Below are 144,179 nucleotides of genomic sequence, written 5' to 3'. Positions count from 1 at the left end.
TGACATGGCTGACCAGAAAGAGAGAAGGAAAGTGCTGGGCGTGGAGGAGTTGTGAAAAGGCAGCATGGCTTCTGTAACCATGGTTCTCCAGATTTTCCAGCACAGTGCTGATTTAGGATTCTCCCCCATTACCTTCTGTAAGTACATTCATATGGACACACATACTTACCAGACCTTATTTGAGATTCCAAAAAAATAACTCTACCAACAAAGCGTGAATGAAAGTTATGATGAGCAGCCTAAAACAAACCTGAGATTAGACTGAGTGAATGTGCACTGGATTCTACCAGTCAACCTTGGGACTCTCTCCAGCTCCATAGAACAGTCCAGAGAACCAGAAGCAGGGAAGATCTCGCAAGGGGGCCCTGGTGGAAAACCAAAACTAGTAGCATTCTATGGCAATGATGAGAAGGCAGGCATTGGGATGAGAGCATCTCCCTTCTTGTCCTGGCCCAAAGCAAAGAAACCTTAACTTATACCCACGGTTTTTCAAAATGTATTCCTTGCAATTAAACAAACTTAAGAAGCACTGTGTATTATCTTCCCCACAGAAGATTTATATTACAAGTCATAGTATTCAAACCTCTGAGAAGTCCTGCAGGAAAGAAACTTTGTATCAAATAATGAAAAAAATGCATTTTAATGTAACTGCTCTCTGGGAAAATATGACAAGCAATTGAAGGAGTACTTTAATAATCTACTAAGGGCTGGGGTGACACTGAGTCAATAAGGGGCCTGCTTAAGAAAAAACAGATGATTCCTAAATGTCTTCTATGGAGAGTGGGGCCAGTGACCTAAGAGGGTTTTGCTTTATCAAATGCAATATGCGAGGTTTGAGACCAAGGAAAAATTTTTCTGGATGATGAAGAAGCTGAATTTGATGAGAAAAGGACAGGAAAAGGGGATCTTAAAAAAGAGGTGCATCTTGTGAGGATATTTAAGATAGCTTACTATGAGTATGGGAAACAAACCCTCTTTTTCATTTTTCCCTAGGAAATTTCAGCAAAGGCTTAAAAGTGAAATAAAATCATAAAATGGTGGCATGTAATTGAAATTCTTTTTGGAAAATGGTAAGGGCACTGAATGCCACAAGGCATGAAGCTGAGATGGCAACATGTGAAGATGGGATGGAAGCTATGTCTGTCCAGCTGGATTCTGTCTGTTCAACCCAGTACTTTCCAAACTTATTTGCCCAAGAACCTGTTTTCTTTTCTTATAAAACCTATTAACATCTCAGAACTGGCATTCCTCTAGATCTAAATTGGAACACCCTGGCCTTACTCATTCCCCTTTCACATAATCCGACTCAAGTAGGGAGCTAGAGAAATTTCTAAATTTGACTTCTGGCAGAAATAAGCAAGGATAATATTCAAAGTACCCAACAAGTCCAGCATGAGTTCCAGTAAATGAGTGGATAACTGTCAACCCAGGGTGTTCAAGCTGAATACCAGCCCTATAAAATCCTACTCTTTTCTCAGGCTATGTTTAATTCTGGCGCTGGAATTTAGACTCATCTCTTAATAGAACTGTAAAGGGCTTTGGACACCTTATTCTTCAACTATCTCCTTGGATGGAAGAGAAAATAAATGGATGGTTGGTGGCATAGCTGGGGCCGAAACACCAACCCACTAATTATGGAGCACACCAGCAGTTACTCCATAAAATGCAGTGAATAAATCACTGCTAGAAATCCAAGGCCAAAGTCATCAAATGCTACCCTTTTCCTCCTCACCCTGCTTCTCATCTACCGTCTGTCTGAGGGCTACAGTTATGTGGAAAGCATGTGTCAGGAGCAAGACCACAGCAGTTGGGCTCTGCTTGGATGTGGAAGAAGGAGCTCTTCAGACCTGTGTTAGTTAGGATGAGATAGGCTGTAGTCATAAATAGTCCCATACAGGCTATGACTCAGCACAGCAAAAGCTTATTTCCTGACCACATGGTAGTGAGAATGATTCCAGTCCTGGGGAGCTGGCGGCTGGGGGTGGGAACTCTTCAGTTATTCAAGAACCTAGGGCGATGGCAGTTCTGTCACCTTTAGTGTGTAGTTTCTGAGGCAGCTCAAGGGGTCTCCATCTCAGTCAGCAGGATGGAAGAGGACACACGGAAGTCTGTGAACTAGACCAGAAACGGCACACATCACTTCTGCTCCACTCCATTGGCTGGAACTCAGTTATGTGACCACAAGTGAGGACAGGAAATGAACTCAAGAAAGCAAAGAAACACATTTTGGTGATAAGATTCTTTGACTTCATTTCCCCATTAATTTATGAAGCATTAGGATTTAAGACATCAGTTTCTCCATCTGTAATAACTGAATAAAATAGAAAGAAAACATAATTTGGTTCATTGTGTCTTTTTCACTTGTGTTTAGGGTCAAAATTGACAAATGCTAGCAATAAATGTAGAGTTCCCCAAACCCTTATAGATTCTGACCTCCCTCTCCTTCACTGCCATTCTGTGAATGAAAGAGAAGTGCTGGATACTATCAACAGAAAACCCACTGACCTAAGAGATACAAAACTTAGGTTCAGACTCTTCCACTTCCTAGCCATATGACCTAAGGCAAGTCAACTAACTTGTTGCTGCCCCAGTGTCCTTTAAGCATAAGCTTAAAATGACAAAATCAGAAAGAGAAAAATGTTGTACATTAATGCATATATGTGGAATCTAGAAAAATGATGTAAATGATCTTCTTTGCAAAGCACAAATAGAGACACAGATGTAGAGAACAAACGTACGGATGTTGTTCAGTCACTAAGTCATGTCTGACTATTTTGTGACCCCATAGACTGTAGCTCTCCAGCTTTCTCTGTCCATGGGATTTTCCAGGCAAGAATACTGGAGTTGCCTTCTCCCGGGGATCTCCCTGACCCAGGGGTCAAACCCAAGTCTCCTGCCTGGCAGGCAGATTCTTTACCACTGAACCACCAGGGAAGCCCAAATGTATGGACATGGAAGGGAAAAGGGGGTTGTAGGATGAATTAGGAGATTCGGATTGAACATATATAAACTATTGATACTATTTATAAAATAGATAATGAAAACCTCCTGTGTAGCACAGGGAACTCTACTCAATGCTCTGTGGTAAGCTGAATGGAAAGGAAATTCAGAAAAGAAGAGCTATATATAAACATATAGCTGATTCACTTTGTTGTACAGCAGAAACTGACACAATATTGTAAAGCAACTGTACTCCAATAAAAATTAATAAAAGAAAAGTAGAAAATGCACATAGCAGCTCCACCAAGATATCTGGTCCTAAAAAGTATAAGAGTCTCCTCCATCATTTCCCATACATATCCATACCAGGATCCTTCTTGGAGGATTCATTTCAGGGATGGATTGGTATTGTTCACTGAGGTTGACAAGTGCTCTATTTTGGGTCTGGCAGAGAAGGAAGGCTAACCAAAGATGCCATCAAAGTGTCACACTTGAATGGGACCATTTTAGTGAGCCATCTATCTCTCCTTGAAAGCAAAGAGAGAGACTAATTTTCCCTTAAACTTGGGTTTGGTTTTTGTTTTGTTTTTTTGGCCATTTCCAAGTCACTCATAGTCTGTCTAAATTTACAGTCATTTTATGTTTGAGTCAGACCTTAAGGTACAATGCAGAGCACAGACTTGGAAAACTGGATTATGCACAGAAAAGTCAGTGAAAATTTGTAGCATATCATGAACTTGGGGCTTATTTTGTTTTCTAAGATACATCAAGGTTCAGGATAAGTTGTTTGCACTTGTAGTATCAATGATGATGATGATGATGATGACAATGGTGATGTGGTGGTGATAATTCATGATGAAGATGACTTTGCCTTAAGGATATAGCACTGATTTCACAGGAATACAAATAAAGGGTGGTGGTTGGGTAGGGATGGTTGTGGTTAAAATTATGAACAGATACATACTCTCCAATGCTCATAGAAGCACTATTTGTAGTAGCCAAGATGTGGGAACTACCTAAGTGTCCATTGACGGAGGAACGGATAAAGAAAATGATATTTAAATATCATACAGTATTTATCTTTCTCTGTCTGACTTATTTCGCTTAGCATAATGCCCCCTGAGACCATTCATATTGCTGCAAATGGCAAAATTTCTTTTTTTTTGTGACTGAGTAGTAGTCCCTTGTGTGTGTGTGTGTATATATATATATATATATATATATATATATATACACACACCACATTTTCTTTATCCATTCCTCTGTCAATGGACACTTAGGTAGTTCCCACATCTTGGCTACTGCAAATAGTGCTTCCATGAGCATTGGAGTGTATGTATCTGTTCATAATTTTAACCACAACCATCCCTACCCAACCACCACCTACTAGCTTACTAGTTTACAACAAACTAGTGAATATAATAGAAAAGAAGCAGACTCACAGATATAGAGAACAAACAAGTGGTTACGGGTGGAGGGGCAATATGGGGGATGGGAGTCACAAACTATTGAGTATAAGATAGGATGCATTGTAAAACACAGGGAATTATAGCCAATGTTTTGCAGTAACTGTAAATGGAAAGTATTTGTATAAAAATAAAAATATCTTTTTAAAAGAGGACAATTATGAGAAAAATAGTAGAAAGACAGAAATGAACATGGTTTACTAAAAGACAGTGGGAACTGGTTTGGCTAATGAACACTTCTTTTGTAGAAGGAGCAGACAAGAGGAAGGAGAGAAGTCAAAAAGGAAAAGAAGGAAAGCTAGAAGTGGAGAGGAGACAAGGGCCGGCCAGCATTTAGAATCCATTTCTCTTGCTTCCTAGATGTGCAAAGCAAAAGCCAGAAAGCAAAACACAGTATTCCTCAGATGTTATCCTTTCTCCGAAAGTGGGCTTGTGGCTGTTAATTGGTTTCCACCAGCGAGGGCCAGCCTGCTCTGGGCCTACAACCAGCATCGCCCTACAGGGCCCCTTGCTCAGCTGGGCTCTAGGTTTGGTTTAATGCTCTGCTTTCAAGGTCTTGAAACTAAATAATTTTGGTTTTGAATTTGTGTTTTATAAGTGAAGCCCAATGGGACAACAGAGCACAGGTGTAAGCAAAGGAGATACACAGTGATGTGGGTGTCTGTCACTGTTCCTTGCTGCCCATTCCCATGTAGATTGAAAGGGACCCCATAAACAAAGACCCACTCCAGTATTCTTGCCTGGAGAATGGTCAGAGGAGCCTGGCGGGCTACAGTCCGTAGGAGCCTGGTAGGCTACAGTCCGTAGGAGCCTGGTAGGCTACATTCCATGGGGTCTCAAATAGTTGGTCACAACTGAGTGAATTAGCACATAAACCAAGAATCTATGTGGGAGGACATCTCCCCTCCTCTGAGCCCCTGGCAGCCACTAATCTATTCTCTATCCCTATGGGTTTACCTATTCTGGATAGTTCATATATAAAACTTAAAATCAGTACCCAGTAAGTGCATTCCCCATACAACTGAATAAGCAGGGCTTTCCACCCAGGCAGAACTTCCTTGAATACAGAAAGAAGGTAAAGACAATTACAGAAACAAAGCAACCAAGGTACCCTTATCGTATTGTTTCTTACTTTCCTATAATTGTCACTTCAGTTGTGTCCAACTCTTTTCAACCCCACGGACTGTAGCCCACCAGGCTCCTCTGTCCATGGGATTCTCCAGGCAAGAATACTGGAGTGGGACGCCATGCCCTCCTCCAGGGGATCTTCCCGACCCAGAGATCTAACCCCTCATTTCTTATGTCTTCTGCATTGGCAGGTGGGTTCTTTACCACTAGGGCCACCTACTAGTGAACCATTTATGCTGAAAATGAGGGAAAGGGAAATTTAGAGTAACCAATAGCTCCTTTTCTCTTCTGTTTGTCCTTGTTCACCAGTAAGCTGAAGGCATAGACTATTGGTGGAATGTGTACATGTCAAAAAGTAAAGCAAAAATAGTTGAGCTAGGGAATTCCTTGGCAGTCCTGTGGTTAGGGCTCTATGCTTCCACTGCAGAGGGCATGGGTTCAATCTCTGTTTGGGGAACTAAGATCTCGTATGCTCTGCTGTGTGGCCCGCCCCTCCCCCCCCCCAAAAAAAGAAAGCCCACAGTGGAGTTATGGGTGTGCACTGTTTCCATTGCTCTGATAAGAAAAAAATGCAGAAGCTATAAAACACAAATTCTGTGATTTTGGTGATTCTGCATACAAATTAAATGTTTTTAAATTTGTATTTAAAACTAGCATTGCACAAGGTAAAGATGAATGGTAAAACTAATGCTAGTAAATTTTTAATTTTTTCTGTTTGAGAAGGACATTAAATAGTAAATTAAAAACACCCTAAGTCAAGAGAGAGACCACAGAAGAAAGGGGAAAGCTTTTTCATTTTGGTACCTTTAACAGTACTTTTCCCCCCTTCTTTTTGAACAAAGGGCCCTGTGTTTTCACTTGCACTGGGCCTCCTATATTACAGAGAAGGCCCTAACCATCAGTTTGCTTCCTTCATGTGAGATCTGGGAGGCAAAATAGCGTGGATGCCATCTTCCTTCATCCCCACCACTTTCATCCACGTAATTGCCACTGCCTGAGGCCAGCCATGGCTCATGGCTTATGTTACTTTCATCCCAAGATGAAAGCAATAGGACTCCTAGAGTAAGGTTTAAATTAGGTATGGTTCCTTACCTATTTCAAAGGTAATTCGGGGTTTTGAGTCTAATACTACTTTTGAATTAATTTTAATTTTTATCCACATACTACTTTTGTATACTTGAACATTTCAAATAGCAAATGATTTTTAAAATTGAGATATAATTTGCATGCCATGAAATTCACCTTTTCAAAGAGTACCATTTCAGAGTTTTAAGTGTAGTCACAAGGTTATACAACCACCATCACTGTCTAATTGCAGGATATTTTCTTCACCACAAAAAGAACCCTGAATGTCTTGACAGTCATTCTACATTACTCCCTCCCTTAAGCCCTTGGCAGCCTCTCATCTCCTCTATGGATTTGCCTATTCTGGATATTTCATGTGAATAGAATCATACAACATAAGCTTTTGGGTCTGCTTCTTTCAAGTAGCATAATGTATTCAAAACTCATCTCAGTGTCAGCAGGTATCAATGCTTCATTCCTTTTTGTGGCTGAATAATACTCTGTTACATAGATATGCCATATTTTGATTATTCATACACTGAAATAAAAATTTTAATGGAAAGAATAACCTCTTGCTTCATTCTTTCCTTTTCCACACTCTTATTCCCCAAAAGAAGTCACTTTCTACTCTTTATTTCCCCTGGTATATACCTCCTTGTTTCTATATGTCATATAAACTTTATACTGCTAGCTTTGTTTAATTTTTAGATATTCACTGTATCCCTACTTTGGAAGACAATAGTATGTTTCTTTGACACCACTACACAGACGTGTTTTTTCTTCTTCCTTTCCCTTAATACTGTTACATGGACAATTTTTGGTTAAATCAATATTTAGTAGTTAGGTTATAGTGACCATGTAAAATAGTGTTCACTGGTGAGTCAATAAATATATCATTATTACTTCTACTTTTTGAACCAGGACAGTCAACTGTCTTCCTGACATCCACATGCTGGAATACCTAGGACTACTTCTTTTCTCTATTTACACTCATTCTAGACATCCCCAAGGCTTTCAATATTATCCAAATATTTATGACTCTCAAATTTATATTGTCAGGCTCATCTTCATTTGCATTCCAGACTCACGTCATCTACTGCTGACTTGACATTTCCACTTGGCTGTCCCACAGGCACCATATACTTAATTTGCCCATAATAGAATCTCGCCCAAAATAGAATCTCTACCTCCCTTCTTCTGCAGCCACAACCTTCCCCTTCTCAGGAAATGGCCCTGCCATTCTTCCAGTTGGTTAGACACCAAACCTTGGAATTATCCCTGTCTCTTTTTTCCCTTTCATACTCTATATCCAATCCACAGAAAATTCGGTCAACTCTACATCAAAATACATCCAAAATCCAACCACTTCTCACCATACCCTACTCCTTCCATTTTAAGTCCAAGACACCATCATCCCTCACCTACACTGTAACAAAAACCTCCTGACTGGTCTCCCTACTGCATCCTTGCTCCCTGACAGTTACTGTCCACACAGAGCTGGAATCATCTTTTTAAAACATGAGTCACACTGCTCAAATCAGTCCAATGGTTTTCTGTCTCACTCAGATGTGTCTGACTCTTTGCGATCCCAAGGCCTATAGCCCACCAGGCTCCTCTGTCCATGGGGTTTTCCAGGCAAGAATACTAGAGTAGGTTGCCATTTCCTTCTCCAGGGGGTCTTCCTCACCCAGAGATGGAACCTGGGTCTCCTGCATTGCAGGCAGATTCTTTACCACCTGAGCCACCAGGGAAGCCTCCTCACTCAGATAAAAGATGCTTTAAGATCTGGTTCTGGAGTGTCTTTGACCTCATCATCTTCCACTCTCTTGCAGCTTTCTCTGTTCCATCAGCACTGGCTTCCTTGCCACACATGGAGTCCTTTAAGTGCATTCCTACCTCAGGGCCTTTGAATTTGCAGTTCCCTCACCCAGAATGCTCTTCTCCCATATAGCAACATGGTTTCTCTAATGTGTTTCTTGCTCAAAGATTGCCTGGAAGGCAGGTGTTGTATCTCCAGTGCCTAGAATGTGCCTGAAATACAGTAAGGTCTCAAAAAATGTGTGATGATTGAATGTATTGATTTAAAAGTATCAATAAATATATGCATTCAATCTACAGGTTGAATTCAGAAGCAGAATTCCTATTCTGCCATTTAAAATTCTATGTAACTTCCCCTCATAAATGCTTCCCTAGTTGGTAGGATTCTGTGTTTAAGTCACATTCTCTTCTACTAGCCTGAAGTTCAGGAGCAAGGTCAGCAGCAATGGCAGTGAGGAGATACCCCACGTCCAAAGGCAAAGGAGAAGCCACAGCAAGATGGTAGGAGGGGTGAATTTGTGTTTAAATCAAATCCCATTCCTTCCAGAGACACTCAGAGGGCTCAAACAAACCTTGTGCACACCAGGACCAAGGGACCCCACAGAGACAGAGACAGAACTGTGTTTGAGCATCCACAGTGGAGGTACAGGTTGGCAGCGGTCTACCACGGGGACAGGGGCTCTGGGTGTGGATATGGCATAAGTCCTCTTGGAGGAGGTCGCCATTAACCCCACCATAGAGCTACCAGAACTTACATAGGACTGGGAAGTAGACTTTTGGTGGGCACAACAGAACCTTGTGCACTAGGACCCAGGGGAAAGGAACAGTGACGCCCCACCCCCCCCCCCCAGGAGACTCGCCTGAGGGTGTCTGGGAATCTCCAGCAAAGGTATGGGTTGGCGGTGGCCTGTTGCAGCGTTGGGGGCACGGACTGTAGCAGTACATGCATGGGATCGAAGGAGGTCACCATTATCTTCATTACCTCCACCATAGTTTGGCCCCAGGTAAATAGCAGGACTGGAAAAGGTCAGTTTTCATTCCAATCCCAATGAAAGGCAATGCCAAAGAATGTTCAAACTACCACACAATTGCACTCATCTCAGTTCAATTCAGTTTAGTCGCTCAGTCATGTCTGACTCTTTGAGACCCCATGAATCGCAGCATGCCAGGCCTCCCTGTCCATCATCAACTCCCAGAGTTCACCCAGACTCACGTCCATCGAGTCAGTGATGCCATCCAGCCATCTTGCTAGTAAAAGTAATGCTCAAAATTCTCCAAGCCAGGCTTCAGCAATACGTGAACCGTGAACTTCCAGATGTTCAAGCTGGTTTTAGAAAAGGCAGAGGAACCAGAAATCAAATCGCCAACATCCATCGGATCATGGAAAGAGCAAGAGAGTTCCAGAAACACATCTATTTCTGCTTTGTTGACTATACCAAAGCCTTTGACTGTGTGGATCACAATGAACTGTGGAAAATTCTGAAAGAGATGGGAATACCAGACCACCTGACCTGCCTCTTGAGAAACCTATATGTAGGTCAGGAAGCAATAGTTAGAACTGGACATGGAACAACAGACTGGTTCTAAATAGGAAAAGGAGTATGTCAGGGCTGTATATTGTCACCTTGCTTATTTAACTTATATGCAGAATACATCATGAGAAACGCTGGGCTGGCAGAAGCACAAGCTGGAATCAAGATTGCCAAGAGAAATATCAATAACCTCAGATATGCAGATGACACTACCCTTATGGCAGAAAGTGAAGAGGAACTCAAAAGCCTCTTGATGAAAGTGAAAGTGGAGAGTGAAAAGTTGGCTTAAAACTCAACATTCAGAAAACTAAGATCGTGGCATTTGGTCCCATCACTTCATGGGAAATAGATGGGGAAACAGTGGGAACAGTGTCAGACTTTATTTTTGTGGGCTCCAAAATCACTGCAGATGGTGATTGCAGCCATGAAATTAAAAGACGCTTACTCCTTGGAGGGAAAGTTATGACCAACCTAGATAGTATATTCAAAAGCAGAGATATTACTTTGCCAACAAAGGTCCGTCTAGTCAAGGCTATGGTTTTTCCTGTGGTCATGTATGGATGTGAAAGTTGGACTGTGAAGAAAGCTGAGCACCGAAGAATTGATGCTTTTGAACTGTGGTGTTGGAAAAGACTCTTGCGAGTCCCTTGGACTGCAAGGAGATTCAATCAGTCCATTCTGAAGGAGATCAGCCCTGGGATTTGTTTGGAAGGAATGATGCTAAAGCTGAAACTCCAGTACTTTGGCCACCTCATGCGAAGAGTTGACTCATTGGAAAAGACTCTGATGCTGGGAGGGATTGGGGGCAAGAGGAGAAGGGGACGACAGAGGATGAGATGGCTGGATGGCATCACCGACTCTATGAACATGAGTTTGAGTGAACTCTGGGAGTTGGTGATGGACAGGGAGGCCTGGCGTGCTGCAATTCAAGGGGTCGCAAAGAGTCGGACACAACTGAGTGACTGAACTGAACTGAAATAGCAGGGAGGGAACACAGCTCCACCCATAAACAGAAAATAGGATTAAAGATTTACTGAGCATGGCCCAGCCCACCAGAACAAGACCCAGTATCCCCCTCAGTCAGTCTATCCCATCAGGAAGCTTTCAGAAGCCTCTTATCCTTTTCCAGCAGAGGGCAGATAGACTGAAAATCACAATCACAGAAATCTAGCCAATCTAAACATGTGGATCACAGACTCGTCTAACTCAATGAAACTATGAGCCATGCCATGTAGGGCCACTCAAGACGGATGGGTTACGGTGGAGAGTTCTGACAAAATGTGGTTCACTGGAGAAGGGAATGGCAAACCACTTCATTATTCCTGCCTTGAGAACCCCATGAATAGTATGAAAAGGCAAAAAGATAGGACACTGAAAGATGAACTCCTTGCGTCAGTAGGTGCCCAATATGCTACTGGAGATCAGTGGAGAAATAACTCCAGAAAGAATGAAGAGACGGAGCTAGAGTAAAAATAATACCCAGTTGTGGATGTGACTGGTGATGGAAGCAAGGTCTGATGCTGTAAAGAGCAATATTTCATAGGAACCTGGAATGTTAGGTCCATGAATCAAGGCAAATTGGAAGTGGTCATACAGGAGATGGCGAGAGTGAACATCAACATTCTAGGAATCAGCGAACTAAAATGGACTGGAATGGGTGAATTTAACTCAGATGACCATTATATCTACTACTGTGGGCAGGAATCCCATAGAAGAAGCAGAGTAGGCATCACAGTCAACAAAAGAGTCTGAAATGCAGTACTTGGATGCAGTCTCAAAAACGACAGAATGATCTCTGTTCATTTCCAAGGCAAACCATTCAATATAACGGTAATCCAAGTCTATGCCCCAGCCAGTAACGCTGAAGAAGCTGAAGTTAAACGGTTCTGCTGCAGGAAAGGGGACCCCTTCCAGGGCCCAAAACTGGGCTCTTGTCTAAAACTCGGAAATGAATTGTCCGAGGAGACACACGTGCTGACAAAGCAAGAGATTTTATTGGGAAAGGGCACCCGGGTGGAGAGCAGCAGGGTAAGGGAACCCAGGAGAACTGCTCTGCCACGTGGCTCACATTTTCAGGTTTTATGGTGATGGGATTAGTTTCCAGGTGGTCTTTGGCCAATCATTCTAATTCAGAGTCTTTCCTGGTGGTGCATGAATAGCTTAGCCAAGATGGATGCTAGTGAGAGGGATTCTGGGAAGTGAACAGACATGCTGTGTCTCCTTTCGACCTTTCCTGAACTCTTCTGGTTGGTGGATCTCCTGTCATAAAACAACTCATGCAAATGGTTACTACGGTGCCTGGCCAGGGTGGGCAGTTTCAGTCAGTGTGCTTCCCCTAACAGTTCTGTGAAGACCTACAAGACCTTCTAGAATTAACACCCCCAAAAGATGTCCTTTTCATTATAGGGAACTGAAATGCAAAAATAGGAAGTCAAGAAACACCTGGAGTAACAGGCAAATTGGGCCATGGAGTACAGAATGAAGCAGGGCAAAGGCTAATAGAGTTCTGCAAAGAGAATGCACTGGTCATAGAGAAAACCCTCTTCCAACAACACAAGAGAAGACTCTACACATGGACATCACCAGATGGTCAAAACCAAAGTCAGATTGATTATATTTTTTGTGGCCAAAGATGGAAAAGCTCTATACAGTCAGCAAAACAAGACGGGGAGCTGACTGTGGCTCAGATCATGAACTCTTTAGTGCCAAATTCAGACTTAAATTGAAGAAAGTAGGGAAAACCATTCAGGTATGACCTAAATCAAATCCCTTACAATTATACAGTGGAAGTGAGAAATAGATTTAAGGGACTAGATCTGATAGAGTGCCTGATGAACTAGGGATGGAGGTTCTTGACACTGTACAGGAGACAGGGAGCAAGACCATCGCCAAGAAAAAGAAATGGAAAAAAGCAAAATGGCTGTCTGGGGAGGCCTTACAAATAGCTGTGAAAAGAAGAGAAGCAAAAAGCAAAGGAGAAAGGAAAGATAGACCCATCTGAATGCAGAGTTCCAAAGATTAGCAAGGAGAGATAAGAGAGCCTTCCTCAGTGATCAGTGCAAAGAATTAGAGGAAAACAATAGAATGGGAAAGGCTAGAGATCTCTTCAAGAAAATTAGAGATGCCAAGGGAACATTTCATGCAAAGATGGGCACAATAAAGGACAGAAATGGTATGGACCTAACAGAAGCAGAAGATATTAAGAAGAGGTGGGAAGAATACATAGATGAACTATACAAAAAAGATCTTCATGACCCAGATAATCACAATGGTGTGATCGTTCACCTAGAGCCAGACATCCTGGAAGGTGAAGTTAAGTGAGCCTTAGGAAGCATCACTCCGAACAAAGCTAGTGGAGATGATGGAATTCCAGTTGAGCTCTTTCAAATCCTGAAAGATGATGCTGTGAAAGTGCTGCACTCAATATGTCAGCAAATTTGGAAAACTCAGCAGTGGCCACAGGACTGGAAAAGGTCAGTTTTCATTCCAATTCCAAAGAAAGGCAATGCCAAAGAATGCTCAAACTACCACACAATTGTACTCATCTCACACACTAGCAAAGTCATGCTCAAAATTCTCCAAGTTGACTAGAGGCTTCAACAATACGTGAACCATGACCTTCCAGATGTTCAAGCTGGTTTTAGAAAAGGCAGAGGAACCAGAGATCAAATTGCCAACATCCACTGAATCATTGAAAAAGCAAGAGAGTTTCAGAAAAGCATCTATTTATGCTTTATTGACTATGCCAACACCTTTGACTGTGTGGATCACAATAAACTGGAAAATTCTGAAAGAGATGGGAATACCAGACCACCTAACCTGCCTCTTGTGAAATCTGTATGCAGGTCAGGAAGCAACAGTTAGAACTGGACATGGAACAACAGACTGGTTCCAAATCGGGAAAGGAATACATCAAGGCTGTATATTGTCACCCTGCTTATTTAATTTATATGCAGAGCACATCATGCTAAATACTAGGCTGGATGAAACACAAGCTGGAATCAAGATTGCTGGGAGAAATATCAATCTCAGATATGCAGATGATACCACCCTTATGGCAGAAAGCAAAGAAGAACTAAAGAGTCTCTTGATGAAAGTGAAAGAGGAGAGTGAAAAAGTTGGCTTAAAACAACATTCAGAAAACAAAAATCATGGCATCTGGTCCCATCACTTCATGGCAAATAGATGGTGAAACAGTGGAAACAGTATCAGACTTTATTTTCGGGGGCTCCAAAATCACTGCAGATTATGACTGCAGACATGAAATTAAAAGACATTTACTCCTTGGAAGGAAACTTATGACCAAACTAGACAGCATATTGAAAAGCAGAGACTACTTTGCCAACAAAGGTCCATATAGTCAAGGCTATGGTGTTCCCAGTAGTCATGTATGAATGTGAGTTGGACTATAAAGAAAGCTGAGCACTGAAGAATTGATGGTTTTGAACTGTGGTGTTGGAGAAGACTCTTCAGAGTTTCTTAGACTGCCAGAGATCCAACCAGTCCATCCTAAAGGAAATCAGTCCTGAATGTTCATTGGAAAGACTGATGTTGAAGCTGAAACTCCAATACTTTGGCCACCTGATGTGAAGAACTGACTCATTAGAAAAGACCCTGATGCTGGGAAAGATTGAAGGCAAGAGGAGAAGGGGACGACAGAGGATGAGATGGTTGGATGGTATCACTGACTCAATGGACATGAGTTTGAGTAAACTCTGGGAGTTGGTGATGGACAGGGAGGCCTGGCATGCTGCAGTCCATGGAGTTGTAAGTTGGACACGACTGAGCGACTGAACTCAACTGAACTGACCCTGAAGTTCCTCAGGCAAATTCTCAGTGCCCAGCACAAAGGAGCCCCTCAAGTGTTCGTGGGACTGTAACATCTCAGGGATTTAAAGAACTAATGGGGAGCTTCCCTGGTGGCTCAGTGGTAAAGAATCTGCCTGCCAATGCAGGAGACATTGATCAGGAAGATTCCACATGCTGTAGAGCAACTAAGCCCATGCACCACAACTATTGAGCCTGTGCTCTGGAGCCCAGAAGCTGCAGCTAGTGAAGCCTGAGTGCCTAGAGCCTGTCTTCCACAACAACAGAAGCCATCGCAATGAGAAGCCTGTGCACTGCAACTAGAGAGTAGCCCCCACTTGCTGCAACTAAAGAAAAGTCCATTGAGCAACGAAGACCCAGCATAGCCAAAAACAAGCAACGTTTTTTTTTTTTCTTTAAAAAAAAGAACTAATGGTATGACTGCTTATCAAGGTACCATGTAGATCATCCCTCAGATACATTTAAGGAGTGAACCCAGTATATTTAAGATGGAGAACTCTCCCACCTCCATCATCCATTCATCTATGTATTCTTTCAAGGATTCGATCTGATATGTATTGAGCACCTTCTATGTGAAGGTCTCTAGGTCCCTTGTGGTTCAGCTGGTAAAAAATCCACCTGCAATGCGGGACACCTGGGTTCAATCCCTGGGTTGGAAAGATCCCCTGGAGAAGGGAAAGGCTACCCTACCCACTCCAGTATTCTGGCCTGGAGAATTCCATGTGCTGTGTAGTCCATGGGGTTGTAAAGAGTCAGACACAACTGAGCAACTTTCACTAGTGCCTAAATACTTCCTATTATATCTAAATGCCATGCCCTCCTCCTTACTGGTCTAAAATGTTATTTCTTGTTCTGACCTCAGTGAAGCTGGGGAACAGCTGGGTACCAGCATGTGTCTAATCCCCCTTCATCCCTTGGCAACTATTAAGACATGCCAGGATGTTCTTTGCTGAGGTCTCTCAAATTTAAGATGGGGACACTGGATATTCAAGATAGAGGGCCTTGACATTTGAATACCTGCCTCTCCTTTTTCCTGCCTGAGAGAAATGCCTGGTTGTTGACTTTCAGAGTCAGGCATGGACAGCCCATCCTTCCGTAGGGCTGGTGTTTGGTTTGGTGGATTGATTTCACAGACAATGGGCACATTTTCATAAGTCATCAGAACAGGAGGAACCCCCCTTCTTGGAAGCAGCGATAGGAGTGGAGGTGTCAAACTTCATGTTTGGAACTTGAATTCTGACTTGGAGCAATTTTTAAAATGTGGGGGAAGAGATGAGGTCAAGTTGAAAACTACACCCCCAAGTCTAGTTGGGAGGGCTACTTTGTAGTCAGGTCTTTAGAATTTCTCTACAAAGTCACTGGAATGTGGTATATCTTTCCAAACTCTTGCTTTATTTGGAATGAAAAGGTGTCCTTGGAGTGAGTTTCCTGAAACTCTGCTGTGTTATGTAAATACTTCTGTTTTATAATCAAGTCTCCGGGGGGTCTTTTACTGTAGGGCTTTATTTTTAGGTCAGAGGTCAAGAAAGCAAAGCAAGGACCAATCAATATCATGGTTTTACAACAATTATTAACTGTTTTTGTTATCTTCTAAAGAGAGACCATTTGCAGGGAAAAGGTATGTTTTACTTCAGGAAACTAGAGGCAAAAATTCAGTCTTAAAACAACTCAAAAACTGAACCTAATTCTGTTATATCAAGAAGGGATTCTTTGAAGCTCTTCTATTGTATGTTAAAGGACTCAGTTTGCACAGAGAGCTATGCACATACATACAATTTGATTCACCACCAGCGCTGGGTCTTTGTGTTTGTTTTTTTTTTTTTTTTGCTGCCTGGTTCAGAGCTATTGTGTAAAAGACTATCCATTTGCACAGGGGACTTTAGTAGGGGAAATGGACTCATCTGCCTGGAAAGGCGAGCAGGGGCTTCAGGATAGAAAACTGACTCCTGATTCCTATCGGGTGCATTTGCCTGTGAAAGGCCCTATTCAGCAGTCTGGAGGTGGAGTTATGGCCCCAGGCCACACCGTTCGGAGGTGTCCCCAGACCCACAGGTTGGGTGGGGGTGGGGCTGGTTCCTCCTGGCTTAGACTAGAGCTCCTTTTTTTCCTCTGGGAGGTTGGCTCAGGCCTCCAGAAATCTGCCTGTGGCTGTTTCTCCTGCCAGGTGCTTCCGTCCTTAGAAAGGCACAGGCCATCAATACCAGGACAGCTTAGTTAGGACACACTGTAATTTAACTGTTATCACATTTCTCCAGATATGCACAGCCTTTCTTCAAAAATATTCTTTGCCCTTGACCTTATCCCTAGAAAGTTACCTTCTTTTGCTATCTTTAAGACATTTGCAGAATCCTGTGTTTATTAACTTAACTTCCCAGCTCCTACTCTGTTCCCCTGTCTTCCCAGAAAATCCCAGATCAGAGCTTTCCACACATCTGGTGCCCTCAGTCTCCACTGGAGCTACATGCTCTTTGCAAGGATACAAACAGGTTTGGGGGCTTCCCAGGTGGCTCAGCGGTAAAGAATCCCCCTGCCAATGCAGGAGATGGAAACATGTGTTCGAACCCTGGGTCAGGAAGATTCCCTGGAGGAGGAAATGGCAATCCACTCCAGTATTCTTGCCTGGAGAATCCCATGGACAGAGGAGCCTGATGGGCTACGGTCCATGGGGTCCCAAAGAGTCAGACACAACAGAGCATCTGAGCACACACACACAAGCAGGTTTGAGAGGCTTCTGTACTGAGTCCCTCAAAGTCCCTGTGCAGTCATCATTCAGTGATACCAAGCTAAATAAGCACAGTTTTTTGATGGGATATAGAAAAGATGTTTCAGGGAGTTAACTAACAGGCAGAGACTGCAAATTTCTTTCTTAATTCTACCATCAACTCCTTGTGTGACCTTGAGTTTCTAAGACTTATCATAAATACCGAGATTGTCAGATAACTTCCCAGGGCTATTTTGAGCAATACACATTAATTGGTTAAGGAATGTAGTGATTACAAATTATTTTGTAAATGCAAAGCTTTATACATATTAAGTACTTCTTCTGCATGACTTACTAATAACTAGACTAAAAGTTATAGAGAGAAGTCTACATTATCTCTATAATAATATATTTGCTACGTGTGCTCAGTCACTCAGTCTTGTCCAACTCCTTGTGACCCCATGGACTGTAGCCTGCTAGGCTCCACTGTCCATGGAATTTTCCAGGCAAGAATACTGGAGTGGGTTGCCATTTCCTATTCCAGGGGATCTTCTGGACCCAAGGATAGAACCTGCGTCTCTTGTGTCTCCTGCATTGGCAGGCGAATTCTTTACCACTGTACCAATGGGGAGCCCCATTTAGCCCCAATTAACAATTTCATTTTAATAAATACTCTTCCCCACTCTGCTGTAATACCCACCTAGATCTGCAAGTCTCTTAAACCACTGCAGAAAAATTTCGTAATTCTGTTTCATTAAAATCTTCAGTCCATCAGATGAAATAATGAATACTTGTTGACTGATTACTTCAGGCGATTACACATATTAAACCATTTAGTTGTTGTTGTTCAGTCACTAAGTCGTGTCTGACTATTTAAGACCCCATGGACTGTGGCATGCCAGTCTCCTCTGTCCTCCACTATCTCTCGGAGTTTGTTCAAATTCATGTCCATTGAGTTGGTGAAGCTATCTAACCCTCTCATTCTCCGCCACCCCCTTCTCCTACCCTCAATCTTTCCCAGCATCAGGGTCTTCACTGATAAGTTGGCTCTTCGTATCAGGTGGCCAAAGTATTGGAGCTTCAGCTACAGCATCAGTCCTTCCAATGCATATTCAGGGTTGATTTCCTTTAGGATTGACTGTTTTGATCTCCATGCAGTCCAAGGTACTCTTAAGAGTCTTCAACACCACAGTTTGAAAGCATCAGTTCTTTGGTGCTCAGCCTTTATGGTTCAACTCTCACATCTGTGCACTTACCTCAATCCTAAGAAGTTTGTACTTATTCCTGATTTATTAATTAATCACAAAGATGTTAAGAAACTTGTCCATGGTCACAGTTAGCAAGTGGCAGAAGCTGGCTTGGAAACAGGAAGCCTAGATTCAAAGTTTGTGTTCTTAATCAATAAGAAACCCAACTGATGACTGAGAGCAGAGCAACATGTAAAATCCTGTCCCTGACTCAAGGAATAGCCTTGACCACTTTAAGCTAACTGTGTGATTTGGGGTTGCAGTTTCTTCAGCTGTAAAATGGATGTTCTCCAAGGACCCTGCCAGCTCTGTTAATTCTGTACTTTAACAAGTCAGCATCTCTTAATAGGAGTCTGGAGGGCAATCACTGCAGCTTCTGGAACAAGTGGGTAGCAAATATTGCAATTTTAGGAATACAAGAAGAGGAAGTCTACACAAGTTTGGTACTTCATGCAGGAGCCCTGGGATGCCTGAAATCAGAGATTCCAGTGAGACTGCCAGTAGATAAAACTTCTTGGCAAGATATCAGTGTTGCGTTTCCAGGGAAAGTGAGAGCTGGCGAACACTGTGGAGGTGTGGTACAGAGGGGTCATGGACTCACCTAGAGTAGAAGGTAGGAAAATTGTTAAAAGAACAAACATAAAAAACAAGTAAAAGTGGCACTGTTTTTCATGAACTTGGATGTGATGCTGGAAAGAAAGAGAACTTGCAATGTTATCATTCATAAAATATAAGTCTTGTAGTAAGGGGAGCACAGAAAGAGCATATGGACTTTGGAAACGGACTGATGCGGGTTTGATCCCACACCAGTATTCTTGCCTGGGAAATCTAGTGGACAGAGGATCCTGGTAGGCTATAGTCCATGGGGTCACAAAACAGTTGGACATAACTGAGAATTGAGCACAGCACAGCTGCCACATCTTAGCTTGTGATCTGAGTAAGGGCCTTCATTTTCTCCTCGGTAAAATAGGGATGACACTAACACTGAGCCTAGACTCCATAAATGCTACTTTCCATTCCAACCAGCCAGGGTTGTGTTTCTACCCAAGCCTCCACACCCCAGACCTGAGAAAGTCAAAACCCAGTGAACTCTTAGCAGTGATGAAAACCTTTGATCTTAAAAGAGGAATGAAGACATTGTATCTACCCTTGTTTTTCCTTTCAAATTGTACTAGACTTCTCAACAGCTTCACCCTGGGCTCTGAGACTGAGGGATAGGAAGATAGGAATGAAGAGCAAGAAAAGCAACCCAAAGTTAGCGGTGACCAGCTTGTGCCCAGAAGGTAAGTACAGGGGTTCCACTAAAAAAAGCTCTAATAGGAATTTCTCCACCTGCACCCAGAGCAGGGCCTGGTATACGGATGCTGGCCCACAGCTGACTGGCTCTACCAGAGAGAAGGCTGTCAGAGGGAGAGCCTCCATCATCCTTCTTCTCAGAGTACCCACAACGAAGGAAAGGGTAACCTTGACGTTACTGAAAGGGAAGAGTGGGACGAGGTGACACAAGAGAGTCACATAAACAGATGCTAACGGGCGAGCTGGGGAGAGCAGATACAGCCTAGCGGTGTTAGCTTCCTATTACTGCTGCTGTAACAAGTCCCCACAAGTGGTGGTCTAAAACAACAACAGATGTGGTGCTGGGGGTCAGAAATCTAGAGTGGCTGGAGAAGGCCAACCTTCCTTCAGAAGGCTCTAGAAGAAAACTGCTTTCTTTGCCTTTTGTAGCTTCCAGAAGCTCTCCAAGTCTCTTGACTCCTGGTTTGAGATTACTCCTATCTCTGCTTCTCTCTTCATATCTCCTTCATGGACTCTGACCCTCCTGCTGACCTCTCTTAAGGACCCTTGTGATGATATTGGGTCCACCTGAATAACCCAGGCTATCCTCCCATCTCCAGAGCCTTAATGTAATCACATCTGCAAAGGCCCTTTTGCCTTGGAAGGTAACATTCATAGGATCCAGGGATCAGACATCTTTGGGGAAAGCCATTATTCAGCCCACCACACTATCTAAACTTTGATAACCAGAAATCTGATTTATCTTATCAACTTCGTAATCTGGAAACAACTCCCTCAAGCCTAAACCTTGCTGTCTCCATTGGGTAAAGGGGAAGTGACAACATTTTACTTGATTCCTTTTGGGCTCATAGGGGCCATCTTCGTAAGCTGTCCACTACTGTGCCTCATGTGGATTAAAGGTATAGTAATGTTGCAATGGTACCCCACTCCAGTACTCTTGCCTGGAAAATCCCATGGATGGAGGAGCCTGGTGGGCTGCAGTCCATGGGATCTCTGAGGGTCGGACACGACTGAGCGGCTTCACTTTCACTTTTCACTTTCATGCATTGGAGAAGGAAATGACAACCCACTCCAGCATTTTTTCCTGGAAAATCTGAGGGATGGGGGAGCCTGGTGGGCTGCCGTCTATGGGGTCGCACAGAGTTGGACACGACTGAAGCGATGCAGCAGCAGCAACAGCAATATTGGTTTAGATCTGATAGAGTTCCTCAAAAACTAGAGACAGGGGTTCATGACATTGTATAGGAGGCAGCGATCAAGACCATCCTCAAGAAAAAGAAATGCAAAAAGGCAAAACGCTTGTCTGAGGAGGCCTTACAAATAGCTGAGAAAAGAAGAGAAGCAAAAGGCAAAGAAGAAGAGGAAAGATATACCCATTTGAATGCAGAGTTCCAAAGAATAGCAAGGAGAGATAAAGCCTTCCTTGGGGATCAATGCAAAGAATTAGAGAAAACAATACGATGGGAAAGACTAGAGATCTCTTCAAGAAAATTAGAGATGCCAAGGGAACATTTCATGCAAAGATGGGCTCAATAAAGGACAGAAATGGTATGGACCTAACAGAAGCAGAAGATATTAAGAAGAGGTGGCAAGAATACACAGAAGAACTGTACAAAAAAGATCTTCACGACTCAGATAATCACGATGATGTGATCACTCACCTAGAGCCAGACATCCTAGAATGTGAAGTCAAGTGGGCCTTAGGAAGCATCACTCTGAACAAAGCTAGTGGAGGTGATGGAATTCCAGTTGAGCTCTTTCAAATCCTGAAAGATGATGCTGTGAAAGTGCTGCACTCAATATGTCAGCAAATTTGGAAAACTCAGCAGTGGCCACAGGACTGGAAAAGGTCAGTTTTCACTCCAATCCCTCAGAAAGGTGATGCCAAAGAATGCTCAAACTACCACACAGTTGCAGTCATCTCACACACTAGTAGTCATGCTCAAAATTCTCCGAGCCAGGCTTCAACAGTATGTGAACCATGAACTTCCAGATGTGCAAGTTGGATTTAGAAAAGGCAGAGGAACCAGAAATCAAATTGCCAACATCCACTGAATCATTAAAAAAGCAAGAGAGTTCCAGAAAAACATCTATTTCTGCTTTATTGACTACACCAAAGCCTCTGTGTGGATCATAACAGTGGATCATAACAAACTATGGAAAATTCTTCAAGAGATGGGAATACCAGACCACCTGACCTGCCTCTTGAGAGATCTGTACGCAAGTCAAGAAGCAACAGTTAGAACCGGACATGGAACAACAGACTGGTTCGGAATTGGGAAAGGAGTACGTCAAGGCTATATATTGTCATTCTGCTTATTTCACTTATACGCAGAGTACATCATGCGAAATGCTGGGCTGGATAAAGCACAAGCTGGAATCAAGATTGCCAAGAGAAATATCAATAACCTCAGATATGCAGATGACACCACCCTTATGGCAGAAAGTGAAGAGGAACTAAAAAGCCTCTTGATGAAGGTGAAAGAGGAGAGTGAAAAGTTGGCTTAAAACTCAACATTCAGAAAACGAAGATCATGGCATCTGGTCCCATCACTTCATGGGAAATAGATGGGGAGACAGTGGAAACAGTGTCAGACTTTATTTTTTTAGGCTCCAAAGTCACTGCAGATGGTGACTGCAGCCGTGAAATTAAAAGATGCTTACTCCTTGGAAGAACAGTTATGACCAACCTAGATAGCATATTCAAAAGCAGAGATACTACTTTGCCAACAAAAGTCCGTCTAGTCAAGGCTATGGTTTTTCCAGTAGTCATGTATGGATGTGAGAGTTGGACTGTGAAGAAAGCTGACTGCCGAAGAATTGATGCCTTTGAACTGTGGTGTTGGAGGAGACTCTTGAGAGTGCCTTGGACTGCAAGGAGATCCAACCAGTCCATTCTGAAGGAGATCAGCCCTGGGATTTCTGTGGAAGGAATGATGCTAAAGCTGAAACTCCAGTACTTTGGCCACCTCATGTGAAGAGTTGACTCATTGGAAAAGACTCTGATGCTGGAAGGGATTGGGGGCAGGAGGAGAAGGGGACAACAGAGGATGACATGGCTGGATGGCATCACTGACTCGATGGACATGAGTCTGAGTGAACTCTGGGAGTTGGTGATGGACAGGGAGGCCTGGTGTGCTGCGATTCATGGGGTTGCAAAGAGTCAGATACGACTGAGCGACTGAATTGACTGACTGACTGATGCTGAAGCTGAAGCTCCAATACTTTGGCCACCTGATGCGAAGAACTGACTCATTTGAAAAGACCCGGGTGCTGGGAAAGATTGAACATGGGAGAGGGGATGACCGAGGACGAGATGGTTGGGTGGCATCGCCTACTCAATGGACATGAGTTTGAGTAAGCCCCAGGAGTTGGTGATGGACAGGGAAGTCTGGTGTGCTGTGGTCCACGGGGTTGCAAAGAGTCAGACACGACGGAGTGACTGAACTGAAGTGAAATGTTTGTTCCCCTCCCTCTTCTAGCACATAACTGAGAGGCATTACAAGGTTAGGCAGTGGAGAGGGCACTAGGACTCTTGGGAGCTGTCACAGGCCCAATTTCTGAGAAAACAGACATTGAGACTGAGATTTGTATGCAGGAAGTTTATTGGTTCGTGGTCTCAGGATCAATACCAGTGGAGTGTGTGGAAAGTTGAATTGGGTGGCAAGGGGAATGATCAACTGTGATGGAGATGCAAGCCTCAGCCTACCCAATGGATAACTCAGAGTTGACTCAGGTTAGGGTGAGGGGCTGAGCTTCTATATACCTGAAAGTAGTCATTAGCCACGAGTTGTCTGGGGAGGGGCATGATGTTGGCCAAGGTGGTTCTCTCCCACCAAGGTATCTCTGGAGAGCACACAGCAGCAGTCGATGCTTCCAGTAGCTGGATGAATGCATCCTGCAGTAGAGACCTGGGGAGCATACCCTGGTATCTGCTACAGCAGCTAACCCTTCTGTTTTATTGAGTGAAGACCAGAGAGAGAACAGACCGTAAGAGTCCTGACAGACTGTGCAGCTCACAGGTTCAGAGGCTCTGAGCTTGTGCTTTCAAGCAGGTAAGCCTGACTTCAAATCTCTTTTCTACTTCTTCCTGTTGTGTGACTTAGGGACATCACTGTACCTCTCTGTGTCTCTGTTTCCTCATTTCTAATTTAGAGGGCGATAATATTTATCTTAGAATTGTTGTGAAGATTAAACAGATAGTCAGTGTAGCATTCTCAGAACTGTGCCTAACATCTGGTGAATCCCATATGTGTTAGGTTTTGTGGTTAACAATATTCTCATACCTCCTTTCCTACTTTATTCTTTCAATCCAAAGCCAAATGTTTCACATGTGAGCTAGAAAGGAGAGGGAAGAATCCTACAAGAATACCCAACATGCTGCTGCTACTAAGTCGCCTCAGTCGTGTCTGACTCTGCGCCACCCCATAGATGGCAGCTCACCAGGCTCCCCCGTCCCTGGGATTCTCCAGGCAAGAACACTGGAGTGGGTTGCCATTTCCTTCTCCAATTCATGAAAATGAAAAGTGAAAGTGAAGTCGCTCAGTAGTGTCCGACTCTTAGCAACCCCATGGACTGCAGCCTACCAGGCTCCTCTGTTCACGGGATTTTCCAGGTAAGAGTACTGGAGTGAGGTGCCATTGCCTTCTCCAATACCCAACATGACTTAAAGACATATATCACTAGGGACTTCCCTGGTGGTCCAGTGGTTAAGACTGCGCTCCCAAATTAGGGGACTTGTGTTGGATCCCAGGTCAGGGAACTAGATACTACATGCGACAACTAAGACCTGGCACAGCCAAATAAATAAATAAATATTTTTTAAAAAGACACATTACTAAAGCTAGGGCCAGGATTGGGGCTGCTGCTGCTGCTGCTAAGTCGCTTCAGTCGTGTCTGACTCTGCGCCACCCCATAGATGGCAGCTCACCAGGCTCCCCCGTCCCTGGGATTCTACAGACAAGAACACTGGAGTGGGTTGCCATTTCCTTCTCCAATGCATGAAAGTGAAAAGTGAAAGTGAAGTTGCTCAGTCGTGTCCAACTCCTAGCTACCCCATGGACTGCAGCCTACCAGGCTCCTCCATCCATGGGATTTGCCAGGCAAGAGTACTGGAGTGGCTTGCCATTGCCATCTCTGAGGATTGGGGCTAGAGAGTGAGAAGAGGGGTATTAACAGCACACACCTGGAGCTTTCCTGGTGGCTTAGAGGTAAAGAATCCACCTGCCAATGCAGGAGACAATGTTCAGTCCCTAATCTGGGAAGATCCCTCATTATGCAGAGCAACTAAGCCCATATGTCACAACTACTGAGCCCATGTGCCCTAGAGCCTGTGTTCTGCAACAAGCGAAGCCACCACAATGAGAAGTCTGTGTATTGCAACTAGAGAGTAGCCCCTGCTTGCCACACTATAGAAAAGCCCTTGAAGCAACAAAGACCTAACAGCCAAAAACAATATATAAATAAATAAAAATTTAAAAAAAAAATCACATATTTGGAGCCAGGCTGCCTTAGTGAGACTCCATGCCACTCACAAACTAGCTGGATGACCTTGGAGGGTCACTGTGGGAATTAAATGACATCACACAAGTACAGCTCCTAGGACACCACCTGACACATATAGGAACCATGTGCATACGTGGGTGCTAAGTTGCTTCAGTCGTGTCCAACTCTTTTCAACCCTATGGACTGTAGCCTACCAGGCTCCTCTGTCCATGGAACTCTCCAGGCAAGAACACTGGAGTTGGTTGCCATGCCCTCCTCCAGGGAATCTTCCCAACCCAAGGATCAAACCCACGTCTCTTATGTCTCCTGCATTGGCAGGTGGGTTCTTTACCACTAGTGCCACCTGGAAGCCCACAGGAGCCATGTATGGTTGCCATAATCACTCTTGCTGCTGCTGCTGCTGCTAAGTCACTTCAGTTGTGTCCAACTCTTAGTGACCCCATGGACTGCAGACTCCTCCGTCCACAGGATTTTCCAGGCAAGAGTACTGGAGTGGGGTGCCATTGCCTTCTCCGATAATCACTCTTAGGCTACAACATATCCACAAAGGCAACTTTAAGGGAAGAAGCCCTTGATTTAGACCTTGCACTTTCCCCAAGAAGTTTAAAATCTTTAGATATCCTGACTGAATTCTTGGAGTTGGCTACAAACTCTCTGTTTCATGTTAGTAGATTAGCTCTCCACTAGCACTGATTCCCTGGATTAAGCATTTAATCTTTTACAACTGTAACCAGGTTGTCAAAAAGGGTGATGCTAACTTTAGTTTGAGCTGGGATTGGATGGAGAAAAAGGAGCTTAAGAAAAATGACTCCAGGGATCAGCTAAAGGGATTGGTGTTCTTTGAGGATCCTGGGCCTCCCTTCAAGGTAAAATAAGGGTTGGTAAGATAGACTAAACCTTTTACGAATTTTATGCCTTTTTCTTAGTTCCTTTTCCACTTGGAATGTTAAAACTTGAGGAACTTCAAATACTCCAACCCTAATACCTCTGCTCCAATATTTTGGCCACCTGATGCGAACAGACAACTCACTGGAAAAGACCCTGATGCTGGGAAAGATTGAGGGCAGGAGGAGAACGGTGCAATAGAGAATGAGATTGGTTGGATGGCATCACCAAATCAATGGACATTTTGATCAAGCTCCAGGAGGTGGTGAAGGACAGGGAAGCCTGGCATGCTGCAGTCCATGGGGTCACACAACCGAGAGACTGAACAACAATAATACCTCTGCTACTTTCTCTTGTATTGATATTCTCCAATTTTCCTTCTCCCCAGTCCAAATCCACACCAGAAAGGGTTACAGAAGATGTGACTGATCAGAGTAAAGCTGCTGCTTCTGCTGCTAAGTCGCTTCAGTCGTGTCCGACTCTGTGCGATCCCATAGACGGCAGCCCACCAGGCTCCCCCGTCCCTGGGATTCTCCAGGCAAGAACACTGGAGTGGGTTTCCATTTTCCTCTCCAATGCATGAAAGTGAAAAGTGAAAGTGAAGTCGCTGAGTCGTGTCCAACTCTTAGCAACCCCATGGACTGTGGCCCACCAGGCTCCTCCATCCATGGGATTTTCCAGGCAAGAGTACTGGAGTGGGGTGCCATTGCCTTCTCCAGAGTAAAGCTAGGACCATACTATTGAATTAGGAGGCAGAGAGGGGGGCTTCAAGAGACTATCTCCTTGCAGAGGTTCTGGGCTGAGAGTTCTTACTCTGTCTTCCACTTTCTCTCCTTATTCCTCTCTCTGTATCACAGATATTTATCTTGATTTTTTTTTTTTTCCAAATATGCTTGATTTTCAAGCCCAGCTTGTTGGGAACACTGCCCCATTGGGCCCAGGCTGGCTTCACTGTGTTCCTATCACACAGAGCAAAAAAATTAGCCACAGGAACCCCAAGTCACCAAGTCAGTTTGTTGGACTCATTTAATTTTTCTTCAAGACTAATTCCTCATTAGTTTTGTTTAGTTAAGAGTCACAGTGAGGCTTCCCCTGCAACTACGGTGTCAGCGTTTTTTTTAAAGTAAGTAAGCAACAAAACAAATGTGGAAAGTATTTTGATAAGAAGAACAATCATGCTATTTGTATCTCTCAGAGTCTGAAGAACTCCTAGTGACCCAAGTTTTTGGCATTAAGGGAGATACTCAACAGGCAGAACCATGCCCCTGATTTTTATCTTTGTGGACTTAACCTCAGTGAAATTCAGCTCACAGAGTTATTATTACTAGGTGGGAGTGGACTGTCCATTTCCTGTACTGACTTTTCATATCAGAAGGCAAGGTTGACTTTAAATCTTGTGATTTTTATTTCCTAGAAAAAATAAGAATAGACAAGGAGAGAGAGTCACAGGACTTGAGGGAAACCACCCGCCCCTGCTCCCCAATCAAAATGTATCTGAAATAATGCCCTTCTTTCTGTCTCTAATGCCTCTCTCTTAGGGCAGTCAACCATTACCTGCAACTGAGACTATTGCTTACAATGACCTCCTAATTTATCTCTCTGTGTCAATGCTTGCTTGACTCCTGTGTGTTTTTCCCACACACAATGGCCAAGGTGATTTTCAAAAAGTATAAATCAAATTATGTCATCCCTGGTGGCTTAGCGGTAAAGAATCTGTCTGCTACAAGGGAGATGCAGGTTCAATCCGTAAGTCGGGAAGATCCCCTGGAGAAGGAAATGACAACCCACTCCAGTATTCCTACCTGGGGAATCCCATAGACAGAGGAGTCTGGTGGGCTACAGTCCATGGCATCACAAAGTGTTGGACACAGCTGAGCAACTAAACAACAAACAACATGACTACAAGTCTTTAGTAATTTCTTTTCACTTTAGGTAAATCTGAAATCATTTCTGTGGATCTATGGCACTGACTGTTCCTGGAGGCTCAATCTACTATTTTCTAGCCCTGCTAGTCTTCAATTCCTTAAGTAAGAGCTTTCAGGCCTCAGGGCCCTTGAACATGCTATTTTGTTTATTTTAAAAAATCTTCACTCCATCCTATCCTTCTCTTACAAGTGGCTCTCCTTTTTCATTCCTTAGACTTCACCTTAAATGTCACTTCTTCAGGCAGAACTTTCCAGACTATCCTATTTAAACTAGATTTCTCATTCTGGTCATTACTCTCTATTTTAGTCTTTTCATAGTATTTATCATGCTGGCACAGTGTTAAAGAGTCTGCCTGGTTCAATCTATGGGTTGGGAAGATCCCCTGGAGTAGGAAATGTCTACTCATTCCAGTATTCTTTCCTGGAGAATCCCATGGACAGGGGAGCCTGGTGGGCTACAGTGCATGGGGTCACAAAGAGTCAGATGTGACTGAGTATGCACATTATTATTATTATTTATTTGTCTTTTTTCTGATTTATTTTCTGCCTCCTGAACTTGAGTGTAGAGGGCTAAAATCATGCTCTTATTCATCACTGTATTTTTCTTGTGTAGCAAGGTACTTGCCACAAAGTAGAAACTCAACAAATACCTATTATATCAAGAAACACTTTATTTTGATAGGTGGTTTTTTAAAAGGCTACATTTTCCATGAAGTAGTCTGCTTTTGGCCACCGGATGTGAAGAGCCAACTCACTGGAAAAGACCTGATGCTGGGAAAAATTGAAGGCAAAAGGAGAAGAGGGTGGCAGAGGATGAGATGGTTAGATAGCATCACTGACTCAATGGATATGAATTTGAGCAAGCTCCGGGAGATGGTGAACTGCAGGGAAGCTTGATGTGCTGCACTCCATGGAGTTGCAACGTGTTGGACATGACTGAGCAATTGAACAACAACAACAAAAAGTCTGCTTTAAGAAATTTTTAATTTTATTAAGCTCTATATGACATGCTGAAGTCTCTATTAAAATCATCTAGCTCTCAATTTCATTGAGGTTATTTTCGTTCCCCAGTTCCTCATGCCTTCTTGTCTCATCCTTTGTGGATTTTATGAATATGAATGTTTGCTCGAATGTCAGCACACTTTGTCTGTTTTGTTCACTGCTGCAGCTTCAACATCTAGAACAGTGATTGGCACATATATGTAGTGCTGTGACATAAAGGCTATCCCAGGGACAGTTCTAACCTGATGTACTAAAACTATAGATGCACAGAGCCATGGTTCTCACAATATAGAGTTTGCAAACTGGCATTGTCTCAGCTAGAAGTGTCCTACAGAAATGTTTTTGTTTAATCTGGGTAGTATGTTAAATTGTTCTAAATGAGTTACGTGCTTGGTAAGTCACTTTAGTTGTGTCCAACTCTTTGTGACCCCAAGAACTCTAGCCTGCCAGGCTCCTCTGTCCATGGGATTCTCCAGGTGAAGAACACTGGAGTGGGTTGCCATGCCCTCCTGCAGGGAGTCTTCCTGACCTAGGGATTGAATCCGTGTCTCTGCCTTGGCAGGTGGGTTCTTTACCACAAGCACCACCTGGGAAGGCCTTAAATGAGTGTGCTATATTTAAAAGTTGGGATATCACATAAAAATCCTGACTCCAACCTTTCTTGAAAAGCCAGAAGATCTAGCCACATGGGAACCTCTGCCACATGGCACAAGGGGCTGAGGCTGGCGAGAAGCTGCCCTTTTTGGAAGTCCGTGTCCCCTCCATTTGCTTTTACTAACAATTCGTGTTGACCCAAGGATCCTGGGGATCCTGCCCCATTGCAGTCATCCTGAAAATAAGTGGGATTTTAAAACTAGATAAATACAGAATTTCAGCAGCAAACCCTTCAGGAATGTAAAATCAACTCAGGGAATATTTGTGCAAGATTGAGATGTATTAGGCCTGATTGGTCCTTCAGAGATTCTTCCAAAGTTCTTTGCCAGTGGTGCAGTAGGTTATTTATTACTACAGTAATAAATAATAGAAATTTTGTTTGCTATTCTTGAGATTTTCTTTGTTGTTAAATTCTAGGCATGGTGTAAGAAGCTGAATGGATTTTTTCCTCTTAGGATCAAGCTAACTCAGCTAATAAAAGCTATGCAAGGATACCCTATGTTCCCAAAGAAAGGAGGAAAAAAACGGGCATTATTTAAACCTTGTCCGGGCCATATGCCTTGACAGTTAACAAACAGCTTGTACCTGGACAAGTCAAAGTGTTTATTGTATCAATTGATGATGAATTAGCAGCAGAGGATCACCATCACCATCATCATCATCATTACTGATGAAATCTGAGTTTTAATCCAGGCATTTGAAAACAAGTGAAGTGCCCATATAATGTAACCAATCGTTCGAAGTTGATATAAAGAGGTTCAAGTTACATTTGATCAGTAAGTACTTTAGCCTTGTCTGTAATCAGGGTCAATTTGACAAGGGATTTACTAGATCTAGAAATGAAGAGTTATTAGCCTAAGCAAATCTGGGCTGATTTCAAAAATGATAATTATGTTTATGATAAGCACTTGGCTTTTAGAATGGTTTTTTTTGCTTCCATCCTCTTATTGTTTTGGTCACTATGGGGAAAAAATAGGACTGATGAGGGTAAAAACATCCAAGTACTGCAGAGTTTGATTTAGCTTAGCAATTAGATACATTTTTATAAGTGCTACTAATTGTCCCCTAAAATAAACTAGAATGCTATGAAAATGGATGTCACAGTCTAAAATTACTCATCTATTTCAAAATCTAATTCATAGCTTCTACTTAAATGTTTACAGATTATAGTTAAAAAAATAAGAACTATTAAAATTATAAAATGTGTAAGTATAATTTATGAGGAATGTATCATTCATGATTTAATTAAGTAGCTCATTGCAGCTGTTCAGGTTCATTTCTGAACAAAAATATCCTGCATCCAGCAGTACTATTAAAGACCAAAAGTTTTACCATGACAGGGTTTGCTTTTCCTTCACCTTTTTTTTTTCTGAAAGTGTGAAGAAAATAAAGAACACAAGAATCTAGAAAGCTGGAAGATAACACTTTTTAAAATGTGGAAAAAATTAATAGAAGCATAGCAGTGCTCCATGTTCAAGCCCGGAGCCTTGGAATGGAATTAATGTGGAGTTCCTGGTATGGCCCACATTGGCTCCCCAGCCTAGAGCAGCCAAACTTAAGAATCATTGAGAATTGTTGATGGGGCTTACTGAAAATATACATATGTCCAGAGCCTCAGACTGCTTAGTTCTAGGTTCAAACCTGGAAATATGTAGTTGGTAAGGTCCTCAGGTATATCTGTGGCTTCCCTGGTGGCTCAGAGGTTAAAGCGTATGCCTGCAATGTAGGAGACCTGGGTTCAATCCCTGGGTCGGGAAGATCCCCTAGAGAAGGAAAAGGCAACCCACTCCAGTATTCTTGGCTGGAGAATCCCATGGACAGAGGAGCCTGGGGGGCTACAGTCCACGGGGTCACAAAGAGTCGGACACGACTGTGCAACTTCACTTTCTTTCAGGTGTATCTGATGATCCATATAAGGGAAGTGCTAGTCTAGTTCCAGGGGCTTTGAGAGATAGTAGAGGGACCTGAAATGTATCCATCATCCTGTTACCCAGTAACTTCAAGTGAGCCTGGAATCTATGTTCTGAACCAGGTAAGAGACCTCTAGGCTAATTCAGTCCTTATATTCCAGAGTCTCAGATTCCAATGCCGAATCCAAGGTGAATGATGATAAGGGGACTGGAGATCAGAGGGCTTGGAATCTAGTCTTATTTTTGCCTCCAACCAATTGTGTAAAATCAATCTCACCTGCTTTATAACCATCTATAAAATAAAGGAGGTGGACTAAGTGGTCCCTAAGACCAGGATTGCAAATTGGTAGCCTCAGGCCACATCCAGCCTGCAGATTGATTTCTCTACATGATGTTTGAAAATAAAAGTTGGTTAGTTTCCCAATAGGGAGATCCCTTGGCCCCAAATCTAGATTTTCAGCTTCTCTTAGAAAATTGGAAATTCTGAGCAAAAATGGGCCCCTGATTCCTACCCAGGAACTGTTGCCTGGTAGGGTAGGGTTTGTTCCTTTTAAAAGAGCTACAACCTCTTATATCCCAAAGGTAACCACACTTCCTACCCACCAGTCTGCTCTTACATTGTTTCTGCTGGGCGCCTGGAGGTTATGGAGCTGTTGACTCTTGCCTCTAGGTCATTCTCAAGACTAACAACCTTTGTCGGTAGATTGCATCCTAGGAGTGGGTCCTTTAACCAGGCTTAAGTCTAACTGGTACCTCAGTAGCTACTTGGTCCTCCTTAAATTTTGAGTCAGGAAAGCAATCTCTGCTGTTCCATTTTTAGGGCCTAGGGAGTTTTTAAGAGAGAAACAAGAGAGTAGGAGCCTGAAGGAATGTGGCGGCTGCTTCTTCATAAAGGATTTGAAAAGCTGAAATTTCTCTGTTTACAAATTCCTAAGTACAATACACCCAAGTGGGCCTTATTTAGGCCAAATGTTTGTATCATGGGTTATGTGCTGTTCCACCAAGAGTAAAGACATTGCTAAATTGCCAGGTTTTTGCAAATTATAATGAAAATTGTATGGCACTGAGTCCAAAATCCTTGTACCAATATAATAATTACTGTATGACTGGAGTTACTGAAAGGAAGTGGCTTTTCTGGGAAAACAAAAGTGGGAAAAGTTCTGTTTTGCTTTTTAAGCATCTTTAGCCTAAAGGTGGGATAGTTGGGGTTGAGGGACTTGGGGAAATGCTGTTGAACTGATATAAACTTGATGGTAAAGGAATCAGATCTCACAGTTATTGGCAGAATTGACCTATTTAAGACATGTGTTTTTCATACCACTTACTCCTAAACACCTTCAAAATACACAAAATGCCAAGAGTGGCCAGTGTAGACAATAATCTCAGCTTCCTCAGGCAAATTACTGCCCAAAACACACCCCCTATGATCAATTCATTCAAGTCAAACATTTCTTGGTTCCCAATTATGGGCATAAGTCTATGTTATAAAAATTGTATAAAATTTGAGCCCAGAAACTAGTATATACTACAAATATCTATGTAAGTGACCAAAAATACCTACTGGATGTTTTAAAGGATTCTATTGTTGAGAAAAGAATGGGAGAAGGCTATTATTTAGGTTGGGCCTAGAAGGATGGGTTGAATTGGACGGTAAAATAACAATGATCATTTAGGTAATGGACCTAACAATAGCACACATGTTTGAGGAGCCTTGAATGGTCTGCTATGACTGGAATGAAAGCTTCTTGGGTGATGAGGGAAATAAAAAGAAGTGAGAATTGGCAAGAAATAAGGCTAGAAAGCTAAATTACAGCCAAATCTAGAAGGGTTTGAATGCCATGGTAAGGCATTGGAGCATTATTTTTAGGGAAGAGTGATATTCATCGCAGGTTTTGAGACAGGCCTTGAAATTAACATACTTTTATTTTAGAAAGATAACTCTCCTTGCAGAGTGCAGCATGGATTAGAGAGGTAGGGGAGGGGTAGTGGCAAGAGACAAAGTTGTTTTGAGGTTGAAGGCAATGTCACCCCACTCCAGTACTCTTGCCTGGAAAATCCCATGGACAGAGGAGCCTGGTAGGCTGCAGTCCATGGGGTCGCTAAGAGTCGGACACGACTGAGCGACTTCCCTTTCACTTTTCACTTTCATGCATTGGAAAAGGAAATGGCAGCCCACTCCAGTGTTCTTGCCTGGAGAATCCCAGGGACTGGGGAGCCTGGTGGGCTGCCATCTATGGGGTCACACAGAGTCAGGCACGACTGAAGTGACTTAGCAGCAGCAACTTAAATATTTGTTATTATTTTCTTCCTGAAACTAAAAGATAAAATATGTATTAATTTAGGTTTTGTCCAATGATGTGGTTTAATGTTAACTTAATATTAGATTTGAGTAAGAGATCACCCAGGAAATTGAATTATTTTGTTAAAATAAAGGATGTGTGCATGCTAAGTCACTTCAGCCATGTGCTACTCTTTGATACCCTATGAACTGTAGCCCACTACTCTCCTCTGTCCATGGGATTCTCCAGGCAAGAATACTGGAGTGGGTTGCTATGCCCTTCTCCAAAATAAAGGATATATGTTATTTTATCCTAATACTCCTTTTTATTAAAGTATAGTTGATTTACAATATTATGTTAGTTTCAGGTATACAGCATATTCAGTATTTTCACAGATTATATCCTATTAAAGTTATTACAAGATAATGGTTATAATTCCCTGTGCTATATAATATATCCTTGTTGCTTATCTATTTTATACATAGTAATTTGTATCCCTTAATCCCACACCTCTAATTTGGCCTTAACCCCTTCTCTCTCCTCTTTGGTAACCACTAGTTTGGTCTCTATGTCTGTGAGTCTGTTTCTGTTTTTCGAATATACTCACTCGTATTATTTCTTGAATTCCACATATAAGTGACATCATACAATATTTGTTTTTCTCTAACTTGCTTCACTATACATAATATTCTCTAGGCCCATCTACATGGCTGCAAATGGCAGAATATTATTTTTTATGGCTAATTTCCATGATATATATATAGAACACATCTTTAGCCATTCATCTGTTGATGGACTTAGGTTGCTTCCATGTCTTGGCTACTATAAATAGTGCTGTTATGAACATTTCGATGCATATATCTTTTGAAATTAGTGTTCTTATTTTTTCTAGATATATACCCAGGAGTGGGATAGCTGGATAAAACAGTAGTTTTAGTTTTAGTCTTTTGAGGAATCCCCATACTGTTTTTCATAGTGGCTACATCAATTTATATATCCTAATATAAAGATCCCTTGGACTTCAAGGAGATCCAACCAGTCCATTCTAAAGGAGATCACCCCTGGGTGTTCTTTGGAAGGACTGATGCTAAAGCTGAAACTCCAATACTTTGGCCACCTCATGCGAAGAGTTGACTCATTGGAAAAGACTCTGATGCTGGGAGGGATTGGGGGCAGGAGGAGAAGGGGATGACAGAGGATGAGATGGCTGGATGGCATCACCGACTTGATGGACATGAGTTTGGGTGAACTCCGGGAGTTGGTGATGGACAGGGAGGCCTGGCATGCTGCAATTCATGGGGTCGCAAAGAGTCGGACATGACTGAGTGACTGAACTGAATATAAAGATCCAACCAGTCCATCCTAGAGGAAATCAGTCCTGAATATTCACTGGAAAGACTGATACTGAAGCTGAAACTACAATACCTTGGCCACCTGATGAGAAGAACTGACTTATTAGAAAATACCCTGATGCTGGGAAAGATTGAAGGCAGGAGGAGAAAGGGACAACAGAGGATGAGATGGTTGGATGGCATCACCAACTCAACGGACATGAGTTTGAGTAAACTCCGAGAGTTGACAATGGACAGGGAGGCCTGGCGTGCTGCAGTACATGGGATTGCAAAGAGTTGGACATGACTGAGTGACTGAACTGAACTGAATACAAAGAAAGCTGAGCACTAAAGAATTGATGCTTTTAAACTGTGGTATTGGAAAAGACTCTTGAGAGTCCCTTGGACTGCAAGGAGATCCAACCAGTCCATCCTAAAAGAAATCACTCCTGAATATTCATTGGAAGGACTGATGTTGAAAAGCTGAAACTCCAATACTTTGGCCACCTGATGTGAAGAACTGACTCATTAGAAAAGACCCTGATGCTGGGAAAGATTGAAGGCAGGAGGAGAAGGGGATGACAGAGGATGAGATGGTTGGATGGCATCACCAACTCAACGGACATGAGTTTGAGTAAACTGCAGGAGTTGGTGACGGAGTCCTGGCATGCTGTAGTCCTGGAATGCTGTAGTCCACGGGGTTGCAAAGAGACTGATGTGACTGAGCGACTGAACTGAACTGGATATACTCTCTCATTAAAAACTAGTATAATTAAAAAAACAACAATGGTTCAGTTATTTAAAAACTTCCCCCTCCTCCTTATGAATTTCCTAGGGTCTTTTCCTCTTCCTCTTTTTCACCAATTCTAACTAAGCACTATTGCAGTACATTGGAGCAGTATTACAAAGTCTGGGCATTATTATGGAGATAGTAATATTTCAGATATATTTTGGGGGCCTGGGTGATCCTAGAGATACCTGTTCTGTCCTGCTGTCAATAGCTGAGAATGTCATTAGACATATGGGATGAAAACTATCAAGTCAAATGTGGTAATAAGTCAATAAACAAAAAATCTGATCATGACAAGAGGTAGGAATGTAAAAGAAACATTACCCACTGAGAGGAAGGAAAAACATAACATACACACTAATATTTCTAGTATGTTTTACGTTGGCCCATTAAATATGGAACCTGTTTTGGCCTCATGGAAGGATGGATGATTTTCAGTAGATTCCGCCAATGATAGGCCTTTGAGGATTTTGAAGGGGAAAGGTAGCCCTTATGTATAAAATACAATTACAACCATGTGAAATATCTTCTTGCTGGGTCTGGTACTACGGCACTGCACTGAGATACTTAAAATTTCAATTCTTGTAAAATATGGAAAATGACAGCTGATAAGGACTATAAAGCTGCTTCATGAATTTCACATAACTTAGAATACAGTCTGCCCATTGAGATGCAAGGCTGAAGAAAAATTCCATAGAATGAGGAAAGGCTGCACTTACTATTTCCTTCTTTGGCCAGTACTTTTTATTATTTCTGGAGAACTATACACAAACTGCTTTATAAGTTATTTTCATTCAATATAACTACTGTTAATTACAAATCAGTATTATCTTCATAAAAATAATACAGTCTTGGACTGTTTTAATTGGAAATAGAACAAAGAGCACTAAGTACACTTACAGAGTTCACATTTTTGAGCAAGGAGATGTCACTTGCTTCCAAGTTCCTAGGGATGCCAGTGAGGGACCCTAGGGCCCTATGGCAGCAGTCCTCTGCCATGCAATCATAAAATACACAGCAAACTTAAGAGGATCTGCTCCCTTTCCACCCATACTCCATGGCCAAGTTTAGGGCCTCCAGAGCTAGACAGGCTTGGGTTGCTTAATAGCTGTGTGATCTAGAGCAAGCTACCTAACCATCCCATGCCTCAGTTACCAAATCTGTAAAATAGAGACAATAATCTCCTAGTGGGGGTTTGAGTGTTAAATGAGACAATTCATCCAAAGCAAAGTTTATGTCCCCTAGTGGGCAAAAGCATCCTTTCCCCTTGACCAGTGATTTTAATAGGGTACTCAGCACACAATGAGTGCTCAAAATCCATTAGTTATTATCATTTTGTATGGTCATTGTATTGTCATTAAGGGCTTCCTTGGTGGCTCAGATGGTAAAGAATCTGCCTACAACATGGGATACACAGGTTCGATCCCTGGGTCGGGAAGATCCCCCGGAGAAGGGAATGGCAACCTACTCCAGTATTCTTGCCTGGTGAATCCCATGGACAGAGGAGCCTGGTGGGGCTACATCCATAGGGTTTCAAAGACTCAGATGTAACCGAAGTGATTTAGCACACACATGTTGTCATTAAGGAGCAGTAACTTAAAAAACCTCTTTGTTTCTTTGCTCGGCCTTGATGAGAACATGCAGACAAAGGGTCAAATGTGTGGAGAGGGGAAGGATGAGCCACAAACTGGATCACCAGCTCCTGGAACTTTTGTTAAATGTAGTGATATTTTTTTTCTGCCACTAAGGAGAAGAAGGTGACCCACCCCTTGGCTTCTTCTTGATATTTTCAGATTTTATCAGGCTCGGCAGATGCCCAAGTAAAGAGAATGTTGTCACATTACCAAGCCTGCTGTACAGGAGAAGGGAAAACTATAACACGATTAAATCATTTGCATGTTATTCTACAAGTTGCGCTCTGGTGAACCACGTCATCCGTGAATGTAATTTTCATGTATTTCTTCACCTCTCACCTTCTACCACCGCTATTACTTAACCCACTGACCCAGATAGCTGCTTATTAACATTTAATACATGTCGAAATGTTAGTGGGCTTTGAACAAAACGTGAACAAGTTTCTGACTTGCTTTTAGCTCTTCGCCCTTGAACCATTACATGAGTAATTCTTTACAGCTCTGCTCTGCCATTGCTATAAACATGGCACAGATATTTTTTTTTAAAAGATAAAAATGAACAATTTATGAAAAGAGTTGTCACCCCCAAGACATGTAAGCTTTCATTCATTTACTGAATGTTGATGAGCCCCTATTATGGTGGATGTTCTGTGCTAAGGGCTCAATGAGTGAATGTGGTGGTGGTTTTCCAGTCGCTGTTCTGGTGGAAGCAGGGGATGGGGGAGCTTGGGAGACACAGACAGGTAAATGGGTGATTATAATACAGAGTGAGAAGTCCTAAGACCCAAAAGGTGTGTCAGCAGTCACACCAATTGAAACACATGGTGGGGCCCCTAACTTAGCCTTCAGGGGTTAGAAATGTTCATTGCCTCCATTCAAAAACAAATATAAAGAAAATTATCCCCATTATCCTCATAAATAAAGAAATCAGTAAAGTAAGTAAGTGGATAGGTCAAATGGATGATAAAAATACAAAACTCTAGGGATTTCCTTGATGGTCCAGTGGTTAGGATTTTGCGACTCCATGCTTTCACTGCCAGCCAAGGGTTCAAATCCCTAATTGGGGATTTGATTCCACAAGCCATGTGGTGCAGCCAAAAAAATAACTACAAATCTCTGTCTGACTGATTTCACTTAGTATGATAATCTCTAGGTCCATCCAGAAACTAATACAACATTGTAAATCAACTATACTTCAATTAGAAAAAAAATTCAGTCGAGGGGGAAACTGAAAGTTAGTGACATCTGAAGTGTGTATGCTGGGATATGCAAAATGCAAAAGTATTTGAGGATAGGAATGTTTAATTTGACATAAGTATTTATTAATTCCTAAGTTTCTTTCAGAAAATACTTGACACGGCTAAATTTGGCAAATAGCAACTTTAAAAAAAATTTTTAAATGATGCATGAACCGACTTGAATAAATGTTCAATGAGTACAAAAAGAAAAAGGGGAAGAAAGTGAACCTGCCTACTTCGTTCCCCCTTCCCCAAATCTACCCTCCTTGCCTGAGATGAACAGTTAACAGTTTGATGTGTATCCTTTTAGAAAAGTAGTTCTATATTAGGTGGAGCCATCTAAAACTGCTCTTTTAGTTGATCAAAATGGTCAAATGATCAATACCTTTGCAGGACGCCACCTAATATTTAGTCATCTGACACGTCCTACTCTGTGACTTGCGTTTTTCTTTAGCAGCATATCTTTAAACGCTATGTGAATAAACAGAGATCAACTGTATTTCTTTGTCATCTAACATCTCTACAAGGATCATTACAAAAATAATCTTGACATGACAGATTAAGGCCGATGATGGTGGAGCTGCTGGGAAAATTACTCATAATTTGCTACCGTTTGAAAAATAAACGGCTCGCCTGAGTTCAGCCTGACCAGAAGACCGGTTCTTTCTAAGGGGCCCAGTGTTCCTGGGTAAGAAGCTTTTCAGTTTGCAAACAAAAGAATGGCCCATCCCCTCCCCTGTGTTAGGCTGGCTCTTGTTGCTTCTTGTAATTTACCTTTCAGCCACCCAGCGTTCTCCCTCTGCACTGCCCGGGCTCCAGGCTGTCTGGGAGAGAGGCTGGCTGGCTCCAAGACCCAGAGCCCATAGTCTGCAACTCAGACTAAGTTTTTGTGTTAACAACAAATGTTAACTTGGTTTCTGATGATTGCCGGAGTCTTAGGCTAGTACCCTATCCTCCTAGATTGTCGTCTAGTATAATTTTTCATAATTGCTATCTTTCATAATAATGCCCTCAGAAGGCAATTTGAGTGGAAGTAGCCTTGGATTTATGATCAGAAAACTTGCCTTTAAGTGTCTGCTCCATTGTTTATTAAAATGGATAGACTTCGGCCAAATCGCTTCTCCTCATTGAACCACAATTCGTTTTAATAGCTATAGAATTAAGATAGTTTAAAAAAAAAAAAAAAGATCTCTCATTTATTGGGTGTTTACTGTATACCAGGTACTGCTTTCAGCACTTTGCATATATTAACTCACAGCCCTATCAGGTGGTTGGGGTGATATTTTAACCCTATTTTACAGATGAGAAAACTGAGGTGCAGAGGTTAAATATCAATAACTTGCCAAGAATCACATAGCCAGGGAGCAAAAGGAATGAAAGCCAGAAACACAGTACTTAAAGAAGTTTAAAGAGTATGGGAGGCTTTAGCATCTCTTCTTAGGGCTTTCCAGGTGGCTCAGTGCTAAAGAATTCGCCTGCCAATGCAAGAGGGTCATGTTCAATCCCTGGTTTGAGAAGATCCCCTGGAGAAGGAAATGGCAATCTACTCTAGTATTCTTGCCTGGGAAATCCCATGGACAGAGGAGCCTGGCAGGCTACAACTCTTGGGGTTACAAAGAGGTAGAAATAACTGAGGGGCTGAGCACACACACACACGCTCACACACATAGCATCTCCTCTTGGCCACAAGGGCAAAGAGTTGGTGTTTGTTTTTTTCTTTTAACTACTGTCCCCATATCAGAGTCATCAACATTTTGGAGCTGGACATATTTCTGGAGAATCTCAGAAGTATGTCAAGGGCAAACCTCTCATGTTAAGCGAGAAAGATGCTGGGCCCACAGCATTTAGGGTAGCTGAGTCAAGTTTAAGCTTGCTGATGAGCTTGTCGGGGCATAGATCTTGCTGCTCACTATTCTCAGTCATTCCCATGGTTTTTCCCACTTGCTTTAATACCACAAACAACTTAAAAAACCAAACACTGTTTATTGTGGAGAAAGTTAAACATCTACAATAGTATAATGGGCCCCAGGGGTCCCACTACCCAGTTTCAACAATCATTAGCTGCTTGGCCAATCTGGCTTCCTCCGTATTCCCACTCACTCTCCACCTACCAGCCCTCATTGGATAATTTTGAAGGGAATCTCAGGCATTATGCTAAGTCACTTCAGTTGTGTCCAACTCCCTGTGACCCCACAGACTGCAGCCTGTCAGGGTCCTCTGTCCAAGGGATTCTCCAGGCAAGAATACAGGAGTGGGTTGCTATTTCCTCCTCCATCAGGCATCACACATTTCATCATAAAAAGTTCAGTATGTATCTAAACTATAAGGACTCATTTAAAAAAATATTTATTGAAGTATAGATGATTTACAATATTGTGTTAGTTTCAGATGTGTGGCATAGTGGTTTGGGTGCGTTTTTTTCAGCAGATTATATTCCACTAGGGGTTATTATAAGTTGTTGGGTATAATTCCCTGTGCTATACAGTAAATATTTTTTGGTTATCTATTTTATGTAGTAGTTTGTATCTGTTAATCCTATATCCCTAATTTATCCCTCCTTCCACCTCCTTTTCCCCTTTGGTAACCAAGTTTGTTTTCTGTGAGTCCTCTTCCATTTTGTATATAGATTCATTTGTTTGTTTGTTTTTTAATTTCACATATAAGTGATATCATATAGGGCTTCCTTGATAGCTCAGTTGGTGAAGAATCCACCTGCAATTCAGGAGACCCCTGTTCAACTCCTGGGTTGGGCAGATCACTGGAGAAAGGATAGGCTACCCACTCCAGTATTCTTGGATTTCCCTTGTGGCTCAGCTGGTAAAGAATCCACAGTGCAGAGACCTGGGTTTGATCCCTGGGTTGAGAAGATCCCCTGGAGAACGGAACAGCTACCCACTGCATGGACTGTATGGTCCATGGGGTCACAAAGAGTCGGACAACACTGAGCGACTTTCACTTTTACTTTATAGTATTTGTCTTTCTCTGAGTTATTTCACCAAGCATAATATTCTCTAGATCCATCCATGTTGCTGCAATATTTCTTTTTTTTTTTTTAAAGGCTAAGGACTCTTTAATATTAGCACAATGCTATTATCTTAAAAATAACAATAATCTCATCAAACAGCCTATCAGGGTTCCAATTGCCCTCCCCATTTACCACTCACTTAGGCCCCTGGTGGCTCAGATGGTAAAGAATCTGCCTGCAGCGTGGGAGACCCAGCTTCGATCCCTGGGTCGGGAAGATCCCCTGGAGGAGGAAATGGCAACCCACTCCAGTGTTTTCTCCTGGGAAATTCCATGGACAGAGGAACCTGGCAGGCTACAGTCCATGGGGTCGCAAAGAGTCGGTCATGACTGAGCAGCTAACACTTTCAACTTCTTTTAAAATAGTTAATTTGCAGCAAGCAAATTTTGAACTTTCAACAAGTACAAAAGACTGTGGAGGATACAGAGATGGTAGGGAAAAAAAATCCTTACCGTTTGGTTCTGAGCAGTTGAGTATGAAGTTGAAAACCCACTATCGAAGTGAAATAAACCATATGCAGAGGGAAGCAGCACAGATAGATGTTTGCTCATTGGTTCCGTGGGTTCAAGTCCATCTCCACCACTTACTAACAAGGTGGCCATAACTAAGTCACCTGATCTATCAGTGCCTTCCTCTCCTTATCTGTAAAATGGGGCTAAAGATAGATTGACCTCTAAGGGTTGCTTGGAAAAGCAATGGGTTAATACAGGCAAACAGATCAGCACATAAGCATCATAATTACTCAACAAACATTATCTATTATTATTAAATCTGGAAGTAGTTATGACCCATTAATAAGTCTTAAAGGCATTCTATAGTAGAAAGGTGGGGAGTTCTGGTTATTATGCCAGGAATAATTATAATACACAATAATAATTACTATGGATGATGAGGATGAGGATGAGGATGAGGATTTTGGCCAGGATTTATTTTTTTTAATGTGCAAGTCAATTAAAGTTAATTGTCAACCACAATTTGCTAGTGAGTTTGCACTTGCATCCTCTCTCTCTCTCATTCTCTCTCTGGGTTCACACCCTCCTCCAAGCTGAGGACAGAAGGACTCAATCCCTGCAGACACATCTCCAAGACGTTTCTGTCTTAAAGGGCCCAAGGGATAGAAGAGATCTGATTCCGAATTGAAATGAGGTAGCCATGGCGGAGAGGTTGCTGTAATCTTTATGCTTAGAGTAACCATTCCTCCTGGATTGTTTGGTTTATGCCTGTTGTCCCTTTTCATTCTTCAAAGTGTCTCAGGCCCCTTCCTCATGCTCACCCCTACCCTTGCCTGCTCTGTATATACCCCATCTCCACAGTCACTTTAATCACTGGGGGCCAGCAGACAAGCCACAACCAGAGACACTTCTGTCACTGGGAACGGTTTCTGCTACAGCACTGGAGTAACAAGGACCATGTTAGTATTGCTATCCCTTCAATCATGGAAGTAGTTTTTATCAATCAAGAATGAAGGGAGTTTGAGAGTAACATGTACACAAGACTATATATAAAATAGGTAAACAACAGGACCTTCTGTATAGTGCAGGGAGCTATACTCAATATCTTATATAACCTACAATGGAAAAGAATCCTAAAAAGAATATATACATATATAATATATATGTGTAACTGAATCATTTTGCTGTACACTTTATAACACAACATTTTAAATTAACTATCCTTCAATTAAAGAAAAAGCAAAGAATGAGGGAAAGGTCCCTAATCTGAGACCATTTCGTTGCAAATTTCAAGACTGCTAAAAAGATTAAATAATTCTATTCTTTCCCTCCCTCATCAATCAGGATACCTGATTTATATGTATTCTTTTTTGTGTGTTTTAAATACTTTTTTCCTCCTGGTATTTACTTGATCATTTAATACTTTCTATCTTAAAGCAAGTTTTTCTTCCTCCCTTTCTCCTGCAACGTGACTTCTTTATCAGAGCCTAAGAAAAATGTCAAAGGTGAAAAGGTCATGGCATTTAGTGCGTGATTAAGACAAACTTGGATTACACAAATTTATGACAACAATAATAATTTCAGAAAAAGAAGCTAGATTTCTTGGAGCCCAAATAAAATTTGGTAAAATAAAACTTAAAGAAAAAGGCACCCTGCTAGACGCACATTTATTAGTAACTCCATCTTGATGACATTCAGTCCCTACTGTGTGTATCACAGCTGTGTCTTGTGCAAGGCCTTCACTGAGACCCACAGTTGAATTACAGCACAGTTTCCTCAAAGAATGTATTATTTAGTGGAAAGGCTATGACAAGGTTACAAATAATTCTAATAAAAGGCAAGGAAAGATATATGACTTCAGAGATGCCTGAGCCATGTGCTGAGGAGATTTATGGAACACAAATGTGACTCTTAAGTTTAGAAATACTTCTGATTCTGGGAAGTAGCAAGGATTTAGATAAGAGGCCCTATCGAGTTGATTTTAATTAATTTATTTTTTTTACAGAGACCCAGGAAGAGTACTTGCTGTTAAGTATAATAATCTTTTAGTTTCATCTTTTAAGTATAAAAAGTATATATATATATATGTGTGTGTGTGTGTGTGTGTGTGTGTGTGTGTGTTAATTTCCAAAATATATAAGTACTAAGTACTAAAATACATGAATATGTATATATTTATATATACATATAAATGACTTCAGGATTTAAAAATTGACCCCCAATCCCCTAGAGGAAGAAATGGCAGCCCACTCCAGCATTCTTGCTTGGGAAATCCCACGGACAGAGGAGACTGGCGGGCTATACTCCATGGGCCCACGAAGAGCGGGACTTGATTGAGTGACTGAACACAGAGAGGCTCTCTCTACCTACTCTGCCTGCCTGGCTTGTGGGATTTCAGTTCCAGCCCAGGGATCGAACCAACTGGCAGTGAAAGCACTGAGTCCTAATCAACTGGACCACTAGGGAATTCCCTAGATTCTATTTTCATCTCCCCTTTCCCACCAGCTGGATCTTTCAAATCTCCCTCTTCTGGTGTTCTCACCTCACCCTACAAACTGCTCAAGGCTTCCCAATCTCCCTGTGGTCCTTTGCCTCATCCCTTCCTTTTTTTATACCACTCAATTTCTTGAAAATGTATCTAGCAATAAATCCTTGGCTCCATCTCTTCACCCCTAATGTATCATTCAACCCACTGCAGCCTAAATTCTGGTGTCATAAACTCTGTGTGTGTGTGAGTGTGTGTGTCTAGGTGTGTGTCTGAGTGAGAGAGTATGGATTTAGTCACCAATAACCTTGAGGTTGAGTAGGGAGGTGACTTATCACAGGAATTATGTACCAGGGTATGGAATCAGCCTGCCAAGGGTTTGAATCCTGGTGTAAATTTAGTGTAAGTTACTTAACTTTCTTGAGCCTCAGTTTCCTCATCTATAAACTGAGGGTACCAAGAGTACCTACCTGGTAGAGTTACTGTGAGGTTGAAATGAGTTAGTTTCTATCAACATAAAGAATTTGGAACTTGCTAGGTGTTGCCTGGAATGTGAAGTCAAGTGGGCCTTAGGAAGCATCACTACGAACAAAGCTAGTGAAGGTGATGGAATTCCAGTGGAGCTCTTTCAAATCCTGAAAGATGATGCTGTGAAAGTGCTGCACTCAATATGTCAGCAAATTTGGAAAACTCAGCAGTGGCCACAGGACTGGAAAAGGTCAGTCTTCATTTCAATCCCAAAGAAAGTCAATGCCAAAGAGTGCTCAAACTACCACACAATTGCACTCATCTCACATGCTAGTAAAGTAATGCTCAAAATTCTCCAAGCCAGGCTTCAGCAATACGTGAACCGTGAACTTCCAGGTGTTCAAGCTGGTTTTAGAAAAGTCAGAGGAACCAGAGATCAAATTGCCAACATCTGCTGGATCATGGAAAAAGCAAGAGTTCCAGAAAAACATCTATTTCTGCTTTATTGACTATGCCAAAGCCTTTGACTGTGGGGATCACAATAAACTGTGGCAAATTCTTCAAGAGATGGGAATACCAGACCACCTGACCTGCCTCTTGAGAAACCTATATGCAGGTCAGGAAGCAACAGTTAGAACTGGACATGGAACAACAGACTGGTCCAAATAGGAAAAGGAGTACGTCAAGGCTGTATATTGTCACCCTGCTTATTTAACTTATATGCAGAGTACATCATGAGAAACTGGGCTGGAAGAAGCACAAGCTGGAATCAAGATTGCCGGGAGAATTATCAATAACTTCAGATATGCAGATGATACCACCCTTATGGCAGAAAGTGAAGAGGAACTAAAAAGCCTCTTGATGAAAGTGAAAGAGGAGAGTGAAAAAGTTGGCTTAAAGCTCAACATTCAGAAAACGAAGATCATGGCATCTGGTCCCATCACTTTATGGGAAATAGATGGGGAAACAGTGGAAACAGTGTCAGACTTTTTTTTGGGGGGGGGGCTCCAAAATCACTGCAGATGGTGACTGCAGCCATGAAATTGAAAGAAACTTACTCCTTGGAAGGAAAGTCATGACCAACCTAGATAGCATATTGAAAAGCAGAGACATTACTTTGCCAACAAAGGTCTGTCTAGTCAAGGCTATGGTTTTTCCAGTGGTCATGTATGGATGTGAGAATTGGACTGTGAAGAAAGCTGAGTGCCGAAGAATTGATGCTTTTGAACTGTGGTGTTGGAGAAGACTCTTGAGAGTCCCTTGGACTGCAAGGAGATCCAACCAGTCCATTCTGAAGGAGATCAGCCCTGGGTGTTCTTTGGAAGGAATGATGGTAAAGCTGAAACTCCAGTACTTTGGCCACCTCATGTGAAGAGTTGACTCATTGGAAAAGACTCTGATGCTGGGAGGGATTGGGGGCAGGAGGAGAAGGGGACGACAGAGATGAGATGGCTGGATGGCATCACTGACTCGATGGACGTGAGTCTGAGTGAACTCCGGGAGTTGGTGATGGACAGGGAGGCCTGGCGTGCTGCGATTCATGGGGTCGCAAAGAGTCAGACACGACTGAGTGACTGAACTGAACTGAATTGAGGTGTCGCGATTTCCTATTATGATTACAAGGCAACTGCTGCATTTCTATCTTATTTGACCTTCTTAAGAGATAGGCAACACCTGAACACACCCATGCCCCTGAAATCTCCTTGAGCCATAGCTCTCTCTCTTTGCCTTTCTGACCCTTGCTTATCAGGATCCTTTGTCAGAACTTTTTCTGCTTATCCCTTAAATGTGGGCGTTTCCCTAGGTATGACATCAGCCCCCTGTTTTCTTCCCGAGGGACACTGCATCGGGGTGATCTACTCCATCGGGGTGATCTTATCCAAACCCTCGGCCCCCACCACTTCGCTATGGCCAGGACCCGTGCTGAGCTCCAAGACTGCACGTCTAGCTTACACAGCACCCATGGGCACCTCACACCCACCAGGCCCGACTCCACATCCTTCACGTTCCATTATAAGCCTGCTTCTGTGTCTTGCTGAAGGGAAGCACATTGGAACTGACATCAGAAATCCGTCCCTCTTTCCACTCCCCTTTCACAGCACAGTTGGGGATCAAGGTCTAAGGTCTGCTCGGTATTTCTTTTTCACCCTTTCTCACCATTCTCACCTCCATTAACTTAATCCAGTTCACCACTCTTCTTGTGGATCACCACATTAGGCTCCTGACTATTTTCTCAAGTTTTGGCTCCTTTTCATTTACCCTTCACTGAGTCTTCCCACTATCTTTCTAAAATGTAAATCTTAATCACTTCTGGCCCCAGAGTAGTCCTGTAGTGACTCTTCATAGCTTCATTCTTCATCAGAGGATGAAGTTCATGGTTCTTGGCAGGAATGATTCTTGTTTATCTCTGTGGTCTCCCATTCCTGTAAGGCCCTGATTCCCTGGCTGTGCTGCACCATACACCCTTCCCTAGCTGTGCTGTGATGAACTACAGCGTGGTTCATCTGCCTCATGCTGGTTCCGGCCTCTAGCCCTTTGCACGCCTGCTTTCTCCCTCTCCCTCTTGGCCCTCCTCTCTTCTGCATGACTCAGAATCTGCCAACTCTTTGCGGGAGCTTCATGAGGCCACTGTACAATATGATCAAGGATCTCCTCTGCATTCAAAATCACCCTGGGCAGACTTCTTTTAGAGCACGTATAATAATTTCATCTTTGACCCCCTGATGTGTCCCTCTTCTTTCTCTGCAAATCCCATGAGGACAGCATCTGTGTCTTGTCCAACTCCACATTCCTAGCACCAAATAGAACACACTTAGGTGTTCAACAAATACTGCATGAAAGCTTGTACTAAGAGCACACATCATCTTCTTTTGTCCTCACTAACTCTGAGTATTATCATGAAAACAGAATCTACCAATAAAGATCATATACTCATTTCTCCCACTTGATCGACTTTCAAATCATTACTGGAAAAATAGGGACTATCAAGGAGCAAATTTGAAAATGATTGTCCCCTCAATGTACTAATTCCATCTTTAGGAATCTATCCTAAATAAGTGATCAGAGGCAGGGACGTTTTATTCACCAAGATCATCACCAAGTAATTTATGATAGGAAAAAAACTGGAAAAAATAAAGGAATGATGAAACATCCAGAATTATGGTACATATATAGGGTTGACTGAACATTATATTACCATTATATGGTATGTTTCCAAAGAATTGATAATGATTTGGGACAATGCTTGTGTTATGATTAGTGAAAAAGCTAGATAGAAACCTACCAAATATTGTAAAATCTTAAATCATACAATGAAAAAAAGAAGTTAGAATAAACAGAGAAGAAAGATTCAAAAGAAACATAACAAAATGAACCCTTCGGTAATTATACCTTGGGTGATTGTTGTTTTGTTTCATTCATTATCATTTTTGGTATTTTCTAAATTTTCTACAGTAAGCATCTTTACTTCTACAATCAGAAATATAAAAAATTTCAAATTACAGATTTGGGCTGTGTGAGGCTATAGTGAACCTTTCTGGTTCTCTTTGTGCGGCAACATTCCTCCTCAGTTTTCCTTTGAGAACACAGCCCTCCACATTCTGAAGCCTTGTGATGTGGATGAAGTGGGCCCCCAGCCCTGGCTCCAGGGATAGGCATGTGACCCAGGCCGGGGCATGTGACCCAGGCCTGGCTGATCCTTATGTTCCATCTGTCTGGTTTCAGTGACTGGTTCTAGATGAGCATGTGACTTAAGCCAAGTCAGCACTTTTGTAGGAGATGTTCCTGAGGGCAGAAAAACTCTGCTTGCATCTGCAATGAGCTGTAAGTCTAGAGCTGCATATGAAGTCAGGAAAGCAATACAGGGAAGCATTGCTAAAGGATGGAGATGAAAAAGAATACATGTGTGTATGCACATGCGTGTACACACAGACATACACATCTTCAAGTCCTGATGACTGAGCTCTTAGACCTAGGAAAGTCTGGAACATCATCATCCCTGGACTTTCCAGTTATCTGAGCTAATAGGTTTTATGTTTTTGTTTGCATAAGTCAGTTTGAGTTGAGTTTCTACAACTTGCAATCAAGAGCCCTCACTAATACAATCATGAAAACAATAAAAATATATAAAGTATAACTCATGAAAGGGTGCAAGGGCTATCACAAAATAGTGCAGAACTGGTCTCACACATGAGATGTAAACTATTTCCATTATTGTAAATGTTTCTACTGGACACGATCTAAAACCTAGTGCATTCCATGGCATTTCACTCATAGCACCTTCTACATGCCTCCTTTAGGACAGAGCTAGCAGAGGATATTTTGAAAAATAGCTAATAACCCTAAAGGCACTAGGACTGATGGTTCTCTGCCATGCCTGGCCTTAAACCTTTAATTGCTATATCTGAGGAGATTTGGGGTGTTCTTAAGGGGAGTTGGGATGAGAAGGTGTTTAGGGAAGTAGTGTTTGTTTTTCTCAGTACAGAAAGATTTCAATATTCTCCCAACCAATATGGCCACCCTGGGTATATACAGGCTGAACATGGACCCTGTTAACAGATATTTTAGTTTCTTATTGGGGTATCTGTTTTCCCTCCTGGAATGAGAATCCTCTAGGCAGAGACGCCATCTTATTGGTTTTGTAGCATATGCTTACCTAGATGCTCATAGGTGTTTTTGAAGAGAGAACATGAATGATAGTCCAGCATTGTATAATTCTCTATTTTTTTTTTTTTTCTGGATAGAAGTTTCCTGCCTAGAATTAAATTGCAATATGGTCTCTTTTCTCTTCAATCTTCTGAAGACTTGTTATCCTCTCCAATATCAGTTGACTGAAGAAGAAAATTGTAAATTTTCTCTCTCAGGCATAATGTTGATATTTTAACACATAGTGATTTTTCTCCCCACTATGAAATGATTTTAGAAATAAATCAAGATCCCAGAAACTTATCATTGCTCTGAGTGGTACCTTATATCTCTGTCATTTTCAGAAAAAGATGTGGTCTGATGGTCCTGAGTACAGTACCCTTTGAATTTCAGTCATCCCATAGCTGTGTGACTTGAACCTTTTGCTAGGACATTGGACTGTGGGTTCCCACACTTGACTCTAAGGATTGTGGCGGGGTGCCCACACCTGTCTAAGAACAATAGTCCTCCCAGTGCCTAGTTCCTCCTTGCTCTCCATAGACACTTAAGTGCTTACTGAATAAATAAATATATTTAAAGAGAGGTGATCATATATCATATTGATCGAGTAGTGATAATTTTTAAGTGATTAGCTAACTTTGAAAGTTACATTTCTTAAACCAGTTTAGGCCCTACCAACATGGAACAAGGGAGCTTTCAGTATGAAATAAGGGGAGGAGGAGAACTGGTTAATGATAAATTTTGGCTGCTACTTTAGAGAAGAGTCTAAATGCATCTAAATTATTCCACAGCTCTTTCTTATGGGCACTTTCCATTTATTTTCCATTCTGAAGAGAATGGAGAGGTGTCTTACTGATTTATTAGAATGCAGAGGGAAGACTCATCATACCTGGAGTCAATCTTAAAATGGCTGGGTCTCCCCTCTTTTAACTGTGTGATTTTGGGCCACTTTTAGAACTGAAATAATAAATCTACCTACCTCACAAAGCTGTTATTGTGAGCATGAAATAACATTCAGCATAAGGAGGAACTATAAAACCCTACACAGATACTGTTGTTTCCTTGGGTAAAGCACTTCCTAGGCCGTGAAAAACTTGGCTTAAGAGGATCATTTTACTATTGTTCTGCTCTTGGTACAGGCTAGGGCAGCTAAGAGGAACACAAGAATCCCCACCCTTGTAACTACCTTCTGATAGAGAGGCACAGAAAGAGTACAAGGGGGAAAAAAAATAGACGCTCAGAGGGCTTAAAAGTACAAGAACTTTGGCTCAAAAGGGTTTGAAAACTCGAGCTCGCAGAGTAAACTTCACAAGGCCCCTCCCTACCCCCAAAGCCCCAGTCTCCAGAAAGGTCTCGGCAGAGGCCAAGCCGACCAATAGAAACCAACTGTGCCCTTACAGATTGAGGAGCAGGTGCAGAAACTGAGCATTAAAAATTACCTACGCCTGGGCTCAGCCTTCTACCGCAGCTCCTGTAGCCACGTTTGGTCCTCCTCGAACAACAAGAATACAGAAGAATGTCGGGGCCCAATTCCGCTCCCCCCAAATTCCTGTTCCCCGCACCCCTCCACCACCAGCGGCGTCCAGCCTCCTCCCTCGGGAGCTTGCTTGAGGGGCGGTGGCGGACCTTTATTGTCTGGGGAGCATCTGCCAGGTGGCGGGCCGATCCCCTGATGTGCGCGTGGTGCCCAGCTTCACAAAGCGCGCGGCGGGCAACACCACTCTCGTCCGGGAACATCACCGGGGAGGAGAGGTGGAGAGATGTATGGGCTCTGGGGTCGTGAGCGCGGGGCGAGGGCCGACGTGCCCAACCACTCCCCCCGGGATCAGCACCTCGAAAGAACAGGGGTCAGACACCGCCGCCAGGGAGCTAGACCCAGACCAAGGCGAGGAGGGGCGCGCAGAAGGGGCGTGGCCGCCGCGCAGGGGGAGGGCGCTGGGAGGAGCGGCCGCGGCTTGGCGCTCGCGGCTCTGGGGGCTCGGCTTTGCCGCGCTCCCGGCACTCGGGCGAGAGCCGGAACGTGGAACAGAGCTCCGGTCCCAGCGCAGCCACCGCGATGAGAGGCGCTCGCGGCGCCTGGGATTTCCTCTTCGTTCTGCTGCTCCTGCTCCTCGTCCAGACAGGTGGGAGGACGCTGCGGGTACTCGGACCGCGCCTCCCCCCTCCCCCCCCGGCGCAGCCTGTGCCCGTTAGGGTCCGAATACGTTGGGGTGGCTGGGGAGAGCCGGCTGCCGGTGCGTTTCAGCCTCGGGAAGATTCGGGGCGGCCCCGGGACTCTACTGCGCCCTGCCCTGCTCACCTGCGCCGGGAGCCCTCCTCAGCCGGTGGTGGGGGCGCTGAGCTGCGAGTCTTTCAGGAAGGCGGGCGGCGAGGGGCTTAGGCTGAGGGCAGCGGGTTGTGTGTGAGTTTAGGGCTGCTTTTGTGAGGAGGGCGAGCTGAGCGGGGTCAGAGGCGGGCGGCGAGGGAGTTCTCACGCAGCGCGTTATCTCCGCCGGCTGAGGCGCGGCGGTTGCATCCTTTTGTTAAAAGTTGTGCGTGAGAACCGGCCCGCAGGTTCTCAGCCGCGTCGAGGGCGAAGTTGTAGGAGAGCCTTTTCTTTGCTCTGCAGCGGCTGCTTTCCAAACCGCGGCGCTCTTTGTGCCCCAGAGCTGGGGACGCACCCGCTGCCTCCTCTGCTCCAGGCGCCACTCTGGACCGGAGTCGAAGGCTGCGGCGTCCTCGGGTTCCCCAGTTATGCTTTTAGCAGGGGGGAGCGTGCGGCTCTGTGGCCGCGAACCTGGAGGTGCGGCTTCGGAGACAACTTGGGCAGGGGTGTGGAAAGCAGCCGCTAGGTTGCAGACTTTGCTTTTGTACATCCCGTGCCCGAGGCTCGCCCCTTTCTGCCGCGTGCCGTTTCTTTCCTGCAACGCGCCTCGGAGCGGCTGGTGGCTGCGTTTGCTGCCTGCTCCCGCGGGAGACAGGGATGGCGCGCATAGACATTGCGGTCCCCGACCCCAGCCGCCGCCCACGCCCGGCCAGAGTGCCCGGCCAGGTTGACTGGGCTCTTCCAGCACCTTCGGTGTGTGCGACCTCTAATCGCAGGTCCCTGTTTTCTTTGGGAATATTGAGAATCGCAACACAGCCTCTCGCGTGATTTACTTAACGGCTGCCCGAGGTGGGGGGTGGGAGATGGAGTGGAACTTTCAGCAAATCTTACTTAAATCTTAAAGCTGTTGTGAAAATCGGTTATATCTGCGCGGGAACTTGGGTCTTCAGGTGGAGTAGGAGGATTTGTAGACTCCTGGAAACCCTCAATCACATTCCTGCCCCCTCTCTCTTTTTCTGGGTGTCTCTGGTGCGCAAGCGAGTGCAAGTCGCCCAGCTAACCCCCTGAAGCTCTGCTATTTCCCACGTCGTTTTGTTTTTTTTTTTTTTTTTTCTAAACCCTTAAGGCTAACTTGATGATGTTAGGATAGAAAGTGAGTCTGAACTGGAATTCAAGGGCTCCAGAGGAAGCATCGCTATGAACTATTGTGGAACTGCCTCGTCAGTTTTCTGACTGCTGGTCAGTTTTCCCATAAAATCTTAAGGCATTGTGAGGGCTTTCCTGTGGGGGAAGAGAGGTAGGAAGGATCATGACGAGTGGCCGGGTTCCGGTGGCTGATTTGACCGCCTAAGCTTCAAATGAAATGTTTGGTCCCTTACATCTTGGTGCCTTGACATTTTAATTAATTTCATTTAAGACATGTGCACTGGACCTGATGGGGGCACGAGAACTACCACACAGACTGTTTCCCATTTTTTGGAAAATTAAATGAATAGCTTCCTTCTTCCTCAGAATTAGCCTGCTCCATCCTAGAGAATTTTTTTGGCAGAGGGGATTTTAAGGTCTGGCTCGCGGGGGGCAGTGTGGGATAGTGACAAAGGCTCGTGCTGCCTTTCTGGTTCTTTTCTCAGCTTTTATTGGCTGCGTGCCATTGTGCCAGTCCCTTAAATTCAGGGGAGCACAGCGTCCTCCACGGGGTAGTGAGGGGTCTGCACCATGAAGGATTCCTTGGGTCCCAAAGTCTCCTCTTTCAGTGTCCTGAGCATAGACTGTCTACTTCTGAACTCTTACCCTGAATCCTTCCTGCCTTCTTGAAATTCCACTGCCTCTCCTGGTCACAGAGACTCCTTGGTAGTACCCCACTCGTCTGCCTCTGGTTAAAGCAGCAAGGTGTGTGTTCTCTCACATGCTTGCCTGTAGTTTCTCTTTGAAGGAGATGCCCACTCTGCAGGATCCTCCATTTCCGCCCCCCCCCCCCCCCCCCCCCCCCCCCGCCTCCACTGCAGTGTTTACAACTCCTGTACCCAGCAGGATGAACCTGCAAGGAATAGTGAATCATACCCTGCCCTCGTTCCTGCAGGTGTGAGGCTAGAGTCATCCTCAGCAGCTGGACACAGAACATTCTGGATTATTATCCTGCTGGAAATAACATGACGCTTTTATACAGGAAACCCAGATACTTCATTTATGCCCTTTCTGGTCTCTCCCACCCATCCACACATTTTTTTTCCTCAAGACTTTATAAATCACTCATGCTTTGTTATTGCAACATGTTTTTCTAGTGTGCCTTAAATTTCGCATTAGTGCCAGATCCTGTGTTGGGTTCCATTGCCTGAAATTTCCAGTCCTCTCGATAAGTCTTGGAGGTAGTCCTGTTACCATCCCTACCAAATCTGGAGAAACTGGCTGAGAATAAGCCAGTTCCCACAATAATCAGTGGTGAAGCCTGAGATTGGCCCCATCTGCCCAGGTGTATATCCATTCACATGATTTCTCAGTCAGTTATAAAGTGAGATTTATTTGAAACTGTTATATATCATATGCTAGGCATTGTTGGAGGTTCTGGGAATATAGGCTCGTCAAGATTATTACCTTCCCAATGTTGGTGAAAAAAGACCTTGAATTGCCTGTCACAGGGTGTCTGAATTAGAGTTCTTAATTTGAGGGAAGTTTCATCAAAGAGGGAGTCACTCAGTGATAGCTCCCCAGGGCTATGTATGATACCTGTGTACGATAGCTCCCCTTTTGACGCTGGGTATGAGGGCACCCACTCCAGTATTCTTGCCTGGAGAGTCCCATGAACAGAGTAGCCTGGTGGGCTACAGTCCATGGGGTCGAGAAGAGTTGGACATGACTGAAGGGACTTAGCACAGCATGAGGGCTTTAGGTGTGAACTGTCCTGTTCCAGTTAGAATCCCTCCAAAATGAAGATGCGCTGTCTCTAAAATGATGATGCAAGTTAGTTGAAGTTTTTTTCCATCCCCACTATAAAAAAAATAAAAAGTGGTCTTTGCATTGTATACTTGTGGTGAACTTGTGAGAGAAATCCCCCAGTGATGGATAACACCATTGGCCGTTTACCCTAGATGAGCACCATGAGCTATAATGCAGTTCACCACTCAGAACCTTTCTCTCCCCCGAACAAATGGTGTGCCAAGTTATTCTGTGGGCTTCCCTTGGAGCACGTTTATGTACAGATGTTGTGGTGGTGATGGATTTTGCTGCTGTTGTTGATGGCCGCTAAAAGTTGCCCTTAGGATTTTGACTCATTTCCTCAAGTCTCCCCAGCTGATTAAAGGATACCAGGAAATGAGCCGTAGTGTCCTGAGCGGAATTCTTGAAGCTGGACTGCAGTGCGGGAACCCCTCAAGGCAGTGGTCAAGGCTGCAGCGGTGTTTTCCAGAATGAATTTAGTTTAACAGCCGATAGGCTGGGGAAGTGCTAAATGTTGCTGTGTTTGTGTTCGGTGTCTTTTTAAAAGCAGGCACTGAAAGACATTTGAAGAAACCTTAGGCATGCAAAATTTCACACGTGGTCTCTGTAACTTGAATAGATATTTTCATGGCTGCAAATCCAGAGTGAAGAGGTAAAAGTTTGAATAATAGAGGGAATTCAGTGTAAATCATTGTTGAAAGTAGAGAGGACTTGTGAATAAGCCTGGCTTAGCAACTCTGGTTTCTGACATTTTGGACCTGAGACAGCCCATCTTTTGACTTCAGACACTTAATTGTAAACTGATAGCCCTTACTTGGATGTGTTTTATTTGGCTCACATAATGCTTTTTATAGAAAACACTGGGGAAGTATTTAAAATATGGAGAATTTGTATCAAAATCTAGATTTCTCAATTCTCTTGAAGAATTGAAAATTGCTTTTTACATGGGACCTCAGCTCTTCCTGTTGCTCTAGACAATCCCTCTCTACTGCCAGTCAGGCTTTTGGGTATTTAGCCTTGGGCTCTGGTGAGCACAGGTGGGATATTGCAGGTACCTGGTGGAAGGAGCACAGGCCTAAGGAATGAAGACAGCCTTGTCTTAGTCTGCTGACTCCATGACTGACAGCTTTGTGACCTTTGAACGAATTGCTTCCTCTTGCTGAGTTTCCTTCTTTCATCCTAGTTTTAGCTGTGTGACGTTGGGAAAATTATTTAACCTCTCTGTGTCAGTACGAATGTGGCTACATATAAAGTTTTTAGCATGGTGCTGCCTGGCACACTCATGGTACAAACTCAATACATGTCAAGTTTAATACATAAGTATTATCCATAAATTAGAAATTATTGATATCCCTAAAATGGGATTAATGCCTTCTCTAATATGATTACTTTAAAGATTAGAAACAAATTCTTGTGAAAATACTTGGTGCAGGATCTGGGATTGGATAGCCACCTAACAAATGAAGAAACTTCATAAGTGTGTAGAATTTGACTATTTCTCTTTATAGTCCTTGCATGTAGATACCAACAGATTTTGACAACTTTTAAAATGAAATGAACTTTAATTTTTGTCTTGAATTTTATATAGCTTTTGACATAACAGTTGGGAATCACTAGTCTTAGAGATTGAACAGATCTTGGGCTATTTTTTCCTCAGGAGGAAAAAAAACCCAGATTTCTCCAGTGAAAATATTTATCCCTCCTAATTTTTTCCATTCATCTTATGCTTTAGCCTTAGTGCTTACCTTTTAGTTATGAAATGATTTTGCTAGGTATCTTTGGCTGCATACCTTTCTGACAGCTATGTTTTTAAGGCTTTTTTAAACTTTAAAGTTTATGTGAAACTGCTATTCAGCGTATGTGGAGTTAAGAGCTTGGGCTCTGAAATTGACAAGCTGGGTTTTTATTCAGTTCTACCTCTTGCCAGCTCTGTGGCCTGGGATGAGACCCTTCACCTCGCTCAAGCGTCATTTCCTCACCTGGAAAATGGGAATGATGGCATAGGGCTACTAAAAGGAGAAAATTAGATTATGCACAAAACACATTTGCATAGCGTCCCTTACAGGGAAAGCATGGGAACTCCACCATCAGGCTGACTTTAATGTTTCTTTTTCAGCTTTGTCTCTTAGCTTTCCTAAGAGCTAAGAAATGGTTTAAAACCAGGTTATATAGAGGGGTTTGTCTTAGTATTAATCAAGACAAGTTATTAATCAAGTCAGGTCCAACTCTTTGCGACCCCGTGGTCTGTAGCCCACCAGGCTCCTCTGTCCATGGAATTCTCCAGAAATACTGGAATGGGGCAGGAATACTGGAGTGGGTTGCCATTCCTTTCTCCAAGGAATCTTCCAGACCCAGGGATCGAACCCGAGTCTCCTGCATTGCAGGCAAATTCTTTACCATCTGAGCCACCAGGGAAGCCCAGATCAAGATGAAGTTTATCCATTTATGGTTATTTTTTTACTTTTATATATATTTTTTGACCTCATGGAGAGGTATGTGGGATCTTAGTTCCCTGACCGTAGATGGAACCTGTACCCACTGCAGTGAAAGCATGGAGTCTTCACCACCGGACCACCAGGGAAGTCCTGAAGCTTATCCATTTAATGTCTGTCTGTTTTTTTTTTTTAAAGATTCAGTTAGCGTTGTGCATAGTTCTCTCCCTGGTTCTGTTTAACCTTATTCATAGCTGCTTTCTATAAAAGGGGGTTCAGCTTTCTGGATAAAAGTTTAGGGGGGGAAAGTTCTGTAGATGGCCATTTTCTCAATGTGAATAGGTAAATGTAGCTCACAGAGGGTCCCTGAACCCTATGCCTTGCAAAGTGGCATTGAAAGCCTTGAGAGGGAGAGGCTGCTCCGTGACTGTTAAGAGGTTCTTCTCTAGCTGCTGAAGGACCAAGCTGGGCTTGTCCGTTGCCCCCACTACTGGACGCACAGCAGTGCTCAGTCAATACTAGTTTAAACTCTCGCCTGTTCTCCAGCACTTGTATAGAGCTTTGCTCAGTCAACGTTTCAGATTCAGTTTAGCAAAGGATGATCAATCCCTATGCTTTGGTCCTTGCAGGTACTGTACGTGTGGACTCCTGAGCTGTGGAGGAATAAAGTGAGAGCAGAACCATCAATTCAAAGTAGAATTCGGTGTCATAAGAGCAGAGCACCCAGGCAGTATTTCAAAGGAGAGGAGTTTACATCTTGGTGGGCATGTGATAGAGATCAGGGATCAGTAAAAGTGTCCATATGGGAGATAATATTTGACATTAAGTTCTACACTTTAAAGGAGGGCAGAGTGTCTGTAGTTGAGGCTTGTATTGGAAAAAAAACTGAAAGAGGGAGCAAGAGATTAAGATTTTATTTGAAGATTCAATTCATGTTAGGACTAGGGGGAAGGAATTGGAGGGAAGAGGCTGGAAAGGTGGACTTTGGTTAGCCTCAAGGATCATTGGTGGGGGAGGGTCGTTTTAGTTTTGGGTTTGGTCCAGATTCTGCAAAATACTTTTGTAGTCAAGGCTATGGTAGACTTGACCCAGTAGTGGCCCTCCCAGCTTTGCTCAGTAGTCCAGGGCTGTTTGCTCCACCATATTGTCCTGATGCACACTCCCCAGCCAGCTCCGAAAACTTGGGCACCCCCTTGCTGTGGGCAGCTGAAACTAAGGAGTGTGTGTGTGTGTGTAAGTTTTAGTAAAATACACGTAAAGTTTACCATCGTAAACATTTTTTGGTGTACAGCTCAGTGGTATTATCTTCACATTGTTATTTAAGATAGAACACTTCCATCTTACAAAAACCTAGCACTCTCAACCCATGAAACAGTCCGTCAACCCCTGGCAACCATCATTCTACTTTCTGTCTGTATGATTGTGATGCTCTGTGGACCTCACATAAGAGAAATCATTCAGTACTTGTCTTTGTGACTGGCTTATTTCATTTAGCATACTGTCTTCAAGGTTCAGGGCTTCCCTCATAGCTCAGTCAGTAAAGAATTTGTCTAGTTCGATTCCTGGGTTGGGAAGATCCCCTGCAGAAGGAAATGGCAACCCACTCCAGTATTCTTGCCTGGAGAATTCCATGGACAGAGGGGCCTGGTGGGCTACAGTCCATGGGGTTGCAGAGTCAGACACGACTTGGTGACTGCACCACCATGTGGTACATATGTCGGAATTTCCTTCCTTTTTAAGGAGGGCAGTGCATGTATGTGGACGTGTCTACCACAGTTTGTTTATCTGTTCATCCATCAATGAACACTTGGCTTCCCCCTTTTGGCTATTGTGAAGAATGCTGTTATGAACATGGGTGTACAAATATCTAAGGGAGAGTTTTGGAGCCTCTGTTAGAGTGGAGTTAAGCCTTTGACTGAGCAGTTATATGTTTGTGGGGAGCTGTGCAGGGGTCCATCAGTCACACTCGTTAGATGATTAGATGGTCTTTGGATGAAGAACTGAGCACTTGGGTGTTGGGGTGCATGCTCTGGAGAGAAAGAGAAACACTTTAGAAATAAGAGGAAGATAAAGGTGGCAGACTTGGTTCATTCACTTGGCCAATTTACAGGCATCTTGGATTTGCCAGTCACTGGTGAGATAGTGAGGGGGGGGAACAGGAGTTACTGTGGGTGTGGTAACAGAACTGGGGGTGCTATGGAATTAACAGAAATAAAGCTAAGAGGATGAGACCTTTTGAAAGAGGGCATGGGATGCTATGTTTGTTCTTTGGTTACTTACAGACTGCATTTTCTTGAAACCCAATTTCACAGAAACTACGATAGATATAAATGAAATTCTTCTTAGGGTCAGGTCCAAGTGAAAAACAAAACTTAAGCTCCAAAGGTCAACAGAACATGGCTCTGTAATGTTACAGTAGGATTTGGGGATTAGAAAGAATTGTGTGTTCTGTACCAGTCATGTAATGAAAAGCACATTTTCCTGAAAAATTGATGACAGGAAGATAATTCTGCATTTATTCTCTGCATTAGACCATTTAAAAAGTATGTTTATTGGTTTTCTCAGAGAATAAAATGGATGTTTTAGGTATAGAAGAGGATATAGAGTTGATTAAAGCTTTGGGAAATAGGCCCTTTGAAAGCAACTTAAAGAAATTGGATTTATTAAGCCTGAAGAAGATAAGGTGAAGGGAGGTTTAGTGAATGACAGTCTTCAAATATTTGCAGAATATGAGTGAAGAATGGGACTAAATAAGACTAGTTTAAATTGCCCCAGAAGGGAAGTCAGGTTTTTTTTGTTTTTGAGTGTGTGTGTGGAAAATCCTTTGGTTGGAAAGGTTGGAAAGACTTTATTGTGTTACCAGAACTAGTTATAGGATCTTGGCTGCAGGTATGACAAAAGCCAAGTAAGTAATTTTCGTCTTTAAATAGTTAGGTCCTGTGCCCCTCAGTTGGCATGATGACCTTTTAGGGGCCTACGTGAAATCTTTGGTAAATAAAATAACTAGCCCCTTTTCTCTCTTCACTGCCGTGGCTGTGGAGTGTTTCTCATCAATTCTGAGTAGACTAACAGGATCTTCACAATTTTGGGTTATATTCAAGGTAGCCAATAAAGAACTTGCACCTAAAATTGGGTTATTGATTGATGTATTGGAGGTAGGGATGGTGAAAATAACCACAGAATGAATTGTACAGTGCCATAGCTTAAGCTGAGGGCCAGAATAAAAACAAGGAAGTTCGAGGTCTAGAGTAATCTATAATCAGCCGTAATTAGCCCTGACCTAAGAATGGCTGTGCTCTGTGATTGCCCCACCGACTGGTGATCCTGAGACACAGTCAGCCATGCTGCACGCAGGCTGAGGTCTGTAAGGATGAAGGAGCCCTTTCCCCTTGATTACTCAGGGATGGACTGTTTGCTCTGGGGCTGGCCCAGCATTCTCACTTCCCTTCGCATCTGCCCCTTGCCTTTGGCCATTTGGTGTTCATGGTTCAGTGGCAGTTGCTAAATCAGCCGACCATCCAGCAGGGGAAGGTGGTAGAAATGGAACTGCAATTCAGCAGTCTCTGGTTGATTACATCATTACACCTGTCATGTCGTCATGCATGAAGATTTCTGAGATGTGATTTCCTGCCTTGAAGGAGCCGGGAATCTATGGAAACAGAAGTGCTAGGTAGATGCTAATGTAGTAAAATTTATAATAAGACTTAAATAACAGTTCGGGTCCAGAAGCTAAGTAAGACACATATTGTATTGTATTGGGCTGAAGGAGTAAGTTTCACTTTTCAGGTAGAATGGCTGATTGCAAGGAAGATTTGGAAGCCAAGTTAAACCTTGAAGAGTGGGATGATTGGTCAGGGTGTGAACAATAGAAGCAGAGAGTGACAGTTAGCTGAAAGACTCCAGTAGAAAACAGTCTCTGTGGAGACTAACAGAATACGAGATAGGATAAGTTTTAGGGCACCTGGATTTTTCTTCAGTAATTGCAGTATTTCCTATAATGCCATATGTGATGAGGTTTTTGAAAGTGTCATCTGGTCAAGTAGGTGCTTACTCAGAGAAGTAATTTTAGGAAGAGTGTGGATCTCACTTTTGCATGGTATTACATATATTGTGGGCTTCCTAGGCGGTGCTAGTAGTAAAGAACTTGCCTGCCAGTGCAGGAGACTGAAGAGACTTGGGTTCAATCCCTGGGTTGGGAAGATCCCCTGGAGGAGGAAATGGCAATTCACTCCAGTATTCTTGCCTGGACAATCCCCTGGACAGAGGAGCCTGGAGTCGCAAAGAGTCAGAGACGACTGAGCAACGAACACACACATATACACTATGCGCAGGGCACGCGCGTGCGCGTGTGTACGTACACACATACACACACAGTATGCATGGTGCCCATCCAGAGTAGGTCCACGGATATGTACTTGGAGTTGCTTTTAAGTCCAGGGCTGATTACCTCCCCTACCTTCCTACCTACCCACCCCCGCCCCCAGCCAAGGTCACAGATTTTGTATGCTCGACATCTGATAGTAGCAAGAGATAATCTTTGAGTCTTAGCTTATTAACAAATTTTAAATATTTATTATAATGGTAACTCAAGTGTGTAACATAAATTTATGCATAAATATGCATAAATTCATTTATTTAACAAACAAACAAAAAAACCCAGCAGCAAGTAAAACCCTCAAGCCTTGAAAAGAATTCTGATGTGCTCTGGATTCCCTAGCCCTGCATTAGAAGGTAATTAAAAGGTAATGAGAGGTGCTGGTTACTGCCCTTTCCAAAGCAGTGATCCTCGGGGAAGAGGTAGCTGTTTGTGAGAGGTGGAAATCTATTATTTGAGATAAAGATGTGAATGATGGTATTTTCCAGGGAATGCCTTGTACTTGACCTAATGGATTAAAAAATAATAGGGTAAATGAAAAGAGGAGAAGTCCTTACTTTTTCCTTTGTATCTCTTAAAAAAACATTTGGTTTTACCCCAGGTGACTCAGATAATTTCAAAGGACGTTTTAAAATTCTTGAAAACAATCAGGGCTGCCAGTAAGTTAGATATAATGGCCTATGCAGATTTAGCAGAGGAATTGCTTTGCAGGGTTTAAACAAAGGAGGCGTTACCAGGTTTGCTAATTGTTTGGTGTCTTTTATTGGAAGGGAAGTATTTATAGAAACGGATCTAATGTAGATTTGACTTTTGGGGAAAATATTAGTGGTTTTGTGTGGCCTTTGGCTGTTTTTCTACTTGGCTAGGATATGTTTTAAAGAAAACAAGACTAAATGGTTTAAAAAATTGAGAATTATTCTACTTGGAAAGACTATGGCTCCTTTTAAAGTGTGTTTTATAGTTTGTAAAATGTTAAAAATGTGTTTCCATCATGTTCTTCACAATGTAGATTTCTTTTTTAACGACTGATGGAAGATTTTCATCTCAAGAAACAGCCTGGTAAAACCGCACAGGCTTTAGGCTTTTCGTCATTAGTTAAATTAAACTAGGATCCTTTCTCTAAAAATACGTCATTAGAATCGCCACTTGAAAACAGTTAATTGGGGTGTTTAAGTGTTTTTCTTGTTACTTTAGTATAGTTAGTGTATTTACTACAGGGAAATTGTAGGCAAGTTTCTAGCTCACTTTCATGAAAAAGAACTCTTCTTTCCAGTCTTTTAAAATAAACTAGCATATGTAGAAGGGTTTATGAATTTTTTAAGGAGATATGAATGTGTAGCCTAATTTCCATTCCAGCATTTTCAAGGGATATTATTTTAAATGATCCCTTTAGTTTCAGAATGAGTGCCTTCTAAGGAGAGGCTGGCCAGGATGCTGAAAGTGCTACGGTAGTGAGCAGCCTGCCATTGGCAGGTGAGCACACTCCAGGCAGGTGAGCACACTCCAGGCAGGTGAACACAATCCAGGCAGGTGCAGGTGGCTTCTCTCTCCATGTGGGAATCTTGGAACAGCACCTCTGGGCATAAAGCTATAGTGCTTAAGGTTTACAGCTTCATTCTCTTCGTCCCTTCAGTATCTTTTCAATGGACCCTACATGTACCAGGAATTTGTAGATTTGTTTACAAATAATTATTGATGTGGTGGAAGGGCATAGCCATGAATAAGCAAAGATCCTTGTCCTTTTGGGGCTTATGTTCTAACGAATTCTTTTCCTTTCATGAGCCCAGGTTTACAAAGAGCCCAGAAGAAAGAAAAAGTCTAGGGGCTCTCCACGAGAAAGCAGCTTTATTTAGATTTATTTCAGTTTTGCATTAGGGTCAATTAAAGAAGGAAGTAAAGAAAGGCAAGATTTCTCAGAGGGTTGGTCACAGGGAAGGAGGGGCCAGAGGAGGCAAAATGGAGAGAGATGGGAGTGAGGAGGGAAACGGGTTGTGGCAACTCAGGAAGAGCTTTGTGAGATGTTTGTCTCCTGAGCCCTGTCTGCCTCTGTGGTGCCCTCAAAGGGCTGAGCACCTACGAGTCGCCCAGCTTGTCATGGCTCTAGTCTTTGTAGCTTCAGCCTCTCTAGCAGGTATGAGACTGTACTGATGAACGGGGTAGCAGAGTGGGTGACAGAAGTGTCCACAATGCCAGGGAATGTCTTCACTTCTCAGGAGTTTGCGGAGACTTGAATGTGCCAAAAGTCCGTCATCCGTCTGTAGGTTTGGAACCATTTTTTCCTCCGAATGGACCAGAATGGTTTTTCACAGCTGAGAGAGATGCTTCAGGGATGCAGGCTGAATGCTCACCAGTCTGTCTCCAAGGACGGAGGCTCTGTACCTCCTTTTCACATTCTTTCATCTTTTTCTTGTCGAAATTGACCATCTTCGGTTTTTAATGATACCTATATTTAGCGCTTCGAGTCTGACAAAGCACGCAGGTCGTGGTGAAGCTAAAACACAGTTCAGCCACTGTCTTGTCATGCTGGGCGTGCTGTTTCCACTCTGCTGTTAACTGCAGTAGCGTGGATAAGAGGACAGGATGACTTCTTTGCATTTTAGCCTTAGGATGAACTTTCAGAGGTCCATGAAGTGATAAGCCCTCCAGTTTCAAATCAAGGACTCCCCCCAGTGAGAATGGATATTCTGGGTACACAGGACAGGAAAGCTCCTCCTCTCTCCGCTCTTGGGGGCGCGGAGTAGGACTCGTGCTGCCTTTGGTGGCGGTAGTCCTCAAGACTGGGGACAGCGAGTGGTACCCTCAGGAGCTGTGTGTGGAAGAGAGGGCATCCCCACTGACTACAGCTGTGGTTACTTAATGACGGCATTCAGGTGGGTACTCAGGTACTTGGGACAGTGTCAGTTAACAATTCTGATGAAACTAACAGCCTTAGGTATACAAGTGCGGGTGCTTAAGTAATTATGAAATCAGTTGCTTTAAAGCACTTAGTCTAGACGGACGGAGAAAGCGATGGCACCCCACTCCAGTACTCTCGCCTGGAGAATCCCATGCACAGAGGAGCCTGGTGGGCTGCAGTCCATGAGGTCGCTAAGAGTCGGATACAACTGAGCGACTTCACTTTCACTTTTTGCTTTCATGCATTGGAGAAGGAAATGGCAACCCACTCCAGTGTTCTTGCCTGGAGAATCCCAGGGACGGGAGAGCCTGGTGGGCTGCCGTCTATGGGGTCGCACAGAGTTGGACACGACTGACGCGACTTAGCAGCAGCAGCAGTCTAGACGGAAGACTAGTGTTTCTAAGCTGAGAGTAGAAATAAAATAAAAATCCAGTGTCATTGTCTTTCATTAGTACCTGTTGTTTTGGGTGAGAACATCAGGGCCTAAATGTAATAGACTTATTAAGTTTGCTCTCGGTTGATTAGGGAAGGGTTGAAGAAAACAAGAGAGGGGCCTGTGACTTCTCAGCTGTTTCCTGGGTTATTTGAAAACTTATTAGCAGCCATTTTATTTCAAGATGAAGGAATTGGATCTCACAATAACTTTAAAGACTATATGAATATATACCTTTAAAATACACAGAAATGTGAGTGTGTGTGTGTGTATGTATGTGTGTGTGTGTGTGTGTGTGTATATATATATATATATATATATATATATAGTGGGGCTTCACAGGTGGTGCTAGTGGTAAAGAACCCACCTGCCAATATAGGAAATGTTAAGCGATATGGGTTCTATCCCTGGCTGGGGAAGATCCCTGGAGGGCATGGCAACCCACTGTAGAACTTTTGCCTGCGGAATTCTTTGGACAGAGGAGCCTGGTTAGCTACAGTCCGTAGGGTCACAAAGAGTCAGACATGACTGAATTGACATAGCATGTACACAGGCATATATATAATAATTATGGGGCCATCTCACACATGGAGACAAGTGTAACGAACCCTCATATACCCATCATCCAGCTTCAGCAGTTGGATCAGCACCAGTCTGTCTTCTTTACTTCGTCCTCCCATTTTGTTTTTCTTTTTTGGCTGCACTGTGTGTCTTGTGGGATCTTTAGTTCCCTGACTAGGAATCGAACCCCGGTCCATGGCACTGAAAGCCTGTGTCGTAACCACTGGACTGCCAGGGAATCCATCCCACCTTTTCCTCCCATTATTTTGAAGCATATCTCAAGCATTGTAGAAATTCATTTGTGAATGTTTCCAGTATGTAGTTCTAAAATAGAAGGATTCCCTTCTCTGAACATAACGATGCCAGTGTCCCAGCCTTCAAAAATCAGTAAAGTTCCACAATGTCATTGAGTATCCAGGATTTACATTTCCCTTATTGAAAATAAATATGAAAACATATGTGAACATAAGAATTTTTGCTAGACTCTGCACAAGAGCCACATTGTCAGTTGGTTGATACGGCCTTTAAGTCATTTCTAGTTTTGTCGGCTGTATTCCCCAGTGTGTGTTGAAGAAACTGAGGGTTTGTCCCGTGCAGTTTTCCACAGTCCAGATGCTGCTGCCTGCATTCCTGTGGTGCTGTGTGACATGTTCTGTTCCCTGAACTTCCTGTAAGACTTGTCACATAGAGGTATGATTATACTCGGGTTTGATTTCTTTTTTAACAAGATAACGTCAATAGATGGTGTGTTCCTCTATAATTTTATTTTCTTCCCTGTTTTGGATATACTGTTGAGTACTTGCAAAGTTTTTGGCTTTTGTTCTGATGGTTGCCTTTACACTGATACCTTTATATAATACTCTTGGTTCACTCTTTCTGGGCCCAATTTCCTACTGGTTGCCTTCTGTGAGCAACATTTAAATTAGTTACTAGTCTGTCCTTTCCCTCTTCTCTCCTAGCTTGGGATTTGAAGAGATACTCTTGTACTCCCAGTTACTATCTATGAGGCAGTCAGCAAGCATATTCTTGCATACTCCTCCGTCCCCTAACTTTTCTGAAACGACACCAAAATTACTTTATCACAATATATAGCAGTCACATATTCTGCTATTTCCTTTTTAAATCATCATTTAATCTTAGTTCTGCAAGTAAATGTATATTTAATGCTTGCCACCACGGCTTATGTCTTGTCTTTCCTGACATTTTGGTTTTCTGTAGCTCATTCTCTAAAGTACCTCAGAAAGCACTCATGGGAAGTAGTTCCTGAATTATGTTCACAGGAGCTTGTCTGTAGCCTTTGCTTTTTATACTTAAAAGTCAGGTTGTTTGATATAAATCCTTGGCTCATCTTTCCTTTGCTCAAGGATCTTTAATATTTTACTATATTGTCTTTTGCCATAAAGTGTTGTCAAAGTCTGCTGGCAATCTGATTTTCTTTCCTTCATATTTAGCTTGTATGTTTGTCTAGATACCCAAAGGACTGTTTTTTTACCTTTATTCTTTGAAGTCTAGTAGTTCTGTACTGTTAGATGCTCTGGGTTGATTTCTTTTTCCCCCCAAGGACAATAATGTGCTACTTCCCTGGTAGCTCAGATGGTATAGAATCCACTGACAATGCAGGGAACCTGGGCTCAACTATAAATTTAAATTTACTTACAGTGCAGCTTTTGCTCTTGGTTCTATTTTTCTTCTTGGCGTTTAGAGCTCCCATTGTGTGCATGTTAGATCTTCTTTGCCCATCTTTTATTTTGACCTTTTTCTCTCAAATCCTTTTAATATCTTCATAATTTGATAGAATTAAAACATTTTCCTCCTTTACTTCTTTTGAGGCATTATTCATTTTATTTGCTCTTGTGTTCTTTTTATTTACCCTTTATTTCTGAAATGATTTTTTTCTTTCATTTTTCTTAGTTTTTTATCTCCATTTTTCAAATCTTTTCTCCAGTCAGCTCATTTTCTTTCTTTTTTATTTAATTGAAGTATGGTTGATTTACAATGTTGTGTCAATTTCTGGTATACAACAAAGTGATTCCGTTTTATTTATATATATTTTCAATCAGCTCGTTTATGACTTTAAAATTCGGATTTAGTCTATTTAAAACTTTTTTATTTCTTTTAGCTCATTTTTGAAGTATAATAGTTTTCATATGTGTCTTTCTGGCTTGATTGTATTGTCTATACTAAAGATGTGATTCTGTTCCTTACGCTTTTTTAAAATAAAACATTTGGATTCAATTGTGATTCTTTCTGTTGTTCACTATTAGTTTTAGTTTTCTGGTACTCTTCGTAGAACTATTATAGCTCTTCTAGCTTCACAGTTGTAAAGAACCCACTTACATTGTTTTCACGAAGTGGTTTAAAAAAAATGGACTTTTTATAAACAATGCTGCAATGAACATTGGGGTACACGTGTCTCTTTCAATTCTGGTTTGATGTATGGCAAACCAATACAATATTGTAAAGTAAAAAAAAAATTAATAATAATAAAAAACTAAAAACAAATGGACTTGACTTTTCTACTTCTAAGATCTTAACTTTTTGGTCTGTGTCCCCAGCTCTTATCTGACTGAATCTTTCCTTTGCCCCAATTTACTCACCTTGGATTCATCCTTAGTTTCTCCTCAGTGTGGAGCTTTGACTTTGTTAGTTCATGAGGATTAGACCTCCCCCACCTCCAGAGCATTCCAGCATGGTAGAAGTACATGGGACACAATCCCTATACACTAGGGAAGTTGGAACCTGCAGAGTACTCTGCCAGCTTCTGTGGGTGTTCCAGAATGGGGACTTGGAGCTTTCCAGTGAGTACCTAGTGGCCGTTCTTCAAGCTCCTGGTAGTCTGTGCCCACTTCCTTCACACACAGGATTCACGGGGATACCGTATCACTTGGGTTTGTTGTAGATGCTATCCATGGGTTTTTGGTTCTGCTCTATTTGTCTGTTTTTATGGTTAGGATGAATTGGGGAGATTCGATGAATTACACTCCCACCACCGTCTTGCCAGAATATCTATGGGCTTTTTAACATAAAATTGGTAACCTTTGGGTCTGCTAGCAAAATAGCAAAGTCTTAAAACATTAAATGACTAATAATAGCTGCCTTATTTAAAAGTAATTTTCTTTCAAAATATAAGAATGTGTGATAGAAAAGTTAGTGCTTCTAACTATCTGAAAACTGGCCACTTTATGGGCTACCTAAGCCATATTCTAAACTTAGTGTTACAAATGTAATGGTTGAAATTATCTGAGGACCAGTAAGTCATCTCTGGGCTGTTGTTTCTGAGGAAAAGGTGTAAAAAGCCACCCCACTTTTGCCATTATTTGTTTGGGTTGATATTCCTTGAGTTCTAAAGGAGACAATTCTATTTTATAGTTTTAAAAGGATTAAACCACATTTGCACTTTTAATACCATCTAATAAAGATAAAATCATTACTTAATTAGTTGCATTTTTCTCTTTCAGCTTTTTTCCCCCCAGTGCAGAATTTGCATATCTCTAATTATAGTCATTTGAAAAAAATGCTGCCAGGATTTGACATAATATTAATTTAGATTTCCAAAAATACGAAATTTCCTTCCTCCAACTTGAGTTTCCTCCAATTGGCCATTGATTTAAATTACATGCTAAAAGGTGACAATTTAGAATTGGCCCCCTTTTCCTCCTGTATTAAGGGACAACCATTATTCTAAAGAAGTAAAACTTACTCAATGGGCATAGTAGAAACTTTTTTTAAAAAAATTCTGGAAAATAGAACAAGATCATTTTCAGACATTTCCTTCTGGTTTTCTATGAAGAGATTGAGAAGAAGAAATTTCAAAATGGAGCTGGTCTTTAAGAATCCTTTGCAAAGGGTAGCAGGCTTAATGTATTGCTCTAAGTGAATGTCACCCAAGAAAAATTAAGGGAAAAGTCAATACTCATTAAGCAGATTGACCAGCCAAGTGTTTTTGATAAATGTTGCAACAAATTTGAATAAACTAATTTTGTCCATTAGTGTGCTTTTAGACCAATGTGATTGTTTTGGTCTAATTATTTTTTATTTTGTGTATTCAAATGTAGAATGGCTGCAGAATTAATGATTGCAGCAATTATCTGATTAGCAATTTAGAAAATTGGTGAGTGGTATCTGACTACTCACAGTGCCTGGCATTTCACAGGACTTTGTGCAGGAGCACACACAGTCTAAGGAGAGGCTTGGGCTGTTGTCTGTCTTTGACCCACTGCAGGTGGGAGCCTTGAGATCGTCACTGGTTAGCCTGGGCTGTGGAGGTGGGCTCTTGCATGTCATGCACCAGATTGAGGTCTGGTGTGCTGCAGAAGTTGTATTTGCCACCCTGTGTCACTCTTCCGGAGTCCTGTAGCTGTGACTGGTGAATTCTGCAATATTTCCCACTTCTAAAGCTTGGGTATTCGAGAAATCTGTGCCCGAGTGGCTGCCAAAGCTTGTCAGGGGGACCCAGCACGAGGCCGATTTCTAGGTGTAAAAGCCAGGCAGATTTGCTCACTCAAGAAAATCTGTTTTTGCAGGTTCGCTTTGAATTCCAAGATACAGATCCAGATTAATGCTGGTTAAAAAGAATTTTTGTTGTTGTTGTTGCACTAATGCCATAGGTTTCTCCTAGTAACTGACTGCTTTGTCGGGGAGGGGATGGTTGGTTCTCTAAGTGTGGTCCTAGACGTGTAGTAGCAGCAGCATCACCTGGGGCTTTTCAGGGGTGTAGAGACTCCCTTCCCACCCCAGACCCACCAAATTTGGAAACTCTAGGGATGGGGCCCAGTGGTCCCTTTTACCAAGCTCTCCAGCTGTATCTGGTATATGCTAAAGTTTTAAAACCACCAGTCCTGAGTATAAAAATGACTGAGCTTTGTTGCAGTGTTGGGCTGAGATAGTTAAAAAAATTAAAGCTAATGTAGCCTCTTGAATGTTAGAACAGTGTGCAATTCTCTGTTCTCTTTCTGTTGCGCTGAAAAGATGGATAGGTGTTTCAGTTGCTCCAGATAGGAAAGCAGACAATTGAAGTTCTCGGGGACAATGCCCCGGGTAGAGGCTGCAAAAAAGTCGTTCATGGAAGTGGGGGTGGGGGAACGGTGATGGAAAGGCCCCTCTGGATTGTATTTTAAAGGAATAAGTGTGATTGTGTTCCTCTCTGACTCAAACCTTTGAGAGACTTCTCAGTGTTTTTGGAATAAAGTCTGTCCATGTAGATCCCATCCGAGACTTCCAGTGGCTCCACTTGATCTCCACTTTGCACACAGTACCTGCCTCATCTTCTGTTCTCAGTGCTTGCTTCACTGCTTGAAGCTGTCCTTGCTCCTTGGAGCTCCCTGCCCCTCTGCCCCTGCCAGGGGCACCAGTTTCTCCCTGCTTCCTGGTGCCCTTCAGACCCCAGCTGGCGTGTTTCTTTTCTGATCCCCCAGGGTAGGTCAGGTCAGGGCACCTTGAATGATGCATGTCTCCCCACTCTGCACACTGTAATTGTGTGATTGGACAATACTGGTTGACCGGTGCAGCCAAATATAAATTCTGTGAGGGAGAGAGAGAGACCCTGCCTTTTTCACTGCTGCCCAAGGGGCCAGCCTATAGCAAACATTCAAGAAAAGTTTTTGGATGAATGAATGAAAGGTAGGGAGAAGTAGTCCCCTTTTATTCCTAGGACATGTGGGGTGGTTAATGTATGCAATTTTGATGGTGTGTCACCTAGTGTGTTTTATTTATAAGAGCAGTTGCCACCGTCATCTAATTCTACTGCTGGAAGGGGGAGTCCTTTGCACAGGGGAGCAGAATCTCATGATTTCTAGTTTGGAATCTGGCTTATGGGACGCCCAAGAGAGGTTCTTGAGTATTATGCATTCAGGGATGTGGGAAAGGGGGGAAATCCTCTGATCATGGAGATATTCATAATACACAGGCCAGTAGCCCAAGTGGTAAAGGTGGCACCTGGGGGGGTTTCAGGGAAATGACTGTCGTCCTCTGTCCCCTCAGGGCTTCCAGGAAGACCTGCTCACTCTGCTCACAGAAGTTGATATTGGGGCACCATCTTTCTCCGCGGCCACTTTCAGATCTGTTTGATAGAATTGACACGCACTCCTTTGCCTCATTTTGGTCAATTAGTCTTGGCCTAGATAAGCTAGGATTTTTCATTCCTATTGTAGAAGGTGACAATATGCGAGTTACCTCCCAGAGGTGATAGCTTCAAAGTGGGAGCATTTTGCCTCAAATCAGAAACTAAGTAAGCCTTGCTAACAATTAGTGGAAGGGTTGGCAATAGCATCAATGGGTATAATTTATTTAAAATACACATATTAAGAGTGAGGACTCATTTGTTTTGGGGGGATGCTTCACAGGGGAAGCAGTGTCAGACTTTATTTTTGGGGGCTCCAAAATCACTGCAGATGGTGACTGCAGCCATGAAATTAAAAGACGCTTACTCCTTGGAAGGAACGTTATGACCAACCTAGACAGCATATTCAAAAGCAGAGACATTACTTTGCCAACAAAGGTCCATCTAGTCAAGGCTATGGTTTTTCCTGTGGTCATGTATGGATGTGAGAGTTGGACTGTGAAGAAGGCTGAGCGCCGAAGAATTGGTGCTTTTGAACTGTGGTGTTGGAGAAGACTCTTGAGAGTCCCTTCGACTGCAAAGAGATCCCAACCAGTCCATTCTGCAGGAGATCGGCCCTGGGATTTCTTTGGAGGGAATGATGCTAAAGCTGAAACTCCAGTACTTTGGCCACCTCATGAGAAGAGTTGACTCATTGGAAAAGACCCTGATGCTGGGAGGGATTGGGAGCAGGAGGAGAAGGGGATGACAGAGGATGAGATGGCTGGATGGCATCACTGACTCGATGGATGTGAGTCTGGGTGAACTCCGGGAGTTGGTGATGGACAGGGAGGCCTGGCGTGCTGTGATTCATGGGGTCACAAATAGTTGGACACGACTGAGCGACTGAACTGAACTGCACAGGGGATCTTAGTTCCCCGACCAGGGATTGAACTGTTGCACCCTGCAGTGGAAGCAGAGAGTCTCAACCACTGGACAGCCGGGGAAGTAACTTAAATCCTCTTTAAAGATGGTGGTTTCAAGATCTAGAGTGGCTTGTTGAGACTCTTACTTTTAATATAGGAAGCTGATAATCTGCTCTCTGTATTTGTCAATTAATGGATTGTTGTGTTTATTTTACATTTGGGGCTCAGCATACTCTCATACCCAGTGTAAACTCCTGATAGGTAAAGTGAAATGGAATAAACACAGTAAGTTTTGGAACAAACATCATAAACACTGTTTCTCATTTGCAACCATTTATTGACCATAAGGTAGGTATAGGATTTAGAGATAATGTCTAAATCCTGATGTAGCTCACTACTGATTTATAGATGTTGGAACTCTGAAACTTGGAGAGGTTAGGTAACTTCCCAAGTTTCACATCACTCAACTTGGAATCTCTAAAACCCATACCTTTTCCATTTTATTCCTGTGGCCTCCCCTGCTCATCCAAGCTTAGAAAAGCAGAGTCATCCCCAGTCTCTGAGTTGGCTTCTAGACTTTAAAATACTGTTGAATAAAGTTACAGAAGTTGCAAGATGAATGCAAAGAACTTCAGGATACTCTTAAACTAGATTCACGGATTAACATTTTGCCTCATTTGCTTTGTCCATGTATATACATATTAGTTTTTTTGACTCTTTTGAGAGTTAAGTTGCTAATATGCCTCCCTGAAAACCCATCTGAGCCTCAGCCTTGGACTTATGAGAATATGGAGGCCACCCAGGTTGAGTTCCTTTTCTGGCCCCAATCCATGTGGTTCTACCCCTCCACCTCCCCCCCCACCCCCCCCAGCCCCGCTCCCAGGCTGGGGCCTGGGCCCAAGCAGGGAGCCTCAGCTCACTCTTGCCCTCAGCCTTAGTCCCAGTCCTTTAATTTAGATCCTAAAACCCATGCAACTGCCTTTCTGAAAATGGGCTCTCTCCAGCATCTAACCAGTAGACCCTCTTCTATGGCACCTGCTGCTGCTAAGTCACTTCAGTCGTGTCCGACTTTGCGACCCCATAGACGGCAGCCCACCAGGCTCCCCCGTCCCTGGGATTCTCCAGGCAAGGACACTGGAGTGGGTTGCCATTTCCTTCTCCAATGCATGAAAGTAAAAAGTGAAAGTGAAGTCGCTCAGTCGTGTCCAACCCTCAACGACCCTATGGACTGCAGCCTTCCAGGCTCCTCCGTCCATGGGATTTTCCAGGCAAGAGTACTGGAGTGGGGTGCCATGGCACCTGCTGCTGCTGCTGCTAAGTCACTTCAGTCGTGTCCGACTCTGTGCGACCCCATAGACAGCAGCCCACCAGGCTTCCCCGTCCCTGGGATCCTCCAGGCAAAAACACTGGAGTGGGTTGCCATTTCCTTCTCCAGTGCATGAAAGTGAAAAGTGAAAGTGAAGTTGCTCAGTCGTGTCCCGACTCTAGCGACCTCATGGACTGCAGCCTACCAGGCTTCTCCGTCCATGGGATTTTCTAGGCAAAAGTACTGGAGTGGAGTGCCATTGCCTTCTCTGCCATGGCATCTAGTACAGGCAAATAAAAAGGGGTTCCTCATATGTTTCTACTTTGTGAAAAAGGGGGAGAATGGGGTTTCGTTCTACCTTGTTCAGGGCTGCAGATAAACTATTTGACCCCTTCCTTTTGACTTCTGTTTTCAAGAGAGTTGGGGCTTCCCTTGTGGCTCAGCTAGTAAAGAATCTGCCAGAAGTGCGGGAGACCTGGGTTCGATCCCTGGGTTGGGAAGATCCCCTGGAGAAGGGAACAGCTGTCCACTCCAGTATTCTGGCCTGGAGAACTCCGTGGACTCTATAGTCCATGGGGTTGCAAAGAACTGGACACAACCAATGCTGGTTACCTTTTCTCTGGCAAGTGCTTCAGATAAAATTCCTTTTTTTTTAAATCAATAATTTTGTTTTTATTTCCTCTGTTTTAAACCAGCTATAAAACGACATTTTGAAAGTGGAAACAAAAGGAAAAAGTTCTGTCCTCCTAGTGTTTGGGATAGAGGGGAAGGTGCAATTTCCCTTGTCTGACAGGTCTATTAAAAACAGAATTCAGAGTATAATCACTAATTAAATACATTGATTTACCCATTATGGTGACAGTTAGCTTAAACATCTATTTAAGCCACATATTCCAAGCATTTTTCCAAGCTAGAAAAGCAGAGAGAGCTCTTTCAAAAATATAGATCACATTTGAAGACAGAGTTTAAAAAGCGCCTCAGGAAAACAACCCAAACGTCAGGATAAATGGAGAAACTAAAATGTAATGTAATACGCACAGTGAAATACTATTCAGCCTTAAAAAAGAAATTCTGACACACACTAACAACGTAGGTGAGCCTTGGAGACTTTATGCTGAGTTAAGTGAGACACAGAAGGACAAGTATTGTATGGGGCTGCCACTTTTGTGTGATCCCTAGGGCAGTCAGATTTTTGAGACAGCAAGTAAAACGGTGGTCACCAGGGGCTGCGGTGTGGGAGTGATGGTATAATGGAGAGTTATTCCTGAATGGGTGCAGACTTTGACTTTGGAATGATGGAGAAGCTCTGGAAATGGGTAGTGGTGGTGGTCACATGACATTGTAAATATATTTACTGCCATTCCATTGTTTAATTAAAAATGGTTAAAGTGATAGATTTTATGTTCCATATATTTTGCCAGCAGAAAATGTTCTAAATACCCCTATTGGCATATATTTACATTATATATTACAGTCCTTTGTTTATTGGTAACAGTTTGATGTCATTGTAGAATTAAAACTAGAACTTCTAAGTGTCACATTTTTATTTTGTGTAAGCATTCATTTGCTTTTAACTCCGGCTCATTTCCCCATTTGAGCCTGGGAATTGGCATTTTGAGGAATTGTCAGCTTCCTGGCTGGCAGACAGGCGTGGTGATTAGATTAGAACTCTACACCCACACTCACTCCCAACCACACGTGTCCAGGACAGTGCTGACACGAAGTCAGTTTCTGTCTGACAGGTCCATCTACAGGTCCCTTCAAGGGTCTGGCTATTCTGCCCTCTGTGAAGCGTGCAGCCAGGGGGCTCTGTTGAGAAGTGAGATGCGTGCATGTCAGTTTTCCTTGGCCCTTGGTAGGTCTGGGGTGAAGCCAGCCTTTGACTAGCATGGCCGACCTTCCATGCCCTTCTTGCCCTGTTCCTTTTTACTTTGCCATTAAAAGAAGTGACATCTGTCAAAGGTTTTCTCAGGTTGGAGGTGATGAGCAAAGTTATTGATTGTGTCTGATAAGATATTTAGTATTTGTTCTTTAAGTCAAGGAAGTTAACATTGAAAGAAATCAAGAGCTCCCCCACCTCCACCCCCAACCCCAGACTTCACAGATGGTAAGGGTCTTATTCTGATGCTTATTGATTTGAGTCCTTCTGTTTCTTATCTGGTGTTTCTTTCTGGAAGTGCTTTCCAGAACTCAAAACACGGAAATCTACATATTTACAACAGGAGCTGCACTAGGCTATTGGGGCAAATCCACTGGAAATGAGGAAGTTCCTCTTTTCTGCTGCACGGGTGGATCCTGATACATCATGCTTGTCAAGTCCAGACCTTATCTGACTCCCCAAAGACACACTTCATAATGGCCTTGCAGATCTTTGTCTAAGATCAAAAGGGGAAGTTCTGCTTCCTCAAACATCAGGTTGTATTTTTCTTAGGATAAGTGAGTAGGAAATATATTAAGTAGCCTTGTGAAAGCCTTTGCTGTGGAGGATGTGTGTGTATCTAGAAGAGATTTTGCAGGATAATAAGATGAGAAGGACCCTCCTTTCGTTGTCCAATGAATGACACATGCTTACTGTTCACTTTGTAAGATGTAAGAGCTAGGGACTGAATTCCATATTTAGGCCCTTATTCTAATTCTGTGTTCAAACAAAGCAGGCAATTAATTATATTACTTATATAATAAGAGAATCACTGCTGTTCATTATTGCCACAAATAGTTGAGTACTTTTTATGTCTAGCTACTGAATTTTTTTTTACTTTTTTTTTATCATGACTCTTTTAAGGCCTAAGTATTTGATTAGGTACAGATCCTAGAGCTTTGGATGGCTTTCGATGCCCTCTTTTTAGTTTTTCAGAAGAGGAAACAGGCCTGTGGACTTGCTCAAGATTTAGAATCTAGAGTTTCTCTATGTCCCCACATTACATTTTTTCTTCACATCCTTCACTAACTGCTTCAGAGGAAAAATATGCAATTACACATTTCATCTAAAACGTGCAGATATTAAATATCTTAGCAGACACCAGCCAATTAATAACTTTGCTTGTCGCCTCCAACCGGAGAAAAGCTTTGACAGGTGTTGTATCTTTAAAAGGCATTTATTGGAAGCTCGAATCCTTGATGCTGAGTCCTCTTAGTATATTTCCTTACAGGTGTGCAGAACATCTAACATCTCCTTGATCTTGGCTGTGCTTTTCAAACATCAAAAACAGCCCAAGGATGTCTTCTCTTGCCACCAGATGGCACAATTGTGAGTGGAGAACTGATGGAACGAAGGAGTTGGGGGTTCAAGCACAGGGAGGCTCCCAGTTGGGGACTGTTGGTGGATCTGAGTGGGGACATGCTTTATAGCAGAGCACCAGGCTTGCATGATTTGGCCCAGGATCATAATAACAGCCAGAAAAGCAGAAAATGCCAGTACTGCAGGAAAGATGTGAGCAGCACAGGTGATTTATTAGTTCTGGGTTAGTCCATGTGGTTAAGGCAGAAAATAGAGGGGCTGACTCTGGCCCCAGGAGGAAACCACTCTCGGGAGCAGAGGCAGGAAGAGCCCAAACCACAGGTGAATCCACCCAGGCTGAAAGCCTGCAGAAGGGTGAGCCAGTGAAGGGAGTGGTGGGGATAGTGTCGCTCAGTCCTGCCTCCTGGAGAAGGGCACCCCCTTTCGCAGCAGGACATCCCTTCCTAGCATGAATGAATCACTCTTGCTCAGATGTCCATCAGAATGTGGGACCCACGGTGGTCTCATGGCTCCTTTGTGCATCGATATTTTTCTGAAAAGAACAGGTCCAAAGAAAGAGGGGCTTAAAAGTAATAGTGGTTTTACTCTGCCTCATGCACCTCGTGGCCACATTCATCAGCCCTTGAGGTCAGGCAGTGGCTCCCTTGGTGCTTCCATCAGGTCTGCCTACGGACCTTCTCTGCTATCTCTCCTCTTTATCTCTTCTTCCCGTTCCCTCTTCCTTTGCTGTTCACCCTGGCTGCCTGCTCCTGCGGATATTCATCCTCCCACCTTTTCACATGGGCCTCCTCTACTCACTGACTTCAGGAGTCCTCCCCCCTCATCTCCCCGACTCATCCCTCCCTGCCTGCCCCTCCTTCCCTTGCCATGTAGTCAGGGCTCCTCTTCTCCCATATCCTATGACTGCAGTACCATCAGAGATTCTGCTGGAATTGGCGTGATGTAGGGCTGGGAGGTTGGGGTGCTGGTGTGCAGTCAGGGGTGCGAATGAGTGGTGTAAGTTCTATGACTCATCCCTCCTCCCTACTGTCGGTGATAAATTCTGTGCTGAAGACTTTGAGACTGGTTCTCTGACCATTTCTGCTCCCCTCACCTGCTGCCATGAGAATCTAGCATCCTTCTAGGAGTCTCTCCTCACCATCTAGCTTGGAGTTTCCTGCTTCTTTCTTACCAATCAAGTCAGCCACCTTGGGCTTTGTCACTTTTTTCTTGGCCCCTCTGTTCTTTGTAGTCTCCACTACCTTCGTGGATGATTTCATGGACACCCCTCATACCACCCTCTGACCACCCACTGGGTGCTGACGAGTATGTCTGTGGCCCTGATCTCCCCCACCACCCCCTCTCGGTTTGCGGGACCTTTTAGCGACCACCTGCTGGTCCACATATCTCTAAATCAGTTTTATCCCCTTCTAGTCTTTTGGCACCCTCTCTTCTCATAGGTGTAAGCCCCAAACTGGGGTGTCTTCTCTCCTTCCTCTTACTTCCTCACTGCTCAGATCCAGCCCATCGCAAGGCCCCATGTTCACCCAGTAAGCTCTCCTGTCCATCCCCACACCTGGCTTATGCTCTCATTAGCTCCTGTCTGGATCCAGTCTCCTGGCTGTTCTTGTCTCTAGTCCTGTGTTGTCAGTACTGTCCTCCCCTGCTCCCAGAGGGGTCCCCCCAAAACATGCACCAGTAGCTCCCCATCAGGGCAGGCTCACTTCCTTAACATGACAGAGACCCTACTGGGTCTCTGGCTTTACACACCCTGATGCTGCAGGGATTCTGAGTAACACGTGACTTCTAAGCATGCACTTTACTGGTTCTGTGACATTAGCTCTTGTGGTCCCTGACCTGGTAGACCTTCTTCTCTGTCTGCATGCAGCCTGGCCAGGTCACACACATTCTTTAATCCGAGCTCTAGGAATCCTTTCTGACCCCTCTTCTTACCGTCCCCCCCATCGCCCTTTTTGCCTATGTTTGCTTCATTGTACTGTCATTATCTGTGTGAGTCCAGCTTCCCCACTGGGCTGCCATCCCCTGCTCTGTATTCCTGGTCCTTGGCCCCACCCAGGCGAAATAGTAGACGCTCAATTACCGTTGCATCTGTGAACACACGTTTCAGGCGCTGGCTTTGTTTCTGAGCCCTTTCTCTGTGCGATTAATGACTAACACTCCAGCTTTTCTTTCTCTGTCCTTTGGTTTCTTTCTTTCAATTAATTCATAATCTTTAGACCAACATTGAAAGACACTTGAGTTACTTAAAAAAAAAAAAAAAAAGCTGTGCTGCAGGAAACCTTTGTTATTTTGTGATTTTTAAACTGACTTTCAAACAGCTGATCATTTTACAATGGTCTATTGCTATTACTTGAAACTGTAAACTGTCTCAAACATGGGAACAGATTTTGTGTAATCCCTAAATATCCTGGACCTAAAGTAGTACCAAGACCTAGCATGCAGTGAGAAAATTTCTTTTATTTTCAAAAGCTAAGTACAAATTTCCACTGTACCAAGGAAATGTTTTTTCAGTCCCCAAACATGGGAATATTACAGTGAGAGACTTAAAAGGATGGTAAGAAAGTTGTGTCAGTTACTTTTTATTCATCTCAAGTCCAAAACCAAGTAGATTTAGGCAGTGAGTTCTACTCGGTTGAGTCCTTTAAATCTCTATGTTACAAAATTAAAGATAACTGAACTTTTCTCCTATCCCCCCAAATCCATCAGAAACAGAACAATTGTAAATTGGAATTCACATGATCCATTTAGGACTGTTCTCAGATTGACCTGTGGAGGTGCTCTTCAAGGTTGGAGATCCTCAGGATTTGGGTGATGTGTTTGGAAGTGTGTAGTTGGGATGTAGTTCAGTTTCTTTGAAAGCTCATGTTTCCCCCACCCCTGAAAAGATGCATTTGATTTTTTTTCTGTTTTACAGTATGTATTGTAATATAAAACAAACGTTGGCAGTTACTTGTCACTGAGTGAAATTGACCTTCAAGAAGACTGTTACGCAGTCTTCTAGATGAGAAAAGCATTGCTCTGTAAGGTGACGTCCTAAATTATCTTCCCCAGTCCTGCAGCTCTGCACTTCCTGCATGTAGTCATTCCTTCACTGTGCACTTACTGAGCACTTTCTGTATTCCTGGTACCCCGTGAGGCTTTGAGGCGAGAGATGGGTGCAAACCTTGCTTTGGATTCTGAGAGCTCACTGTTTAGTGGGTGGGGTGGGGTCCTCATAGGATGAACTTTTCCTCAAACACACATACAAACAGACACATACAAAGGCGCAAAGTCTTCCTGGCTCAGCTTTCACAGTGCCTCCCCGTGGAGCTTTTCATGTTCCTTTTAGGCAGAATGACAGCTGCCTCCTTTGAGTCTTGGGACCTGTTTGTCATCTTTCAGTATTTTTGCTTCATTTGCATTGGATTTGTCTCCTTTACAAAACTGAGTTCCATCTAGTTCACTACCATGGTAATAATCATGCAATAGATCCATGTTGATAACAGTGACTTCTTAATGGTTCTGGTGGCATGGCTTCACCATTGTGGGATGGGGACCGTGCTGGGGTCCTCCATGGCAGGGCTTCCTTCAGTTTGCGTGGGGATCCAGAGTGGATTCACACTCTCCCTGCCACTGGGCAAGAGCATTTTTTTATGACTTGTATGGTTTTCACTGAGCTCATACCTCCCTCCCCCAGCTCTATTCTATTTCCAGTATGATCCACTTGTTTTTAAAGCCTCATGGGTGTTGTGGGCAATTACTACAATCCTTCCATCTTGATTTTTATCCAGTTTACTCCTGTGGGAATATAAAAGTATGTCAGAAACAGTAGGATATACAAATCATTAGCTCTTTTATTACGAATTGTGGTTGAATAGTATGTGAACCAAAGAGTAGCTGAACTGCAGTAGAGCTTTGCACTTTGCCTTTGTCACAGCTTTACTTCCCCCAAACTAGAAAATAGCCTCTCTACGTGGATCTTCTTCAATGCCATTATTTTACCTGGGTCCTTATACTTGTGTCCAAAGAGGAGAAGGTTTTGTAATGACTTCCTTACTTTGAACTTAAGCTGTCAATCTGGTTTTTGCAGCTTTAGATATTTGTGAAGGATATTTTAGTTATTTGTGAAGGAGGACAAGTGAGACTTGTTTGAATAAACAGTTGACATGGTCCAACCACTACTGTAGATGCTTGGGGAGCCTCCTGTGCTCAAGCAAGTCACCCCTACTTACGCAGGTCATTAAGAGCCTTCTGTAGAAGCCCAGTGTGGACTCTTGATGAGTCTTTTAATCTAAAGATTACAGAAAATAACAGGTCTACCTTGAATGGGCTTATTTTGCTTAAGAAAAGAAAGATTGATAGCTTTGTTCTTTTTGATGGAGAAGCAGAACCTTTCCTGAGTTTGGGTTGACTGATGGGCATTCTCAGACCGTTCTGAGCTGCTGTCCTCCACACCCACAAAACAAAGTCTGCAATTTTTAATTTTAGCTTGGAATGCAGAATCCCCCCATGTTTGCAAATTGGAGGCCCTCTCTCACTCTTCTTGTGTTTCACCCACATTTAACTTGAAGTACTTGTGGGTTTTTTTTTTTTTTTCAGTTGAGCCACCCTTGTAGAGTGTTGCTTAGTTATCAGAGAATCGACAGCTTTCCCCCCAACACATACCCATATTTCATCAACTTTCATAACATGTGCTTAGTTATAAGAGACGTGGGTTCAATCCCTGGGTTGGGAAAATTCCCTGGAGGAGGGCATGGCTACCCACTCTAGTATTAGACAGAGGGACCTGGCGGGTTACAGTCCATAGGGTCACACAGAGTCAGATACTACTGAATGACTTAGCACACACACAATTTATATATAATATACTGTCAAGTCCCAATTCTATAAACAGGTTTGAAAATAAAACCAAAGGACTCAGATAGTATGAGGAGGGAAGGAAAAATGGATGGAAGAAGAATCTGGTAGCCTTGAACATTCAAGTCTCTTGGGCAGTAGTCAGTGTGATTTAAAACTCTGGGTTATTCAGCCCAGAGAGTTAAAGAGCTTCTGCTATGAATGCCTACTTTATAAGGTAGTAGAAAGCTAGGAAGAAAAGGTGGTGTTCATGCCCTTAAGCACAACTGTGTGGAATGAATAAAAATATTAACTGTGATTAATTTTTAGTGATGTGGATTTAAGATAAATTTGGGGGGCTCACAGAGGCTGCTACTGAAGGTCCGAGTGGTCAGATAAGAAAGAGCCAAGAAGCCTGAGAAAGTTTGAGGCTTCACCTGGGCCTTGATTTTAAATTAGATCAATTTTAATTGTTATTGATTTATTGATTTTAAATCTAAGAATTACTGATTTTAAGTTTTTAAAAAATTGTGGCAAAATATACATAATATAAAAAGTACCATTTAGGAGTGTCTCAGTTCAGTTCAGTCACTCAGTCATGTCTGACCCTTTGGGATCCCATCGACTAGAGCACTCTAGGCTTCCCTGTCCATCACCAACTCCCGGAGCTTACTCAAACTCATGTCCATCGAGTCAGTGATGCCATCCAGCCATTTCATCCTCTGTTGTCCCCTTCTCCTGCTCCCAATCCTTCCCAGCATCAGAGTCTTTTCCAATGAGTCAACTCTGCATGAGAGTGTCTAATTCAGTGCTGTTAAAGTGTGTTTATAATGATGTGCCACCGTCACCATGTCCTAAAGAAAATCATCCTAAACAGAAACTCTGTAGCCATTAAAAGAATAACTCTCCAATCCTTCTTCTCTTTAGCCCTTGGCAACCTCTCTTCTATTTTCTGTCTCTATGAATTTGCCTATTATTAGTACCTCATATATGAGGAATCATACAATATTTAACCTTTTGTTTCTGGCTCATTTCACTTAGCATAATGTTTTCAAAGTTCATGTTGCAGCATGTCAGAATTTCATTCCTCTTTATGGCTGAATAATACTCCTGTTTTGTGTATACACCACATTGTGTTTGCCCGTTCATCTGTTGATGGACAATTGGGTTATTTCCACCTTTTGGCTATTGTAAACACTGCAGCTATGAATGTTGGTGTGCAGGTATCTGCATTCCTGCTTTCAATTCTTTTGGATGTGGTTGAATTTTATACTGGTCAAAGGTTATAGAGGGTATGTTGGTATTTGTTTTGAACTGCTGTTAAAATCTTGCATTGTTGACTGCTCAAGTGCCCTTTTCCTCTCTTATTTATGCTTTTTGAGAGCAGGGACTGTCTCCTAGGTCCAGCACTTAGCAGGATACCTGGAATGAATATTTTCTGAATAGATGCTGGAGTTCCTAGCCCCCAGCCATCATTCACTAGACTAGTTGCTCCTCAGAATGGTGGGTTTTGCCATCTGTCATATTTGGGGGACTTATTAATTAACATATTCAGGAAACAGAAAATAAGTCAGTGTTTTTATTAGTCAAACATCATTAGGGAAGTACATTTCAAATGCAAAGGGTCCTGACATAGATAAAACCTCATTCAGCAAATGTTTGTTGAGAACTTGCTATATACAGATACATTTCAAAATGTATGATTCCAGAGCAGTTTCAAAGCTCAGTTGGACTAATTTACTGATACTGACTTTTAAATATAAAGGGGTGTGTGTGTGTGTGTATATATATATGTCTGCATGTTTGTATGTGTATATGTGTGGGTATGTGTATATATATATATATGCATGTACATATATATATATATTTAACATGAACCTCTAATCTTTGTGTGTGTGTGAGAGAGAGAACATTATAACAGCACTCAAGATAGTTTGGAGAAAAGAGAATAATATCCACAGCCACGCTCTAGTATATGCTCAAGTTTGAGGGTTGAACTTAAACTTTATTTTGAAAAGAAAACCCTGAATGCCTCTGGTGGTGACTATTTTAAAAATTTATTTTTTTAAACTCTAAAAGTAAAGTGTAAGCTGCTGCTGCTGCTAAGTCGCTTCAGTCGTGTCCGGCTCTGTGCGACCCCATAGACGGCAGCCCACCAGGCTCCCCCGTCCCTGGGATTCTCCAGGCAAGAACACTGGAGTGGGTTGCCATTTCCTTCTCCAGTGCATGAAAGTGAAAAGTGAAAGTGAAGTCGCTCAGTTGTGTCTGTTCGCAACCCCATGGACTGCAGCCCACCAGGCTCCTCCGTCCATGGGATTTTCCAGGCAAGAGTACTGGAGTGGGTTGCCATTGCCTTCTCTGAAAGTGTAAGCTAGTGATCTCAAATTTGGAAGCTTTTCTTTCGGTGGTATCTATAGTAATTTTAATGGATGAATCAAGCCATTACTTTTTCTTAGTAGAGCAGCAGAATAGACATTGTCCTCCTTTGGAGAATAGGTCAATAGACTGTTGACATCTGTTACTGGGGCTAGGTATTTTGGAACCTGTCTTTCCACCAATCTTTTATATGGTCAGTGATTGAAGGGAATTTTTATGTAACTGTGCTCAGGTGGGGAGGGAGTACGATTTATGATCCTGTTCTGAGGGCCCTAATACCCCAGAGTAGGCAGAGGTAAGATCTAGATATAGACCACTCTTGTACACCAGAAGCCAAATGGGTGATGGAGCTGAGGATTTTGGAACAGGTGGTTGTGACCTGGAATAGTTAGAGAGCAAACAACATCCATGAAGATTGGGCTTTCTTCCTGATAAGGAGGCAAATTGATGGAGTAGTTATGTCCTGGGTGCATGGGCAGAGAGGTGGGCGTAGCATGGAATGAAGAGCGTTCGCGGGATCCTTAGGCTAAAAGGATTGGAGAGGCAGGTTGGGTCCAGAGGAAACAGCTAGAAATTAACACCATGAGAGTGCTTTGTAAGCTGTGCATGATGTCAGTGTTAGCTGCTGCTTGCCTCTGTTAGGGTTTTTGAGGCTGGGGTTGGGGGTGTTGAAAAAGTGTTTTAGGCTGATGGATATCAGGGTTATGAGGCAGGATGATTTGAGGGTGGGGTGAGTGGAGGCTGGAGGCATGGGTATCTTTCAGGAATGGCTGTTCATTCTGGACATAGTAAATGACTTCTGGGATCAGGGCAGCAGGAGTGGAGAGGCATACAGGGATGTATGACAGGCTCTGGGGAATGACTGGTATGATTTATTGCCAAGGAGGGAGAAGTCAGGCAGAAATCTGGGAAATGATGTGTCCAGTTACTTCCATAGGAAATGTCAGGACTGATTGGAGGGAAGATGAGACTGTTTTTAGAGTAATCGTGTCTTGTATGTATTATGTGTTTTCTGCATGCCTGAGGACAATTCTGAGTGCTTTCCATAACAGCCTTATGAATTAGGTGCTGTTACTGTCCCCACTTTGCAGATGAGGAAACCAAGGTAGAGATGCTTGGTATCTTTCTTAAGGATCACACACTTGCATCCTGGCAGATGCAAATCTGGACAGTCTTATCTCTAGATGTGACTGTACTGAGGGAAGTAAGTCGGATGGATAAACAACAAGCTCCTATTGTATAGCACAAGGAACTATATTCAGTATTCTGTGATAAACCATAATGGAAAAGTGTAAGAAAAAGAATATATATCAGATCACATCAGTTGCTCAGTCGTGTCTGACTCTTTGCAACCCCATGAATCGCAGCACGCCAGGCCTCCCTGTCCATCACCAACTCCCGGCGTTCACCCAAACTCACGTCCATCGAGTCAGTGATGCCATCCAGCCATCTCATCTCTGTTGTCCCCTTCTCCTCCTGCCCCCAATCCCTCCCAGCATCAGAGTCTTTTCCAATGAGTCAACTCTTCTCATGACGTGGCCAAAGTACTGGAGTTTCAGCTTTACCATCATTCCTTCCAAAGAAATCCCAGGGCTGATCTCCTTCAGAATGGACTGGTTGAATCTCCTTGCAGTCCAAGGGACTCTCAAGAGTCTTCTTCAACACCACAGTTCAAAAGCATCAATTCTTCGGCACTCAGCTTTCTTCACAGTCCAACTCTCACATCCATACATGACCACAGGAAAAACCATAGCCTTGACTAGACAGACCTTTGTTGGCAAAGTAATGTCTCTGCTTTTGAATACGCTATCTAGGTTGGTCATAAGTTTCCTTCCAAGGAGTAAGCGTCTTTTAATTTCATGGCTGCAGTCACCATCTGCAGTGATTTTGGAGCCCAGAAAAATAAAGTCTGACACTGTTTCCACTATTTCCCCATCTATTTCCCATGAAGTGGTGGGACCGGATGCCATGATCTTCGTTTTCTGAATGTTGAGCTTTACGCCAACTTTTTCACTCTCCTCTTTCACTTTCATCAAGAGGCTTTTTAGTTCCTCTTCACTTTCTGCCATAAGGGTGGTGTCATCTGCATATCTGAGGTTATTGATATTTCTCCCGGCAATCTTGATTCCAGCTTGTGTTTCTTCCAGTCCAGCGTTTCTCATGATGTGCTCTGCATATAAGTTAAATAAACAGGGTGACAATATACAGCCTTGACGAACTCCTTTTCCTATTTGGAACCAGTCTGTTGTTCCATGTCCAGATCTAACTGTTGCTTCCTGACCTGCATACAAATTTCTCAAGAGGCAGATCAGGTGGTCTGGTATTCCCATCTCTTTCAGAATTTTCCACAGTGTATTGTGATCCACACAGTCAAAGGCTTTGGCATAGTCAATAAAGCAGAAATAAATGTTTTTCTGGAACTCTCTTGCTTTTTCTATGATCCAGCAGATGTTGGCAATTTGATCTCTGGTTCCTCTGCCTTTTCTAAAACCAGCTTGAACATCAGGGAGTTCATGGTTCACATATTGCTGAAGCCTGGCTTGGAGAATTTTGAGCATTACTTTACTAGCGTGTGAGATGAGTGCAATTGTGCGGTAGTTTGAGCATTCTTTGGCATTGTCTTTCTTTGGGATTGGAATGAAAACTGACCTTTTCCAATATATGTGTAACCAAATCACTTTGTTTATAGTAGAAATTAACACATAATTGTAAATCAACTATACTTCAATTAAAAAAAAAATTAGAAACCTAAAAAAAAAAAAAAAAAAAAAAGAGTCAAGTTCTTATCTAGGATGCCTTACTGCTTTCACCATAACTACCTGAAGAAAGAAATACTGCAGCACACCCAGTATTCTTGCCTGGGAAATCCCATGGACAGAGGAACCTGGTGGTCATTTCCTTCTCTAGGACATCTTCCCAACCCAAGGACTGAACTCACACCTCCTGCGTTGGCAGCTGTGTTCTTTACCACTGAGCCACCATGGAAGCCCAGATTGAAATACATTTGAAATATAAATTCTTAAGAATTTTTGGATTAAATTGAAAGTACTTCGTTTTGAAAGGAGATAAATACTTGAAAAACCAGCATCTTCACTTACCACTGTGCCCATTTTCATTATTTAACAGTCTGTATGACTAAAAATCACCCCAACCACTTCATTTCCATAGTCTGGTTCCATCATTTAGAGCTTCAGTCTGGGGGCACACAGTCTGGCCCATAGCACTTCTCTTTCTGTTGATGCTCGGTAACATGTGATGACTAATTCACCTTATTGTTGAATTTTCTGTGACTCAAGGCTGCCCAGCATCTTCTGATCTGGGGTGTACTTTGCGTGACATCATGGGGCTATAATTGATGGCATGGTTGGAAGGCACCCAGATGAAATATTTGTCTGGATAACTAAACTTGAGACTGGTGATTTATACACACCTTCAGGGGGCAACTTCAGCCCTTCTGTAGAGTACTTCTGGGCCGTCCCTCTCCATGGATTCTGTTCCTGCTATCTTCAGATGTCAGCATGCCTCCTATTTTTTATATAAACTTGTAACCTTTTAACTACTACTAAAGTTTTAACTATAGATCTATTTCTGTGCTTTCTCCTGCCATAATTCTCCAGGAAGAGGTCTACACTTGCAGGCTTAACCTTGAAGCCAGCAGAAATTCCCACTCAACTGAAATTGGATTTCCTGTGGTGTCTTCCTAACCAGATCTGGGGACCTATGTTCATTCCCTTTGATCCTGCTGAGCATCTGCCCTGGGACCCACCCACCTTCTCTTGGAAACCTTTTGATGTGTTGCCTCCCTTGTCTTTTTTAGCCTCTCCCCTTCCTTTCTGATGGTCCCATTAAAAAAAAATCTGTCTTGACTCTTTCCTACCCACTCTTAGCTGGAAGAACTCTGCGACCAGTACTCATTGTGTCCCTCTTTTTTCTACAAAACCGTTTCCTCAGATTATTTGATCCTGTCTTATAACTTCACAGGTACTGCTCTTTCCCCACCATCTGAATTTCACATAATCAGGTGAGAAGTCCACCTGCTGGCCAGGTGTAGCACCTGGGAGCAGGTGTCCTGCTTCTCCCGCCTGTCCCTTTCTCACCATCTGAATTGGTGGTAAGTCCACCTGCTGGCCAGGTGTAGTACCTGGGAGCAGGTGTCCTGCTTCTCCCGCCTGTCCCTTTCTCACCATCTGAATTCGTGGTAAGTCCACCTGCTGGCCAGATGCAGCACCTGGGAGCAGGTGTCCTGCTTCTCCCATCTCTGCCCCTTTCTCACCTTATCTCCATCTCTGCCCTGAACGTGTGCAGAGACTCCTGCTGTGGCTTTCTCTGGCTGCCCCTGCCTCCCACCCGCCGCTTCCTCCACTGGCCTGGACGGCTTTTGCTCCTCCTTGAGAACCCACGTCAGTTCTTGTCTCTGACCTTGTATGTGTGGAGGGGGGCACAAATCCAAGCACACGAACCATTCCCCCCATGATCCTGCAGAAGTGACTGAAAACCCCCCAGGGAGCTCTGTTATCCTGGCGCCCTCGCTCCCCTCACCCGGATCGTACGTGAGTCAGCCTTTTGTGTTCTTCATGGTACCATCACCACCAGTGTGCTCTTTCTCTGGCAGCCTCACATCGTCCTCTTTTGTCTTAAATCCTTAACTGTGAGTTCTGTGGCTTCTGCTGACCTGAGGGCCAGAACTTTTCACTGATCTTGAGTCTAGTTGACCTCAGGTATCTCACTGTGCACGAGTGTCTCTGGTGTCTGTCTGTGGTATCTGTGTGTATGCTCTTTCTCCTCTTCTGATATCGTGGAAATCCAGCCCACTTCTTTCTATGTCGCCTGAAGCTAAGTCTTGTACCTATGTTGCATTATTCTGACATTGAACACTGTGTACTTTAAGCTCTGGACTGTAAGGACTGTGTGTCCCGTCTACATGGATTTTCTCCCAGCATCTAACACAGTGCTTTTGCAGCTCATAAGTAATGAACAGATACTTACCTTCATGCAACGGATGCATGTATATACTTGTATGCACAAATGAATGAATGGATTGGCTGCTGTGCTTTTCTAAGGTTCCAGTTTCATATTCAGAGTCTCTAGTTTTGTATCTTTAGTCTGACACTCTCCCAACTGAGCTATTTAGGCACTTCTTTTAGTTTTTGTATCTTTAGTTTGCTATGTAGCAAATCTCCGTAGGCATTAGGTTGATCAGGCTGCAACCCAACGTCTGCTATGAAATCTCATGATCTGATCATTAAAATAAGATTTTCATTTTCTGCCTTATCATTTGAAACACAAAGATCTTTTTTTTTTTTTTAAATGACCATCACCGAATAAAGACAATTGCATAGAAATAACTGAATTCACAAAGCTGTAAGAAAAGCCAGGCTATCACGATCATGGATATTTTGCCTAAAGAGCGATGGGCCTGTAGTTTTTTTGTTGTGTTGTTTAATCGTGGGAGGTTTTGTTTTTGTTGCTTCTAGACTGGGTGTCAGCATGTCAGTGTCATTGCAGTGGCCCATATTCAGAATGGAAACTTGACCCCGTTGTATGTTTAACCCAGAGAATGCCATGGCATCCAGCAAGTCTTGGCTTGCATACCGAGGGTGACCCTCAGGATTAATTGAGAGTTGCTGAAAATAACTTAATTTTCTAGATGAACTTTAGAAACTTTAAACAGAACTCTCACCATAAATAGCTGGGCAGCTTTGTCCTATTTTTATTGTCGAGTACACAGAAGATGGAAATCAATATTGGAAAAAATGCTTTATTTCGCCCAAGAAAAAGATCATGTTCAACACGATTTTCGTTTTTCTTGGCAGGCTCTTCTCAGCCATCTGTGAGTCCAGGGGAACTGTCTCTACCATCTATCCACCCAGCAAAATCAGAGTTAATTGTCAGCGTTGGCGACGAGATTAGGCTGTTATGCACCGATCCAGGATTTGTCAAGTGGACTTTTGAGATCCTGGGTCAACTGAGTGAGAAAACAAACCCGGAATGGATCACCGAGAAAGCAGAGGCCACAAATACAGGCAATTACACGTGCACCAATAAAGGCGGCTTGAGCAGTTCCATTTATGTGTTTGTTAGAGGTAAATGCTCAGCTTTCTTTGATGCTATGCTTAGAGAACTTTATATCCTGTCCTTAATTAAGGATGACATACAGATAGCTGAGTCATGGATAAAATATTACTGGCTGGGTCTAGAAAGCATAAAACACAGTTTTCTTAGTTAGTTTTCCCACATCTTCTGATGCATAGTGGCTTCGGGTATGACTCCAGCTGAAGGTCTTGTAAGGCTGTGATGCTTTTCCTAATGAGGTTACAATATGGTTTAGCCCATTTGTCCTGGTGGTGTCAGTAAACCCTGAGAATAAATTAGGCCCTTTGGGAAGACAGCATTTTAATGCCTTGAGATCCCAGATATTCCCACTTAGTAAAAACACTTCAGGGAACTAAAGGCCTCTAAAGGCCCCAAACAGACCAAAGCTTCAAATGAATTGATCCACATTTAGACAGTAAATTCCAGAAACAATTCAGTTGGTTAAGCACCCTCTGTCCTTCCTGGGTTCTTAATAGTAGTCAGTTTATTCATTTAAAAAATTGTGACCTCTGAGAAATAAAAGGAAAATGTGATGGTTGGATTTCTGTACCTCATTTCCTGTGATGAATGCAGTGATTCATCTGTGTTTGTGCTTTTAATAAGCTTGTCAGAAGAAGGTTTCCTGGTGGGGCCAGGGGAAGGGATAGGGGAGGGGTCTTTTTCTTGGTGTAAAAACTAGAATACTTAAAGCTTAAGAGACATACCAAAGTTATAGGAGGAGAAATAGTTTCAGTTCTCGTCCTGGATTTGTACCTGGACTGAGGTTGTCATTGCAACCTCATCTATGGTATGGTGGAAGAAGATCCAATAAATTTGTCCTAGATTGTGGATCTGAGCAACCTCTGGAGTTACAGTTCCTCACAGCAACACTTGGATAAGATCACCTGCTCTGTCCTCCTTATATAATTGTTTTCAGGGAGACAGAATTAATGCACATTCTAGCTCTATGGAGGGTTAGTAAAATTGACTCTCCTGTTTGCTGTGAGAAGGTTGCCATGAAACTGAAACTGCCTCTCCTTACTTTATCTTTTCCTGGGTGGATAGCTGAAAAGAAATACATGTTCACAAGCCACAGCTAGCCTCTGGGTATGTTTCCATAATTGTTGAGCCACCCGTGTTCTGTTCTTTGACATTCAAGAAGGTACTCTGTAATTTCCAGGTGGTAATGAAGTGTCATTCTGCTTATTAATAGGATGGGTAGACGTCTGAATAAATAGGGAAACTGCTGCATTAGCCAAATCAGTCTCACAGAGCGCTCAGGTTTTCTTGATAGGGGAAGTCATCCTCAATAACTTGGAACTGTGTTTAATTATTACCGGTTTAAGATGTTTAGATGCCTGTATAGTTTGTCTTATGGCAGTGAAGGAAATCGGGGCATTGTTGTGGGAGCTATAGCTCAAGTGATTGAGAAAGAATAAGTGGGAAAATAACCAATGATAGCCTCGAACTATATTTCAGCCATTATGAGGTAATTTATTTGCAGAATAAATTAGTTAGGCTGGGAGGTGCATAATTCGTTTAAGAAAACTCTTTGAAAATTGGTCAAAATTATATGATAAGTGGATTTCAATTATTTCATTGATTTTTGTGGCGCACTCAATTTGCATGTGGAAAGGACATTTTAAAAAACATTTTAGGGACTTCCCTGGTGGTCCAGTGGTTAATATTCCACACTTCTACTGTAGGGGGCACGGGTTCGATCCCAGGTTGGAGAACTAAGATCCCGCATGCTGCACAGTGTGGCCAAAAGATGAAAAAACTTTTTAAGTGTAATCCGTTGGCTCAACCATGTGTCTGTATGATCGTTACACAGTATAGAGGTGGCAGCATATTGTGTGTACAGAATGAGGTGTGTATAGAGGTCCCAGTTGGCCTAAGGCTTTCCCAGTCCATGCCAGGCATCCCAGCATAATTGCTAATTGTACCTCTTTCACGTCCAGGTGTCCTGGTTTGGACAATCATGTATTTGCCACAGCATTTCTGAACCTCATAAGCTTCCCTTGTGCATATCAATTTATTTGATTTCCAGAAATTCTATTTATACATATCTTTCAAGGAATATGAATAGAGCACGGACCACGTGTTATTCATACTGTGTGGCCCCCTGATAGTTTTCTAGACTCTTTTCAGAAGCTGGAGGATCCTGGAGACTGTGAACTCTGGAAAGAAGGTCACTTGGGTTAGTGGAGAACACTTTTCCCCACACTACTAGATGTCATCAGCCTGCCTATTCGTGGCCTATTTTCTTTGCAGTGTTATACATTTTAGAAAAAAAGCAAATATTATAATAAATATTACAAATATTTATATTCATAAATATTATAAAACATTTATATGTTTAAATATTCATAATTTAAAAATAAAATTTAAAATAAAAATTAAAAATTTATAATATTTATATTTATAAATATTATAGTAAAATATTCCCAGAGTTTTAAGAGCTCAGATTGTGGTATCAGTCAGACCCGAGTTTGAGTTCTTTCTAGCCATTTCTGGGCCACATCACTTAAGGAGAGTTGCTAGTTTTGAGACTTCGGTTTATCTATAAAATGGTGATAATGATAGTGCCCATCACATGATAGGTGTTTTTCTTTTTTTTTAGATCATTGCAATTTATTTATTTATTTATTTTCTATTCTTTTTTACTTTACAATATTGTATTGGTTTTGCCATACATCAGCATGCATCCATGATGGGTGTTTTGAGGATTAAATGAGAAAGGTGAATGTGTAATGGGCCAATCTTAGTGCCTGACATATGGTTTAAGTGCCACCTTTTCCTTATTAGTATAGTTCAGATAAATTCTACTTTCATTTGCAAAGAATAAAGTCGGCAGCCATTTGGGCTACTGGGGATTTTTGCTGTGAGAGAGCATTTTATTTTTCTTTAATTTTTTGGCCAAGCCACACAGCATGCAGAACCTTAATTCCCTAACCTGGGATCAAACCTGTGCCCCCTGCAGTGGAAGCATTTGACCACAGGGTTACAAGGGAAGTCCCCGAAAGGCAACGTCTTAGATCTTTATAAAATGTTTTCATTGTCATTTTATATATGTGCCGTTTGAAATACTGATTGTCGGTTATGCCATAGACCCCGAGAAGCTTTTCCTGATTGACCTTCCCTTGTACGGGAAAGAAGAAAACGACACGCTGGTTCGCTGTCCCCTGACAGACCCCGAGGTGACCAATTACTCTCTTACGGGGTGTGAGGGGAAACCTCTCCCCAAGGATTTGACATTTGTGGCCGACCCCAAGGCAGGTATCACAATCAGAAATGTGAAGCGCGAGTACCATCGGCTCTGTCTGCACTGCTCAGCGAATCAGAGGGGCAAGTCCATGCTGTCGAAGAAATTCACTCTGAAAGTGCGGGCAGGTACCGGCCCTTGTTTGCTTTCTGCTGGGTGTCGGAGCATCCATTGATTTAAGACTTCTCGCTGGTCCATCTTAGTATGTTGGTCACTCAGGCAGCTGCTCTGATCGGTTCTCCCAGCCTCAAAATAATGCCAGCTGCTTGTAAATTCTTTATTTCACAGTCCTCATACTACATGACTGGCCCATGACTGGCCCAAGACCCGCCTCCAGCTGGGTGGGTCTACCAGGGATGAGCAATTAGATGGTCCTGGGGACAGTCATTAAACCTACTGATATCAGGACATCCCAAAGTTTCATAAATGCACAGTGTTCTTTTCAAGGAAAACTTATTGGGAAGCCTTACACTGTTTGAAAAGATTAGCATACAGATTATTCACTCCTTGATTTACTATTGATCTGTGAATTGACTTCCTCCTTAAATATTTAATTTTAATGCCTTCTTAGACTGTTCACAATCTGAGAAGTACCAGCTAACAATGGACCTTGTTATGAATTCGACATGACGTAGAATATTTTGGTAGCTGGTGGATACCTAGAATTTTGTATTTCAGAGAATATCTAACTCAATACCAGTGGGCATTTAGCTATTGAGTAGTTATCGTTAAGGCTTTTGAAAAGGATTCTCTTTGGAGTTAAGGAAAGTTTGATTGTTTAAAACCTGTTATTAAGAAATAATCAAGATATTAATTTTACAGTACATGGGAAAGTTGCCTGTTTGGTTAAAAGGATGTAATTAGTTGTTGGTCACATCCTTATGAAACCATCACGTGAAGTAAAGATAAAGGCAGCTTCACTATGCTAGGGTTTCTACCTAGCTTTGTTCAGGATTATCATCATCTCAAAGTAGACATTCTCTCTTTTTCACTCTATATTAATTAATTTACTTGGGGGACGCATAGTTGAATTCCTGATGTCTTCAGGTACACAAGTAATACAGATTGGTTAGTGCCCTACTTTATATTTTGCTTAAAAGACCACAGAGTGAGCTGGGCATGGCTGAGGAAAAATGGTAAGTTAAGAAGTTAAGTTACAGTGCAACCAGTTGTTTGAGGGCCACTTTTCATTTTATTCTAGCCATCAAAGCTGTGCCAGTTGTGTCTGTGTCCAAAACCAGCTATCTTCTCAGGGAAGGAGAGGAATTTGCAGTGACATGCTTGATTAAAGACGTGTCTAGTTCCGTGGACTCTATGTGGATAAAGGAAAACAGCCAGGTGAGTGGATTGTCTGCTCCGTTTTCCTCAATGTATCATGCTGTGTGGGCGGTTTGAAGGCTTTTCTTTAAAGCCTTATTTTTTAAGAAATGTATTTTATTGACGTCTAGTTGATTTACCATGTTGTGTTAATTTCTGCTATACGGCAAAGTGATTCAGTAGTACATATATATGCATTCTTTTTCAAATTCTGAGAGAGTCTATTAATCATCCTGAGGATGGCTCAGCTGGTGTGTCTGTCAGAGGTGGAACTGTCTGGAGTGCGTTGAGATGCGTATTTCCCCATTGCATAGCACCATATGCAGACGTGTACATTCATTATGAGTAACAAACAAATGTCATTGTGTAAATTTATTTTGAGAAAATCGAAAACTTCAGACTTGTTATTACTCTATACTGTTTCTCTGAATGACTTTAGCAGGGAAAATATTTTTAAAAATTAACAGTTCAGTGAATAGCTACCTTAATTTTTATAAAGCTATTATGGAAACTATTCAGGCCAGATTATTTAAAATACTGTGAAAAGTTGCCATTTTCCCCTTCCATATTAAGAAACGTGATCTTAGATATTAACCAGGAAGCCCTTCCCTTCCCCATGAAAAGGCCTGTCCATTTGAGAAATGGATATCTTTGTATATGGGTCTGATTTCCTCCTTTGAGACTGCTTACCTGAGATCAGATTGCTAATGGTTTTCTATTTGTTTCAGTTGCTATTAATAAAATGGTTATCTTCAATATGAAGCATTTGGACATGTTTAGGTTATCATTCATTTGACAAATGCATATTGAATGTCTACTGTATGTCAGATACTGTGTTAGGCATATCTTAATAAATTTTGACTAGTTATATTTGAAGGGTTTTTTTCCCTTTGAATTCACTCACATTAATAGCAAGGACTTTGAAATGTCCAGTTTCCCTAGAGTTTTGCTTTTAAGATTCCCATTGACTGAGTTTTCAATAATTTCTGTTTGCATAATCTTGGCCATCTTGCTAATTTGCTATCATAGTAGTTTTTCTTCAGTACACACATATATATTACATTGGAAGGAAGAAAATACTGTCTTTTCCTCCTCCTCCTCATCTTCCTCCTCATGCTCTGAATTGGCAATTTTATGCCTGTTTAGAGAATCCTATGCTAAATAAGTAACCATGGCGATTACCATAATGCAAAGCATTATGATGGTGTTCCTGCAGACCTGTGATGGATGATACCTTGCTAAGTGAAGTCTGCCATGGACTAGGAGAATGGAACCAATGTCTCCGAGAAAGAAGTCCTAATTTTCATATCATATAACCTAATAAAAACAATAGCTTGCATACGGATTTTTGACTAACCCTACAGAACACAATCCCATATTAATTGCCTTTCTATGATCCTTGATTTCAGATGAGAGAACAGTTTAGACTGTGGATAGCTGAGCCTCTGTATAACTTGAAAATTAGCCTTTCTGAGATGAGAAATAAATTGCCCCAGGCAGTTTTGTTCTGAACCATTTTTTCCCAGGAGCCCTGCTTGCCATTCCCAATTAATCCACTGGCGCTGGTAGATAAGGCTGCAGTGTTGGGAGCTCTTTGGGGAAATCCCAGTGCGTACCTCCAAGGGTTAAGGAAAACCAAATCACGTGCAAACACTGTGTAACGTGTGACTTGCAGATGGGGCTCATGGCTGAATGCCAGAGTTCATCCATGAATCTTTTACTGATTTTCCTTTGGCTTAATTTGGAATACTTAGTGCTATTATAGCACTATCAAATTATTTTAAAAATCTGTAGAATTTGATTTGAATCATTTAGAATAAGTTTAACTCACAATGAAATTTAGGGTGAATTGAGTGTTGGAGAGTTTTTTCAATTGTTTGTTTTAAAATGTAAGAGGATCTTGGAGTTTATTCAACACTGTAAATCTTGGTTAGCTTTTCTAAGGCTTATAAACTCTCATATTTTTACTGCTTTTAATCATGATCTCTGATAGTATCCTAAATTATGGCCTCCGGGTTTGGATGTTGATATTGTATCAATTATCGACAAACTATTCCTTCCAACACCAGTGTATTCATTGTCCTGTTTAGCTCCCTAACAATGGACTCCTGGGCTCTTGCAGGAACTAGAGGGAAGATTCGGTAAATGTGGAATATAGTATGTGATCTGTCCATTGTCTCTCTGCCTTTACAGAGGAGAAGTCTGTAACATGATGGACTAGGAGAGGCCAGAGAAAAATGTCATTTCCCCTTCGTCTCTTCTTAACAATTGCTGTTAGGCAGCAAAAATGTTAGATTTCTGCCAATTATTAGAAGAATCTCTTAGAAGGGAGTATCTTCAAGTCGACACAGTGCTCCAGACTAGACAGGCCTTTAAAGACTTTTATTCATTTTTGGAAATAAAATCTGAGACCATAGTGGCATCCTTGACTTGGCCAAGATCTCACAGTTAGTTAACCAAACAGGTTTCTCTTCTTTTTATTTCAAAACATTTAGCTTTGGCAGTCAGCTTTTATGTGTGCTTATTTTAGTGTAAAAAAAATTTCTAAAAATATAATAACATGAGAAAAAAGAGAAATAGCTATAATTCTGCCACTGTACATTAGCAGCACTGTGCAATAAAAATAGAATGTGAGCCTCCTATGTAATTTAAAATTTTCTAGTAGGCACATGACACTAAAACAAAGTAAAATCAGTTTTAATGTATTTAGTCCAATGTATCCAAAATATTTCATCATGTAATTAAAATTATTAATGGGTTATTTTATACTACTTTCTTTCATATTAAGTCTTTAAAGTCTGGGACATATTTTATATTTACAACACCCTTCAGTTTGCATTTCAAGCGCTTGCAGTCTCGTGTGGTTAGTCCTTATAAATGCTATATTGCCCACATTTTTTTCCATGTTTCTTTTCTCTCTGTCCCCATGCATATGTATGAACACATGGTTACTGTCTTAAGGTATACTCATTTTACATTTTTTACATAAAATAAGCATTTTTAATTTTCGTGTATTCATAGTCTTTTTGATACCTGGTACACATTAGGTCATCTCCAGTTTTTCACTTCAGCAAATATCTTGAAGCTTTTGTTTGCTGTTGAGTTGCTTCTTTGAGATAAATTTGCTGGAGTTGATCAGGGCTCAGAACATGCTTCCTAGTTGCTTTCCAGAAGGATTGTTCTGCTTTAGAGTACTGTCAAAATGGTCTAATGCTAATAGGTCCACCATAGCCTGTACAGGGAGTCACCCTTGATCTTGTTCCATGTCAAGATCCGCTGTTGTTTTGGGTTTTTTTAGTTGTTTCCCCTCTCCCTCCTACCCCTCCCCATTGTAATAGGAATGTGTTCATGTAAAAAAAAAAAAAATTGGAAGATACAGAAAACTCTATGCTATTCCATTTCATTTTTTCAGAGATGGTTGTAGTTTATATTATGGCTTTTTCCCCATGAGGTTTCCATACAAGAACTCTCTCCATGTCTTATGTGCAGACAGATATTAACAGTAGGATGGTGATATCACAAGGGTAAATGCACAACCTTTTTTCTTCAGCTCATGTGTAAATAATTTGGGGTTTGGTCTTACATGTCTTGTGTACTTCTGAATGCTCTTTAATAGTTGCCAACATTCTGCTGGATAAGAACAATAGGATGAATTTTCAAGTTAATCTTAGACATTGTAAATTTATTTTTATTAATGAAAATAATATAAATGTTAATAAAATAGAACATGATTGTTAGTAGTGATGTGTTTTCTTTCAATCACTGGGCTATAGAATAGAAAATACATAAATATGTATATAAAACAGGAAATATTGATAGGATGCAGGTATGCTGACTTGTAAAATATCAGTATCCTGTAGTATTTCTTATATACTAGCTTTTAAAATTTGGCACTGTTTAAAAAAAAATGTTGAGCACTGCAGAGAATTTGGAATTATGTATGCTGTGATTATTAAGAAATGAATTTTCATGTTTTTTCCCAATCATTAATAATGACTATCTTTCAATATAATCCTGTAATATGAAGTGTTCCAATGACAGACTTGTCATGATGTTTTATTATTCTTACTTAAGTAGTGTATAATGAATGCTAATATGGAGAAGTTAATTGCTGCTATTTTTAATTTATCTAGGAAAGATCCTGAATATAAATTGTATGGTAATCTTTGATTTCTTTCTTCCCCTCCCCTTCTGAGAGCAGCAGACTAAAGCACAGACGAAGAAGAATAGCTGGCATCAGGGTGACTTCAGTTATCTCCGTCAGGAAAGGTTGACTATCAGCTCAGCAAGAGTGAATGATTCCGGTGTGTTCATGTGTTACGCCAATAACACTTTTGGATCAGCAAATGTCACAACAACCTTAGAAGTAGTAGGTAAATACCTCTGGGAATGGGTAAATTACTTGGCATAGTGAATGAAGAAATTACCTGATAGTTTCCTTTTTACATTAATGGAATGTTAACAGATTCTTTAGGGATTTTAGTATCACTGAATGAATGAATACGTGGAAAAAAAATGATCTTCCAACCAGAGCACAAAAGCAAATTCTACCCATTTAATAGAGGCAAGTGGAAAAGCTGTAACTGTGAAGGTGTTTGAACATGTCATTCTCTGCTTAACCCCCCTACCCCAACAAATGTAGATTGAGCTTTCCCCAGAATTTTACTCCTTGCTGAATGACCTGAGTTTGGAAATAGATGGAGACTTTTTTCTTTGGAGAAAGACGTATGCTTAGACCTTAATGTATTTCTCTGGATCTTTTGGTGAGGTCCTTTGGCCTTTTGGTTTATTGTTTTACAGTTCTTGGGCTGTAGTCACTTGGCAGCAGAAAGGGCTGAACTGACTTTTCCTTCTCAGTATGCCCCTCACCTTACCCTGTCCTCTGACCCTACAGGCTATAACATAAACCTTCAGGAAAGCAGCTCACTGGGCATGGCTTCTTGTTTCTACAGAGCATAAACAAACATGTTAACCTGTACCCTAACCTATATCATAACTGGTATACACAACTGGTTTAGTTTTCCCTGATCTAGCAATCTTACTAAATACTTATTTCCCAAGCATCTACTTAATGAGAGTAAACTGTGGCAAAGTACATGATGTTTTTGAGTTACTGGAAAGTGTAGTAATTTTAAAATTATTTCTTTTACACTCTTTGGGCTCTCAGTATTGTTTGCATTTAATCTACTTTCTTGGGTTTTTTTTTTTTTTTTTTTGGATGCCACCGTATTCTCATTGCTTGATTTTGATTAAGTACTTGTAGGGTGGTGAAATTCTTCCTCATAATTTTATCAATAATAAAATTATATATTTGTTTTCATTTCTCTCTTTCCCCCCATATTTCTTCAATAATTTATGTAGCAGTGTTAGAGGTTTGCAATTTATCCCACAATTATCTCATATGAGTTAGTTGTTTCTGCTCATGTTGTAATGGAAAGTGTCTCACCAAAATGAACGTGAAAAAGACGCTTTATTTGCAATTACAGAGCTAGCCCAGAGAAAGGGTACTATTCTGTCCCTAAACATGATTGTGAACCATTTATTAATTTGAATAAAAGGCTATGCTTTTAAAATATTAAACTCCATAAGTGCTAATTTGCTAAGTTGATTAGGGAGCATGCTGATATATCAGCTTCAGCTCCAGAAAGCAATTAGTAAGGATGTTTTGAGCATATTGTTGTATGTAATCAGATTTTTAAAATCCATTCATCAATTTCCAAGAATATAACTGTATAACTGGAAAGACTTGGGTCCATGTAATCTGAATCTGTACTGTTTCGGGAGAGGGTTGGGATGGGACAAGAGCAGGCAGAGACAGAGAAAAGTGATCTTTAGGGGCTGGGAGTAGAATTTGGACACAGAGTGGAGTGGTGCGCAGCACAAGACTTTAGGATGACCCCTACCTAGTTTTGAGTTGGGGCTCTACCACTTAAATTTCAAATGCACCCCACTTTAACTCTGCCTCTATTTTCTCTTACGAGACACACAACCTCTAACTCCCAAGGCTGTAGAAGGGAGAAAAGCAACAGATTTTATAGATGTGCCTGATATAGTGTTTGTACTTGATTAACTGTTAATGTCTCATCAGTTTCTTAAACCATCCTTTATAACAAGCCAGATAGGATTTTTTGATTCTAATAATTCTTACACTTCATGAATTTGAAACTCTGTTCTATTATAGGACATAAAACTATGTTGACCAGACTATACTGTAGAAAACTCCGGAGGAACTAGTGTTTTATTCATGATGATTGTGACAGAAATCAGTGCAAATAATATTGCCTGTAATATTTCTATATTTTGCATTGTGTTTTATCTTTGAATTTATGACCTTGAGTACCTGAAAATTTAATGTAGCTTTCAGATAAAACTTATTTACTCAAAACTAACTTAAGTTAGCTTAAAGAATGACAGAGGGGCATCATTTATGATTCAGGTATTAGAACAAGCTGTTGGTTTCCAACTTGATTTCATTTGGATGTTTTTTAAAATTTCACCTGAAAAATGTTTTTCCATTGATACAAAGGACAGTTGGGTTCCATTTTTTTTTTATTCTGAATCTGTAGGAAACTATATAGTAAATATTCTAATGGCAACCTCATGTGGGGTACCAATTGCATGTTAGATACTCTCTGGAGGATATCTACTCAGTAAGTGGTGGTGGTTTAGTCTGTAAGTTGTGTCCAACTTCTGCAACCTCATGGACTGTAGCCCACCAAGTTCCTTTATCCATGGGGTTTTCCAGGCAAGAATACTGGAATGGGTTACCATTTCCTTCTCTAGGAAATCTTCCCCACCCAGGGATTAAACCTGTGTCTCCTGCATTGCAGGTGGATTCTTTACCAACAGAGACACTAGGGAAGCCTGGGGTGTAAATATATTTAAATAGTACCAGAGATAGTGGATGACAGTCTTAAATGTTATAATTCCATCTTCAATTTTGAAAAAGAAATAAAACAATAAGATTAAAACTCCTTCATAATTCCACTAACTTGCTATAACCATTTTTAGGGTTTGGTATATGGTTTATGGACTTCCCTTGTGGCTCAGACAGTAAAGTGTCTGTTTACAATGCGGGAGACCCGGGTTCGATCTCTGGGTTGGGAAGATCCCCTGGAGAAGAAATGGCAATCCACTCTAGTACTATTGCCTGGAAAATCATCTCCTTGCAGTCCAAGGGACTCTGAAGAGTCTTCTCCAACTGCAACAGGATTTTAATTATACATGTAATCTTAGGTTTTCTTTCTCACTTAAAGTATGTGGAGACTCTAGGGTATGCTACAGTAAGAAGCCAGCCTTGGCCTCTCACTGTGTACGTTACGTTTAGTCTCTGCCTTTGGGTAGCCAGCTATATGGCTTTCCAGGACTTGGTTTCTTTTCTCATCTATAAATCAGGGGTTACAAGGTTCACTTTCAGTATTGCTGTAAGATTAAATATTTGTCATAATTATTAAATAGAATATGCTAAAGAACTTAATGCAGTTCTTGGCACATAGTAAACATTTCATAAAAGGTTATAAATATAATATTGGCAATTATTTTATTATGGTCTTTTTCAAACTCTTCATTGTATTATTATATAACCATTTCTAAGGGCTGCTTTATTTACTTAACCAGTTCTCCCTTTTCTCATTTTTAAGATTATTATGACTAGCGTAAATAGCACTTCTATTTTGCATGTAGCTATCTACCTCACTAAGAAGAGTTCTCTGGATTAAACTGAAAAATAGATAATTTTTTATCTATAAATGCTTTCTAAAGGAGTTCTGCCAAATTAAAATGTGTAATTCAGCATGCTATTTTAATTACACTTGCAAAGTTATTAAGTTTATTTCAAATTAGCTTTGCTAGTTTTCCATAGAATGGATATACATTATTTTTAACAGCTCTATTGAAGTTTTGCTGTCTTTAATATGTGAAAAGGGATCCCCTATTTAAATTACTAGTTTATTTTTCCTTATATATTTTCATGTCTTCTTTTTCCTATTACCTTAATTAATTTTTCTATATGTAGACATTTGAAAACATTTATGTATTCAGATTTGTCTTTTATAAGTTTTATTTTTTTGATTGCTTCTAAAAAGCCTAGAAAACTGCCCCCACCCCCAGCTTGGTCAAAGTTTAATAGAAGTCAGTTTTGTTGTTTAGTTAAAAATATGGCTTAATTGTTAAAATGCAATATTTTTATTGAATATTGGGGCTATCTTCCCCTCCTTGATTTATGACATCTTCTTATCACATATACAATTATATTGGGTCTAGGAATAGGCTACTTAGTCCAAATAATTTTTAGCATAATATGCATCAGGACTAGTAGGTCTAAAAGACTTATCCCATGGTGATAGATCTTTAACAGAGTTGCTTAAGAGATAAAAATAAAATAATAAACATTTCCAATGTGTGTCCTTTCTCATTTATGACTGTGATTCTCCAAGAGCAAAACAAAATGTAAAATGGCTAGTTAAAATTCCTACTTGGCATGCTAAGTGTGTGCTAGGTCACTTCAGTCTTGTCCAACTCTTTGTGATCCCATGGACTGTATGTACCCTGCCAGGCTCCTCTCTCCATTGGATTCTCCAGGCAAGAATATTGGAGTGGGTTGCCATTTCTTTCTCCAGGGGATCTTCCCAACTCAGGGATCGAACCCAGGTCTCCCGCATTGCTGGCAGATTCTTTACCATCTGAGCCACCAGGGAAGCCCAAGAATACTGGGGTGGGTAGCCTATCCCTTCCCTAGGGGATCTCTCCAACCCAGGAATCGAACCAGGGTCTCCTGCATTGCAGGCGGATTCTTTACCAGCTTACTTGGCACTACCAGTTAATACTGGAAATCAGTCAGTTACCTTTATAATCCAAAAATGAAGCTGTGTTATTTGTTAAGATTTTTGCAGGTAACAGTTTCTTTCCGTTTCATTCTGCTGTGGTTAGATAAAGGATTCATTAATATCTTCCCTATGATGAACACAACAGTATTTGTAAATGATGGAGAAAATGTGGATCTGGTTGTTGAATATGAGGCATATCCCAAACCTGTACACCGACAATGGATATATATGAACAGAACCTCCACTGATAAGTGGGACGATTATCCTAAGTCTGAAAATGAAAGTAATATCAGGTAAGAAAAGGGCCTTTTACTGGCAATTATGCAGTTCTACCTTTCCCCTGCACTTGTTGTTTGGTCACTAACTCATGTCCCACTTTTTTTTTTTTGACCCCATGGGCTTGAGCCCCACCAGGTTCCTCTGGCCATGGGATTTCCCCGGCAAGAATAATGGAGTGGGTTGCCATTCCCTTCTCCAGAGGGTCTTCCTGACCCAGGGATTGAAATCCCATCTCCTGCAGTCTAGGTGGATTCTTAACTGCTACCTCATCCTATTTATGTAACCATCAATGTATGAGAAGACAGCTGATACAGAAGGAAGTTTGGGGCTGCTCCCTGAGTCTTCATCATTTCATTTTGCTGTGTGTTTAGAACACACAGAAAAGTCCATGCCTCAGTTGTCTCATTTGTAAATTAGAGGAGAGTCCTGTCCTGGAGTTCTGAAGATAGTTCAGAGCAGTGACTAGCATATACTAGGGCCACAGTAAATAATTCTTTTCAGAGAAAGAGGCATGTTAGTGCCTTTAGTTACATTTTTAAAGCTAGAAGGAAACTAAGAATCGTTAAGCATCTTTGGGCCAAGCAATGAACCCAAGTTTCTTTTACATCAGACTTCTCATTCGATTCTCAGATAAGTTGTATGTGCTTGTTTCTGGCCATACGCTGTTCTCATTCCCTTATGTACATTAACTCAATAAATTTAGTCCTCACAAATGCTATGAGGAGGCATGCTTACTTCCCTCCTTTCTATAGAAGAGGAATTTGAGACTTCATTGAGTTAAGTAATCTCATCAAGAGCCAATGGCTTATAAGAGGTTGGTGCCTAGTTACAATTGGTGGTTTTTTTCCCCCTAGTTGGGAGCTCTTGGCTGTTGTAAAAATATGGGTAAGAGTGGATACTGTCCTGGACCAAAGTCTAAGGGTTGGAGGGAGGATGGATTGGGTGCTGTCCAGGCTTCCTCCTTAAAGGACTCGGTGACTGAAGGGGCAGGGAAGAGGGAGGAGTCTGGCTGGGGCAGCCAGATTGGATGATAAGAGGTGATACCATTCCAGGGGGAGGGAGAGTGACCTGAGTTTGGGGTTTGTTGAATTTGAACTTGCCTGTGGGATCTTGAGTGGAGATACTCAGGTAGGATGTTTTGTAGGTCAGGTTCCCTGGATGCAGCTCCTGAGAGTGGGATTCACAGGCAAGGGCTTCATTAAGAAGAGAGAGACCTGGCAGAAAGTTGGGGAAGTAGGGTAGGGAGGGCGAAAGGAGGTAAACAGGATGCCGGTGAGCCGGTGACGGGGGTGAGCACCCCCGTCCTAGGGGTGCTTTGGACTGGGGGCCATGAACAATGGCCTGGAGAGGAAAGAGGTGTAGGACAGGGAGGTCTGGACTAGAGGTCAGGATTTGAAAGTTGTAAGCAACAGTAAGTAGTTCAGAGGAGCATGAATGCCCAGGGAATGTATGCAGTGTGACAGGAGACTGAACAAGCCACCCCAGTGCAGAGTTGATTGTGGCCCTTGGGGGTCTAGGGCCACCCAGAGTGCTCTGTCCACACTGGAGCCCATGTCAGTAACTCCCTGATGGTGGTGCTGAACACAGCCACCTGTGATAACCTTGGTGTAAAACAGAAGCCCCGGTGGCACATGCTCCTGGGGACACTTGGAAGAAGCGGCAGGGGTAGGAGGAGAACCAGGAGATGCTGGTGTTGTCAGAATGAAGGTGAGGGCCATGGTATTGACCTTGCTGCATGGCCCTGAAGTGTCTGCTTTGAGACACCTTGATGGAGATGCCTGCCAGCCTGGGGTTTTGCCAGGCAGGTGCTGTTAAAGTAGGGCAAGTGAGTTCAGGACACTGGTGAGAAGGGAGGCTGAACAGAGGACCAGGGCGGGGAAGGATGCTGGCCATAAGGACAGCGCAGGATGAGGGTGAGGTTGCCTTATGGCGAGAAAGCCTTTCCCCACTCTGTTCTCATGTACCAGGCATTTGTCTCAATGAAATATATGTGTGTATTTGCATTTGTTAACGTGGATTTTGTTAACACTGAATTACATGGGACGTAGTTTTCCAAAACAGGCATGGATTTCCAGATGGAAACTGAAAAAGCCACACGTTTCGAGGTAGGTGATCCACAGGTGACTGATGGGTTGTTCTTTTTTTGTAGATACGTAAATGAACTTCATCTAACCAGATTAAAAGGGACTGAAGGAGGCACTTACACATTTCACGTGTCCAATTCTGATGTCAATTCTTCCGTGACATTTAATGTTTACGTGAACAGTGAGTAGAACAAATGGTTCCTTATCTTTTTATTTTTTATTCTTTTAAGTTGTGGCTGGTGTTTGCAACAGCTGCCGCCCCGAGTTCATTGTGTACTGGGTCAATAATGTTTCATGATAATTTTGACCTTAACAAAGACCTCGTGGTTTGGTGGTTGGAAGGATGTGTACAAAAACCGATTCCTTGTCCTACAATTCGCTGACCACATGACCTTGTAGCTGGCGCTCAGATGCTGGGTGCTGCCCTTTGAAGTCAACAGAAGAGACATAGAAGTTAAAAATAACAACAGTTTGAGGGACAATGTATTATTATTGATTGCTGAGATGGGGAGCTGGAGGTTGAATAGGAGCTGGATTATGGTATTAGGTGGGAAAGAGGTGCTATCAAGCCCCGACAAACGATTTCTTTGTTACAGCACCTTTTCTTTCAGGGTTAGGGTATTATTTCGTGTGAAATGAACGCAGTATTGATCAGCTCAGAGTGTCCCTGCTGTGTGCCATGCGGGGACTGGGGGAGAAGGGAGCAGGTGGTTTAAGGTGGGAGGATGGCCGTGGACACCTGAACATCTGAGCCCTGTGTGGTCCACGTCCCACAACACCTCTGTACAAAGGTTGAGCTGCAGGGGCTGTCCTCACTAGCTGGGGCTTTTCTCAAGTGTACGACCTGCTCCTGGCTCTACTGTGGGGTCACCTACATTTCCCAGAAAGAGGATCAGGTGCCTGCCATACCACACCAGCAGGGGACCAAAGGCTGGAGGCCTCCAAAGACGTGGGATCCCAAGGGACTGTCCACAAAATGACCAGCAGAATTAGCTATCCAGGGTGTATGGGGGGTGGAGTGAGATGACAATCTGGAACTTTCCCTGGAAAACAGCTCAGTAATGGCTGAGCCCTTCATAAGTGTTGGGCTGCAGGAAGGGAGCCAGTTCCCTATCTTCCAGGAGCTTCCAACTTGCTGTGTGGAGTGATTCTCCATCGTTACCTCCCTGATGGTGCTGCTCACCAGCATGGTGGGGTGGGAAGCGTGATCCCCTTACAAATGGAAACAGCTAGCGAGTGATACTCAAGACAGGTTTTTGGTTGGTAATCTGGAGTCTTTTGTCTGTTCCAGCATTTCCAAAATTGTATTTCCTGAACAAGGTGTTAACATGTATTTAGATAAAGAGCATCATATCCGTATACAGATTTTTCTGAGCTACAGACTTTCTCAGCATCCTTAATACACTAATGTATATTTTGCCTGCTCAGAAGGAGGCGTGAGATTGAGCATATATCTCCATTTGTATGACCACAAAACTGCTTTTCCAAGGGAAACATGTTAATTAACATCTCAGTTCTTCAGAAGAGTTTTGATTACATGGTATTCTCATTGGCCTGCAATTCAGGTATGTCTAGATTAATTCAGATGTTAATCAGAGATTAGTGTATTACACATGGGCAAAATTGCCTGCTTCTGAGAAATCTTCATGTTCAAGTAATTGAAGAGATGATTGCAGGTGAATCAATATCCTTGCAAACATCATATGCATTACTGTCTATACAAAACCTTATTTTAGGCATTCCAGTGCAGTGCTTCTCAAACTATGGTCAAGGACCTTGTGTATTTGTAGTTTCCAATTTGTTCTGAATCAATACTTCTTAACAAAATACAGAAAGAACTGGTCACTAGAATAGCGAGATGGAAAAGAACAAAGATATATAAAATCCCAGAATGGATCTTTTTTTTTTTATTACTAGACTCAACAGATATAATTAAGTGAAAGTGCTCCTTCTCAGTGCTTAGTCTTGGCTTCTGTGCTTACATGCTATGCACCAGAACTAGTAGACTGTGGCCATGGTCTACTCCATAGGCCTCACTTTGAGAAGCTTCGTTGTTGGGAATTTTCTAACATTGTGTCATTTGTATCCATCTCTTTCCCTGGCTTCAAGGTCAAGGGCTCATGAAGATCTCTCTCCCCCTTTTTCCTGCTTCCATTTGCCAGTGTGTGGCCTACCAGTCAGTCATGAGTCATTGACCTTAGAAAGACATCTCTGAAGTCACCCTTACTTTTCTCTGGGTGACAAAATTGCTACGTTTTTACTTACCAGCCTAATTTGCCATCCGACAGGATCCATATTAATCACCTCTACTGGTGAACTCATGCCTATTTGAGACTAGAGAGGAAATGGCCTAAACCTTCCCAAATGATTGTTTCTTGGATTCCCTATAATCCTGGGGCCTGGGTCACAAATACTTCTCAGCATGTGCTGAGGTCCTGCTTCAAGCACTGGGTACAAGGATGACGTTGTGCAGTGTCTTCTCTCGTTGGCTGAGCTCTTCAGGGGTCTGTTCATTGAAGTCACTTTATTACAGACACTAAGCTGACTAAAGGCATTTACTTCACTTACCTAACACATTGGAGTTCTTGATCTCTAGATGCTTTGACAGAGGTAGCATTTTTGTGTGAATACTTTATCTGTTTCTTAGGAACTGTGTCCCAGTTACCCTTCACAGATATAATTAGCTAATTTCTTTGCTGACTTTTTATTTTTTGGATTGAAAAAAAAAAAAAAAAAACTAGTTGATGCTATCATGGGGCAAGATTTTTTATGTTAAATTTAAAATCAAAAGCTAAAAATAATTTTAAAATTTAAACTTGGACCAGTTGTGTCCATTTTGACATATTATTTTAGCAAGGCAAATGCATATGTAGATCTGCTGCATGGTTTATTCTGTAAATAAGCTGAGCCCCAGGGGTGAAAGGAACTGTGCTCTGCAGAAACTAGAATGAATAAAAATCAGAATAATAAATGCATGCTGTTAGTGTAGAAATTCAGGCTCCTTTTAGTGACAGGGATACATACTTGCTTAATAGATTCAGCCATGAGAAATGCTCAAGGAAATCCTTGATTTTGAGTAGTTAAATATTTGGTAGTTGAAGACTTCATTTGCTTTGAAAATTTGAGAATGTTGTACATGTGTGTGTTTGTGTTTTAATCACTTATGTGGGAGGCTTTAAGAGAAAGCTATATACATTTAAACTTTAAAATGTTTTAGTACTGTTTTTAGCTTCTCTAACAAGGCATGATTTGCATGGGTCTGTTGACTCAGTGATCTTAAAGGTGGTTTGTAATGGACAAAAAACAAAACAAACAAAAAAATCAGTGATTCCTTGCCTTGAACTTGCATTGCTGTAATTATTCTTGAATTGCTTATTGAAGATGTATATAGAAGTCAGATTCTTCATTCTAAAAGGAAGTTTCATATCTTTGAAAACGGCCATTTGTTTCCATTTCAGATCAAAATTGGTGAAAACTAGGGTTTTAGGAACTATAGAACTAACCAAAGGTGTTTTCTTAATACGTGTTACCCGTTCCAAGATTCCTGCAGGTGTGAGAAAAAGTGGTAACACCAAGATTCTGTAGGTTAGGTAGCCTGTGATGGTTGATTAGAAATCTGTGGTCTCTTTGGTGACTCATAGACTTGGAGAATGAATTTAATGGTTGCTGGAGAGAAGGGATAGTTAGGGAGTTTGGGATGGACATGTATACTCTGCTATACTTAAAATATATAACCAACAAGGACCTACTGTATAGCACATGCTGCTGCTGCAGCTGCTAAGTCGCTTCAGTCGTGTCCGACTCTCTGCGACCCCATAGACAGCAGCCCACCAGGCTCCCCTGTCCCTGGGATTCTCCAGGCAAGAACACTGGAGTGAGTTGCCATTTCCTTCTCCAATGCATGAAAGTGGAAAGTGAAAGTGAAGTCACTCAGTCGTGTCTGACCCTCAGCAACCCCATGGACTGCAGGCTTCCAGGCTCCTCCGTCCATGGGATTTTCCAGGCAAGAGTACTGGAGTGGGGTGCCATTGCCTTCTCCGATAGCACATGCAACTCTGCTCAATATTATGTAGCAGCCTGGATGGGAGGAGAGTTTGGAGGAGAATGGATACATATATTGGAGAAGGGAATGGCAATCCACTCCAATATTCTTGCCTGGAGAATCCCATGGACAGAGGAACCTGGTGGGCTACAGTTCATAGGGTCGCACAGAGTCAGACACGACTGAAGCGACTTAGCACGACATGGATACATATATGGCTGAGTCCCTTCACTGTTCACCTGAAACTATCACAATATTGTTAATCGAGTATACCCCAATAGAAAATAAAAAGGTTAAATTTTTTTTTTTAATGCAAAAAAATAAAATTAGAGAAATCTTACAAATTAGCCAAAAAAAAAAAAAAAAAAAAGGCGGGGCGGGGAGAGAAACTTACCTCCTTGGTAATAATAAATGTCATACAATAAAGGCTTTCATCAGATCTAGGACAAATAAAAGGCCAAACATGTATTTTAACCCTAATTAATCCTGATTCTCGACTTTTCTGTCTCTCTTACACACACACACACACACACACACACCACATTTTCTTTATTCATTCATCCACTGAAGGAGATTTGCATTGTTTTCATACTCTGTTGTAAAAATCACTACAGTGAATGTGAGAGTACAGATATCCTTGTAGATAAGAAAAAGTTCTGTGTTGTTTTCCATAATGGATATAGCAATTTATGTTCCCACCTTCCTGTTACATTAAGGAACCAGGAGTTTTATTTTCTCCTCATTTTTGCCTATACTTGTTTTGTGTTTTTTTGATGATAACCAGGTTGACAGATTTGAGGTGATAGCTCATTGTAGTTTTGATTTGCCAGTAACCTAGATTGACACTAGTAGCATTACATCAATAAAATGTTATCTGGTAGCATTTCCAGATCCACATTATGAATTTAAAATTTGTAGCAAATGGTATTTGGAGTTTTCTCTTCAATCTCAAAGATCTGTCCTTTAATGACAGACCTGTTTCAGCTTCCCTGGTGGCTCAGACAGTAAAGAATCTGCCTGCAATGTAAGAGACCCGTGTTTGATCCCAGGGTCAGGAAGATCCCCTGGAGAAGGGAATGGCAACCCACTCCAGTATTCTTGCCTGGAGAATCCCACGGACAGAGGAGCCTGGCGGGTTACAGTCTGTGGGGTTGCAAAAAGTCGGACACAGCCGAGTGACTAACACTTTCACCAGTTGAGTGAAAGAATGGTGGTACTCAGGTGGTGGTGCGTAATGGCCAGCAGGACAAGAAAAGTCTGGAGAATGAAAGGGCTTGCTTTTCATCTTTAGGCTTACATGGAACACAAATGATGTTAAGCTCCATTGGATATCCACATGACTGCTGAACTCTACACGAAATTCTCAGAATCACCAGTTTCCCTTCATTTATGGCAAAGTGTTAACAGAGGGGTTGAAACAATTTAAGGAAATGCTAACTAATGTATTATTTCTAAACCACTGCATCACATAATTAACATCCTGTCTGGTATAAGCGATTATTTATAGATCATACAGTATACCCAAATCAGTCAAAGTAATAAATCATTCAGAATGAGGCCTTTTGATGGGAATGTTCCCCTTGACCACATCTGCAGAATCTGGGCTGCTTTTTATATATTTGTGGTCGCTAAGTCATGTCTGACTGTTTTGCAACCCCATGGACTGTAGCCCAACAGGCTCCTCTGTCCATGGGATTTCTCAGGCAAGAATACTGGAGTGGGTTGCCATTCCATTCTCCAGGGGATCTTCCCAACCCAGGGACTGAACCCACGTCTCTTGTGTTTCCTGCATTAGCAGGCAGATTATTTTACCACTGAGCCACCTGGGAAGCCACCTTCTCCAAAGGATCTTCCCAACCCAGGGATCGAACCCACGTGTCTTGCAGATTCTTAACCACTGAGCCACCAGGGAAGCCCATTTGTGGTCATAGTTAAATCCAGTTATGGATGGCTAGACCATCCTTCCAAGGAGAAGCTCCCCAGTGTGGAATACCCTGCAACACCTTGGGCAGCCCACCATTTGCCACAGGTGAGTGTAGGGCTGTCAGGACAGCCTTGTAGCTAGATGGCTTTGGATAGCCTGCTTGCCAGCCATCTGAGTCACCCACCTGGCTGCAAGTCTCAGTGATTATATTTAGGGTAAAAGTAATACTATCGGGTTTGGGGCATCTTTCCAGATCTTCATGAGTCAAGAGAGCAGAGTCATTAGGACTTTGCGTTTTTGGAAGATGGACATGTTTTCTAACGTCTTGACCACTTTTAAAAGTGATAGGACCTTCCAAACATTTGAGTGTCCAAATCTTACTTGTGTTAGAGGCTAAAATTTTGAGACTTAATGCTAACACACTTACCAAGTTTTGCTTGAGAGGCTTTGCTTTTTAGTATTTTTCTTTTCTTTTTTCTGGTTAGGTGGATTCTATTCGACCTACTTCTGTATTAAATTATTGGAGTTCTTCAACATTAAATAAAGCTAGTGCTACAAAGATAAGTGCTAAATAAATCAGAACTCCTTTCTGATTTATTTACTTGCTTTTCTGAGTTTGCTGTAAGACTACCACAGTATACCCAGAATGAGGCCTGGTTTGTGCAAACACTTATACACATTTGTTTTTAGATTAAAACAATGTTTTCATATTACAAAATTGTTATATGACAGGTGTGATAACTGGAAATTATAAGTAGGCAGAAATAAGACTGAAATAAGTTTAAATTCTTCCTTTTAAAGTTGATTTACATTTTATGGATTACCAGTGTTAATATATCTCTTAATATATATCTTTACAGACCACTTAAAAAAACTTTTTCTGGGGGGGATGACAAAATGAAGTTCTTTTGCGTCACCTTGTGTTTTGGTGCTGAACGGTGAACGCATTGTGAGCCGTTTTCCATGCCGTGATATTTCTTCTACAGTGCTGTGCTTAGTTGCTCAGTCGTATCTGACTCTGTGACCCCGGGGCTGTAGCCCACCAGGTTCCTCTGTCCATGAGGATTCTCCAGGCCAGAATACTGGAGTGGGTTGCCATGCCCTCCTCCAGGGGATCTTCCCAACCCAGGGATTGAACCCAGGTCTCCAGCATTGCAGGCGGATTCTTTACCATCTGAGCCACCCAGGAAGCCCAAATATCACTTTGCTTTCTCCTTGCATGGATATTTCATGATTTCCTTAACCATTTCATGATTTCCTTAACCATCAGATACCAGTATCTGATACCATTTTGAGACATTGTGGTGTATGAGGTGGAACTCTGAAATGATGTGATTGAATTTTAAAAGAAATCTATTAAATGATTATTTAAAGTTTATAATTATCTTATTTAATCTCAAATGAGCAACCTTACTCTAGTGGCAGGAAGTCAATGAGGTTATCATCTGTCATTGTCTTTCATGCTCCTGTATCTTGAACATATGTCTAGGAAGATAAGCTGTGCTGGCTTGCAGGACAGTTCCAAATTAAGAAATAATGTTAGTATGGGTAGCTAATCTATGTAAAAATAGTTTCTTGTCTTTCTACGTTAATTTTTTTATAGGTAATTTGAGATACTTGACAATATCTGAAGTCTGTTTTTATTTTCTTTTCCTGAACTTGAAATGAGTTTTTGTTCTTAAATTGCTTGGGAATTATGAGTGTTGTTTTTGATGTGACACTTTAATATCTTCTCCTTATGTAGAGGATCTCTGTGGTTGCAAGAATTGCTATAGACATTTAAACTGGAAGAATAAAGGAATATCATGGCAACCTACTTTTAAAGTGGAGTTTGAGTCTCTTATATTTTGAAAAAATTTAGGTGTGTTGGCATGATTTTTCTTTCATGTCTCCTAAGAAACTTGGTGGTCTGGCTGGGTGTGTAGCTAATTTGGGGGATCTATTATGATTATACAGTGGAAGTGAGAAATAGATTTAAGGGCCTAGATCTGATAGATAGAGTGCCTGATGAACTATGAAATGAGGTTTGTGACATTGTACAGGAGACAGGGATCAAGACCATCCCCATGGAAAAGAAATGCAAAAAAGCAAAATGGCTGTCTGGGGAGGCCTTACACATAGCTGTGAAAAGAAGAGAAGCAAAAAGCAAAGGAGAGAAGGAAAGATATCAACACCTGAATGCAGAGTTCCAAAGAATAGCAAGAAGAGATAAGAAAGCCTTCTTCAGCGATCAATGCAAAGAAATAGAGGAAAACAACAGAATGGGAAAGACTAGAGATCTCTTCAAGAAAATCAGAGATACCAAAGGAACATTTCATGCAAAGATGAGCTCGATAAAGGACAGAAATGGTATGGACCTAACAGAAGCAGAAGATATTAAGAAGAGATGGCAAGAATACACAGAAGAACTGTACAAAAAAGATCTTCAGGACCCAGATAACCACGATGGTGTGATCACTGACCTAGAGCCAGACATCCTGGAATGTGAAGTCAAGTGGGCCTTAGAAAGCATCACTACGAACAAAGCTAGTGGAGGTGATGGAATTCCAGTGGAGCTATTCCAAATCCTGAACGATGATGCTGTGAAAGTGCTGCACTCAATATGCCAGCAAATTTGGAAACTCAGCAATGGCCACAGGACTGGAAAAGGTCAGTTTTCATTCCAATCCCAAAGAAAGACAATGCCAAAGAATGCTCAAACTACCGCACAATTGCACTCATCTCACACGCTAGTAAAGTAACGCTCAGAATTCTCCAAGCCAGGCTTCAGCAATATGTGAACCGTGAACTTCCTGATGTTCAAGCTGGTTTTAGAAAAGGCAGAGGAACCAGAGATCAAATTGCCAACATCCGCTGGATCATGGAAAAGGCAAGAGAGTTCCAGAAAAGCATCTATTTCTGCTTTCTTGACTATGCCAAAGCCTTTGACTGTGTGGATCACAATAAACTGTGGAAAATTCTGAAAGAGATGGGAATACCAGACCACCTGATCTGCCTCTTGAGAAATTTGTATGCCGGTCAGGAAGCACCAGTTAGAACTGAACATGGAACAACAGACTGCTTCCAAATAGGAAAAGGAGTTCGTCAAGGCTGTATATTGTCACCCTGCTTATTTAACTTATATGCAGAGTACATCATGAGAAACGCTGGACTGGAAGAAGCACAAGCTGGAATCAAGATTGCCAGGAGAAATATCAATAACCTCAGATATGCAGATGACACCACCCTTATGGCAGAAAGTGAAGAGGAACTCAAAAGCCTCTTGATGAAAGTGAAAGAGGAGAGTGAAAAAGTTGGCTGAAAGCTCAACATTCAGAAAACGAAGATCATGGCATCCGGTTCCATCACTTCATGGGAAATAGATGGGGAAACAGTGGAAACAGTGTCAGACTTTATTTTTCTGGGCTCCAAAATCACTGCAGATGGTGACTGCAGCCATGAAATTAAAAGACGCTTACTCCTTGGAAGGAACGTTATGACCAACCTAGATAGCATATTCAAAAGCAGAGACATTACTTTGCCAACAAAGGTTCGTCTAGTCAAGGTTATGGTTTTTCCTGTGGTCATGTATGGATGTGAGAGTTGGACTGTGAAGAAGGCTGAGTGCCGAAGAATTGATGCTTTTGAACTGTGGTGTTGGAGAAGACTCTTGAGAATCCCTGCAAGGAGACTGCAAGGAGATCCAACCAGTCCATTGTGAAGGAAATCAGCCCTGGGATTTCTTTGGAAGGAATGATGCTAAAGCTGAAACTCCAGTACTTTGGCCACCTCATGTGAAGAGTTGACTCACTGGAAAAGACTCTGATGCTGGGAGGGATTGGGGGCAAGAGGAGAAGGGGACGACAGAGGATGAGATGGCTAGATGGCATCACTGACTCGATGGACGTGAGTCTCAGTGAACTCTGGAGTTGGTGATGGACAGGGAGGCCTGGCGTGCTGCGATTCATGGGGTTGCAAAGAGTCGGACACGACTGAGCAACTGATCTGATCTGATCTGATTCAATCACTGAACTGATTGGAGAACAGGATAACCTATCTAGATCGTTAGGCCCTTTGTTGGTATGATCTGGCCATTATTTCATGTTTATGGTGCGAAAGCAGGAGAAGAGGTTTGTAACTGACTACTTCAGTATTCCTGGGCCTTCCCTGATGGCTCACACAGTAAAGAATCTACCTGCAATGCAGGAGACCAGGTTCATTCCCTAGGTCTGGAATATCTCCTGGAGAAGGGAATGGCCACCCACTCCAGTATGCTTGCCTAGAGAATTCCATGAATCTGGTGGGCTACAGTCCATGGGGTCAGAGTCTGACCCGACTGAGACACTTCACTTTTTCATTTTCAAACTTCAGCTAGAATTGACCCAGGCCCTGGGACATACTTTTCTAAAAATAGCCTGAGTAGTCGCTTTCATGTGAGTGGAACTGCTGCTCTGTGGAAATTTCCTTTCCAATTGAGCCCCATGTGTTTTAACATCAAATTAGTCCCCTTCGGTTACAGATGTATACACGGTCACCTATAATGTATAGTGGAAATTTAAATTAATCCAAGAACAGGTATGTAATTTTTCAACGGGCATTGTGTTAACCCTTCTCTTCCACTTCTAAATTAATGTGGCAAATGAATCCACTACTTATACAGAGTAGAAAAATAGCACCTTATCACATGTCTGCACTCCTAGGCAGCAAGCTGGACTGCGTTGTAACATGTGTACACATCCCCGCACCCCAACCCCTGGGTCACTGGTGATGGTGCTCTTGTAAATTGAGCACAGTGATTCTGGCTGAGAAAGGCTTTCTGCAAGTAGTTTCATCATTTTTTGTAAAGCTAACTTCTAGGATAGGGAGATCTTTTTGATGGCTGTTTAGAATAAGGATTGACAAACTGTAGCCTTCTGGCCAGATTTTACAAGTATCCTGTTTGTGAATGGCTCATAATCTAAGAATTTTTTTTTATTTCTTTGGGATGGGTGGGAAGTAGGAATGATTTTAAAAAACAAGATTTGTGAGATGTGAAAAAGTCAAATTTCAGTGTGTGTGAATAAAATTTTAGTGGAACACAGCCTTGCACATTTGCATACATGTCTGTGGCTACATTTGTGGCAGAATTGAGTGTATGTAAGAGAGACTCATAACCCCTAAAATGTAGAATATTTAGTTTCACCTTTCACATCAAAAGTTTGCATACTTTTTATTTAGGACATCACTTTATTAGGAGAATGATTTTTTTTTAATGATGGACATTCTGCAAAACATAACTCGATGCAGAAGACTGTAGTTGGAAGTTTTGTTTAGTTGGTTAAATGAATTTCTGTTAAAGTACTCACACACCAGTTTGTAGATGTCTTTAAGAAAGTATAAAACAAAATGTAATTTCTTTCATTTTTTTAATTGAAATATGGTTGATATAGAGTGTTTTGTTAGTTTCTGGTGTACAGCAAAGTGTTTCGGTTCTGTGTGTGAGTGTGTGTATATATTCTTTTTCATATTCTTTTCCATTATGATTTATTGCAGGATACTGAATATAATTCCCTATGCTATACAGTAGGATCTTGTAGTTTATTTTGTATATATTAGTATCCAAAATGTACCTTCAAAATATCTGTTCTGGAGATTTTTTTTTAAGTATAATACTCCTTTTATAGGTAAAAGTTAACCGGAGTTTTTAAATACTTTTTTAGTTGATTTAAATTCCTATATTATAATGATATTATGGCAGGAATGTGGATTTGACACAGATCCAAATTAGGATAGTGACAAATTGCTACAAAGCATCGCTGTCTTGCTGTTAAATATCATCAGACCTGCAATTGTAAAAACAAATTCGTCCTTGTGGTTCCTTTTCATTTAGTCTTTTGTTATATGGGCACTTGGGCTTCCCAGGTGGTTCAGTGGTAAAGAATCCACCTGCCAATGCAGGAGATACAGGTTCAATCCCTGGGTCAGAAAGATCCCCTGGAGAGGGAAATGGCAACCCACTCCAATATTCTTGCCTAGAAAATCCCATGGACAGAGGAGCCTGGCAGGCTACAGTCCCTGGTGTTGCAGAGTTGGACACACGCATGTTCACACACACACACACACACACACACACACGGACACACACACACACACACGGACACTAAAGTCTGAGTTCTTTGCTGATTAGAGAGTGTAGGCAGATGTGTGTTTGTAGCAAGAGTTGGTGGAGTCAGTCAGGGTAAGCCAAAAACTATGCTCATCTCTTTCGCACCAGTTACTTGTATACCTCCTCCCACCCCCAGCCCCCCAGCTCCTATTATCTGTGCTGTATTTTTTAAAATTCAACTTGTTCTTGCCTTCCTTACGGACCTGATGGTGGTGAAAAGGAATTTTTTTTAAGATCATATATCTGTGGGATAAATCAGCAAATGGTTGGGGTTTTTAATTGCATGAGCACTAAATTCTCAGAAGAGTTACAAGCACTCTGAAATCTGCCTACAAGCTGATCAGTGTTGTCGGAGATGCCAGATGACTCAGGTCCACAGTGCTTTGAAAGGAGACAAGGCTATTTTTTTATCTCTACAGGAAATACATAACTTATACACCTCTTAGGCTTAATCTAAACCTCCAACTTGGGAGGATTTAGGGAATGTGTCATTTGGTATACTGCTGATTGCAGAATATCTAAGAAAACACAGCTCAGATTTAACCTGGTGAATTGCAGGGAGTTATGTATCTTTAAAAGCAAAATGTATATTTAATGACTTAGACGGTGCGTTGAGGCACTTACAAAATGCAGATGAGCCCAGATTTTCATTTTTAGGAATCAGAATTATACCTAGCTCATTCTTTATGCATTAAACATGTTCTTGTGCAACTTGCCACGTATAGCCCAAGCTGTACTCGTGTAATTTAGCCCTTTCAGAATGAAGTCTCTTGTCACCAGCATTAGGGACAGGGCTGGAATTAGGATGAGGCAAGAGAGATGCCTAGGGTGCAGAATTTAAGGAGGTGCTCACTCTTGGTGTCTACCTGAATCTGCAGGGCCTGGAGGATGAGAGCCTTCTTAAATTCCTCACCTTCGGTGTTTTTCTTGCCACATCCTTGTCTTGGCCCTGATGGGGTCCCTTGAAGATTCTCTAAAATAACCCCATTCTGGGTCAGATTCTCAAATTACTTAATCTTGGGGGAGGTGAGGTGGGCCAGGAATGTGCTTTTTAACCTCATCTCTCTGTGCTTCAAATGCACCTTGAGGTTTGAGCGGCCCTCTGAGCCTGGTTGGCCAGCTTACGAGCCAACAGGACAAAAGCTGCTTGGCTTGCCTCAGGTTATAGTTGGGATAGTAGCTTAAAAATGTGCCTGATTAACCAGCACACAGGAACAAGTAGGCCAGCCGGACCACACTGTTTGCCAGCCCTGGCCATTGTATAACTGCTACCAGGTGTCACGCTGGAAGGCTTGGATCTTAGGGCACTTGTAACCAAAGGTAAATGTAGTTGATTATGTAATTTTCAGCTGTTCCAATTTTTAAATTAAAAATGTTTTATAAGTTTATTATTAGCTGTGCTCATTATAAAAAAAAAATTAGAAAATAAGTCAGAAGAATGAAACAGATATTGATGTATAACTCTACTACCCAGATATAACAACTATAAACATAATGCACCCTTTCAGCCCCCTCTTTTTTTTCCTACTGAGTAATAGTTAATTCCACTAAAAATCCAGCATGTAGCATTAGGAACAATGAATGACAAGAAGAAGGTTGTTATGAGGAAATCTGTCTTATATCCAGTTGTCTTTGCTATCTGTGTGTGGACCTTCTCTCCTCGTTAATCTCAGTATGGAAGAAAAAAATCCACATGGCCAGGTTTATGTGCGATTTCTTATCTCGTGGCCCACTATTGCAAAATGGTGTAACAGGAAAGTCACCATAGGCTGTTATTCCAGGTCCCTGCTTGTGACACTAATTGAATTCCTTTGGAATTTGAAGGACTTGTTTCTTTGGGAGGACTTAATAATTAACAGCTCTTACTGTGTGTCTGCCATAGGTCAGACTCTGCTAGGAGTCAGAAGTACAATCGGTAAGACATGGTCCTTGCCCTTGAGAACAGTCGGATGGAGGCAGACCAGGATATTATAGAAGTGCGTCAGGTGCTCTGAAGTGCTTCGGGAGTAGGGAAGCGAGACCAACCAACTTGGCTTTGGAGAGTTGAGGATGGCTAGGAAAAGGAGATGACACTTGAATTGAGTCCAGAGAGACCTGCCGTATGGCGCCTGCCGTCTTCAGCAAATAGCATTCTTCTAAAGTTCCACTATTTTCTGTGTTATGTCCTACTTTTCAGCCTGGTCACACAGTTGCCCATGATAATTAAATGAAACTTGCCAGATGGATGCTTTCGCAAGACGATGGCTTGTCTTCTTGCTCTATTTGTGAAAGCTGGCGTTGGATCCAAACTCTCAAGGATGCCCCTACCTTGAGATTGCTTTTGGAGTGTTGCTCTTTTGTGTGTATTAGCCAAATGGCCTGCCCGTCAGCAGGGCCAGGTTGAATGACAGGTGGGTGTGCCATGCATGCAGACACTTTGATCCCTGCCAAGCCATTTTGCCTGCAAGGAGATGAGGTGCTGAGAGGTTGTTCTACAAAGATGTCATTTATCAGCGTTACCTTCCTTCGAAGAAATTAGTTTCTGACCTGTTGGCCTTTTCCTCTGACCAAATATATTTTTTCTATCAGTTGCAATGTAATCAATGTCAAATTCCCAGTTCTTTGGGTTAAAACACATACATGTTATCATGCTGTCTTAAGCAGTTTCTCTTCAATATCTAATATCTTTAGATATTGAAGAGAATATTTAGAATGACCAATACAGTTAACTTAATTGGTACCAAACTTGATTAACCTAGGAAGGTGGGTACTCTAAGGAGAAAAAATAATAAATGAGTAATAAATTAGTAATTAATACTTTTTATAAAATATTTAAAAAATTTATTTACTGGCTGTTCTGGGTCTTAGTCAAGGCATGTAGGATCTTCAGTTGCAGCATGTGGGATCTAGTTCCCTGATCAAAGATCAAACCCAGGCCCCCTGCACTGGGACATGGAGTCTTAGTCACTGAAGCACCAGGGAAGTCCCATTAATTAATGCTTTTACTGTTTGATTTCTGTGAATCATTCTGGATTCTTTGTCAAGAATCATTTCATTTCATTGTCACAACATCACTATGAAGAATTCCTGTTGTTACTATTGTTATTCCCATTGGCTACCCGGAGACTTGGTGGAGAGCAGAGATCCACCAAGAGCCAGAGCTTGGGTACAGTTCTGTCTACCACACGCATGGCCACCCGTAGCTCTGTGCACAGGCTTGGGGTCGGCACCTGCGATGCTGTACCAGGGATGCGGGATGAGCTCATCACCGTCCCTGCCATCAGATGCTTCCAGTGTGGTTTACTCATTCTCAGAGGGTTCGAATCCTTCAAGTGTATTACCAGTAGAACAGCTGAATGTAAGTTCTTTTTCTGTTCACTAATCTCAAGAATTTGCAGGGTACCTTTGATTGAATATCAGTTGATTATTATAGTTACACAGAAATGTCAAATGAGAGCATTCCTGCTGATACAGTTTACTTTTTCAGTGATTGTACTCAGGTTTAGACATATGTATGAGTAAAACTCTTGGGCTGGTTTCCTCTTCTAATTTTCTATTCCTATTTTGCATTTGAAATAAAAGTTGGGAGTTAAAAGCCCATATTGTGTTTTACTCTGGTGTTTTGGCTTCTCTTTAAAGGGGTGATTCAGCTCCTTGTCTGCACCATCCCTTCCACCCCCCATCAAAAAAAGGAGGGGGGACATTTCCGAGGGGGGGGGATCTTCTCTTTTTCCGTAACCCCTCCTAATTTCTTCTAGTTCCTGCAATAACTTGACATTCCAATGAGATCCTGATGGCAGGAATACTTTAATAAACAGTGGTGTTGTTAAGTCACATCTGACTCTTGGCAACCTCATGGACTGCAGCACATCAGGCTTCCCTGTCCCTCACTATCTCCTGGGGTTTGTCCAAGTTCATGTCCATTGAATCGGTGATGCCATTCATCCATCCATCTCATCCTCTGCCACCCTTTTCTCCTCCTGCCCTCAATCTTTCCCAGCATCAGGGTATATTCGAATGAGTCAGCTTTTCGCATCAGGTGGCCCAGAGTATTGGAGCTTCAGCATCTTCACCTGTTAGACAGTTGGGAACCCTGGAATCCTGATTAGAACCCATCTTTCAGGTTCCCCATCCCTGGGGACAGAAACCTTGCCAGGTGGTCCTGCAACCTCAGTCATCCCTGAGGCAGGGAGAGCTCAGAGACCCCCACATCCACAGGATGAACAGTCCACACGGGGGCTGGGTAGCTCTAACCGGGAAAGCCTTTTTCTTGGTCAAACCTTCACATCCGTCTACCTGTACCTTCCATTCTCTGGTTCACATTCTCCCCTTTGAGCAACATGTTCCCTCAGGGTCCCCTTAAGCTTTGAGAAAGTTTTTAAAAATTCAGAAATTGTGGAGGGAGCCTTGGTGAGGTTTTCCAGCAGTCTGACATACGGCCACTTCTCTCTTCCTCCAGCAAAACCAGAAATCCTGACGCATGACAGGCTGGTGAATGGCATGCTACAGTGCGTGGCCGCAGGGTTCCCGGAGCCAACCATCGATTGGTACTTTTGTCCAGGAACTGAGCAGAGGTGAGATGATTATTTTGGCTACCACTTAATACTCATCAGGAAAAGACTGCAATTCAGTTGAATTTCAAATATGTTTTCAAAGTATTTTTTTTTAAACTTTGTTTTGATTAATTTTTTTCTATCTATGTGGCTTTTTAGAGAGCATAATTGCTCTATTTTTCTTGGTAGACATTAATTTTGTTTGCTGAAACATGATTACTGAACGACGTCTTTATTTTGGTGGTTATCTTTTGGATTTATCATGCAATTTCCAGCCTGCAGGTAGATAAAGCAATTTCCCAGGACAGAGTAATTAGATTTCCAATATATACACAGGAGGTAATATGTGTGGGAAATGTGACTGTAGTTATCATGAAAAAAATTACCTCAGAAGTTAATTGCCAAGTTACCAAAAAAGTAATGATCGCACAATTACCATACATATGGTGCTGGGGAGCTACATGTTTTAAAAAGGTTTTCTCCTTGATGAGGTGCTCAGCTCCTGAGTGGAGCGCATCTGGAATTGTACTTCCTCTCTTTCACAATCCACACTTAAGCCTTAAATTGTCCTTTCGCATTACCTGAAGATGAAAATGGGGTCAGCTTCACTGTTTTTATCCATCAAATGCTATTTTACGCTCAGGCTTTAAAGCCCAGTGTAACATCACAATTGAGTAGTCATAATAATAATAGAAATTTTATTTTTCACAGAATAGCTCTTTAAAAAAAAAAATAAACAGCAAGTTGGAGAGGTTACATAAGACTGTTGTTTTCAGCTGGGTTTTAGTTGAGTGTTTACTTTGGGGGAGAAGGAGAGAGGTTCAAGACCCCTGGAAAGTTTGCCCACAGGGGACACAGCCCCAGGAGTTGTAGACATTCGCTGAGAAAATGTTTATGGAATACCAACTGTATGCTGGACATGGGTCTAGTGAACAAAACACAACTGAGTCCCATTAGTGAGTTTATATTCTAGTGAGTAGAGATGGATAGAAGACTGACAACTACCATATGCAGGTGTTACGAGCTAAGGGAGAAAGCCAGGTATGGGAACAAAATTGCTAGGCATGTGCGGGGGATAATTTAAAATACAGTCATCTGAGTCTGGTTCCTGATGATCTTTGCCACCTGGAGTTCATTCAACCCAGCAGGCACTATCTCCATCTCCCTCCATGGCACTTCGAGCCAAAGCACCCTCACTTCCGGGGTGTGGGGGTGGCCCTGTCTTCATCCTTATAGACTTTATTGCTTTCCTCCTCCGCCGTCTTCCTTTTCAACCCTGCATACATCTGTTCACAATTACTCTATTTATAAATGGCTGCTGTGCAGGAATGGGAGCCAGCCGTCTTACTGAATTCATCTCTAATCCTTTCAGTAACCCTCCAAGATGGGTATTACTACCCCAGTTTTACAGCTGTAGGAACTGAGTCTTGGAGACTTTTAAGTACTACTCACAAGTCAACAGAGTAGGTGTTTGAGTCCGGATTTCAAACCCACATCTCACCTCAAAACCTCTTCTCTTCCTCCTCTTCCAAGTGCTTTTCTTGCTCTCAGTGCCACAGACATGTTCATTTGTCATCACACTTCCACTTGTAAAAGGGAGTATCTGATTATGAATCTCTGACTTGGTTTTAAAAGTATGCCGTATCCGATGCCTTCAGTTGATTTTCTCTGAGAGTAAGTCTGGGCCGCTGTTTCTCCCACCTAGGTGTTCTGTTCCCGTTGGGCCAGTGGATGTACAGATCCAAAACTCATCTGTCTCACCATTTGGAAAACTAGTGGTTTATAGCACCATTGATGACAGCACATTCAAACACAATGGGACGGTGGAGTGCAGGGCTTATAACGATGTGGGCAAGAGTTCTGCCTCTTTTAACTTTGCATTTAAAGGTAACAGCAAAGGTATATTTCTTTTTAATCCAATTTAAGGGGATGTTTAGACTCTGCCTGCCATGTCAATCATGACTTTTAAGTCCATTCCATCACTGGCATGTCATTTCCGGTAATATCTACATTACGCATGTGATTGTCATCAAATGTACTAAGTTTCATTCTGTGCTAGTTTGTTAATAAAGTGTGTGCAGTAACCATGCACTTTATGTGTTATATGTATTATGTGTGTGCACATATGTATATATGTGTGTATGCATGTGCATGTGTGTATATATATAAAATTGTGTATTTCCAACTGTTTCCATTAGAAAAGGGTAGAGAAATAAAATAGGGGAAGTAGATTTACCTTATACCCAAACAGAATCGGAATTAAGGACAATTAAAAAATATAAATTCAATTAAAAATTATTTAAATTGTTACTTAAAATCAGCTATTTTAACACATCACCAGATACCATGTTAGAAAGTTAACATTAACTTTTGTGAAATCATGTTAATGAGCTATTTTCTTTTAACATCTTTAAAATCTGATTCATGAATGACTAGCTCTCCCAACATAAGTTAAATGATCCTGTAGACAAATTGATGAATTGGTATGAAGTTGGAAGACAAAAGAACTCGGTGCATACATTCGTAGGGTTCAGTTTGTGTTTTCTTCAGTTGGCAAAGACGAGTGCCAAAAAGTGGTATTTGTTCAGTATTTGAGTGATGAGGGGAAGAGTCTTATATTGTTCTTCATCATGGATGTTTTTTTTCCAGGCAGGGCAATGAAAAGAACACTTTAAAAAATGTTTTTCTCAGTTGTGAAAGACACTCAATGCTCCATGTAGAAAATTTGGGAAATACAGGAAAGCATAAAGAATAAAGTAATAAAACATCCATAAAGGAAACATCTTAAAGTTCAAGGCAGGAATTTGAAGTGCAAAGTTCACTCAGATGTCACTTTTTACTGAAAAACTGCCTAACGTTATTCTTGTGCTGTGGAAATCTCAGCTTCTTTCCCACAGTTTTCTGGTTGAAAGTGCTTATGTTAAAAGATCCTTAGAGTAAAATAATAGCCAAGGCAGGGAGCTCAGATGCACCTGGTTTGACTCCTACTGTGATGGGCGGTAGGTAGTGCGGGAGGTGGGTGAGTTGGAGGTGAGAGGTGTTGTGTGATGATCTGATGCAGCTAATAGGTTGTGATTCCACATCCCTCTTTGATTTTAGAACAAATCCATGCTCACACCCTGTTCACGCCGTTGCTGATTGGTTTTGTGATCGCAGCTGGTTTAATGTGTATCTTCGTGATGATTCTTACATACAAATATTTGCAGGTAACCATTTATTTGTCCTCTCCCTCAAATGCTGTAATGGTGAACCATTAACCATTAAAAGATGACTCCTTTCCCTTTCTCCCTCCACAGAAACCCATGTATGAAGTACAGTGGAAAGTTGTCGAGGAGATAAATGGAAACAATTATGTTTACATAGACCCAACACAACTTCCTTATGATCACAAATGGGAGTTTCCCAGGAACAGGCTGAGTTTTGGTCAGTATACTACAGGGGTTTTCCATGACACCTTTTTGTTTTCACATCGCATTGCCTTTAGGGAATCCCAATAACTTTCTTTATTTTATTTCACTTGAAACAATAAGGTTTTTTTCTGTGATTTCACTGCCTTTGGTAGATTTGGCATCAAGTACACTTTAGGGAAGTGTATCTTGACACATTTGTCCCTAATTCCTTTATTGGTTTTGAAATGACACAAATGTTTCTTCAGTTCCACCACCACCATTTATTCCCTTGTCTTCCTTCCTACAGGGAAAACCCTGGGTGCTGGCGCCTTCGGGAAAGTTGTTGAGGCCACCGCTTATGGCTTAATTAAATCAGATGCAGCCATGACTGTTGCTGTCAAGATGCTCAAACGTAAGTTCCTGCAGGCTGTTATGGGTGCTCACCGTCAGTGTCCCAGATTTGCTTTTTGCTAAAATAAGATGTTTTTAATTTTAGCAAGCGCCCATTTAACCGAACGAGAAGCCCTAATGTCTGAACTCAAAGTCTTGAGTTACCTCGGTAATCATATGAATATTGTGAATCTTCTGGGAGCGTGCACCATTGGAGGTAAGGCTGTGGCCAACCTGCCTCTTGTAATTGGTCAAATTATCAAAAGGCGGGAGATTTTGATATGATTTTTGACAATGCTTGATTATAAGCTCCTTGCAGGATTTTGACCCAAATGGTTAACCTCTTGCTGGATTTCCCCCGACCCCCTGAATGTTAAGAATGTATATTTTCATGTATATAAGAATATATGGGGCTTCTCTGGTGGCTCAGATGATAAAGAATCTGCCTGCAATGCCGGAGACCCAGGTTCATGTGTCTTGTTCTTAAGAATTACATTTTGTGTTTATCATCATGGGGTAGAACACCCAGGACATACTGTCGTGTATGTCACACCAGCTTTGACCTCTTGAATATCTTGAGAATGTCTCATCTCCTCCAGAAAGCTTTTCTTTTATCTTGCAAGCTTTTATATAGGCTGGATGACTCTTTAGCCACTAAAGAGTTAATGTTCATCTGCATGCTATCATTAAAAATAGGCCTCCAAGCCTACCAGCCCTCAAATCTACACCAAATGAGCAAAGACTTCACTTTGATAAAATAAGAAATTTCCAGTTTTGAAGCATTCATTAGTCCTCCCATCAAGGCTTTCTACGATGTTTCCAGAAAACATTTTGGTCTAAAGGAACAAAGATGTGTTAAAATGAGCCATTCCTCAAGATCTGGAGAGATCCACGGTCAAGTTGACAGCTTTCTGTAATTTCTTAAAACAGCCCCCATAAATGTTGCTTCACCGACATCATGAATTGTTTATGAGAGATTTTTGCCCAAGTTAATTAGTTGTCTGTTAAATAACTTCAGAGCTATAGTTTTTTAGGCTTTTACAACAGGGAAAGAAAACAAATTCAACTGATAGAGCCCCAAACACATGTGATGGCCCTGCTTTTCAGGGTTTCTCCCACCTTCCAGTCTCAGCTGGTGGTTCCGATGGTTGCTTTTCCTATTATGCTGCCATTTGTGCTTATGCTCATCATCATTTCCATAATGACATTACAAAAGGCGTGAAGCCCCCTCTGTAAACAGAAGTGAATCAGAGGACTCACGTAGGAAGCTTGATAACTAATGATGAAAGCTGTAACTTCTGTCTAAAACCAGCAGTCACACCTGACCCCTAATCAGGCAGAAATTCAGGTTACAAAGGTTGTTTAGTTTTACTCCACAGAATCCCGCGTTCTGCTAAGCCATGTTCATAGATAGGATTGTACTCGTACTTGGTAGGCTTAACATTGACCCTGAATGTGAATGGCTGTGATTGCCACTGAGTATTTTTATGGAAGACTGGGTGGTCTGTATATCTTACCTCCCTCTAACTTTCTCTTAAATGCTCATAGGGCCCACCCTGGTCATTACAGAATATTGTTGCTATGGTGATCTTCTGAATTTTTTGAGAAGAAAACGTGATTCATTTATTTGCTCAAAGCAGGAAGATCACGCCGAAGTGGCGCTTTATAAGAACCTTCTTCATTCAAAGGAGTCTTCCTGGTAAGACTGATTTACATAAATAGCTGTTGATAGGCAGTTCATGGGGTCATAAGGGTTTGCAATCAAGGCTGATTCTTTAAAAAAGTGAACTGAGGTACTTTGAGGTGCAAAATCAGAATTATTAAATCATTTAAATGTGATTAACGGTTTAGAAAGTTCAAACTGTTTTTACAGATTCAGATAGTCTTGAACTTAAGTTTTTGTTGATTTTTATAAATGTATCTTTAGTGTTTTTCTGAACTTTAGTTCTCTTTAGTTGAATGAATTCTGTACCTGTTTCTCTTAGAATGGTTCTTTCCTGTGTGTCGTTCTTTTTATACTGTTGAGCCAGGGTCCTGTATGATTTCTGTACCTGTTTCTCTTACCGTGGTTCTTTCCTGTGTGTCGTTCTCGTTATACTGTACAATAGGGTCCTATATGCATCTTTAGAGTGAGAGACTGTTTATAGGGAACATGGGAAAGGCTGCCAAGTTGTCACAGTGAATTCCTTTAACAGAATGGCAGAGAGCTCCAAACAGCTCTCTGTACCGAGGTTTCTCACCATCTACCTCCGAATTATTTCTGTATTCCTTGCCCTCTTTTTCCTTAACTTAGGTTATCAAGAGGCACAACTACTGTAGCACATTTTTAAAAATTCTGCACCTTATTTTCATCTCTTTTATCCTTGATACCATTCTGAATTTGAATATGTCAAGAGTTTCAAGTTCCTTTAAGAAGAATTGGTGTAGTTTACAATCAGAATAGAATTCTCTGCCATCTTTTGCCTTTTCTTTCTTTTAAGATCCACCATTTAAGATTTTCTAGATTTATGCAGCCCGACAGAATCATAGTCATCATGCCTAATCCCTTATACATTTTATCTCTGCAGTTGTGTGATGGGTTTCCTCTTTCCTTTTTATTTACCATATCCCCTGTATTTTGAGAAGGCAAGACTTTGTCTCCTGAACTTAACCCCAGGCCCTGAAGGAGACCTCAGTAAATATGGTTGATGGGTGATTACCTCTTAAAGGGTTTTTCTGTACCTCTGGCTGAAGTTTTAAACCCTAGATGAAGCTTTTTATTTTTTTTCGATCCTGTAAACTTTGAGTGGTGTCAAGGGGCAGTAAAATACAATGTAAACCAAACCACCTTTGGTCGTTTCCCTAGCACATATGCTCTTTATGTGAATGAATGAACCACTTCGCCTTATTTCTAAACCTTGGCCTCACATATATTTTTTGATTTTCTGAAATAATGGCCTAAATAGTTCAATCCTATGTAGTGTTTTTTGTGCTTTGGGATCCCATATGGGATTGGAACCACCAGCACGCTCTGAAGGAGATTGTTGTCATGGTGTTTCTATGCTAATCAGAAGCAGGAAGTACTAGAAATCTTGAAGACTCTCCAGCCAAATGTTACAGATTCAAGAGGTCCAGATGGTTCAGAAAATCATCCAAATTATTGGTGTTTATCTGAACCAAACTTGGTTTTTTTAAACTATCTTCCATCAGTCGCTATATGTTAACGATCCCTGTCTTCCCCCACTAATAACACATCTCAGGAGCTCTGGTTCTTTGTCTCTTTCTTGTCTCTTTCATCTTATCTCTCTTGAGGCTAATTTAGAGAGTTTGAAGTGATGTGGGATAGTGGTTTTGGTTCTCTGTTTCTCATTAAATCCCTGGTGTAGAGAGATAGGACATTTCTAACCAGAGTCCCCTCTACAGTTGAATACAAAAAAAGGCCATCTAATTCCTAGGGATTGGACCCAAATGTTGAATATTAAAAACTCATATCTTACTGAATAAGATTTTCTTCATTTAAACTTGGCAATACTTTCTTTAAATAAATCAGCCTCTTATGTAAAAAAGGGAGTGGAGAGATAGCCTGCCTCTCACATGCTCCCCCATCTCTCATTTTATTTACTCGTGATTTGATGGACGTTTCATTTCTCCCAGCAATGATAGTACTAATGAGTACATGGACATGAAACCTGGAGTTTCTTATGTTGTACCAACCAAGGCAGACAAGAGGAGATCTGCAAGAATAGGTAGGTACCTATCAAACAATAAGAACAACCTCACTGACTCAGAGTTTCTCATATCACCATGGAATCTAACATCATTCCTGGTAGTAACCGGTTCTTTACAATAGGCTCAGGGTAAGCAGGTATTTGGAGTCAGAGCCTGTGTTACTGTATCTGAGCATCTTGTTGCATATATGATAACATATGAATATCAAAATACATCAGATACATATAAAAAAATATGAGACTTTTGTGTTCATCCACCATTCTTCTTCCTTAAAGATTTTGTAACTTACCCCAGGATTGGGAATATTAACTTTGTGATTCAGCACCTTCCTGTCCTTAACACTGGGGAGAGGATTTGCCTGCAAGTTCACATCAGTTCCCTGATTACCGGCCCTTGGTGGTGTTGTCACTGTCTGTTACTCTCCTTGTCTTTAAGATTTTAATTGCTAAGAAAATCCTTCTTCTCCTAACAGGTTCATACATAGAAAGAGACGTGACTCCTGCTATCATGGAAGATGATGAGCTGGCCCTGGACCTGGAGGACTTGCTGAGCTTTTCTTACCAGGTGGCAAAAGGCATGGCGTTCCTTGCCTCAAAGAATGTAAGTGGGGGTGATTCTCAGAAGGGTCCTGTCCCTGCCCCCACCACCCCCAAGGAGTATTTAGAGCCATAGTTAGAATGCAGAGTGTCGCTTGAAGTGTGGTAACCAAAAGCAGAGGAAATATAGTTTCTTCATGTTCCAACTGCTGTCTCTTTGAAATTCCTGTTCTCATAAGTTTTAAAGTGCAAGCCTGTCTAAATGAGCTTTCTATGAATATATTTTTTATATGCAATGAATTCATTTAGAATTTGGCTTTTAGGATGTAGGAGCTGCTCTTAGAAAATAAAGAGGTAGTTATTTTATCAGCCAAAGGAAAGGGTATCTCTTGTAGTTGCAGTGCTTGATGAAGCATATACTTGAGCCTTTTTGAAGTTAGACTTCAAATATTGCATGTATGGTTTACCAAGTGCTGGGGAAGTAAGGAATCGAGAGAGAGTAATAAACATTTGATCAAAAGGTTGAGGATAGGAAGAGAATGAAGGAACCAAAACAAGAAAGATGGTCTCTAGAAGGGTGAGAGGAATTTCTTAGGAAACCAGGCTAACAGAATAGGATGAGGTTACAGATCCTACCCTTAAGTGTCATTGGTGACATTTCCGAACAATTACCAAACTAAAAGAGGATATAGGATGGCTGAAATAAAGAGCCTCTTCCCTTTGTCCTTTGAGGGGGTCAAATTCAAGTTGTAGACATTTTAGAAACTCTTTTTAAAAGGACATATTCAAAGAGAAGCATGTAAAAGGAAAGCAGTCCTAAGGGGGGGGAAAGCATTTATTCAAGTTGGTTTTGAAAGCAATTATAGTAATTAAAGTCCTAACAATGTAAAACACAAATTGAACACCATTCAGAGCGCCATCTAGATATTTATTTTTGGGGCACCGAATGGTTTAAATGTAAAGCAAAGCTACTGGCTCTGTATAACGAAAGCAGCATTCTAGCATTCAATATAGCTTCCACTGTTTAAAAAGTTTAAAATAAATTTAAATGGTTTTCTTTGTCTCCTACTCTTCTAATAGTGTATTCATAGAGACTTGGCAGCCAGAAATATCCTCCTTACTCATGGTCGAATCACAAAGATTTGTGATTTTGGTCTAGCCAGAGACATCAAGAATGATTCTAATTATGTGGTCAAAGGAAACGTGAGTACTCACTCTCTCTTGACAGTCCAACAAAAGATTTTCGTTTCAATTTTTAAAAAATATTGTCTTTTTATGATTTTCATAATGCAAATCCTACCTTTGCGATATCATGCATTTTAGCAGTCAAATTAAATATACTTTAGCAAAATTCCAATAATAGAATTCCTAATTCTAATTGTGTAATTATGGGGCATGTGAAAGAAACAGAAATAGCCTTAATTTTCATTATAGCTGGAGAATAGCAATGAACTCGATTTTGTTCAAGTGAAACAAATGTGGACCTGAAGGTCACAGCAGGAGAATTTTATTTTGAGATTGAGAGGCTATATGAAAAAGATTAAAATCTAAGATAATGTTCAGAATTAGGTATATAGAATATTGGATCTTATAATCAAGAGAGCTTCTTAAAGACGTTCATAAGGAATAATTGGCTTATGGAACATAGTGATTTTATTTCAAAGTGCTCTATTTCATTGCCAATTTTCATTGTTATCATCAGGGCAACCCCTTGGCATTAGAATGCAGTGTCTTCACATTTTAAAAGTTGGGGAAACTAAAAGCACAGTGTATTTTGTGATATTTGTCTGAGATGACACGGATCAGTAGAGGCTGAAACCAGAGCCTATGATTCCCAGAGCAATATCCCATTAGTATGGGAAGCCAGTAGTCCTGAACATATATATTTCTCCATCTATTTTCCCAGGCTCATAGCTCCAGTCCAGAGCTATTCCTAGAGGTAGCTATTGGTGTGCCTACACATAATGTAATATTTCCTTCTCCATCACTAAGGCGTCTCTGTGGGTGGGCTGTACTAGACTTGGTTTTTGTAGAAATGTTGCTGGGTTTACTTTCTGATGACAGCATGCGTTTCTATAATAATAACTCACTAAGGCTAGGAGTGTTAATAACACCAAGTCCCCACCATCCTGGTGCACTACTGGAAGGAAGAATGAAAGGTGGTTCTCTATCCTGGCCTTTGAATATTGACAAAAGGCTAATGGGTTCCGGGCCCAGTCTTGCTGAGTTCGAACCTGGTTCTGTCATTTGGTGGGTGTGTCGTATTTGGTAAAGATGACCCCAGCACCTCTGATTTCAAGACACCTTTTATTAATAGATCTCAAGTTAAGAGCCCCTATAAGAACTTGAGCACAAAATCTGGGAGGGGATACTGGAAAGCATTTATATTTTTTTCCTACTGACTAAAATAACTTTAAGACCAGAAAAAAACTGTCTTCCCAGTTTTGGGTCCTAAATGGATTATGGGAAGGGTTGATTTAGCTTTCTGTGGTAAATTAAGATCCAAGAATCCAGAAATGTCTCTAAGAGGAATAGTCACAGAAAGTTTGGCTGGATGTTAGCAGAAGGAGTTCAGGATGTGAAGTTCAACTGTTGAATTTAAACTCTGAATCTGCCACTCACCACCCTGAAATAGTCATAGTCAGCATAAGCCACTACTGTCTTATCAAGTGGTTGGTTGTACAGGATAATTTTTCAGATCCTAGTGAATCAGCCATACTGAACTAAGCACTGGTACCCACATTATCTCATTTAACCCACAAGACAACTCATGGAATTTGAGGTACAATTTTTGCTTTATGGAAGAATATCCTGAGGCTTCTATTACAGATGTATGTGATGTTCCCAGTGTGTTAGTGAGGGATAATTGTGGCTGTATTTGACAGAACACCCAAGAGGAAAGTAAAATAAGGATAGGAGTTGCTGGCCAGGCCTGGTATGGAGGTTCTATACCAGGGAGCAAATTCCTCAACCTTTCCATTTTACACCATTCCTGGTGTGGCCCTTAGCTTCATGGTCCAAGATGCCTCAAGAAAGCCAGCCAACAGATCCAGCAGGCAAGACAATGGAGGAAGAGACGAGAAGGAAAAGGCCACAGGACACATGCTAACTTCATATTAAGGAAGTTTTCCAAAAGCTGTCATATAATACTTAGTGGCCAAAACCGAGCCACGTGGCTGCACACAGCTATGAAGGAGCTGGGCAATGTAGTCCTTACCCTGGGAGGCCACGTTTCTATTAAGAGATAAGGGTAACTAACCTTCTTCGGTAACTAACCTCTGTGTTACACAAGGCCAGTGGTGGAGCCCAGGTTAGAACCCAAGTATCTGTCTCTGACAACTATGCTCGTAACCACCAGGCTGTACAGACTCAGTGACCCCCATCTTGAAAATGAAGATAGTATTGGGGCTTCCCTGGTGGCTCAGACGGTAAAGAATCTGCCTGCAGTACAGGAGACCAAGGTTCGATCCCTGGGTAGGGAACATCCCCTGGAGAAGGAAATGGCAACCCACTCCAGAAGATAGTATACAGTTGACCATTGCACAAGGCAGGGGTGAATCTCAGTATAAATGAAAGCCAGAACTCCATATCCATGGTTCCTCCACGTCCTTGGATTCGACCAAGCATGGATCGTGTAGCATTTATTATTGAAAAATATTCGTGTATAAGTGGACCCATGCAGTTCAGACCCTCATTGTTCAGGGGTCAGCTGTACTGGTGATCCACTTATTTCAGAGGTAGTCAGAAAAAAAGTAAAAATTCATAATTCACAAGAGTTCCCTGCTGGTCCCATGGTTAGGATTCTGGGCTTTCACTGACAAGGCCTGGGTTCAGTCCCTGGTCAGGGCACTGAGGTCCTGCCCACTGCTTGGCACGCATACCCTATTCCACCCCACAAAAGAAAAACCACCCCAAACTAAAAAAACCACACATAACATAATTCTCAGAGGCAATCAGGGTCCTCTGAGGTCATATGGGTAGAAGGTCTTTGTGAGATGCCCATCAAGTTCTCACCCCACCTCTCTATAGGAATATTTTCTATTCAGGTTTTGATTTTTTTTTAGCTTTGTGATTAACATTGTTGGATCTTTTGTGCTTCCATTGCAGGCTCGACTCCCTGTGAAGTGGATGGCACCAGAGAGTATTTTCAACTGTGTATACACATTTGAAAGTGATGTCTGGTCCTATGGGATTTTTCTGTGGGAGCTGTTCTCTTTAGGTAAAGTGAGCCTTGCCAAAGGCACCTTAATCACACTCAGCATCTTCTTTAAGGTGCTACCAGTGCTCTCCTTGCTGATTGTCATGCTGATTTGCAAACTGTTTGTGCCTCAGGAAGCAGCCCCTACCCTGGAATGCCAGTCGATTCTAAGTTCTACAAGATGATCAAGGAAGGTTTCCGAATGCTCAGCCCCGAGCATGCACCTGCGGAAATGTAAGGGCCCAGATGTCCTTCCTTCAGATAACATTTCCTCTTTTGTTTTCCTTTTTTAAAAACAGAAACTCGTATATTGAGGGTTTTCACTAAGCATAGCTTAAAATGTCATTTGGTTCCTTGTTATGACATCTTGGGCAAATGTTATTTCGGTCGCTGAGTTTCATAAAACTCGCTACCACATAGAGTTTAGGCAGAGTCTCAGTACACACAGTTTTATTTATACCCATGTCATTGAATATGTCCAGTTGTGTAACCCTGGAATTATGTTCAAAATTGTTGAATGGCATATACCTGCAGATCAGTTAAAGGCATTGAGGAGTGATAACTGGCCTTGGTCTTGCAGGTATGACATCATGAAGACCTGCTGGGATGCTGATCCCTTGAAAAGGCCAACATTTAAGCAGATTGTGCAGCTGATTGAGAAGCAGATCTCAGAGAGCACCAATCATGTGAGTATACTCCAGTCAGGCACAGGACCTCCATTCTCTTGGTTCCAAAGCATGTCCTCCTTCTCAGGTTCTGGGGGTGAGGACTAAGCTACCCACCCTTTCTCTCCTTTGCTTAGGCTATAAATTGAGTAGGAAAGTGAAGCAATGGAAGCAAGTTCTTTTTGCCTAGCTCCCTACTCTGAGCCAAGGGATATGAGATGAAGAGGCGAAAGAGTAGAGGGCTTGACACTCAGAAGTGTGGGCTTAGAAGTTTCCATAAGGATTTGCCACTTTTTCTTCTCCACCCCAAGTGTTGGTCATGGGGCTTTGCATCTGCTCTGTCTCACGTGTCAGGCCATTCAGCCTTTGGAGGGTTGGGGTAAGGCACGTAGAAAAGACAGCTTGTTCCCTGCAGTAAAATAAACCTTCTGCTCAAGTAAATAACCAGAACATGGCAGATAGCTTTCATGGCCACAAACCGTAGAGAATGAAGAGTTGCTTGAAGTTGAGGGATCCCTCCTAGTGATTTGAGAAGCGGGGAGTTCAAAACTCAAATTCATGATTTCTTTTGCTTTTAAGGAGGAATGAGTGATCCTTACTTCGACTCAGATTTTTTTTTTAAGCTGCTTTTTTCTTCTGGATTGTGCTTGGAGCTATCTTTTCTTAAGATTATACCATTGATACTTTCAGGTTGAAGCTCGCTCTTCTGGGTGTCAAAGCACATTTCAAATTAGACAGCATTTCACACCCAAGTGCCTGGTTCTCAATGGAAGAACCACCAGTTTCTTAGTGAATGATATCAGCCATTAGATGGGAATTGGCTACAGAAGTTTATGCACCTTTTAAAAAAAGTTAGGTCATTCTCATTCCTGGATGCATTCCAGCAGAAAAGCACACTTTGGACTATCACTTCTTACGTAATCAGACCATGGAAAAATGAGGGATAAAACAAAGCTTATCCTTGGTCAGTGTGATTTGGTTCTTGGCTGTAAGGTCTTGTCAACCTCCTGGCTGTAAGAATCTTCCTAAGTTATTTGCAGTTCCTAAGCTGCACATGTGCCCCTTTGTTCCTTGTGGGTACTGGCGTATTGACTGTGGATTTTTTTTCCTCAGATTTATTCCAACTTAGCAAACTGCAGCCCCCACCGGGAGAACCCCGCCGTGGACCATTCTGTGCGCATCAACTCTGTGGGCAGCAGCGCCTCCTCCACGCAGCCTCTGCTTGTCCACGAAGATGTCTGAAGCAGTCTGCATCTGGGGGTCTCCTGACAACCCCGAACCCCCTCTCTTTTGGTTTTCACAATGGTTCCTTTGTTTTCCTTCCACTCGAATCCTACTCCAGGGTAGTGGACACCCTGATGTAATCCTGTCTTTATGAGCACCCTTTAGTGGCTGATGATTTTTGTCATCAGCTACCATCAAGCTGCCTATGTTCCTAATAGCACACAAGCCCCTGCTAACAAGGAAACTTCAGACTTGGAGAAAGGGAGGGTGGGATGGACTAGACACACTGAGTCCTTCCCAAGGTTTCTCCAATTTCTATCTGAAAAATGTAGTTGATAGTTTTGAGTACATAGCAGTAGTCACCTTCATTCCTCATAATCATCCATGATGGTATGATGATGTAGCAAGACTAGAAGCTGAAACCTTATCCCTTGATGCGGAAAATAGAATGTTATTCAAAGGCCAGAAGCCTATGAATATCTGGGCTCACGAAATCTAGTATTTCATGCTGGGAGTAAGACATAGGCCATGGAAAAATGTTCTCCAGGCCTGAATAAAGACTGCTGGGCATGAGCCTTCGTGCTTCTGACCTGGTTTCTAAATCAAATTCACTAATAGTAGCTGAATTGGAGAGATGGCCTCCCAGCCCACATTTTGTATATACTCATCTATAAATTGTATGCATTCACATATTTGAGGGGGGAAAACCCACAAGGTGTAGTTTCTGAATACAATTCTGGCTTGAGTCTGCTGTGTATAGGAATAACTGATGAGCCAGAACAAGTTTGAAGGAAACAGTGCTTTAAAAAAAAAAAATTATTGCCAAGCACAGTCTTAACAAAAATCTCCTTTTGTAGCCGATGAACTTGCTCTAGAGATTGTCCAGAACAAGCCGACCAGCTTCAGAATGTCATCGTGTTCAGTGGATTTGATGCCGTTTGAAAAAGTGATTTATTGCATGACTCTGGCAGGAGTGACAACCAGTGCTATCTTAGTTTGGATTCTTCTGTAGCCAAAAATAAACTTTAGATTCAGCCTCCATCACAGGCATGTCCTGGACACCTGGCCAGTATCTATATAAGTGTGTATGTGTGTGTGTGTATGTATGCTTGTAGACAAAATATTTTGGGAGTAGTCTTGCCTTGAGCCCAGAAGGGTCCTTCAGCACCCAAGAAGTAGCCTGGCTTTCAGCAGCAGCCCAGCTTTTGTTTCACTTCACCTTGCTGTATAGGGAAGCTTACCAAAAGCCTACATAGAGGAGTGCTTAAGTCCATATTTATTTGCAATCCACCTGCACTTAAGGCACTCTGTTACTTATACTCAACATACTGTACCTGTTCCTTAGACCTTATTAATGCTACTGTCCTACTGAAACATATTTCAGTTCTATCTACCCTTTAGGCTGTAGCCTGGATATTATTCTTAGTGTTACCTGTTTGTTTGTTTGTTTTTTTTTTTGCCTCTACCCAATTATAAGAGGTCCATGGGTACATGGCAGGGTTTATGTTGTCTCGCAGGATTCAGGTATGCTGCCCTCACGGTTTTCCCCTCCTAGGTGTCTTTGCTTTCATTTAGAGAACTGTGGCCATTTATCTGAAAGTAACCATTTGCACTGGAGTTCTATGCTCTCGCACCTTTCCAAAGGTAACAGGTTGGGGCGTTTTGTTGCTAATGTAAGACGTTTTTGCTGTTTGCCACACTTTGTCTGAAAATTTTCTTTACGTTTCTATTGACTTTGGTTATAGTAAGAAAAGTGGTTGTTAATTGTAGATGTCTAGGTACTTCAGGGGCACTTCACTGAGAGTTTTGTCTTGGATATTCTTGAAAGTTTATATTTTTATAATTTTTTTTTTTTTTACATCTGATGTTTCTTTGCAGTAGCTTTATGTTTGAAATTATTTTGTGGCTTTTTTTTTTGTAAATATTGAAATGTAGCAATAATGTCTTTTGAATATTCCCAATCCCATGAGTCCTTGAAAATATTTTTTATATATACAGTAACTTTATGTGTAAATATGTAAGCGGTGCAAGTTTAAAGGTTGTTTATGTTCTATGTGTTTTTTTCCTGATATGTTGTCCAACTGTTCACAGTTCTAAAGAATTCTAATAAAAGTGTAAATATAAAGTCAATGGAATTTTTATTTTATTATTTCAGAGTCAGTGAAATTAAACTTGAAAGTGTTAAAAAGTGTTAAAGTGCATTCACCCTGACATTAGAATGGTTTGTACCTAGTATGTGTAAGGTGAGGTTTCCCAGATGGCTCATAAGTAAAGAACCCACCTGCCAATGCAGGAGATGCAGGAGACTTGGGTTCGATCCCTGGAGAAGGAAATGGCAACCCACTCCAATATTCTTGAAAAATCCTGTGGACAGAGGAGCCTGGTGGTCGCAAAAAGTCAGACATAACCTTGCGACTGAGCACATGCACACATGCGTGTGTGTAAAGTGTGTAAAGTACATGCAAGCCTATCAGATCACTAGGATTTGTATACTTAAAGATTTGATAAACATTTATTAAGAATTTGTATATGCTGTGTTTTCTCATTTTATTTTTACAACCCAGGATCTCCATTTAAATTGAAAAGTAATATAGAAAACATTGCTAGGATGATTATTAAGTTGATTCATGTGAAATGACCCATCTTGGTTAGCAGCAATTTTATGTGGTTCAATCTGATATAACTAGCTTGTTTCCTCCTGAAAGAGATTGCCTAAAAATTAATATGAACAGTGAAGTTCAGTAATTCACAAGGTTGACATGAGGAATCTTGAGAAAATGGTTTGTATTCTTGTTGGCTTAGATTTTGAACATCCATCCTGAAATGTTCGTGCTCCACCTTTTAGTCTTTATTCTCACTTGTTTCTGGGACAAAATTCTATCATTTGCTTGGAGGGAGGTGACTTGTATTATTTAATTCAGTATGTTTTGTGACTGGCGCATCCTTTGTATTCAGGAGGGCTGTCCAGACCAGTGAACCCTGCATAGAGCCTAAGAGTTATTCCAGCTTAAAATAAAGACTTACCCTGAACCACAAAATTCTATTAAAAATGAGGTAAGCACACCAGATACCATCAGTTTTTATTTTCTTTACTGTCATGGCATCTACTCCTGCAGAAGTAACTCCTGAAAGGAGAGGGAAGAGGGGTTAAAGGTGACCTGTAATGAAGAGGAATCCTTGTAAAGTCTTAAGGGGAAATGGTGTGACCAGAAACATATCAATAATCAATGAAAAATAGACCCACATTTCAGTTAAGCATTTTCCATTATTGTATTACAGACAAGAATGAATGCTAATTGACCACAAAACAGGAAAATCCTTTATACATATTTTCAGTGTCATTTAGACTTTTCCTGTATGTGCACTCTCGAGTTAGAAGCAGTCCGGAGCCCCTGTTCTGTTAGTCTAGGTGTTTCCTTCACTGACCCAGCTTTAATCAAGTAGATGCTTGGTGTCAACGTTCTGGGTTCAAAGGTGCCAGCCTTGTCCCGACCTCTTACTGCTCTGTGACACTGAACAGATGAGCTCTTGAAATCTCATCTCCCGTAACAGTGGTGACTGCCTCATTATACTCAACTGAAGTCTGTTCATATGCCTATTACATAAATGGCACTCAAAAATGGTAACTTTGGTCATGACTGATTAGGCTCCTTAAGAAGGAAGAAGATGCTCTTGTACCAACTACCAACGTAACCCAGCAGGTACCCCACATAGAACTCTGGTCAGAAATGTGCTTCTAGCTACTGTCTTCCTCTAAAATGCAAACAAAACTGTACTAGTTTGCCGTGAAACTTGACTTTGCTAGAGCGATGTCTCTGTTTTATTAAAATTTTATTAAAATCACCAGGAATTCAAGGCTCTTATTTTGCTCCAGCCTTCCCTCCATTCTTCTCTCATGTTACCATAGACTCATAAACGTGCCCCACACTTGTGTTCCCATTCATTCCGACTTCATGTTGTCTCTTCTCTCCCAGCAAGCCCCCAGCTTTCAGGACCGGGCAAATAATCTCATTGGAAGTTGCCTCTGAATCCCCATGACACTTGGTACCCATCCTTTTTTATTTGCTCTTACAATCTATTCTGCCTGGTACTATAATTATTTTGATTCTTGTGTTAGCTCCTCCCCACCTGTACTATATTCAGTGTTAGAATTAGCATACCTATATGGGCTAAGGTCTCTTATTTCACAAGTTATCATTCACTTGTTAAAATATTTAAGTAGACACTCCAGAGGTTAAATTGCTTGAGAAGTTGCTAGGTGTGAAGACCAGCCCAAGTTCACTCAGTGGTCTGTGGAGTCTCTGCACCTCCACGGTGACAAGTACCTGGTCTTAGCATGCTGGCATCTCCCCATCTGTGTCCGTGTAGTCATCCCTGTTCTATCACAGCACTCTGTCCCATGGAGATGCCTTAGTCTCAGCTTCTCTAGGAAGCCTGTACTTGTCAGTGGGAGTTAGCCTAAGGAGAGATTCACCCGTCACCCTTAAATGATCACCACATTTCAAGATTTCTTGAGAAACAGGTGTTCTCAGATGCTCCTGAGGCTTCTAGCACAATATTTCATGAGTGATTAATTAATCTTTTTTGAATGAATAATTAAACATTCCATCAGCACAGAGTAAGGGAGAGCCGTCTGGGAGGAAATGGGTCTTGGAAAGACGGGAAATATACAACATTTACCCAGACCAGCACCTTGGAAAGGCAGCTTCATTTCATCCTAGGGCTGAGGCTTTGGGGAGAAGAGAGAAGGGGAACTAAGAAACTTCTTTCTGGCAGCCTCACCGAGGAACACCCAGCTGCCTTGTGGGAAAGAGGAGAAGAGAAGTAGAGAAAAGGAGGGCTTGGGTAGCTGGGGCAGGGTTGGGGAGGAAGGGAAAGAGACAGAAGTTCTCTTTCTTGTGCAGTGTGGAGGCTACAAAGACCCTCCTGGGCTGGAGGTACAGAAATAAGACAGGAGAGCTACACCCTAGACTTGAACTTGGGAGGGCCCAGCAGGGCCAGCCTCTCCATGAAGAAACCCTGCACACGCACTCCCAGGAGGGGCCTTGGGACCAGCCTGGCTAGTACCAGCTGGGCAGCCTTCCAGTGGATACCTGTAAAGGAAAGTGTATTAGTCTGTTACACCTGCCATAATGATGTTTCACAAACTGGGAAGCTGAAACAACAGACATTCATTGTCTTCTGGAGGCTAGAAGTCCTAAATCAGGGTGTTGGCAGAGTTCGGCTGATTCCTTCTGAAGGTTGTCCGTCTGTTTCTTGCCTGTCACCTGGCTCCCTGTGGTTCACTAGCCATCGTTGGCGTTCCTTGGCTTGTAGATCTCTGTTTTCTTCACGTGGTGTTCTCCCTGTGTGTGTGTGTGTGTCCAATTTTCTCTTTCTTTGAGAATGGCAGTCATGTTGGGTTAGCCAACTCTATTCTGGTATGACCTCATCTTAACTAATTATGTCCGCAATAGTCTTATTTCCAGTAAGGTCAGTTTTGACATCCTGGAAGTTACTGTTATGACTTCAATATGAATTGGTGGGATACCAATTCAGTCCATAGCAGAAGTGTCTCAAAAACCCTCTGTACTGTAGCAGGTGGCCTGATCCTCACTAGTGTACTGAAATTGGCTCTCTGAAAAACTAAGAAAATGATCTGCAAAATGCCAATTTCAGAGCACACTTTTCAATTATTTTATTATTTAGAACAGTGCCTGGTCTGTAGAAGATGCGCAGTACTTCTTGAATGAAGGAAACTTTATGCTCCTCCTTGGAACTTGCCCCCCTTACCCCGCTTCGTCTTCCTGCTCTGTTTTCCTCCATCGCCCCTTCAACGATGAGAATTGCGCAAGGTCTGGTCCTTCATGTCTTCTCTCATCTGATATGCTCCCATCAACCCCTGATCTATTTCATATCATCTCTGGGATGTGGCTGTCATGGTAAGATGATTCCAACTCTGTCTCTGGTATTTCTCTTCCAGTATAGACTAGGGTTGTGAGATAAAATAGAAGACACCCAGTTAAATGTCCCATGTAGTATTGGGGACATAGATACTAAAGAAATATTTGTAGTTTATCTGAAATCCAAATGTAACGGTGTCCCTATATTTTGTTTGCTAAATCTGATAACCCTTGTCTAGATTTGAGGAGTCAAGCTCCAGCAGGTGGAAGAAATGAAGAGTTTTGATGACTGTAAAAAACCAGAGGAGGAACTTTATTTTAGTGAAGATCTGTAGATGTCAGGTCTTCTTGTGTTCGCTGTCTAAAGGCGATGTCTTCACCTTCATTCTTGAAAATTTTTTTCACTGGATTTAAAACTCAAGAATGGCAGTTAAAATTTTCAACATCCTTATTTCCATGCCCTCTTCTGATTTCTATCGTTGTTGAAAAGTCAGATCAATATATTGTCCTTTTGAAGAGAGTTATCTTTTTTCTTTATTGCTTCTAACACTGTCTTTGATTTCACTATGAAATGTCTAAGCTCTGATTGATACAAATGAACTTACAAAACAGAAACAGCCAGAGATGAAATTTCTTTCTATTTCTTATTGAGATTTTTTTGGACTCTGAATCTATGGATTGATGTTTTTCATGGATATGGGGTATTTCTTAGCTCTTTTAAAATTGCCTCTGCCCATCCTATTTCTCTTATCCATTTAGAATTCCAATTCATTGCATCTTAGAGCATCTCACTCTACCCTCCGTGTCACTTAATCTTTCATATTCCCTTCTTTTTGCCTTTT

At 41.9% G+C, this 144,179-nt stretch overlaps 1 protein-coding gene and 1 long non-coding RNA gene across 8 annotated transcripts; one reads left to right on the top strand and one right to left on the bottom strand.

The window, feature by feature from the left end:
- Window positions 1–34,076: 34,076 nt before the first annotated feature.
- LOC147370667 (uncharacterized) lies at window positions 34,077–53,421 on the bottom strand. 3 transcript variants are annotated; one of them, XR_015166148.1, is made up of 3 exons: window positions 51,874–52,110; window positions 51,691–51,739; window positions 34,077–34,215 (listed from the first exon to the last, which is right to left on the bottom strand). It is a non-coding gene; the product is annotated as an uncharacterized LOC147370667 (long non-coding RNA). The 3 variants fall into 3 exon arrangements; XR_015166149.1 differs by lacking the exon at window positions 51,874–52,110 and adding an exon at window positions 52,547–53,421 and having other exon boundaries at window positions 34,095–34,215; window positions 51,687–51,739; XR_015166147.1 differs by having other exon boundaries at window positions 34,095–34,215; window positions 51,687–51,739.
- Window positions 52,248–139,585, top strand: KIT (KIT proto-oncogene, receptor tyrosine kinase). Of its 5 annotated transcripts, none has more exons than XM_086407663.1 (21): window positions 52,248–52,370; window positions 90,695–90,964; window positions 94,065–94,346; window positions 95,420–95,556; window positions 99,737–99,908; window positions 104,464–104,653; window positions 106,789–106,904; window positions 123,252–123,366; window positions 125,051–125,232; window positions 126,445–126,551; window positions 126,642–126,768; window positions 127,042–127,146; window positions 127,231–127,341; window positions 128,673–128,823; window positions 130,758–130,849; window positions 131,305–131,432; window positions 132,449–132,571; window positions 135,476–135,587; window positions 135,701–135,800; window positions 136,147–136,252; window positions 137,345–139,585. In XM_086407663.1, exons 1-21 carry the CDS (start codon window positions 52,304–52,306, stop codon window positions 137,471–137,473), a joined length of 2,922 nt encoding a protein of 973 aa, XP_086263789.1. In that variant the 5' UTR covers window positions 52,248–52,303; the 3' UTR covers window positions 137,474–139,585. The 5 variants fall into 5 exon arrangements, with proteins under 5 accessions (XP_086263789.1, XP_086263788.1, XP_086263785.1 ...); XM_086407662.1 differs by having other exon boundaries at window positions 125,051–125,244; XM_086407659.1 differs by lacking the exon at window positions 52,248–52,370 and adding an exon at window positions 64,205–64,424 and having other exon boundaries at window positions 125,051–125,244.
- The last annotated feature ends 4,594 nt before the right edge of the window (window positions 139,586–144,179 follow it).

The sequence above is a fragment of the Bos grunniens genome, chromosome 6 (assembly GCF_055505025.1).
Source record: "Bos grunniens cultivar Pamir isolate PY7600 chromosome 6, Bosgru_T2T1.0, whole genome shotgun sequence".
NCBI classification, from domain to species: domain Eukaryota; kingdom Metazoa; phylum Chordata; class Mammalia; order Artiodactyla; family Bovidae; genus Bos; species Bos grunniens.
Note: the sequence above shows the minus strand (reverse complement) of the source record. Positions and strands in the feature narration are given on the sequence as shown.

Bases quoted from the DNA above. Each gene is read 5' to 3' on its own strand.
- KIT (XM_086407659.1), top strand. From the start codon at position 64,250: ATGGAGAGAGATGGGAGTGAGGAGGGAAACGGGTTGTGGCAACTCAGG. The intron at 64,425-90,694 runs GTATGAGACTGT...TTTTCTTGGCAG, and splicing joins AGCTTCAGCCTCTCTAGCAG to GCTCTTCTCAGCCATCTGTG. The intron at 104,654-106,788 runs GTAAGAAAAGGG...CTTTTTTTGTAG, and splicing joins GAAAATGAAAGTAATATCAG to ATACGTAAATGAACTTCATC.